This window comes from Amblyomma americanum, chromosome 7, assembly GCF_052857255.1.
Source record: "Amblyomma americanum isolate KBUSLIRL-KWMA chromosome 7, ASM5285725v1, whole genome shotgun sequence".
Taxonomy (NCBI): domain Eukaryota; kingdom Metazoa; phylum Arthropoda; class Arachnida; order Ixodida; family Ixodidae; genus Amblyomma; species Amblyomma americanum.
In genome coordinates, this window is record NC_135503.1 from 147,288,713 (window position 1) to 147,432,891 (window position 144,179).

Consider the following 144,179-nt stretch of genomic DNA (forward strand, 5'->3'; position numbering starts at 1 on the left):
GTAAATACAGTTTTCTCATCAATTAATGTGTCTTTAGCTCCCGGAAAATACCAACATATCGTTAAAAACACATACAATCAATTTTTATTATAGAAGGATACCACTCCATGATCGGAATCAGTTCATAACGATGTGCGATGGCAGTAGTCAGCTTTTTAATGCCCCACTATATAAAACAAGCCAGAGGCATCAATATTCTTGAGCTTTTTATTTCGTCTAGCCATATGCTTCTCGTTTAGGTCATAACAAAAACTTTTCTTGTCGCGGAAAACTTCTGTATGGCGGTCATGAATGTGGGTGAGCTGCATTAAAGCATTACGTCGTATCCGACTATAACAACATAAACCGGGCCGTGCTGTAAGGAATATTCCTTCAGGTATAGAAATGTAGGAATTTTACGACCTTAAAGTTCAGCCTAATGGTTTTATGGCATGTACACTTTATCTCTAGAACCCGATAGCAGATCAAGTAACGGTTAATTTCACATTGGCCTGAAATGCTCATTCCCATCGTTTCAACCTAACTGCTGAATTCTCGGCGGAATCAACAAGTACTGGCAGCACCCTTCGCGCACGTCCCGCTAAATAACTTTCCAAGGTGCCAATTTGCTCTGTGAAAAAAAAAGAAATGAAGAAAAAGAAAAATCAGCGGGACTGGAATGGCGCGAGAGGACAAAATTTCGGAGGCTGCATGGCTAACCACGCTTGATATTCAAGACAGAAGACACACACGAGATCTGACATTGAATATGCTTCTTCCCTGACGAACTTACGATGTAACAGGGAGGAAGAAATGTGCAAGTGAACGCGGATGCGTTCGTGCGTCTGTTCGCCTCTGCTGCGCCATGTGCACGCAGGCACAGCGTGCAGCCGTACTCAACGTTTATAAACGTTGGGCGTACACACTTGCGCCAAAGTGTCCACGACAAAAGCGGCTTTTCGCTGACATCGCTTACAAAGGCAGTAGTTTTCTGCGCTAGTAATGTTCGCTGTTAAAAGCGGGACAGCGAAATTTATTATATGTTTTTTGAAAAGCGCGGCTACCGCTCTTATAGGACGTCATATTCTTATGAGACCACAGTTGCGAACACGGTGGAAGGAAACTTGTTTCGAAGTTTAGCTTCAAAACGAGGCTTATCCGTTTGCCTCTTTACGAATATGCGGCAGTTAACAGATGGTTGCGCCTTCTATGAGCTGGGCTGTCATTCATCAGAGGCGTCTTACAAGAGTTAAGCTATCGTGGCAGACTCAGCATCTGGTAAGTGGTCACTTCTCTACCAAATGCGCAAGTCAAGCAGTGCTGAGCAGTTATTCTGAAAGCCGCAAGTGGCGTGACACTCTGTTAACCTCAAAGCACCTCAGAGCACCGTGCCTCAGCGTCATGGAGCTCAGAGTCAGCTATTTCAACTGATCATTGCGGAAAATTTTGTAGCTAACATAATTAAGTTGTTTTGTTGAGAGTTATCCTGAACTGTTACATTTAATTTTAGTTTTAAATTAAAACTTTAAAATCAGTATAAAACTTAGTTTGCGTGCGCCATCTCCACTTAATTTTGCGTACTAAAGAAATCCAACGATTTACACACAAGGTAGCGCCACATCACGGCACACCGACAAAGGTAATCTGGCAATCTTCAGACGGCTATAGGCAGTCGAAGAGAAGGTAATGTATCGGAGGTTAGAGGGTACGTTAAGCGGACGGGGACGTGGACGCGGTAGGCGAGTGGCCTCGACGGATAACGCACCAGTTATAAGTGCACCGGGGCAGAGTTTAAGCAATAGCAGCAGCAGCAGCAGCAGCAGAAGCAGCAGCAGCTCGAGCGATGCTGGATCGTACAAGACGGTGAGTAGTCTCTTTCCTTGCACCACGTCGTTCTGTTCATTGTTGATTTGACCAGTGCGAAAAGAGTAGTGAAACGTAAACGAAACGCGCCGCTCTCGAATCAGTGTTAGCATGCGCATTTTTAGACGATCACAAGTGCTGATGCCGACACTACGGAAATTCGAAGGCCAAAATGGCTGATGGGCACATGTACGTATGCTCACGTGCATGGCCACAGAGTTTTCAGGGGGGTGCTACTGTGTTGCGGTTAGCGGAGAGAACTTTGCAAAGAAAAATGAAGATGCGGCGAGAGAGAGCGAAACAGCTTTATTGCCGTAGAATGCCGGGGTTTAAGACAGGTGGGCTTGAAGATGCGGCGATTGCCTCGCTTTGAAGCGCTCAACGGCGTCCCGATGAAGAGGACGAAAGGATAGACGGCGTTGTTACCACAGCAACCGCTTGGCCCTCGCCACCATCCTAGCGGAGTTCGCACGACCGGTGCTGTTAGGCCTCCTGAGCTTTCCGTTTCTGGAGTTTTCTATTGTACTTTCAAAAGAACAGGCGCAGTGTGTGTCTGTGTAGCGTTCTGCACATGACACGTCGGCGTGCTGCGTCTTGTGCGTGCTTTGCAGCGACAGCAAGGGTGTGACATTCCCGTAGAGCCAATGGGGACGATTTTGAAATGCGACGGTGGCGGTGCCTGGGAGTTGGCGGTAAAGGCATAAATTGCTCAAAACTTTTTGAAACAAGCTCAGCCAAGCCAATCCAGAAAAATCCAATATGGCGGCGTTTGTTTACCCGGCTGGTTGCGGGCGGTTGCTCGCGCGTTCGTGGTGCTGGCGGCCGCTAGCTCGATGCAAGCTTCGTAAATACTGGTGACTTGCTGCTCCCGCGCTGCATTCCCGCTTGATTTCCTAAGTACTTACGACATCTGCTTACCCGCTTTTGCATTTCGATGTGTCTGTTGAGGCAGCACGGTGCATGGTGGCGAGCGGCGCGGCCAGCGCGGCTGATTAGCAGCTGCTTAGGGCGCTCGCTCGAGTACCAAAAACGTAAATAGTTTTCTCCAAAGAACAGTTTATTAAAGGAAACATCAGTAGTGACAATCGATGTACAAAAGTGATTTTAGGCATCTTGGGCATTGCAATATCAGTGACAATCGTTCTAAAAATCAAAATTAATAAATTCCATTATGGAAACCTAGAACACATGAGCCGCCAGATACCAGGATCGCTGCAATCGTTCCGACCGTGGCGACACTTACGGCGCGGACGCGCAACTTGCAACATGCCACAGCACTGGCGACAGCCGCCGGTGGCAGCCTTCACGCGTGTGCGTCCGAGGCGGACGCACCTCTTTCTCATTGGAACAGGAGAACGAACGCTCAGTTCGGAGCTCGTTCACGACGGGCGGCTGTGGCTAATCTCGAACAAAACGGTGCAGTGTGCGTTAGATGGAATCTACCATGCATGCTCAATGGGCACTACTTCTGGGGTGGAAATGGTGCCTGTTTTCAACGGTTCACAGCTGCGTTTCAACCTGCGGTCACGTCGAGACCACTGCCGGGTCTAGCCACATTGTGCTTTGTAGTGGAAGATTTTTTTTGTAGGGAAAGCTTCACTACGCTACCTCGTAACGATTTCACGGTGCTTGCGGTTTTGACCTTCAAGTGAGAAAGAAGACGAACCCCTTACGGCGCGGTTCCGGTGGCCCCAGATATATGTGAGAGAGTTACTACGATATTTCCTTTCTTGAAAACCCGTAGGGGTGTCCACGGATATATATGCGAGACAATTACTGCACCGTTTCCTTTCTTCAAAAGCAATTTTAAAAACAAATCTTCAGCTGCACGCGTTGGCGTTCACAACGTTGTAGCAGAAACGCGGCACTGAAGCTCCTGATCCGGAGTTCCCGGGTTGAAACCGACCCCGGCGGCTGCGTTTCGATGGATGCGAAACGCTAAGGCGCCCGTGTTCTGTGCGATGCCAGTGCACGTTAAAGATCCCTAGGTAATCGAAATTATTCCGGAGCCCTCCACTACGGCACCTCTTTCTTCCTTTTGTTCTTTCACTGTCTCCTTTATTCCATCCCTCAGGTGTCCGCCGATATATGAGGCAGATACTGCGCCATTTCCTTTCCCCAAAAAACCAATTATTATTATTATTGTTAGCTATAGACCACCGGCGTTCTTCTCGTTCATTGGCGCTAGCGTTGACACCGCTTTAGACTCCGATGATTTTGAGGAAAGGAATTAAGGTGCACGACTGACTCCTTGGTGCAGTGGACGCCTCAATCGCGCTTTGAGGTACGTGGCTGTGGGTAGAGAAAGATGTGGGCTGTATGCACTAGCGCTGACAACGTTGTGGCAGACGCGCCACTGCAGCACTAAACCGCAGCAGCGTTCATTGGGTGACCAGCCTCTCGAGATCAACCATTAATTTAGCCGTCACCTGCCGGGGTGGGCGCGCTGCCTATCCGATGTGCGCAATGCACTCAACGTTACAGACGCCAAGCCGCGCGTCTAGTGGCCCGATACACAACAGCTTTCTCTCTCTAACCAGGTTCAGCAGTAGTTGTACGGCAGATATTTTTTTTTTGTAGGGGGAGCTACACTGGGCTACCAGTCGAGCATTTCGCGGTATATGGAAGAGAGAGAGAGTTGTGCGCATGCGCCGTTACCATGGCAACAGGGGGGGAGCAAGGTGCGTCGTGCGCTTCGCCGTAGCCGCGCGCCCGCTCCACCGTCGACGCTGAGCGTGACGTCACGCGGATGAGCAGTTGTGCGCATGCGCCGACACCATGGTAACCAGACAGACCGCAAAGCTGCGCCGCGTTCTTCGTCGCCGCCTCGCCGCGCGTCGCATGCGGAGCATTGTGCGAATATGTAATGGGCGTCTGTAATCTGCTGCGGGTCCTAGGACCAAAGATATTAAACTTATTTTTGGAATATGGCGGAGTGCTTGGCTTGAAGCACTCTGGCACGGGTGGGCCCGGTATGCACTGCCTCCGGAATAGGCCCTGGGCATATTAGCGCGGCGCGTCTTTTCTTTCACTCTTTGCTCTCCTATCCTTTATCCCTCCTACTTTCTGCACGCGGCAGCGAGCGTGGCTCGGCTTGAGTCAGCAGGCAGGCCCGTGCACTTTCCTTTTCCTTCTTCCTCTCAGCAACATAGTCAGCCAGTCGTCTGTATCACAACGTCTGACAAGCATGCAGAGGAGAGCCCGCCGCTGCTAAACGGCGGCACAGACAAGAGAAGATTAACTCTTCCGATCCTGAGGTTGTCGCCTGGCAGTTGGCTATTCAACACAGAGAGAATGAGCGTCAGAAGGCGAACAGAGCAGCGGAGACGCCCGAACAGAGAAAGGAACGCCTTGCCAGACCTTCCGAGCGTAATAGATGGCGCATAGCCACTGTAATGGAGGCTATGGAAGGCGTTGGTCTACGGGAACCAACAGAAGAGGATGTGAAGGCCCGTCGTATGACTGATTACACCAATAGAATTTCCTAAAAACAAGCTCAGCGAAGGAAAGGTACCTCTCGCTACGTGTATCCTAGCATAGCCGAGCCAAGCCACTGCCAATTTTTGTGTGTGTCTGCGTTGTGCAGAGTGCACTTTGTGTCTGAAATTTTTGGCAGGCGGCTCATTAATAGAAGCAATAAGCCTTAAAAGCATTTTTTGCCGTAATGAAACGAGATCAGCGCATAAGGCGCCTGTGTGCTGTGCGATGTTAGTGTATGTTAAATATCCCCATGTGGTCGAAATTATTCCGGTGGCCTCCACTATGGTACCTCTTTCGTATTTCACTCCCTCCTTTACCCTTCCCTTAAGGCGTGGTAAGGGTGTCCACAGAGTTATGTGAGACAGTTAATGCGCCATTTTCTTTCCCCCCCAAAAAATCAACTCGTCGAACACCTTCTTTGTTTGAAGTTGAGAATTTCCGTGCGATTATGTTAAAACAAGAATTTAAAGTGATTGAGTACCTTCTCGGTGGACACCTAAACCTCGTCTCTGGAGTGAAGCAGGCAGTGAAGGGAAGACAGGAAAAGGCGTCGTAGTGGAGGGTGGTGATGGTAACCATTTGTACGAATATTTAGATGACTATGTGTGAGTAGATGTGGGATCACCTGGGATTCTTTATTTTGCACTCACGGCGCAGATCAAGGCCGAGCTTATGAGTCTGGCACCGCAACCACACTGTGAAAGAAAAAAAATATCCCGCCACCGTCTGGAAGACGTTGAAGTAACGAGTGTTAGCTGTCTCGTAGCGCAATCTATCGTCCATGCGATGTATTACCTCGGGATCAGGCTACTTTTCCATACCTCACGGCGAGCGGGTGCTTACCGCCTTGAGGTGGGATAATTTTTTACCAATTTTGACCGAAAAAGTTTTTTAACCCTTTGGAGGGCCATTTGGGCTTACCTCAAAGCAGTAGGTGCTCGGTCGCCGTGAGATATGAAGTTGTGAGCTGCCTAGTGCTGACGTCAAGGCCGCCATATTAAGCCTAACCATAACTAAATATTAACCTAATTAGGCGATATTGGTATCTAACATGTTCTACTCATCGAGCCCGTTACGAATATGCCGTTAGCTAGATTATGACGTCATAGGTTAATTATAAGCAATTAAATTTAAGCCTCCTCATAACTGAATATTAACTTCTTAGTTACTATTGGTGTCTGACCTGTTCTACTCATCTAGAGGATTCGAAGTACGTGATTCGTTATTCGTTTTGTAGCGATAGGTACATTACGGTAGCATTTCGAGCCTTCCGCGTGGCGGCGCCGCTACGCTGTCACGTGGTTGGTCACGTGGCGCGGAGCAGCTGCCGGCGGCGCGGTGCCGTGGCTGATCACGTGGTTGGTCACGTGACCAAGTTCTACTCGGCCATCTGTAGCTTCCGCGTCACTCCAGGTTTAACCAAAGCTAAACCATTACTATTAATGGTTACTATTAAATAGCACGCTAACAGGACGAACACACGAAACTTGGAGACCGAGGAAAGAAGCTCAACTGCACCACTTCTCTTGAGCTTCGAACACGAAACTGGTCTCTGCTTGTAATTTTGTGCAAATAGCGTCGCAGGTAGTCGCTCACTGCTCTCTGCCACGTATTCCTTTCAGACACAATGGCTCGGAGGGGGCACGCAGGTTTGTGCGTTTTTCCTGTAAAGAAAATCTCTAGCCATCCTGTGTCTGCCGCCTTGACAGCCGTCGCCAGAGACACTAGGTTCATTCGAGCAATGAGTTTTAGTGCGGCACGCTTCTGTTTAGCCGGGTGAAATTCGACGGGTCGAAAACATTTGTTGATAGCTTCGGTAGCTTTCTTCTTAAAGACTTTTGTCAGGACAACAAAGCGGCTTTCTTTGTCAGCTTCCAATGCCGCGTAGTCGGACGCTTTCATGAACTCAGCAATCCTTTTTAGCGGTGGCCTCCTGGTTGACACCGACCCTAATGACTTTTGGAGGCACTCAAATCCAAGTTTGCAAGTCTCCAAGTTTCCTGTGTTCGTCCTGTTAGCGCACGCTATTTAATAGAAATGTACCAACTAGCCCGTCAAAAAGTTGTGCTAAAGCTAAACCACCGCCAATTTTTTGATGACCTGATTAATTACTGAGTTATAAATTATTAAACATAGTCACATGACTAAACAATTATGACGTCACAAAATCAGTCACTCAACAGTCAATCACCAATTCGATATACTGATGACGTCACCAATAAATCATCAGTTGGCTTGCTATATCGATTTACTGTGGGGACGCCATATTGAATTCCTCGGACAAAATATCACGCCGAAGGGAGGTGGTAGCATACCCCAAGAAATCGAGAAACGTGATGAAAAAATTGGCGGTGGTTTATCTCAGGTTAAACCTGGAGTGACGCGATAGCTACAGCTGGCCGAGTGGAACTTGGTCACGTGACCAACCACGGGACGAAACGCGTGATCAGCCATGACGCTGTGCCGCCAGTAGCTGCTCCACACTACGTGACAGCGTGGTGGAGAAATCGCAGGGTGGCGGCGCCGCCACGCTGAAGGCTCGAAATGCTACCGTGAAGTAGTTATCGCTGCACAATTGGCAGTGGTTTAGCTCTGTTTAAACCTGGAGTGACGCGATAGCTACAGCTGGCCGAGTGGAACTCGGTCACGTGACCAACCTCGTCACGAACCGCGTGATCAGACCCGGCGCCGCACCGCCGGCAGTTGCTCCGCACCACGTGACCAACCACGTGACAGCGTGGCGGCGCAGCCACATGGTTGCGCACCGCCACAGAGTCCCTCATTTACTACAAGCACATTTGGGCAATTCAAAGGGATGTTGGCAAACACTGTGGCCATTCCACTGGGGCGCCACGTACAACATGGTATATGCAGTGGGCTGACCCCAAGGCTTTCGCCAAGCACTCTTTAGAATTTCCAAAGTGTCTTCGGTGATTCTTTCGTTAACACAAATAATTTGTTAAAGTTTGTTTTTGATGTTCCGAAAACCAGATGGCAGCAGTTTAATTAGTAATTTAAGTTGTAATTAAGTAGGAATGCACTCCTAGAAGTTAACTTAAAGTGGAATGAAATAAACGGTTAGTTTTAAACTAAAGTTGCTCAGACGCAGGCGAAGTTGCAATACTTGGGAAGGCGTACTTGTTTCATCTCGAAGTCTCTTAGCCAATATACCTGTATTATAACAGGGCTAATTTTCTTCTCGTTTGAGACGTGTTCATGGTTGCATGTCACTCGGCCAGCTAGCTTCAATTAGCAGTCGAACGGGTAGTGTACACCCTTTGTGAATAGTGACCAAGATCTGTTGCGACCATAAAAAGCAGTATAGTTGAGATCTGCGGCAGAATATTACTATGCGGTACAAATTCACATCACGTTTGGTCATAAATACTATGGAACTGGAATACATCAATTCGCAAGGCATGTGCAGGCCTGTGTATTGAGTATATACTAGCCTGAATAGATTCCAAATTTTTTGCAGCGCTTCAAAAACGCGATCAGCGAGCGAAAGCGCCCACGCGCCGCAGGATTTCACATGCGAGCGGTGTTGAAGGTGGGGATCGGGGTCGCTTCTCGACACAACCTCGGTCAAGATGACGCCCGCTCCGATCCGGACAGGAGTGGCGCTGAGTGAAGGGTTCGTTACTGGAGAAAGAAGACTTGGCTTATGTTACATATTTACTAGCTTTTTGAGTTCAGAAGTGAGCTTCTTCAACTGCATCGGCAGTCCAGTTTTATACGCTGCGTCTTCCCTAAATTCCCCATGTAGGGGACGCCTTCGCCGTGGTGGGTGTGGCCAAAACTTTCACTCTCACACACAAACGGACATCTCCGCACACATGGACACGCCCCTGGCATAAGTTGAGCCTGAGGGAGAGGGTTATGCGGCCAGGGCCCCGCCGGGCTGGCAGAAAACGTCATGCGGGGTGCCCGCTCTCCGCCGGTCGGTGAACTTCGAAGAAGCCGTGGCGCAAAGCCGGAGCGCCCCGTCGAGAGATAATCCCCAGTGGTTCTGCCATTAGCGATGGCCGGCGAAGCATGTGGACGAGTCGCTGTGCCAATTCGTTCCCACGCTGGTGCTGTGCCCGGGAAGCCAGGAGTAGTCGGGTCGGTAGGAACGTCGGACAAAATCAGAAGACAGCCGGAACCACATCGTTGCCGGCAACAGCGACTCCTTAGAGTGATTTTCGCAGAATCCTGCTCCCCGCTTGTCCCACGCAGCAAGGACCTGGCGAGCGTGGTAAACGCACCCCGCAGACATCTGGCGAGAGATGCTGTCTTGGTGGCAATCCTCCAGACCTGCTGGCGCCAATCCTAATACGGGCTGGCATCAATTCCTGATTGCGGCCAGTCCGCCGGCTGAGCAGCGGCAGGGTCACAGCGCCACGATGGCGCTTTGTACAGCCTGCGCACGGGGGCTGTTTCCTGTCTGCCTAAGCTGCACGATGTGGGGTTAAGGTGTTAAGTACACAATTGTTTGTGAATCTGAAATGCTGGAGACCCTGGAGGGCGTTTTTGAGGCATCCGTCTTATTCGCCGCCTTTCCGCAAACACTCTCCAGCGTCCTTACGCTAGACATTATTAGTGTGGGGCTATAAAAAGAACGAAAAATAAAGTGTCCCTGCCCGTGCTAGTAAGCATAAGAAGCTTAAACCAATTAAAAAAGTAAAAGGGATTATACCAATAAGAATTTGGGGAAGAAAAGGATGAGGGCAGAGGGGGAAATAAGTAAATTATAAAATACTACCATCTTCCGCGAAACCACAGCGGAAGGAGCGGGCAGGCGGGCTCAGGGATTCATTTTGAACAGGAAGAGTAGTTGCTATACAGTGTGTTCTTGAGCCTGTCTAACATTTTGTAAATTATATGTCTTCATTCTTCAAGAAGGGTTCAGGAAGGTCTGTTGAAATTTCAGGGCTGGTATGGTGAGGCGAGAGGGCTTGAGGGAATAAGATGTTAGGCTTGAAGATAGTGTAGTCCGAGAGTGCTGAATGGGCTTGGGGATGGTTGGGCCCTTTTGTCTGGAGAGGGGTGCTGGACTGAAAAACTAAAGAATAATAAGTAACCCCGTCCCGCCCCCATGGGGATATATGTTGTTGTGGAGGTTGCGTTGAGTTTAGAGGTGGGAGTCGAAGTGTGGTGCGTATGGTATTGGATGTGTAAGGTAATTTTGTTGTGTGGTTTGTGTTGGAGACTTTTAAAGTGGGGTTTCACATGTTTTGAGTGATTGAGATGTAGTGATATGTACTTTGCGTTTCGAGGTTGAGTTGTTTTTATTTACATTTTTTAAGTTTTGCCATTGGGAGCTGTTGTTTACGTTTTACATTTTCCCTTTCTTTATATGACTGTGCGTATTAGGTGAGAGAAGAAAAGTTATATAATAGATTAAATAGTGGGAAGTTAGAAAGTTGAAAGAGGGCACACTCCAAATAGAGTACTGAGGGGAGGGGGGATTTTTCTCTTTCCACCTTTCATTTTATCCCCTTTTTTCTCTCTTTGTGGCCTTATTTCTTAGTTGTGCATTATTTTTATAGCATGGTGCCATGCCGTTCCTTGTTTGTTTGGAGGCAGAGTGGTCTATGCGCTTGTTGCCATTAGAGTTGAGATTAACTCGCTCGTTGCAAAGAGATATGCCAACTCGATGTCGTTGGAAGTGGGGAAAGCCCCTCTCCTTTTGTATGAAGGAAGAGAGCTCGTAGACGGACGAGGTCGCTCTGATTCGTTGGGAGGGGGCGAGGGCCACTCCTTGGCTTTGGGAGAGGGCCAAGCCCGACTCCTTTTAATTGATCGTTGGCAAGGCGGCGAAGCACGCTTCTTGGCGTGGGGAGAGGCAAGCCCGACTCCTTATGGTTGGTCGTCGGCAGGGGTCGAGGCCCACTCCTTGGCTTTGGGAGAGGGCCCAGCCCGACTCCTTTTAATTGATCGTTGGCTAGGGGGCGAAGCACGCTCCTTGGCGAGGGGAGAGGCAAGCCCGACTCCTTATGGTTGGTCGTCGGCAGGGGTCGAGGCCCACTCCTTGGCTTTGGGAGAGGGCCCAGCCCGACTACTTTTAATTGATCGTTGGCTAGGGGGCGAAGCACGCTCCTTGGCGTGGGGAGAGGCAAGCCCGACTCCTTATGGTTGGTCGTCGGCAGGGGTCGAGGCCCACTCCTTGGCTTTGGGAGAGGGCCAAGCCCGACTCCTTTTAATTGATCGTTGGCAAGGCGGCGAAGCACGCTTCTTGGCGTGGGGAGAGGCAAGCCCGACTCCTTATGGTTGGTCGTCGGCAGGGGTCGAGGCCCACTCCTTGGCTTTGGGAGAGGGCCCAGCCCGACTACTTTTAATTGATCGTTGGCTAGGGGGCGAAGCACGCTCCTTGGCGTGGGGAGAGGCAAGCCCGACTCCTTATGGTTGGTCGTCGGCAGGGGTCGAGGCCCACTCCTTGGCTTTGGGAGAGGGCCAAGCCCGACTCCTTTTAATTGATCGTTGGCAAGGCGGCGAAGCACGCTTCTTGGCGTGGGGAGAGGCAAGCCCGACTCCTTATGGTTGGTCGTCGGCAGGGGTCGAGGCCCACTCCTTGGCTTTGGGAGAGGGCCCAGCCCGACTACTTTTAATTGATCGTTGGCTAGGGGGCGAAGCACGCTTCTTGGCGTGGGGAGAGGCAAGCCCGACTCCTTATGGTTGGTCGTCGGCAGGGGTCGAGGCCCACTCCTTGGCTTTGGGAGAGGGCCAAGCCCGACTCCTTTTAATTGATCGTTGGCAAGGCGGCGAAGCACGCTTCTTGGCGTGGGGAGAGGCAAGCCCGACTCCTTATGGTTGGTCGTCGGCAGGGGTCGAGGCCCACTCCTTGGCTTTGGGAGAGGGCCCAGCCCGACTACTTTTAATTGATCATTGGCTAGGGGGCGAAGCACGCTCCTTGACGTGGGGAGAGGGGCAAGCCCGACTCATTGTAGTCAGGAATAGCAGGCGAATTAAGCAGTTTTATGAAGATTCTTTGATCTGGGAAGGTCTATTTCGTCAGAGATGGGGATCGTCCTATGATGGTTTATTTTACAAGGTGGCCTTTGTGGAAGGAAAGAATGGTAAGGAGTAGGCATATAGGAGGGTGAGGGGCTCTTATTTAAGAACTTAAACGATTGTGAGGACGGCAAGAGTTGGAGTTGGCGCTATAATTATTTATAAAGGGCTGGTTGAGCATATTTGAAGTGATCAGTTTAATAGATGGGTATGTAGGCGATAAATCATAAAATATTTAGAAGAAAGAAATAAAAATAAAAGTGACATATTATGTAAAATAAAATAATAATAGAAAGAAAGGAATATGTGGGTAGTTAGAGAAAAGTGGTGGTAGAGGTAGGCGGTCGGAGTAAAGTACGATATGGAGGAAGGGTGTTTAGGCGTTTAGTTGGTTTTTTTTGGCTGTTTAGTATTTTATGTTTATTTGAAAGATTAGGAAGAGAAAGGATTAGGGTTCGGATGGGGGTTAGTTAGGCTTTTATAGTTGTTGAATTCACCCGTAAATTTTTTAATCAGTTTTTCTAGTGCTTTATGTTTCATGGTGCTTAATAATTTCAGGCTTGTGTTCTTGTTTGGGGATTTTTTTTGGTGATGAGTTTTCTTTCTGTGGTAGTGAAGGTGCATAGTCTTAGATAGTGATCTATGTTTTGGACAGGAGAGCCACATTCGCAAACGTTATTTGTGCTTTTGTGAAGTCTGCGGAGATAATGTGGGAAGCGTCCATGTTCTGTAAGTGCCTGACTGGTGTAATAAATAGTTTGTTGAAAAATGCGATGGTATGTGTGATGTGTGTCTTATCCAACTGTAGGTGGAAGTGTCTTTGCCGTGTCGCAGCCAATCGTTAGGCCAATTTTTTTGTCTTTCATCGTGAAGTTGCGTTTTGACATATTGTTTTGTGAATGGGGTGTGTATGGGTGTTCCTGATTGAGTGGCTTATTTTGTAGCCTCGTCTGCAAGTTCGTTTCCGTGTATGACTCTGTGAGCTTCGACATAATGTAGGGTAATTTTGTGTTGTTCTGCTGCTTGTATGTAGCCGGTTATCATGCAGTTGATGAGAGGGTTTCTGTTTCTTGGTTTTTGTGGGCTTTTAACGTGGAGAAACGGTCTAAGTATAGCTGTTGTGTTTGAAGGTGAGTTCTTTATGTGTATGAGTGCTTGTTGGATGGCTGTTGCTTCGGCGTCAAAATTGGAAGTATGTTGTAGTACGGTCAATTGTTTGGTTACCACTAGTTGTTGGCTTTGGTTAAGAATTACGAATGCTGCTCCTGTACCAGATTGTGACTGTGAACCGTCAGTATAAATGTATAGATCTAGGTGCCTGGGGTGTCGGTGGTGTAGTTGCGTGAAATGCTGTTTGCAGGATGGGAGAGGTGTCAGTTTTAGTGCTTATGTTGTTTTAATGGATTGTGACGTCGCCTTTTTGAAAAGTTTTGTAGCTGTGAATGATGTCGAATGATGTGTTTTCACTTTCGATTGTTAGGTGTATTGGTGGGAGGTTAGCTAGGATTGGGAGGGCTATGTTATGTGTAGCACGCAATGCTTCTCTCACTTTTTAAAAGTGGGATGCGTTATAATGCTGACAGTTTTCTGAACGTACGAGCTGTTGGCCTGTGCCACATGGGAAGTGCATAAAAAATTATTCATTCTGTGGAACGGATGCAGATCTTTCAGGTGTTGCGGTGTGGTGCCCCAGGTGTGTCCAGTGAAGCGGGCGAGAGTTGTTGTGAGAGTGGTAATTTTCTGTTGTACGTCTTTTAGGTTAGGAAGGTCATTTTAGAGTCAAATGTTACTCCAGGAAATTTTAAAGCTGTGGTATGTGTGAGAGTATGCTTTGCGAAATTTGACGTGTGGTGTCCTAGTGTGGTATTTGTTACCGATTGTTAAGATTTTACATTTGTTTGTGCTGAAGGAAATCTGTTCTCTTGTTGCCCAGCCTTGTATGATGTTTAGTGCTGTAGTGGCTCGTGCTTCTATGGTTGCTTTCGAAGTGCCACATTCTGTTAGCGTGATGTCGCCGGCAAAAAGTTGAATAGATGTGTTTTCAGGGAATGTAGTGCTGAGGAGCTCGCTAACTGTAATGCTCCATAGAAGGGTGCTAAGTGGGGATCCCTGTGTGAGTGGATGAATGATGGTGATATGCCCGTTTTTATACGGGACTGAACGGTCTTTAAGAATTTGAGAGGTCAGTGTGGTAAGGTTTTGTGGACATTGGTGCTGCTGAAGGAAGTTGGTATAGTGTCGCTCCTGTATGAGGTTGAATGCGTTTTTAATGTGTAGTGATATTAGAAGGGTGGTATGTTTGAGTGCTGTGTGATGTTGGATTGTGTTTTTACGTGACTGGAGTGCCGTTGTTGAAGACACATTGTGTGTAAAGCCAAATTGGTTTGACGGAAAAAGGTTGTGAGTATAGAGAAAGTGATAAATAAGGTCTTCAGAACAGGTTCCAGAATTTTTCCAAAAATGGAGCTTAGTGCTATTGGTCTGAAATGGTTGGGTTGAAGTGAGGGCGGTGGAAATCTTTCTTTGGTATCAGAATAATTTTCACTTTCTATCGTGTAGGGAAGTGGCCAAGTTGTAGTGCAGCATTGAAAATGTTGAAGAATTTTCCTTGTTTGTTTAGTGTTTGAACGAATGGGATAGTCAAGTTGTCTGGTCCTGGCGGTTTGAGGTTCGAGTGAGTGTACTGCTGAGTCAATTTCTGTCTCAGTAAAGGGGATGTCATCAACGCGGGTTTGCTGGATATGTGTTAGTTGTGAGTTTTGTGTGTTGTTTTGAGGGTATGTTTTGAAAAGTGACTGTAATATAAGTTGTATTGATTTTTCAGCAGATGAGGTATATGTGCCGTCAGCCTTTGGTTATATGGGATTATGATTGGCTTTTTATTATTGTTGGCAGCATTTTTATAGGGTAGTGGGAGGGGGTTACTGTTTGAGAGTTTTCCACAACAGACTTCCCAAGATTTGGTGCGTGTATTGGATATGTTCTGTTGGAACTGTTTGAGAGCAGTGGTGTAAATTGTTTTGCAGTGTTGTCGGAGGTTGTCGCTTGATTGTTGGTAACGTCGTCTAAGGGGCCTAACCTTTTTTCGTTCTATCTGCAGTTCGGTTATCCCCTAAGGGGGTAGTGTGTGTGTGTGTGTGTGTGTGTTTTGTTACGTGTTTTGAGTATTTAGTTGTCACTTTTGTGATTTTTAGTAGAAGTGATATATTACATGTTCTAGTCGTGTAATGTTGAGGATATGTGTATGGGCTGTTTCTTTAAACTATCTGTCTTCAAGGAGGTCTGTTAGAACTCTGTGACTGCCGTTTTGTGTGGGTGTTTTGTCTTGGTGTGTGTTGTCGTGAGGAAAGGTGTATTTAGATGTATTTGTGATCACTGTAGATTTCATAGTTCAATACCTCCCAAATTTGAATTTATGGTAGATGGGTGGGTGTAATGGCTGCGATGTCTATCCAGCTTCTACCATTGGTCGACCGCGGCGGCTGCGTTTTTATGGAGGAAAAACGCTAAGGCGCCCGTGTGCTGTGCGATGTCAGTGCACGTTAAAGATCCCCAGGTGGTCGAAATTATTCCGGAGCCCTCCACTACGGCACCTCTTTCTTCCTTTCGTCTTTCACTCCCTCCCTTATCCCTTCCCTTACGACGCGGTTCAGGTGTCCAACGATATATGAGACAGATACTGCGCCATTTCCTTTCCCCCAAAACCAATTATTATTATTATTATTATTCCACCATTGGTTTGAATTATGCTAAGAGAGTTTGGGTTGTTTATGATCATGAGGTGAGAACTACATATGCGTTCGCAGGAACTAGCGTAGTCGTTAGCACGTTGCTATTCGATTGGTCTGCAGCCTGTCCCCGTGTTCTGAAGCGAAAAGGTTTACTAAGCCAGCTTTTCGAGCCGTCAGCGGGGCCGCAAGTTTGACCTTTAAACTAGCTAGAGGTCAAACAAGGAAATGACGCCTTGCATATATCGGTCGACGCCCAAACCGCACTGGTAAGGGCAGAAAATGAAATGGTGGGGGTGGTAGTGGTTTTATTAAAAATAATAGTAAAAAGGAAGGAAAAGATTTTTGCTAGCCCCGGCATCTGCCATCGATACTGAAGCACCTGAGCTGGGGCAGCGGAAATAAAGGACAGCAGGCAGAATGGAGAAATGAAATGAAAGAGGTGAGGGGACAGGAATACAGGATAGGGGGAGAAGTAATATGTACAAACTATCTAATAGGTTTTTAGGAGAGGAACTTGCGCTTGTCTCACATGTTTTTGTGGACACCCTAATCGCGCTGTGAGAGAAGGAAAGTGAAATAAAGTTGGTTTTAAGGAAAGGAAATGACGTGCCCCTTACACATCTCGATGGACACCCGAACCGCCCCATAAGGGAAGGAAAGTGAAATGAAAGTTGGTTTTAAGGAAAGGAAATTACGCCTGCCTCAAATATCTCGGCGGAGACCCGACCCGCACCGTAAGCGACGGAAAATGAAAGCTGGTTTTAAGAAAAGGATATGATACTCTCACATTTCGCCATTTCCTTTGCTCAAAAAAGCAATTTCGTTTTGAAAATGAAAATTAGTTTTTGGGGAAGGAAATGGCACAGTATTTGTCTCAAATATCGGCGGACACATGAACCGCGCCATAAGAGAAGAGATATAGGAGGCAGTGAAAGAAGTAACGAAGAAAGAGGTGCCGTAGTGGAGGGCTCCGGAATAATTTCGGCCACCTGGGGATATACCTCGTAAAAATCCCGAGTGCTCACTCAGGCTCACTCACAAAAGTTTGGTCAACCTACGAGAGCTCACTCAAATTCACACTCACAGAGGCCTAGGCTCACTCGAACTCATGAAATCAAACTCATTTATGATCAAAACTCATTTGGGCTCACTCAGACTCACCGCTCATCCAGGGTCAACCACTCATAGAGACTCACATCTCACTCTGACTCCCGACTCATCTAGGCTCACTCACTCATTTCAGCTCACGACTCATTTGGACTCACTCAATTCGACTAACGTCTCATCTGGGTTCACTCATTTCGTCTCACGAGTCACACTCAGCTTGACTCACGACTCATCTGCGCTCACTCATTCGGGCTCACTCGCCCGTCTGAACTCATGGCTCAGCAATTCTCTCGATCCGTGAATTGCGACTCCATAAGCTCACTCATCAGACAGATGAATCTGCTTTACGCCAAGCGGCGTATTTTACGCGCCTGAAAGAACATTTACATGTGCCAACTATAGCACCTGTACTTGTGTTTTTTTGTGGTTTCGTGCTCTAGAATTCACTAACGATTTTGGGCAACTTTTAGAACACAGATACACTGCCTTTGGTGTTTCAATATTTTTGCCTTTATTGTCTTTTTTGTTTCTATGCTGTGCTTCCCTTTCTCCAGAATTAAACTAATTATCAAGCCTTTAAATCTGGCTGTTTCTGTTCTTGAACCATATATCAAGCCCCTCTCAAGAGCAGCGAGAGCCTGTCGTAAGGACTTTAGAACTGCTACATTACTGTTGTTTACGTTAGTGCTACACACAGTTGTTCTAAACTAAGTTTTCTATTACACAGCTTTTCTCCTCTGCGACCTTTCTGCCTCATTATACCTTAACGGATCCTATCTGGAGTATATTGTTTAACCACATTGCCAGGGTTGCATCCTCTGTAGAATTCTTTCTTTCGCACTTCATGGACGGGAGCAAAAATTGTGCCTTCTAGGGTGTGATCAGCCCACCAAACACCTCCGGTCCAAGCTTCACCGATTCACCACGGACACACAAACGCTTGTGTAGCGGTGCGGCTGGCACACATCTGCAGGTAGGAAAGAGGCGAGGCTCGCCTCCGAAAACAGGCCCCCTAGTTCACGAAAAATATGTGGGCACCTAAGCAATTCTTCTGAAACATAAATGCGAGAGCACTGCTTGTCTCTGAGTTGTCGTCGGGGACTTGGGAGGTGAACGTTGTTTCGCGGCAGCAGCTCACTTCGCATGTTTCGCTGCGTTGGTCGCGTATTTAATCGGCAATGAACTGCTGCTTCTGGCCACGCTTTGCTGTCCCGCCTGATGGTGTGGACACGAGCGATTCAACTGAAGGCCAAATCCCTGCGGCGGCGAGCACTTTTCCTTTTGTGTATTCTCTAGCCATGTTTACATGAATACGAGAATGGCGCGTCGTTTTTCCTAGTGTATCTCGCGGAGGCGACACGCCACTGTTTACATGTACATCAGGTCATGCGGGACAGTGGTATCTCGCCCACGCGGCGGATGTGTACTATGTGTAGGTTTGCGAAGAACTCTCAATAATGGTCTCTAAGTTAGTTTCCTCTCTGTTGAGAGGTTCGTGCGGCGAAGGATATCGCATTCTTCTACCTCTATAGTTTTGTAGTATGGCCGAATATTCTTTGGGTGCCGGTGTGATTTCCGCTGTCTCATCAGATGATCGGAAAGTAGTGTATCCTCGAGCTATCCAGTCGACCGCTTGGTTCCTTCCCACCCCGTGTATACCAGTACCCACCCAATTTTGTGTGTGGTCTTGTCTTTTTCTTCGCGGTTTTTAATTCTGTCGCTCGTTGCGAGGAGTATACGGAGCGTGTGACGACCTATCCTGCCATTGATGCAATTTCGGCAGGCTTTTTGAGAGTCCGTGAGTATTGTTAGCCGTCGCCCGGTTATATAGCCCTCCGCCACCGCTAGAGCAACGGCTGCTTCCTCGGCCTCTGCTACCGGCCAATCTCGCATAGAGGCGCTGGTCATTTCGCGCAGAGACGAATGTACCATCATGGCCACTGCAAGTTTGGTGTTTCCTCTTCTCGACGACGCGTCTGCAATCACGATCTTGTCTTGAGGAGCGTATGTTTTCTCGATGAATTCGGCCCTCGCTTCTCTTGTGCCTCAGTGGTGGAGGTTGGGGTCCATGTTCCTAGTGTTGGCGTTACCTTGAGGGATTTGCGATGCTCGTCGGAGATCGTTTCCGTTCTCGTCATATCTCGCATCTGCTCGCGCTATCCGAGTCTCTGTAAGAACGCTCTTCCAGTCGTCGTCTGCAGCAGCCTGAGTTTTTGCGACTCAAGCTGCGCATCCAGAAACTCCTCGAAGGTGTTTTGCAATAACAGAAGGGTCATGAGTTTTCCTGTAGACGTGTTGCGCGGTAGTCAGAGTGCTTTACTGTATGCTTTGCGTACCAGGGAGTTTTTCTGTAGACTTGCTCTGCGGTAGTCAGTTGCGCTGTATTTTACGCTCTGCGTACCAGGGCATACGCTTGTTGTATTTCGCTCTTGTTGAGGCACTGGAAGGGTAGGCTGTACTGATTCGGCTAACGGCCAGGTTTATGACTAGTTTTGGTGTGTCGTTTTAGCGCATGCCTTGTCGCCTGTTTGTGGTGTGAGAAGATGTACTCCGAAACGTACCCCGAAGGGGCGGAAATGTCATAATTGCTTAGGACGTCAAGGGGGCATTCGATATCGTCAGCCACAAAGCGATCCTTACGGCCCTAGACGGCCTGGGCTGCGGACGCAGAATCCTTGGTAATTTCAAAGCCTTCCTGTCCGGTAGAACTGCCACCATCGGCCTGGGAGACTTTCGATCGGACAGAATTCACACGCCAAACAAGGGTACACCCCAATGTTCAGTCATCTCACGAATACTCTTCGACATGGCTATGATAGGCCTAGCTCGCAAACTTGAGAAGGTCGAAGGCATCAGGCACGCCATGTATGTCGACGGCGGTAGAGTCTGGACAAACACGGGATCCCCTGGGGGGAAGGAAGAAAGGCTACACGAAGCGGCTCCTGTGTAGAGCACTACCTTGGAGAAAGTGGACTCGCATGCCTGACCGAGAAATCGGGAACTGCTGCGAGTCTGGCGAGGCAAGCAAAACCGGCCCGTCTCTACCAGAGAGGACCTGAAACTCAAGGTCTGCCTGAAAGGAACGCCTGTTCTGGAACAGACAACAATAAGAACCTTGGGAAGGAGGGTTCAATCCAACCAACGTAGTACTCACGCTTTCACCCTGCTCAAAGCAGCAACGCTGCAAGTCGCACGCATTATCACCCGCGTCACCGACAGGCGAAATGGGTGCTTTCGTAAAAAAATGATTGCTGAAAAGTAGTGTTATGGGCATGGTCACTGAAAAAAGAAGGGCGCATAACTGGCTCCCTATGTCAGTAGACGCCGCAGTCGCGCTCTGAGATACGTGGCGGTGGTGAGAGAGAGATGCAGGCTGCAGGCGTCAGCGCCAACAACGTTGTGGCAGACACACGGCACTGCAGCAATAATCCGCTGTGTTCGTTGGTGAGCCACCTCTCGCGATCAACCATTGACTGCCACCTGCCAGGGTAGCAGGGTGGGCGCGCTGCCTATCCAGTGTTCGGAACGCACTCAAGGAACGTTGCATACGCCAAGGTGCGTCTAGCTGCCCGATACACCAGAGCTTTCGCTCTGTAATCAGGTTTAACAGTAGTGAAACCACAGCTTATTTTTTGAAGCGAAGGCTTCACTACGCTAGGTTTTCAAGAGGGCAGCGTCAGTACAGTCATGTGACAGGTGTCACGTGGTGTCACGTTGCAGGTCAAGTGACCTACTGACGTCATCACATCACCCACCGTGGCAGGTGCAACTGCCCCATCGGGCATTTCATCGACGCTTTACAGACAATCCGTTTGGCAGTGTGTGTGGCGTTTGTGAACGTAGCCATCCAAAGGAAGCTTTCGCTTTTCACCAGGGTTAACCAAAGTTTAAACCACAGCTAATTTTTTTCCCTCTCCTTCAGCTCTTCCGCCGCGTTTCAATGGAGATGAAACACAAAACGCGTCCGTGTGCTGTGCGATGTCAGTGCACTTTAGATTACCACGTGGTCGAAATTATTCCGGAGACCTCCGCTGCACGGCAAACATGAAATTCGAATCCTTAGGCATTCATAACAGCTTTGAAGACATTGTAGAAGTACGCCTAATCAGCCAACGAGAAGTACTATCAGAAACACACAGAGGAAAGAACATGCTCAAATCGATAGTAATACAGCAAGAACTAGCCACTAGATGCAGCGAAGAAGACGCACCACGAGAAATTCAGAAACAGATCAGTAAAGCACAAATGCTTAGAAATATGCACGCGCAACACACGTAGAAAGAAGGAAAGCCAGGGCTAAATAGCTACCAAGAACGTGTGGAAGCACACCACAGGTCCTAAGCCGAAAATGAAGAGAAATATTCGATGGCAGTAGCAGTGAGAACAAGTGCCACATTTAGAGAAACTCACACAGAAGAAGCAGATGACGTCTTAATAGCTATAACCATCAAGCGAAACATATCAACCGGAACTTAGTAATCATAACAGGATTTCACTCGGCATGTAGAAATTACATAGAATGGACAATCTCTCATGTAATGCACTAAATATACTGCTGAAGAGAACACACAAGATTACAGAAACGACAATATTCTGGGCCTGGCATTGTCACAGGGGCACTCCAATGAATGTCAGGGACTGATCACATGCCGTGATGTATAACAGTATTACAAATTAGCGAGAGTGAAAAGCACACCACCAGATTCGCAATCAGAACCAGAAGTCGTTGACAAGGAGGAGGATGGGAAGCCTGTGGAGCCGGTGTGGGTGTTCTTGAGTACGTGCTAAATGGCCGGGAGCCCTATGTCCTCGGCGAGTTTAAAAGGCACGGCCTGGAGCTGGGTCTCCTGGCTGGAGCTGAGCAGCACGGCCTCCCACCACTCGGAGGTTCGGAGCTCTATTAAAGGGGTTCGGCAAGGGGCTGCAATAAAATGGCAATACGCCTGCGATGCTAAAGCACCCGGTTTTACGAATATTGTCCATCAAGAATTTTTGAAGCGAAAAGCTTCACTATGTCAGCTTTTCGACGCGCCAGTGTGACCGCAAGTTTGACCTTGAATGTAGCTAGTGGTCACGGTGGCCGCAAGTTTGACCTTGAATGTGAAACTCCTCCTCCTTTCCTTCATAAAAAAGAAAAACGCTAAGGCGCCCGTGTGCTGTGCGATGTCAGTGCACGTTAAAGATCCCCAAGTGGTCGAAATTATTCCGGAGCCCTCCACTACGGCACCTCTCTCTTCCTTTCTTCTTTCACTCCCTCCTTTATACCTTCCCTTGCGGCGCGGTTCAGGTGTCCACCGATATTTGAGACAGATACTGCGCCATTTCCTTTTCTCCAAAAGCAATTATTCCTCCTTAAAAACGCAGCCGCCACGGTCGGGTTCGAACCCCGGAGCTCCGGATCAGTCAGTAGCCGAGCGCCCTAACCACTGAGCCACCGCGGTTGGTTAGAAAGTTCTCAAAAACGAACCACGCTATTTTGCATGGTCCGTCTCTTTAGATATGGATATCGCACGCTGATGTTGCATTTGCGTGAAATTGCGCTCCGTCTTGGTATGTTCGCAAAACGATTCTTAATTTTAAAAAGTTTAAAAGTTTAAAAGGAAATCGCCGAAAGTGCTAAATACTCGGCTATGATTCAAAAATTGCCACAGGTATTTAGGACGCCACTGAGGCAGTCCAAATGACAGGACTCGTCCAGGCGACGTCGGGCAACCATGACGTCACGTCAGTGTGAATGGCAGCAAACGCGTTGAAGCGGAGTCGTCCTTATAGGTTTAGTGCTGCAGTGTCACACAATTGTCAGAGTGTGACCGCTAAAATTGTTTGAAAATCGTGAAAAGATGTCCTTGATCACCTGAACGCTGAATGGGCAACGTAATCGTAGCTGCGTGCAGCTTGCCAGAGACTTGTGGGAGCTGTCCTCAGTATCGAACACGGGTTTTCCCGCAGAAATGAAGGCGGATAGATCGGACGGGGAGGTAAAACGTAAGGTTGCAGCGTTGTCAGGGCACGAAGTAGCGTGTTGAAACCGTTCATGCTGCTTCCGAGCTGCGCTTGGCTCGCTGCGAATGGCGTTGGCCTATGCGCAACCAGTGGCATTGCGCACTTAACATGGACTCCATGAGTAAAAGTGAGAAAAGGTCGTAGAGGACGCGAGGGAAATGAGACACGCTGGCGCCTCGACACGTAGGCCACTTGACATGCCTCCCTCTCGCTTTCTTGATACAGTCAGAAATTAAAAAGCGATTTCGTTTACAGGCGCGAATGGTCAGCGGAGTAATACAGGCACAGCCCATTGTTAGCTGCTGTTATATAAAGTTGCATCCTACTGGTGCCGCTCTGTGCTTTCAGCACTCACTCTGGCTGCTTCCGGGCTCCCCTCTCGCATTCGTTTCTTTGTGAGAAAATAAAGACAGTCTTCATTGAAAGCGCTCACTATGACGCGTCTGATGAGAGCTTTCGGCTGGGCTACAATGTTGTTAATGCGAAAGCGTTATGTATGTCCTGTTAGCACAAAAGTCGGCGTCCGTCGCCGTCCATGGTCACTGAATTCCTCGTTGCCGTCAGGATGCTGTCGCATGACGTCAGCAGTAGACCATAATATAGTGGCGTCTACGGCAAAGGAGAAAAAATAAAAGTTGAAGGTGTAATGGGACCGACAGGCGCAGCGCAGCGAAGAAGCGGACGAGTTCAAGCGGGACAACGAAGAAGCAGACGAAGTGCAGCTGGGTTTTTCGAACGACGCCTGTGAGTGTGCCCGTCGTGTCGCCGGTCAACCAAGACCAACCGACCTGTGCTTCAAATAAACGCCTTGACACTAGGTGGAGGTGCCTCGGTTCCCGTCCCGGTCCTCATCCTGGAACTTCGAAGTGGAACGCTCCTCGTCTCCGCCACCATGCCGGAAGGTCCGAGTGAACCATCGCAGCCCATCCCTGCCACCGTACTCTGTCACGGGGTGCAGCGCCAGCGTGACACTTCTCCATTTAGTGGCACCGATGACCAAGACGTCGACATTGGCTGGCCTCCTATGAGCGCATCAGCACTTACAATCGGTGGGACGATTCCGTGAAACTTAGCAACGTCCTCTTCTACCTAACGGACGTTGCTAACCTATGGTTTCGCAACCATGAGGCCGATCTTCCCACCTGGTCGTCCTTTAATACGAGCTTCGCCGACGTTTTCGGCCGCCCCGCCGTCCGGAAGCTTCGCGCCGAGCAACGTCTTCGTGCTCGATCTCAGCTCCCTTCCGAGACGTTCACAAGCTACATCGAGGACATCGTTGACCTGTGCAAGCGTGTCAACCCCTCCATGTCCGAAGGGGATAAAGTCAACCACATACTTAAAGGCATAGCCGATGACGCTTTCCAGATGCTGCTGGCGAAGAACCCCACCTCCATCGCTACCGTCATCCAGCTGAGCCAAAGCTTCGACGAACTCCGCAAGCAACGCGCATCTACGCGGCAGTCCGGCGCGCCTGCGGGGGGTCTTGCTGGCTTGGCCCTTGGTGGCTCGTCTGCTGAGCAGTCCCTGTTCATGCAGCAGGTTAAAGACTTCATCCGCGAAGAGATCGCTCGCCAGCTTTCTCTGCTGCATCACATTCCCGACCCCGTCTGCCCTCCGCACGACCTGGCGCCATCTCTCACGCCCACTATCCGTCGTGCTATTCAGGAGCAGGTCGCTGCAGTTCTGCCATCCAGTCCCCCACCTCCTCCTGTGGCAGCGCCGCTCACCTATGCTGAAGCAGTCACCGGTACACGGCGCTCGCCCACCTCTGCCGCCTACCCTAGCAGCCCGGCCTTTTATGCTCCACCGCCGTCTATACCCCCGCCGCAGGTCCCGGTTCGTCGACCCCGCCGAAACCCTACGAACCCCTGGCGTACCGAGGACAGTCGACCGATATGCTATTCCTGCGGTCTTCCGGGCCATGTCGCACGCTTTTGCCGTCAGCGATCTCCTCGTTCTGGCGATTTCATGCGCAATTTCCGCTACGATTCCGGGCCGCCCTTGCCTAATGTCTCTTCTGCCTCCTCTACACATCGCTCCCAGTACCCTACTCGCCGCTCGCCTTCCCCTCGTCGACGTTCCATTTCTCCGATGCTCCGCCGCCCGGACCCTCTCCCAGAGGAAAACTGACTGCCGCAGTTCAGGAGGCAAGAACTGCGTGTTTTTCCAACTTTTTAAGTCCTCCGTGTTGTTCTGCTAACGTGATTGAGGTGTCTGTTGAAGGCGTCCCCGTTCTCGCGCTCGTCGACACGGGTGCTGTAGTGTCAGTAATTAGTGATGCTCGTCGCCGCAAACTTCGTAAGGTGACAACGCCGCTGTCTGACTTTTCACTACGTACGGCCACCTCTCAGCGCATCCACCCCATCGCAGCCTGCACGGTCCGCGTTTCTATCAACGACGTCGCCTATACCATCGAGTTTGTTGTGCTGACCGCCTGCTCTCACGATGTCATCCTAGGCTGCGATTTCCTCTCGACCCACCGTGCGGTGATTGATTGTGCCCGTGCGGAACTTGAGCTTTCTCCCCTGTGTGATGTCTCGTTGTGTGACCTACCTGTGCGCTCCGCTAAGCTTCTTGTAGCTGCCGACACCGACATACCTCCCTCCTCTTCAGCCCTCGTTCCGCTCCGCCCCGACTCTTTCCTCAGCGGCCCTGTTCTTTTCACACCTACCGCAGCAGCCACTCGCCATCAGCGCCTCCTCATTCCATTCGCCGTTGTCTCGATTTCCGATGGCCACTGCGCCATCTATGTCACCAACCCATTTTCTTGCCCGTCGTTTGTTCTTCGCGGCGAATGCCTCGGCTCTATTGAAGAACTGGACTCTGCTCTTGCTTCCGAGTTCTCCGATACCCGTGCCTGTTCCCCAGTTACTGCCTTAGCCTGTTGTGCGACAGCGCTCGATCCGATTTCCATCGACGTCTTTCGTCGTAACATCGCTCCCGACCTTCCGTCCGCTTACCGTGACCAAATCTTGGAACTTCTCTGCCGCTTCCGCAACTCTTTCGACCTTTCCCAGCCCTCCTTGGGGCGCGCATTGGCCGTCTCTCACACAATTGACACTGGTACCCACGCTCCCTTGCGTCAGCGACCGTACCGAGTCTCGCCGAGTGAGCGCCGCGTCATCCGTGACAATGTTGACGACATGCGTCGGCGCGGCATAATACAGCCTTCTCACAGCCCTTGGGCCTCTCCTGTTGTCTTGGTGACGAAAAAAGATGGCTCCATCAGGTTCTGTGTGGACTACCACCGTCTCAACAAGATCACACGCAAGGATGTTTATCCTCTACCCCGAATCGACGACGCACTGGATTGCTTGCAGGGAGCGGAGTATTTTTCATCCCTCGACTTACGCTCCGGCTACTGGCAGGTCCCGATGGCAGCGAACGACAGGCCGAAAACCGCTTTCGTCACCCCAGACGGCTTGTATGAGTTCAATGTGATGCCATTCGGCCTCTGCAATGCTCCAGCCACATTCGAAAGGATGATGGACACTATTCTCAGTGGCCTCAAATGGGAAACTTGTCTGTGTTGCCTAGATGACATTGTCGTTTTTTCCAAAGATTTTCCTTCCCATCTGCACCGCCTTTAGCGCGTACTCACTAGCCTTACTGACGTCGGCCTCCAACTAAACTTGAAAAAATGTTACTTCGGTGCAACGCAGCTCACAATATTAGGCCATGTCATCTCCAAAGACGGCGTTCTTCCTGACCGTGCCAAACTTCGCGCCGTCGCTGACTTCCCCAAACCAACCACCTTAAAAGAACTTCGCAGTTTTTTAGGCTTATGCTCATATTTTCGCCGCTTCATCCGAAATTTCGCCAGTATCATCGCCTCTTTAACGCAGCTTCTTGCCGGCAGCCCGAACCTTTCGTCTTGGTCCCCCGCCTGCGATACCGCGTTCAGCATTTTACGCCGCCTGCTGGTCTCTCCCCCCATCCTTCGCCATTTTGATCCCGCCTGTCCGACAGAAGTTCACACAGACGCGAGCGGTGTGGGCTTGGGCGCAGTTCTTGCCCAGCGAAAGCCTGGGTATCCGGAATACGTCGTCGATTACGCCAGCCGCGCCCTCACCATGGCGGAATCAAACTATTCTGTTACAGAAAAAGAATGTCTCGCCATCATTTGGGCAATTGCCAAGTTCCGCCCTTACATTTACGGCTGGCCCTTCTATGTCGTCACAGACCACCACGCTCTATGCTGGCTATCCTCCCTCAAAGATCCTTCTGGCCGACTCGCCCGCTGGGCTTTACGTCTCCAGGAGTTTGATATACACGTCATTTATCGCTCCGGCCGCAAGCACTCGGACGCCGACGCCCTTTCTCGTTCACCACTCCCATGCGAGTCAACCTCTGCCCTCGTCTGTGCCTACGAATTCTCTTCGTTCAACATCCCTGATATGCTCTCCGAACAACTGAAGGATCCTTGGATCACCTCGCTGCTAAACTTCCTGAACACTCCCTCGCCGCATCATTCGACCCGGACCCTTCGTCGCCAAGCCCACCACTTCGCCGTTCGTGATGGCCTCTTATACCGCCGTAATTACCTCCCCGACGGCCGGAAGTGGCTGTTGGTCATCCCTCGACACCTCCGTGCTACAATCTGTGCCTCTTTTCACGCCGCTCCACAATGCGGCCACGCCGGTGTACTGAAAACATATGCTCGCCTTCGTCAGCGATTCTACTGGCGAGGTATGTACCGCTACATACGTCAGGACATTCGGTCATGCACCGCCTGCCAACGTCGCAAGAAACCTCCCCACTCCGCCGCCGCTCCTTTGCAGCCGTTACCTTGCCCTGGCCGTCCCTTTGACCGCGTCGGCATTGATCTTTATGGCCCGCTTCCAACTACTTCGGCTAATAATCGGTGGATCATCGTTGCCGTTGACCATCTCACCCGTTACGTCGAAACGTCGGCTCTCAAATCTGCTACCGCAAACGATGTCGCTCACTTCATTCTCCACAGTCTTGTTCTTCGTCACGGCGCCCCGAAAGAACTTCTAAGTGACCGCGGCCGTGTTTTTCTCTCGGACGCCGTCGAAGCATTGCTCAAGCAATGCCAAATCGTTCATCGCTACACCAGCGCCTATCACCCCCAGACCAACGGCATGACTGAGCGGTTCAACCGCACTCTGAGTGACATGCTCGCCATGTACGTTGACACCGCCCACTCCAACTGGGATCAAGTGCTCCCGTTCGTCACGTACGCGTATAACACAGCTACTCAGACAACAACGGGGTTTTCTCCTTTCTTCCTCTTATATGGCCGGGAGCCTACATCCACCATGGACACCATCCTTCCTTATCACCCTGACCCTTCCGAGACCACCTTACTCTCCGAAGCTCACCTGTATGCCGAAGAATGCCGGCAACTTGCCCGCTCTTTCACCACACAGCAACAATGGGATCAGAAGCACCGTCGGGATTCCCCGGACCCTCCAGCGTCATACCCATCTGGCGCCCTCGTTTGGCTCTGGGTGCCTTCCTCCACTCCCGGCCTCGCCACGAAACTACTGTCTCGCTTTCACGGACCTTACCGGGTTGTCCACCAAACTTCTCCGGTGACTTATATCGTTGAGCCGCTCGTTCCCTCTTCGGACCACCGTCGCCGGGGGCGCGAAACTGTGCACGTTGAGCGCCCCAAGCCTTACTATGACCCGCCCATCCTCTCTTCTCCGTACGTCGCCAGGAGGGCTCCTTTTTCGGAGGGAGAGTAATTGTAATGGGACCGACAGGCGCAGCGCAGCGAAGAAGCGGACGAGTTCAAGCGGGACAACGAAGAAGCAGACGAAGTGCAGCTGGGTTATTCGAACGACGCCTGTGAGTGTGCCCGTCGTGTCGCCGGTCAACCAAGACCAACCGACCTGTGCTTCAAATAAACGCCTTGACAAGGGGAACACTTAAGCTCCGCCTTAATGCTACAAGGCGATAGCGTAACGAGTTAATTCACATGTATGCAGAAGTACTTCCTCCACTTTACATTCATAGATTCCTGGCAGTCCTCGTACCTCTCCTGGCGCAGTGGTTGAGCGATACGCCAGTGCCCTGCGATAGGAGGTGCTCCCAGCGGTGAGCTTTGTGTGGCCCTGGTTGCTCTTCCCGAGTGACGTACCAATGATTAATTTAACTGGCACCTGCCACGTTGAGCACTTTGCTCACTACCCGGTGGGCAGGTTGTGACGACGCAGCAAGCTAGGTCACGTGACCTAGGTGGCCCACCTACCTCGTCCGTTGTTCTCTGGGCACCACCTACCAGATTCAGGCTCATGATCTTTCGCTCACACAACCGAGCCGAAGACGGCATTTATGGGTAATGGCGTCTTCAACGCTGTGGCGTTAAAACTTCTTATGAAGGTGTGGGGGATTCCACCAAGGACCTCCAGACTGCGAGGTGAGCACGTAACCCATACGCAACAATCCGCGATAATTTTTGGAGAATGTATGTAAGTCTACTGTTCGTGTTCGCTTGCGACTGTACGCTAATGAGTAGGGGTGTCATTAAAAGCGAAGGAATCTTTTGAGTTCAACATTTCTTTTGAGTTACATCGAAGTAGGCAACTTTTGTGCTGCATACAGTCGCGTCTCGAGAGCGGAGCGTACTACTTCTTCTTCTTCTTCTTCACCTCAGGTATATGGCACATAAAGAGGCGGGGGGATTGGCCAAGGTGTAGTTGAATAAACAAAGAAGTTTCCATGGAAGATGATGCCACCAAACTTGACCGAGCGGCTACTACCGAGAGGAGACTACGAAGTGTTGGACGGTGCTGACGTGTTCTTGCTGGTGCTTGGCTTCGAGCTCAACTGTGGTGTCCTGGTGGTGCCTACGTGGTCATCTCTGGTGAGGCCGTTCTGTGTGGGGGATTTGGCCAGGTCTCAGGTTAGGTCTGTAGGCCAGGTTAATGTGCATTTGAGGGTGCGTTTGGCTCAGGTATGTCGCTGACCTCCCCGGGTGGAGGGACGGCAACCTGGTTTGCCAGCTTGCCCACCCAAAGCTTGCCGCTAGAAAATTTTCGTACAAATGGAATTGACATCATCCCTGTGGCTCTCGTGCCGATCGGTGAGGGAACGATCAAGATGAAAAGCCCCAAGGTCCTTCAGCAGGAGCTAAGATCTCTCACTACCCACTACCTCCAGATCTCTGAGGTGCGACCGTTCGGCCGGAGAGGCATTGTTTGCAGGTCCGCTGACATTGATTGTGTCACAGACCTGCTCCAGTGCAAAATATTTCAGTCCTTAGCGGTTAAAGCCTTCATCCCGGAACAGATCGCATGTTCCAAAGGTATTGTTCGTGGCGTGGACCCAGCATCTTCCCCGCAGGATATACTGAAGGAGTTTCAGGATGCAGGTGTGGGGGTTCTTTGTCTACCGGTGCAGTAGAGAATTCAATGGTGTGCGTGTTGCGACAGAGTCAGTTATCACTACGTTTGCTGGTTCCTCCTGTCCTTCTGAACTCAAGGTTTGGCCGATAGTGTATCGTGTGGACCCTCTGCAGCCCCGTCCTCTTCAGTGCAACAACTGTTGGCGTTTCGGTCACAGTGGTAAAGCGTGTAAGTCGGCGACCCGCTGCCGGGTTTGTGGAGAAGGGCATTCAGATGACAGCTGCGCCTCTGATCAGCCCCAGTGTTGCCTATGCAAGGGCAACCACTCAGCTGATGTCAACTGCTCGAAACGAGCCGACGAACAAAGCCTGCTCAATATCATTCAAGCGAAACGATGTTCGAGAGCAGATGCTTATGCCTTTCTGGACCGGAGGGATAATACATATGCCAGCCGTGCGCGAAGCTCTGTTGCTGATATACCGTCAAGTTTGACTACTTCAATAGTGTCCTCAGTAGAACAGGCTCTTTCTGTGGTGGTCGAGCGAATGCTGGGCAGTTTCACCGAGGCTCTATCTCAACTTGTTGCTGGCCAATCTCTGCCTACTGAATCACATGTTTCGGCGGCTACGCCGGCATCACTCCCGAGTGCTGCTAGTAAGAGTCATTCCATGTCGCCTCCTACCGTGCCCCAAGTACCGCCTGCCAACAGCGCTCCTGACAGTGTCGCTCACGTAGATCCTTGTAGCATGGATGTTGAAATACTCACCACTTCCCAGAAGCGTCGAGCTTCTTCCTCACCCTCGAAGTCACCTGTTCCGCAAGTCAAAGCAAAGAAAGGACCCCCCAAATTAATTCCCCAGACTGATGTGCTGAAGGAGGCTGTTGATGCCTCTTTAACCAGTCGATAATCATGGCGGGTCTAAAAGTTATGCAGTGGAATTGTCGCTCCGTACTTTCTTCTTTACCGGATCTTGAATTACTTCTTCATAAACATAATCCAGATATTGTGATTTTACAAGAAACGTGGCTCTCTCCACTTAAATCATTCACATTTAAAAAATTTCGTGTTTTCAGGGTAGATCGCGTTAATGGCAGGGGTGGTGGGTTAATAACTATGATCTCTACGAAAATATGTCACCGGGCATCAATCTCGCAGACAGTTATGCGCCCTGACTGTGAGTTGTTGGCGGTTGAAATCTCCCTTCCACAGTGCGCCAAAGTCACTATTGCTAACGTCTACTTCCCAATCGGTGTTCACAGGACAGACTGTTTGGACACCTTACTGAGCGGCGCAAACAGCACAGTCATCGCAGGAGATTTTAATTCGCACCACAGTGCCTGGGATAGTCGCTCTGACTCCTGCGGCCAGCTTCTGTGGTCCTGGATGTCAATGAATGCAGTGCGCTGCTGTAATTCCGGAGCAGTAACCTTTATGCGTGGAGGATCCCGTTCCATCATAGATTTAACATTAGCATCTCGTGGGGTTGGCGTATCTGCATGGTCAACTGAAGAATCAGGTACATCTAGTGACCACTTTCCAATAATCTTTTCTATTATATCCTCGCCTATCAGAAAAGGTGGTGCAACCATGAAATTTTTAAACCACATTATGTACAAAAAATTGATATCTGCCTCACTACCCTCCATAGTTAGCTCAGGTCGAGCACAAAGAGCTCAGCGGACAATTACCTTTCTGCAAGATGCTGCTGAGAGTTCTGTATTCTCGGTGTGCACTACTGCTCCTGCCAGACAGCCGTCTCCTTGGTGGACGGAGGAGTGTGAGAAAGCTTATCGTCGTAGAAAAGCAGCCTGGAAAAGCCTTTCCTATAATCAGAGCCCAGCTAATTGGATAAATTATAAGTTCTTCTCTGCATGTTTCAAAAGAACTGTTAAAAAGGCAAAGGAGGATTATAATCAAAATTTAAACACGTATCTCTCAAAACCCCAGAATAAGAAGGCTCTCTATAGATTCATGGCGCAGAATAACAGCTCTCCGGCCTCCAATCGCATAAGGTCAATGGTAATGTCTCCGCAGGAGGCTAAGCAAAACCTTGAACGCATCGCGCAGGGGCTGGCCTTACGTTTCCAGGTACAGAAAGCAGAACCTTTGCACACTCTCACCCCCAGCTCGGACTATCCTGAGGTCGACGTGTCGGAGCTCCTGCAAATTGTTTCCTCGATGCACTCTGCTGCTCCGGGATCTGACGGGATTACTGTGGGCATGTTAAAGATTTTAGCGCACGACTTTCCAACTCACCTTCTAGATATTGTAAATGCGTCATTGGAAACCTCTTGGATTCCTCACAGTTGAAAAATTGCGAAAATAATTTTACTTTTAAAAAATGCAGACAATGGATTTCAATTAGACAATATTCGGCCGATTGCTTTAACCTCAAATTTAGTAAAGCTAATAGAAAGAGTAGTACACAGTCGCCTCACAAACCATGTTCATCATATTAACGGCCTCAGCCCCGCACAGATTGGCTTTCGTCGCGGTTGTTCCATATGGTCCGCGCATGTGGATCTCGAGAGCCGAATACGACTCTCAATGCGCCAGAGAGAAGTTTCGGCCTTGGTGACGCTTGACGTTGCGAAGGCCTATGACAGCGTGGAGCACACAGTCCTCATTAACAAGCTTGCTCAACTACAACCACCGCATTACCTCTACGCCTAGATTTGTGAATTTCTAAAAGATAGATTTTTCTTCTGTACAGACGGATCTTTTTGTTCTAATACCTATGGTCAATCAAGAGGTGTGCCGCAAGGCTCTGTTCTTTCTCCGCTGCTTTTCAACATATTAGTTCGGGACATCCCCATTCATCCTAACGTTACAGTTTATGTATACGCAGATGATATAGCTTTTTTCGCATCAGCAAATGATATTCATGTGCTCTACGGGTATTTGCAGGCATATCTGAATGCTCTTGAAGTCTGGTTGGACCAAATCAATTTATCACTTAATGTCAGCAAATGCGGCGTGCTGGTATTTCCACCCGACGCTCCTATGTACATCTCGCTAGCCTACCGCTCCACTCCAATTCCGCAGGTGGAGTCGGTTAAATACCTAGGTGTTACTTATGACCAAAATTTGGACTGGCGACACCATATTAAGAATAATGTTATTAAAGGGGAACGTGCACTGGGCCGTTTGACCCGAGTTGGCAATAAAAAGTTTGGCATGCGTCGTGACACGCTACTGTTGCTCTATAAGGCTTATATGAGACCGATTCTGGAATTTGGTTGCCCCTTGTTCTCTGGTAGCGCGAACTACAAGCTGCAGCCATTAGCCTTACTGGAAAGACGTGCCCTACGGCTATGCCTCGGGCTCCCAAAATCAGCTTCCAACGCTGTCCTTTATCTGGAAGCGCGTATCCCCAACCTCTATTCCCGCTTCCAACTTCTAACAGTGCGTACTTTCCTCAAGTCTTTTGACCCGGCCCAAGGCGTTAGTATTCCAATTTTTGTATCCCAACCACACCTTTTTTTGACTAATCACTGGCCACGTTATCAGCTTCCGCAAGTTAGGTTCACGCAGAATCTGTTAGCTCCGCTTCAGGTTGATCTGATCTCCTTGCAACGAGTTGCTGACACGCAGGCTGATCCCGTCTTCTATTACGACTTTATTTTCCCGTCCCATGCGAAGCATATGCCCGCACATACCCTAAATGGTCTTCTTTCTGAACACCTACAGAATTTTCCACATCATACTGTTCTCTCCACTGATGCCTCCGGCAGCTGTGAGAAGGCGGCGATTGGCATATATTCGCAGGATCTAGATTGGAGCTACTCCGTTCGTATCCCTGATTATGCTCCTATATTCTTCGCAGAGTTTTTGGCCATTGGTTTGGCTCTTCTCAAAATTCCCAGACATGTCGCACGGGTTCTTATTCTCACAGACTGCCTTTCAGTTATTGTCTCTCTCCAAAATTCGGAAAAATCTTTCTTGACTCGTTCACTTAGGTTTTTTGTTCCGAGCACAGTGCGCGAGATCCGTTTGGTCTGGGTACCTGGGCATTCAGGCGTCTATTTTAACGAGGTGGCTGATTTATTGGCAAGGTCAGCTCTCAGCGCACCTGTAATATATCCCGTCCCTCACCTCATTCTGTTAGCAGCTTCACGTTTCCAGCGGTTCCAACATATTTCAGCCACTTTGAGTGATCCGTTGCTGAATACCGTGGACTTTCAACACCTAAAGTACCCATGGAATATCCGGTGGTGTAAGTCAAGGCTTTGTGAAGTGTCCATGACGCTCCTACGATGTAGAATCCCTCACTTAAACTTGTACTTATGCAGGTGCGGGTTCGCTGCGACAAACCTTTGTGTATCATGTGGGCAAGTTGAATCAATCGATCATTTTCTCCTCTCTTGCCGGCGGTTCGCGGTTCAGAGAAAGCAATATCTGGAGGTTCCTCTTTCGAGACTAGGACTGCCTCTGTCTCTTACAGTTCTTCTATCGTTCGGTGCGAGTGCCAAGGGATTCCCGTTAAGCAGTGTATGCGGCTACCTTCACGATTACATAATTGCAACTAATCGATTATCTTGTTAGCTATACACAAAATTCTTTCGCATGTGCAAAAAAGGCTAGATTGATTCTATTCCGGATGACTCATACCGCTTGAATTCATTTTATTTTTCCCAATTTTTTTATCTTGATTCAGTCTTCTGACGTTTCCTTCCCCGCGCAAATGCTTCATTGGCATTCTACCCTATACCTTGGCCAATCCCCCCCACGTGGGTATGTGCCATATTACTTGAGGAGAAGAAGAAGAAGAAGAAGATGATGCCAAAATTGTAGCACCAATCGTGAATTTTGAAAAATCAGTGAATAAAAACAAGAGAACAATATTGACAGTTAAATAACAGACAGCATTTTGGTGAAAAAAGAAGAGCTCGTAGAACTTTCAAAAGAATTAGCACATCAACCTACCAGTTGCAATTATGTAATCGTGGAGAAACCCACAAATAGAACCCGATGCAAATCCCTTGGCGTTCGCACCAAACGATAATAATACTGGCAAAGATAAAGGGAGCCCTAACCTGGAGAGAGGGACCTCCAGGTAAATCTTTCTCTGAAGTGCGAACTTTGGGCAGTAGAGGAGAAAATGGTCTAAAGATTCAACTTTCCCACATGCGTCACATAGGTTCGTCGGTGTCAACCCACACCTGCATAGATATAAATTCAAACTTGGAATCCTGCACCACAACAGCGTCATTGTTACCTCACACAGCCTGGATTTACACGAACGGACGTTCCAATTATATGCTAAGTGCTGATAGTGGTATTTAGTAAGGGATCTCGTAACCTGGCTGATATATGTAGGAACCGCTGAGACCTGGAAATCGCCAGCAGGTTGAAATTCGGGACGGGATGTGTCACCGACCCGTCAAGAGCCGACCTTGCTAAGTAATCAGCCACCTCATTTGAATGAATACCTGCATGGCCAGGGACCCAGACAAAACGCACCACCTTCAATGTGCGTATATCGCCGCAGCCTTCGTTCTTCTTCCTGCGCCTCATAGGGAGCGCGTGCTAGTCTTCGCGCGTTCCCTTTCCGGAAACTCGCGCGTGTACTTGAGAGCAAATGATACAGTTCAGCCGTTGGCGGAACGCGTGGGCTCAGGGACGAGAAAAATTGCTGCAATTGAGGTGTTGTGTTGGCAGTGCCCCTAATTATTAACCGACACCTGGCGGCGATACACAACGCAGGCGAGTAAAGACGAAATGCCACATGCGGGGGCGAAAGGTCCCGGTCACCAGGGACTACGAAACGAAGGCGATGGTCCCGGTCACCCGGAACAACGAACCGAAAGGGATGACGTCGCGCGTGGAAGAGGAGAGGCCGGGATGTCTTTGTCCGCCTTGAGTCTCGCTGAAGATGGATTCCGCACAGGTGAGTAGGGTGTTTATTGAATCCGTTCTTTGAAGGTAATCATGTGGTGCATAGCTCGGGCATTTGACCAACGATTAGTCATCCTGAATGAGAGATACGCGAGAAAATGTCTATACGTGTAGAGGTTTCTTTCTTTGTTTTTGTCGGGCGCATTTTTGTTAACCTGTGTGTAAGGTGCACGGAGGAGAGAATTCGTTGGCAGAGAAAGCCAGAGAGGTGTGGACTGGAGCGCGCAGCGCACTGTCAGCGCTCGTCTCACCTAGCTGTCTGCAGCGTGTACCGCTCGAGTTGTGATCGGGGACTTCCTCTGCTCAAAAGAGTTTGTTGTGCATGCTGCCATCCTGTTCCCATGCTGCTATTCTGGGCTGGGATTTTCTTTCGTACCATGCCGCAGTCTTCGACTGTGCTCGAGCTGAAATTGGGCTCCCAGCTGAATCCTTTGTCGGACGCTACTGGTTCTGTTTATTGTGTCAAAGCCCTCGCCACCAACGATATCGGCCTTCCCCACGCTCTTCCGACCTTCTTCACTTCTCTTGCGACTCTCTCAGCGTCGACACGGACATCTTCGCATCGGCCCACACTTTTCTGCACCGCAAGTGTCTCCTTCTGCCATACGCTGCGCTGACTGTGTACGCTGGTCCCTTTGATCTCTGAACTATTTCCCTCCCCTGCTTGCTTGTGCCTTGGTGAATGTGCAGCAGTGTCCAGCCCAACGCGTCTCTGCTCATCCGCGAGGAGGCTGACGATACACCACACCTCGCCACGAATGCGCTCAGCCCACCGTTTTCTGCGCCAGATCGCTCCTCTGTTAATTCTTTTCCCTTTTCGCATTCCCTCTCTGTGGAGCGCAAAAGAGCTGCGTTCGTTATGAATCCTCATTAGAGGCAGATCCAGTATTAAAGGAAACAGTCGTTTTGCGTACAAAAGCCAGATCCATTTCTACCTTCGCACTGAAACTGAAAGTCCTGAAATCCGCGGTGGAAAATTTTCAGAACAAAGAAACTTTAGCGGGCTTTTTACTCACTTTCGTTGGTTGAATGCGAACAATAGAGATTTAGCATCTCTCCGCTATCAGGCATGGCTTCGCGTGGAGCCACTGCGTTTGCGCAGATTACCCTGCGGTCGACAGATGGCACCAGGCGCCGGCCAGCTGCACGCACTCCTGCCGCATTGGGACCAATCAGCGCGGGCGCACTTGTGGCGCGCGGAGGCAGGTCGCGCTTGCTAGAGCTGTCTAGTGTGCTCCATTTCATGTTGCACCTAGCTGTACATTCGCGCTCGGTAAATAACTTCCAGCTCACCGGTGGCGACTGCGATGGGGTTAGCTCTTCAGAGCTGCTGAACGCGCGAGAGAGACAGCCACGAAAATCCCACCAGCTCAGCTGGCAGCCAGAGATGCGTGATATTTTCAAGTACCGCTGGCGTAGTGGCGAGAACTTGCGCGTGTATCTGCCGGCAGAACTTGTGGTGCTTCCACTTCCCCGCGAAGGACGCTCCGGCCACGGCTCGCCTGCTGCTGAATAGGTGAGCAAGGTGTATATCACACATACGCGCCCCCTCGTCGACATTCCTCACGTAACTGGGCTGGTGCGTCTCCTAGCTTCCATCAGGCTGCACTGATTTACTCACGCCGAGTGGCGAAGCTCTGCACGTACGTACGAGTTGTGCCGAAAGTAAACGCAACACGGGTCCGTGTTGGGTCCCTCCCGATTATTTAAAAAATCTGGTGGAAGGTTGTCGCGAAGGTTTGTAATGTTTGTTGTTTATTCTAAAAGCCGAAGGGACGCGGCTTTATCACTGTGATCGAAGATTCGACCGGGTTTATCTCAAATGATCGAAGCCACACGCAGCTAGTTCTAAGTTGCTCCAGACTGTCCTGGGTGCTTTACGTGCCTTATCACTAAAGTTCTTCCTCAGCTTGAAAGTGAGCGCGGCCGAGAGCAACGGTGATTCCGTCCCTCGACGATAGCCTGGCACGCCTGTTGCTATGTTAAACGGTCCGTTTATGTGGGCTCAAGTCAGCCCAGCCAGATGAGGAGTTCGTTTCAGTGCCAGGTCAGCCTGCTGTCGGCGGCGCTGTCACCAGCACGTGACAGTATATCTTGTCGTGCCGGTTGCCTTCTGATGCTGCGGGATGCTCATCCGTAGGCGCGAGGTGCTTTTTGCCACAAGCTCGCACATCGGTCCACTGTGAGGGAAAACTGATCTCACCTAACTTCTGGCTCCACTTTCATTCCGATAGAAAGAACGGACTGAGACGGTAGGAGGCTTCCAGAAGAGTCGCAGTCTGTACAGCGTCACTTTGCAGACCGGTGACAAGGATTCTGAGCTAAAGTGGACGTCACCCTATTTCGGACAACCGCGTTTGATGGCCAGCGGGAATGTGAAGGCGAGAGTTTTGTGGAGCGCTTCCCTTCCCGCGACAGCGCGCTCTATAAGTTCAGGCCATCGAGCAGGAACGTTGCGAAAACACAGAACTGAGGCGTGTGTCTTGCTCCCAGGGCGATTTAAGATTTTTCGCAATCCGTGCTATAAAGCGTGGTATCTCCCGATACTGGTCGTGGCGAAGAAGCTCCCGTTAAAGAACCCCAGGTGGTCGAAATTTCTGGAGCCGTCCACTACGGCGTCTCTCGTAGGCTGAGTCGCTTTGGGACGGTAAAACCCAATGAACCCAACCAAGCTGCACTACCGCTGTGTACTGAAGCGAAACTCTAATTTACAATGAAAATAAGCTCCAACTTTTTGTAGGAAGGAAGGAAGGGAGGGAAGGAAAGAAGGAAGGAAGAGAGGGAGGGAGAAAAGGGAGGAAGGAAAAAAGGAAGGGAGGAATGAAAGAAGGAAGAAAGTAGCGTGCCCTTTGAAACCGTGTTGAGGCAGTTGCCAGTATGCCCGGCTTTCTTTATTTTAATTTAGCCGTGTCGTAACTGGGTGTTAAAGTTCGCCATTTAAGCATGTTTTCAGTCCTACACTACTAACCTTATGTCACCTCTCTGCTTTTGAGCCACCAATCCTCCGATCGCGTTTTTGCTAACTTCTATCGCGCTGATTTACTTACGCGACCATTGTTATCTCTACACTCGAGTGCTTCAGGGTGAGTGACTGTGCCTGGATATTCGAGTGTAAGGTGTCTGTTTCCACAAATTTACCGCACAGTGCATGCTTATCATCATCCTGATTATGTTTCCGTTTATAGCTCCGCGTTATAAGGCACCCTGATGCAGCTTCAAAGCGCTTCGCTGTTTCTTGAGTTATCATAGAACGGTCGCAGTGAATCGCAACGGATCGGAACAACTTCCAGGACATCCCCCGGGTCTTGGAGTGGGGATGTGCCAAACGTCGTCCACATTTATTGAGGGATGCCCGGTAGCTATACGGCTGGTGAGACAGCGGAGCGGTCCGTAGACGCTCCTGACTGGGTAAGTTGCTGAGAATGTTCTGAGACCTGCGAGCGTCCGAGCTCTTCTTCTTCACCCCACGTATATGGCACATACCCACGCGGGGGGATTGGCCAAGGTGTAGTTGAATAAACAAAGAAGTTGCCATGAAGATGACAAAATTGTAGCACCAATCGTGAATTTTGAAAAATCAATGAATAAAATCAACAGAACAATATTGACAGTTAAATAACAGACAGCATTTTGGTGAAAAAAAGAAGAGCTCGTAGAACTTTAAAAGAATTAGCACATCAAACTACCAGGTGCAATTATGTAGTCGTGGTGAAACCACAAATAGAACCCAATGCAAATCCCTTGGCGTTCGCACCAAACGATAATAATACTGGCAAAGATAAAGGGAGCCCTAACCTGGAGAGGGGGACCTCGTGGTAAATCTTTCTCTGAAGTGCGAACTTTGGGCAGTAGAGGAGAAAATGGTCTAAAGATTCAACTTTCCCACATGCGTCACATAGGTTTGTCGGTGTCAACCCACACCTGCATAGATATAATTTCAAACTTGGAATCCTGCACCGCAACCGCGTCATTGTTACCTCACACAGCCGGAATTTACACGAACGGACGTTCCAATTATATGCTAAGTGCTGATAGTCAGTGGTATTTAGTAAGCGATCTCGTAACCTGGCTGATATATGTAGGAACCGCTGAAACCTGGAAATCGCCAGCAGGCTGAAATTAGGGACGGGAAGTGTCACTGACCCGTTAGGAACCGACCTTGCTAAGTAATCAGCCACCTCATTTGAATGAACACCTGCATGGCCAGGGACCCAGACAAAACGGACCACCTTCAAAGTGCTTGGGCCAAAAAATCGCAGGATACGGCTCAAAAAATCTTCTTGTGAAGTGTCAAGAGAGACTAACACTGACAAACAATCAGCGAGAATATTAAAATGAGACACATGGCATGGAAGTTTGTGAATGGCCATTCCAAGAGCCAAAAATTCCGCAAAGAATATAGGAATATAATCTGGGATGCGGACAGAATAGCTCCATGCCAAATCCTGCGAAAAGATGCCAACTGCAGCTTTTTGGCAGTTGACGGAGGCATCGGTAGCAAGCACCGTATGATGGGGGTATTCCTCGATGTGATCCGAGAGAATATCGTTTAAAATGTTTGCGGGCATGTGTTTCGCATGAGATGGGAAGATGTGGTCGAAATAGAATTCCACTGCTGCCGGCGTATCATCAACCCACTGCAAAGAACAGAGAACAACACCAATCGATGTTAAAAGGTTCTGCGTTAACATAATTTGTGGCATTTGATACCGTGGCCAATGATGAGAAAAAGATAAGGCCGGCTGGGACACAAAATTAGGAGTACTGACATCAGTCACTGGGTCCATCGACCTGAGGAAAGTTCGCACCGTGAGTATTTGAAAACGGGAAGTTAGATCAGAGATACGGGCTTCCAGATAAAGCAGGGCGTTTGAAACTGATTTCGGGAGACCAAGGCAGAGGCGGAGTGCGCGCCTTTCCAGTAATATTAAGGGTTGAATCTTGTAGCTTGCGCTACCACAGAACAGAATGCAACCAAATTCAAGTATAGGTCTTACGTAGGCTTTGTATAGTAACAATAACGTGTCGCGGCGCATCCCAAACTTTTCATTGGCGATTCTTGTCAGCCAGCCTAGAGCGCGTTCTCCTTTAAACTCATTGTTCTTTATATATGAAGGCTCCAATCTAATGCTGGGTGATAAGTAACACCCAGATATTTTACAGATTCCACTTGTGGAATCTGGAGAGAGCGATGGACTAATGAAATGTGCTAAGGCCTGTCTGGAGGAATTACCAAAACTCCGCATTTGTCTACATTCAGGGATAAATTAATACCTTGCAACCATACTCCAAGAGCATCAAATATCCCTGCAGAATGTGGTAAAGGGAGTGGATATCCCTGGCCGCGGCAAAAAAAGCTATGTCATCTGCATACATAAAAACTGTTATGTCAGGACGAATGGGGATGCCACGGAACAAAATATTAAAAAGCAGAGGGGATAGCACCGATCATTGCGGCACACCTCTTGATTGATAATATGTATTTGGACATAGGGTTCCCTCGGCGCAGTAAAAGAATCTTTCCTTCAGAAATTCAGATATCCACGCATAAATGTAGGTTGGAGGATGTAACTGAGCAAGTCTGTTAAGTAAAATAGTATGCTCTACACTGTCGTAGGCCTTTAATACATCAACAGTGACCAAAGCTGAAACTTCTCTTCTGCGTAGCGAGAGCCGGATTCTGCTCTCTAGATCCACATGCGCGGACCATACAGAGCATCCACGACGAAAGCCAATCTGGGCTGAGCTGAGACCGTTGATGTCATGAACATGTTTGGTGAGGCGACTGTGCACTATTCTTTCTATTAATTTGACTAAATTTGAAGTCAGCGCAGTTGGCCGAATATTATCTAAGACATATCCTTTTCCTGCATCTTTCATTAATTAAATAATTTCCGCCGTCTTCCAAATGCTTGGAATCCATGCATTTTCCAGAGAAGCATTGACCATATCTAAGAGGACGCTTGTAAACTCCTGGGATAAAATTTTAATCATACCAAGAGTGACACCATCTGGTCCAGGAGCTGCAGGATGCAACAATGCCAGGACTGAGAGGAGCTCTGATGCGTCAACCTCGGTATAATCCGAAGAGGGTGAAATTGTGCACAAAGGGACGCTTCTCTGCGTCTGGAAGCGTAACGCCAATCCCTGAGGAATACACTCCAGGCTCTCCTGAGCCTTTTGTGGTGATAACACTGTTGAACTAGTGAGAAGAGGGACAGAAGAACTCTTGTTACGTTCCATGAATCTATACAGGGCTTTCCGATGACGAGGATTTAAAAGATATGTGTTTAAATTTTGGTTGTACTCCTCCTTGGCTTTTGCAAGTGTTCTTTTGAAAGATACAGAGAAGAATTTGTAATTTAACCAAATAGCCGGACTCTGGGCAGGACAGCCTCTTCCAGGCCGCTTTTCTGCGACGATAGGCCTTCTCAGTGAAAATTATTTATACGGTGATAACCACGTTTCTTGTAAAAGTACAATATCAGGCTTATGCTTGTGTATAAGTATGTCTAGATCTGGAAGAGAAGACAAGACGGAATGGCAATTCCATTGTAACACTTTGATACCTGCCATGATTATTGACCAATTGAAGAGGCCGAAACTGCCTCATTAAGGATATCAACATGGGGATGAAGTTTTGGTGGTCCCTTTTTAGCTTTCATCTGTGGAGAACTAGAATTAGACGGTGATGAGGAAGCACGGCGCTTCTGCGTAGGGCACGACATTTCGACATCTGTTGTGCGGATGTCACTGCGACATTCAATGCTAGGAACAGAGATCTTAGGTGGGACCTGGGGAGCATCAGAAGGTGATGTAGAGCGGCTAGCACTAGCTGCAGAAGCTGAAACAGAAGCAGACGTTGCTGCCAGGACGGGTGTTGGTGACGCAGACTGAACTGCAACAAACTGAGCCTACGCCCCAGAGAAAGTGTTTAGCATTCGTTCAACCACATTATTAAGAGCTTTTTCTACTGTGGTCACAATTGAGGCAGTCAAGTTGGACTCAATGTGCACAACAAAAGCGTGCACACGACTAGCATATGAATCTTTTTTCCTGTTAAGAACAGCGTAAGCATCGGCTCTTAAGCACCGCTTCTGGTTGATAATTTCCAACAAGCTATGCTCTTCTCTACGTTTTGCGCACTTGGCATCATCAGCTGAGTGACTGTTGCTGCAGAGGCAACAATGAGGCTGCTCTGAGGTGCAGTTATCAGCAGAATGACCTTTTCCACATAAACGGCAGCGGGTCTCCGACATTCATGCTTTGCCCTATGCCCAAAGCGCCAGCAGTTGGCGCATTGAAGAGGGGGGGGGGGGGGGTTCTAGTGGGTCCACACGGTATACAATCGGCCAGATATTTAATTTAGCAGGGCAGGAAGAGCCAGCAAAAGTTGTTATTACAGACTCAGTAGCAACACGCGAGCCGATTACCTCTCTACTGCAGCGGTAGACTGAAAGGACCCCAACGCCTGCATCTTGAAATTCCTGTAGAATTTCTTGCGGGGACGATGCTGGGTCGACACCTCTTACGATACCCTTGACACATGCAAGCTGTTCGGGAATGAATGCTTTCACCGGCAGCGAGCTGAAAATTTTGCACTTAAGCAAGTCTGCAACACAAGCGATGTCCGAGGACTTGCACACAATTCATCGGCGGCCAAATTGACGCACTTCAGAGATCTGCAGGTATTGGGCAGTCAATGATCTTAGCTCCTGTTGAATTAGTTGGGGGGTTTTCATTTTGATCGCACCCTCACCGATTGGGACGATAGCCACGGGAACCGCATCAATGCCATTTTTGTGGAAGGACTCAAGTGGCAGGCTTTGGGCTGGCAAGCTGGCAAACCAAGCTGCCGACCCTCCACCTGGGGAGTTCAACGACATCTATCAGCAAAACGCGCTCTCAGGTTCACATGAACTGCGTCTTAAACTACGCCTTGGCCAAAACCCCCCAACGTAGTACGGGCTCACCAAGGATGAACAAGCCGGAACCACCAGAAGATGCAGAAAACAGTAGCGGCCAGCAAGAACACGTTAGCATGTCCGCTTCTTCTTCTTTTGCTGCAATGTTCTTGAATGTTCAGCGCCGTGCCGCTTGGAAGAAAGAAAGGAAGGCCTCAGACGTTACTGGCACATACCCACTGCGGGGGAGTTGCCAAGACACAGGCGGTTAATTACTGGATACAGGAAAGTTTTGACGGGAAAAGGAGTGGTAATAGTATCTAGTCTGAAAGATTGGAAGTGGGAAGGAAAGGAGTTCAGTTAACTTGGAGATCAAGGACGGGACAATGGCTTAATGTACATAATAGTATACAATGCCTGTAATGTTGCAATGTCGTACTGACTGAGAGCGGGAAAAAGAAATGAGAATGGGAGTCGCTGCGTTTCTTGAAGAAAATTTTGCACAGCAGAGCGCACACTCCTGTCGCTTCGTCCAAGCAAAGAAGCGCCGATGGAAAGAACTACCGCGGAAGACACAGGCAAGCCCAGTTGATGAAATGGAATTTGCAAAAGACGCTTCCTCAAATGAGAAAAGCGGCGGCAGAACAGCAGGAAGTGATCTATTATCTCAGGTTCGGCACAAAAAGGGCACAGTGGGGAAGCTGCCAGGCCAGATCAGTGAAGGTAGAAATTTAGAAGGGGAACCCTGCAACGAAAGCGCGTGAAAGAGACCTCTAGTCTGCGTGAGCGCCAGTCTTTGCTACTCCAAGGATGCAGAAGATGCTGATATTCGGGAGATGATGTAAGAGCCGAGGCAGCAAATTCCTGAAATATTGTGTAGCTGCGAAACCTCACTGCAGCTGTATATACACACGATTGCAGGACAGCAACAATTGGGCCGCTGAGAGAGGCTCTTGCTAAGGAATCTGCAACCTCATTTAAGTGAAAGCCCATGTGACCTGGTACCCAAAGCAACCTTACCGAATTTAGATGGAGCGGAATCAGGAACTTAAACAGGCGTAATGGCCGAGACTCAGTGGGTGAGGATAAGGAAGAGCAAATGGACAGAGAGTCTGTCATAATCACGACGTGGGAAATGGTAGATTCTAATTTTCGCAAGGCTAAGATTACTGCTAATAATTCAGCCAGAAAAATTGGAGTGAAGTCAGGAAGACGTAGAGAAAAATACCAATCCAGTGAAGGTGAAAAAATTCCCACACTTGCCTTTTCGCGATCCTGCGAGGCATCGGTCGCAATAAGAACATAAGAGGAAAAGGACCTTAGGTGGTGCAATAGACCCTGAAGAAGCGGGAAAGGCTGCAGGTTTGCATTCGATGGGAAAATGTCATCGAATTCAATCCGGACAGATGAGGAGTTGTTATATATTTGGCGGATATCTGTGAAATGAATATTTATGCGATCAAGGAGGGACTGCACGTAACATATCTGCTGGTTACGAAATAGAGACCAGGCAGCACTAAAAAAGGCGGAAGGTTGACTAAGAAATATTATACTGGAAGCGTGAAGAGGTGAGTCGCACAATTTTAAAAATGTTTGAAATGTTAAAAGGCGAAACCTAGCTGATAACGAAGGCATTCGCGCCTCAAGGTGCAGAACAGCATTGGCGACATATTTTGGAAGCCCCAGATAAAGGCGCAACGCCTCACGCTCCAAAACCACAAGAGTGCGAAGTTTATAGGCAGGAGCTTCTGAGAATAAAACAAACCCGAACTCCAAAATTGGGTGGACGTACATTTTATAAGTCATCGGAAGCGTATGCCTTCTCATGCCTGACCTAGCACTATAAAGCCTGCGCAGTATGCCAATGGCCTGAAATCCTTTTGCAGAAGCTTGCTCAATGTGTGGCCGCCAGGAAAGAGTAGAGTCGTATATTACTCCGAGATACTTCACTGTCTGAACTTGAGGTATTATGTTATTTGTATAGACCAGGCAGATATTTACAGGAACAGAAACTGGAAATACTAACATTGCGCATTTCTTCACATTAAGGGACAGATGAATTCTTCCTAGCCAGTTGTCAAGAACATTGAGGTAATTTTGCAGGGTTCGATAAAGAGTGTGAATGTCACCTGCTGATGCAAAAAATGCAATATCGTCGGTTTACACATAAGTTTTCACATTTTGAATGCATGGAATTGAGCTTAGAAAAATGTTAAAAAGAACAGGTGAGAGAACTGATCCTTGCGGAACACTTCTTGTCTGTGGAAATGTCCTTGAGGAAACACCATTTTGGCAGGCGTAAAACTCTTTATTTTCAAAAAAAACAGAAATCCAGGCTACAAACTAGCTTGGGAAGTTGAGTTCCTGTAATCTTAGTAATAGAGCCGAGTGCTCCATGCTGTCGTATGCTTTACTGACATCCAAGGTGACAAGCTCAGCAAACTTTTTCTAATGCGAGCTAATTTAATACGACTCTCAAGGTCAGTATGAGCACACCAAATTGAACAACCCGGCCTGAAACCAATTTGACATGGATTCAATACAGCAATTTCTGAATTGAATGACATGACACGGCTAAGAAGGACCCTTTCCACCAATTTCACTAGGTTCGATGTTAACAAAATAGGGCGTATATTGTCTAAAGTTAAGCCCTCCCCTTGCTTTTTAAGCAATGGAACTATTTCAGCAAGACGCCAGTCATGCGGTATCCAAGGACCTTTATTAGAATGGTTAATTAGAGCCAACAGGTCTGCACGAGATTCATTGAACAAAATTTTGATCATAGATGAGGTGACCTTATCGGGGCCAGGAGCCGCTGGGGATAAGCGCAGAACAACTTCCGACAGCTCAGGCATAGAGACCTCAGTGAAATCACTTGAGGTGCATGTGAATATAGTAGGAGAATGTAAAGGAGATGTAAAGCGAAGCTCTAGGCCACAAGCAATATCCTCTAAGGCCTTTGTCATGTCAGCAGGGGACTGAACGAGGGATTCAATGTTGGCAGCCGGAGGAATCACCTTGCTGCGCCTCATGAAATTAAACAAAGCTCGTTTATTTCCTCATTGGGAAAGGGAATCATAATGATTTGTATTATACTCCTCCTTTGCACGGGCGACAGTGCGCTTAAATGTTGCTGCAACATACTTATAATCCAGCCAATTTTTTGGGCATTGATTGATGAGAAGTTTCTTCCAAGCTGCTTTCCATCGTCTATATGCACGCGTGCACTCAGCATTCCACCAATTGTTCGCGATTGCACCCTTTTTTCTCTTAACCAAAAATTCAGACTTTTGCCTTGCATGGTCCAATACTGAACATAGATGTGCAGCCTTGCTTTCGGCACTTCTCTGAGAGCAAGTGTCTGAAGTGATTTGGAGGGCTGATTTTAGCGTGTCGTTTAGCAATTGTAATTTATTAACGTGCGCTGATGTCGCTCAGGAAGAGTTAATTTACACGCAAACTTGAAACTAATCGGTAGATGATCACTGTTTGTTGCACAGTCAACAGGCGCCCAAGACATAACAGAGGCTACTGGGGAGGAAAAAGTTAAATCCAAGGCAGAGTGGCATTCACTGCGAACAAACGTAGGCATTCCGGAATTATTGCAAATAAAGTGGTGGCCAGAAGCCCAATCAAATAGTCTAGAACCAACGCTGTCTGTTGTAAACCCCCAAGTCACATGGTGCGAATTGAAGTCGCCAAGTAATAGAACCAGAGATCGGCTACTAGACATGTCTGAGTCAAGGGGCCGAGTGTCACGCACACCAGACGGGAAATATGCATTAGCTACCGTAAAAGGCTGTTGACCTGGGACACTGAGGTCAACCGCAAGGATTTCTCTTTCATTGTCCGCATATTGAAAAGAAATGCATGCCCTGTGGCAAAACTTTGTAGATATGAGCACAAACAACCCTGCCCCTCGTGATGACCGGTCAAGCCGGAACGGACGGTAATCCTTGAGATGATAATTGAAATTTGATGTTAGCCGTGTTTCCTGTAAAGCAACTAAATCTTGTAGAAGCTGATGGCATAGGCAATTTAAATCTGTTGAAGGTGAGAATATAGATCGACAATTCCACTGGAGTACACCTAAGAACCCTATCTTGGCGGAAGTGCCGCAGCCGCGACTGCCTTTTCTAAAATGCTGGTCTTAGCGTTTTGACTTGTGTTACTTTTCTTTGTCTTTTACTGGGGGCGAGATGGACCTGCAATATTCAGAGGAGACCCACTTCGTTTCTGGGCGCGGAGATCAGACTCCATATCCATACAATCCATAGAGTATGCGTCCATAACGCTATTCGAAGGAGAGGCCTGAGAGGTCTTTTGTTGCTCACATTGTTTTTGGCCCTGTGGAGCGGAATCGATTACCACAGAAGGAGGGGTAGCTTCCGAAGCCAAAGAAGACAAGAGTGGAGCGGTGGACGCCTGCAGAAGATTGGTCATCTGAGGAGCTATGACCTGCGAAATGCACGTGGACACGGTTTCCATAATGCGATCCATTGCATTTGCCACAGCTTTCTCGACTGCCGCTGTATTAGCCTGGGACCAACTAGAATCCATTATGAGTGGGCATTTGGCGGCCACACTAGAGTGGGCTGAGTCTCTCTCCTTGACTGCGGCAAAAGCCTCTCTCCGCGTGCATCTGCGCTTGTCTATAAGCTCGAGCACCTGAACTTCTTGTGCTCGTGCAGGACAGTCAGGCGAATCAGCAGGGTGAGCACCGCTACACAAACAACATTTCTCTTGCTGTTCAGGACATTCCTCTCTGCAATGACGTTCCCCACAGGCACAGCAGCGTAAGGCCGATTTGCAGGCTTTGCCGCTGTGGCCAAATCGCCGGCAGTTTTGACACTGAAGGGGCCGAGAGTTAAAGGCATCTACTCGAAAAACTAATGGCCACACCTTAATCTCTGACTGGCAAAATATTCCTACAAATGTGGCAATGACGGACTCCGTAGGAATTTTTACTCCGTCAACCATCCTGCTGCATCGATGGACAGCAATCACTCCTGCAGGCGAGAGGTTCTCAAGTGTTTCCGCAGGGCTCAATCGAGAGTCGACCCCTCGGACCAAGCTTTTGGAACATGCTAGATGAGGCGGAATGAATCCGCTCACCGGGTGGCTGGCGAAGGTCGTACACTTTAGAAGATCTTCAATACAGTCTTTATCCGGCGACCTGCACAAAATACCACCCCTGACGAACTGCCGGACATCGGTAATGTGCATGAAGTGCTGCGATGTGGACTGAAGAGCCGCCTGCACTGCCTCCGGGTTGTTCAGTCGGATAGCGCCGCCATCGGAAGGCACTAAAGCGACCGGAATGCTCGAAACACCACTGCGGAAAAAGAGATCAATTGGGAGCTGGTCTTTAGGAAGAGATGCCGGCCAAGGGGAAAACCCCTGGCCAGGCGAAGAAGTAGACATTAAGCTCTCGTCCCGCGCCCAACCACCCCAGAACAGGAGCAAGCAGGCACAGACAAAAAGGAGAAATTTAGCAAGCTAGCGCAGATTCTGATCGCCCGCACGCGTGGGCCTTCCAGTAAGGTTGGCTGTGGTCTGGTTTTGTTGGGCTGGACTGCAGCGCATATTTAGTGCTGGGCAACAGAGAGTGCCACATTTTCGGCGCTACAGCCTGTCTACTTCTCGTCACCCCGTGAGGAGCGCTAACCCTAACGGCCAAGGGGTTGGGGTGCCTTATCGCCGCGGAGACGCCGGTGCGCCCGCGGATGCGCGGCATAGCGTTCGCGCAACGCGGGTCTAACGACGCTCGCCAGTGAGTGCTCCCGCTTCATCCAGGACTGCCACGACCACGATGAATTCTCTAAGAGGCTACGACCCGACGGAGATGGACTTCAGTCATGTACCAACATCCCAGCAGCAGCTGATGCCCCCGCAGGATCTCCCGAAGGACGACAACAGCCATGGCTGGAACATATGGTCCCGGCGCAACAACGACAGAGCGGCGCAAGCTAAATCCACACCTCCCAAGGAAGAGCAGGAGAAGAAAGAACGCCGAGAGCCTCCTGCACCGAGACCTCCGCGTCTACCGAGTCTCAAGAATTTTCCATACAAAGTCATCATCCGACCTAAAACCACGGTGGATCTGCAATCTGTGGCTCCACGCTCCTACGATCTCGAATTAGGGATCCAAGCAGCCCTCAACACCCCTCTACAAGAAAAGCCAACGCTGCGCGTTGTTAGCCAGCAGAACATTATAATGGTGTGTACCCACTGTGAGGAAGACGCGTTCCGTCTCGCCAAGCTTAATTGTCTGTACCTCGACGGCAAGAGTATAACGATCACCGCCTACGTTGCCTTGCCAGAGGATGTTTGCAGGGGTGTAATACATAATATCAAGCCTGAAGTGAGTAATGACTCTATCTTCCAAGACGTCTCCTCACCCAGCCATACAATCCTGGGAGCGCGCCGACTGGGCAAGACTACGTCGGCAGTCATCGTCTTCGCCGGGCAGAAGGTTCCCTTCACGGTCAACTACGGGTGGTCAGAGCGCCGCTGCTACATCTACCGTAAAACGAGGGCTGCTTGTATCAACTGTGGAACGCCAGGTCACCGAGCAGACGTCTGCCCGAAACCCAAGGGGGCTGCTTGCCAAACCTGTGGAACGCCGAGTCCAGATGAGACGCACGAGTGTACACCCGTTTGCGCGCTGTGCAAGGGTCCACACAAGACTTACGCAAAAGACTGCAAGGAGAAATTCCAGAGACCGCTGAACAAGAACACTAGTACCGCGTCATCAAACGCGTCATCAACAACAAAACTTGAAGATCAAGAAGGCAGGAGCAGGACGAGGCAGAAGAGGCAGCCTACATCGCGACGGCGAGGAGTGTCGTCATCAGTCTCCCACTCTCGTTCCGCCTCTCGCGGCCGTTCGAGCTCAAGACGCCGGGCAACAGGCTCCAACCAGAACGCCAGTCAAGTGGAGGCGGGTAAAGAACAAGGGCAGGAGAACCTCAACAAGCCCATCGGGGCGCTGAAGAAGACGTCCTCGGGCCAGCTTTCAGATTCGAAGGTGAGCTTTGCAGAATGGCCTCCCCTTCCCTCCTCCTCCCCTCAGAATAACACGGAGTTAGCAGCACTCAAAAACGAGATAGAAAGTCTGAAAAAACAAGTGACCGCTTTAACAATCCAAAACCAAGAGCTTAAGCGAGCAACTACTAACGCAATAACGCCGGTAGCTCAGCCGACTCCTGAAAACCAAAAACAGCAGGCAGTACCTAGCTCCCAGCCTGCCTTAGGCGAGGTCTACCAACAAATCATCCAAGAACTAAGGTCCTTCAAGGAGGAGTTTCAAGCTTTTCCAATTTATGTGAACGCTCAATTCCAAGACATTCGAAATCAGATTGCAAACAACCGACGATACACGGAGACGGCAATTTCTGGACTTCGGAAGGAACCTGCGTATAAAAGGCATAAGTCGAAATTCGCTCGTACAATGCACGTGGACGAACCATCCGATACGGATTCAACATGCCAGCCAAACCTAGAGTAAAGATCTGGCAGTGGAACTGCCGGGGATACAGGAGAAAGCAGGCTGCTCTTAATCTCCTTCTATCTCAGGAATCTGACCCAGCGGCAGCTATCCTAATTCAAGAATCCCACCTAATGCCTATGAAGCTCCAAGACTATGTGACTTATCAGCACGACCAGTTAACTGCCACGTTAGTGCACAAATTATACACTGCCATATTGCACGACACTTTCGAGCCGGATGTTGCGCACTGCTATATAACTATTCTTCCTCTCCAGAGAGGAGCGGCAAGCACGCACGTATTGAATGCATACAGCCCTCCAAAAGACAGGAACGCAAAATTGGGTTCCCTCATAAAGAAATTTCTGACCTTAGCGGGCCATGCCCCCTGCGTGATTGGAGGCGACTTCAACGCACCACACCCTTCATGGGGCTACCCGGCGGCGACACCGAAAGGCAGAAAACTAGAAGAAGTAGTGGCGCAAGAGGGGTTATCGATCCTCACCGATCCCACTTACCCTACGAGGCTGGGAAACAGTGTCAGTAGAGATACATGTCCTGACCTGACGTTCACCAAGAACATACAAAACGCCATTTGGAAGAATACCGAACAGCACCTGGGAAGCGATCACTTCATACTCTCTCTGGAGATAAGCACAAACGCGTGCAAGCGCAAAATAGGTATCGCAAGAGTTACGAACTGGGACAGGTGGGGAAAGGCCCAGGCATCTACTGCAAATACTATTACCGACCTAGAGGAATGGGTTAAAGATGAGGTGCACTCTTTGAAAGCCTTTACAAAAGAGGTCTGCACGACAGAAGATTGCCCAGCGGTCGATCCGCACCTTCTACATTTATGGGAAGCGAGGCACTCATTGACAAAGAGATGGCGCAGACAACGGCTTAACCGCAAACTCAAGAAAAAAATAGAGGAGATAAACAAAAAGGCAGAATCCTATGCCATATCCTTAACCAGACAGAACTGGCATTCGCTCTGCGATGGTATTCAGGGGAAGCTAGGTGTGTCAAAGACTTGGAAGCTCTTACGTGTCCTAATCGACCCCAGCAGCAGCAAGTCGGCCACTAAAGACAGGCTCACGAAGATCGTACACACCACCCCGGGTACGGACACAGAGTTGATCGAAAAGCTCAAGACCAGGTATCTGTGCACGGACCAAGTCGTGGAACAGCCGGAGTATCCTGGACTGCCAAATCACAAGCTGGACCTCCCACTCACGAAAGAAGAAATCAAAGCAGAAATCGCGGCCATGAGAAAAAATGCAGCTCCAGGTCCAGATCAAATAACAGCGAAGCTCTTATTTAACCTCAGCGATGACACCATCACCGCGCTGGTGGAATGCTTCAACGAGCAGCATTGGGCTACAGGAACGTTACCAATATCCTGGAAGACAGCCGAGGTTCGGTTCATTCCGAAGGCGAACAAACCCCTTAAACTGGATAATCTACGACCGATATCGCTGACCTCGTGTTTGGGGAAGCTCATAGAGAGGGTCATCAACACGAGACTGAGTAGATACTTAGAAGAAAACAACCTCCTACCTAATACTCAATTCGGCTTTCGCCCTCACCTATCGACACAGGACGCCCTCTTGTACCTGTACAAAGACCTCCTTGAGACACCTCCCAAGTCACAGACAAGGGCCATCCTGGCACTTGATTTGAAAGGAGCGTTCGATAACGTTCTACATAAAAACATCCTGCAAAGCCTCGCCGATACCAACTGTGGCGCAAGAACCTACAACTATATCAAAAACTTGTTATCAGTCAGGCAAGCCACTATAAACTTCGGTGGAATAAAATCAGATCCCATCACTCTAGGCCCGAGGGGAACTCCACAAGGGGCGGTACTGTCACCCCTCTTGTTCAATTTGGCTATGAAAGATCTACCAGGCCTTCTTTCCGAAATCCCCGGCGTCAAACACACATTATATGCGGATGATATCACTGTCTGGTGCAACTCGGGGAGTGACGCCGAGATCGAGGAGCGTCTTCAAGCAGCAGCCGACACGGTGGACCGGTACGCCAGGGAGAGAGGTCTCCAGTGTGCGCCGGAAAAGTCCGAGTTGCTAATCCTGAAGAACCCGAGGACACCCCTAGCGCAGAACATCTCGGTGTATATAGAGAACCACCCAGTACAGAAACCCACGGAGATCAAGATACTAGGGCAGTATATCCCGCAGGGGCGACAGAACACCACCACTATGAAGAAGCTTACAACATCCACCGAGCAAATCCTCCGCATGATACATCGTATCCGAAATAAACACCATGGCATGAAGGAAAGGGACACCATCCGCTTAGTGCAAGCTTTCGTGATCTCTCGGATAATGTACGGGACGGCATTCCTTAACCTCTCCAGGTCGGAAATTGAAAAGTTGGAGGTACTCATCAGGAAAGCCTACAAGACGGCACTGGGGCTACCAAACTCCCCGCCAACAGCAAAGCTCATGGCTCTAGGAGTACATAATACCCTCAAAGAGATGTGGGAAGCACAGTGGTTCTCACAACTGAATCGGCTCGCACTCACAAAACCCGGCAGAGAACTGCTCGATAAAATCCATGTTAATCTGCCCTATACAATTGACCAAAGGGAAGAGGTCCCACGCGATGTGAGAAGACGCATAAACGTGCACCCCATTCCGCGGAATATGCATCCCGCATATAACACCGAGAGGAGGAAAGCAAGAGGTGAATCCCTGCAGAAGAAATGGGACAAGCAAATTAACACCCTTTACGTGGACGCAGCAGGACCAAATAATGGAGTCATGACTATTGTGGTCTCAACGCCTTCAGGGTCGATGGTGAACTGCGCCTCGGTGAAAACATCTAACCCCACTCACGCAGAGGAGGCAGCTATTGCATTAGCTGTAGCATCTAACCCCAACGCCGTTGTGCTCACTGATTCCCAGAACGCCTGTCGAAACTTCAATAACGGATTAATTCACAAGTCAGGATTGTCATTGCTGACTAAGCATCCACCCAACCAGGTCTCAGTAATCTGGTTCCCCGGTCACCTGGAACTACCAGGAGGAAACGAAGCCGCCCACAGGCATGTCCGAGCTCTTCTATACCGGACGTCTCCCCCTGATGAACATGAAGGGTGCCGCGACCTAATAGGCTTAGCAGTGTATGCTGACAATCTTGCGCCATACAGAACAGCCAGAAAGGAGTACCCAACACCACACAAATCCCTCAAGAAGTTAGAAGAGAACACCCTTAGGAGACTACAAACCAACACCTACCCAACACCAGCTAAATTACACCAGTGGTACCCTACACTATACTCTCCACAGTGTCCACATTGTGGAGCGGTAGCTAACCTCTACCATATGGTGTGGGCATGCCAATATAATCCCTTAGTTGACCCCATTCCCAACCCCTCGGAGGAGCAGTGGGAGGCTATTCTGCTCAGCGATGATCCTGACCGTCAGCACTGGCTGGTGGGGAGGGCCAGCGCAGCAGCAGCAGCCAGTGGACTACCGGACTAGGCGGTCCACCCACATGTTCGGAGAACATTGAAGAAATAAAGACGTTTGTAATCAATAGCAAGCTAGCGCAACACCGCCAGGTACTTAGCCACTGCCCCGCATCCTGGGTAGCTGAGTCACGTCAACAGAACAGCGTTGTTCCTCCAGCGCGAGCTCCTTGAGCTCTTTCTACTAGGCCCGATTGTCCGAGGTCACGCTTCAGGCTTCAACCTCTTCGTCATCGACGTCGCTACAGGGCGCATCTTGGGGCTGCTGCCAAATTGTACGGATTTCATCCGCGCGCAGGCCCAATGTGGGCTCCGTAAAAGGGCTCCCGCAGTGAAAATCAGCCCCGGAACAGGCAAATCCAGATGAATGAAGTTCATCTGAGTGATCACGGTTAACGAGCCAAAAATATAACGTCGTGCTTAACGCAGCGTCTTCGTTCACTAACCATGAACATGTGCCAACTAGCGCAACTACCCAGTTTAATGCAATCCGTCTGAGGGATGGTCGCTATTTTTGCTTTCCACTCAGGACGGAATTTGGGGAGAAGCAGACCGTTACAGGCCATGTGTGGTCTGCGAAATAACTCGGGGAAGTTTTTCTAGCGGCACAAAGCGTACCATCCCCGGTCAAACATTTCAGCAACTGGTTTCTTCATGGCGGCAACGTGCAGCCCATCGCTACATGACAATCGCCTTCATCACTTACATCTTGAGTATAATTTTTTTTGCTTCCTCTGACTGAATCACCAGACCTAGCTCGCTTCTATTTATGTCTGTTGTCCAGAACAAAGGTGAGCGTGCGTTGGAAAAGCTACGTAGGTTGAAAATACGTCATCCGCGCCGTGATGCAAGAAAATTTTCACGAGTGCTTTCAATAGTAGATCCGCCTCCTTCAAGAGTGCTGTGATATGGATGGAGGTTATGTTGAGAAGGGAATGAAGACGGGTAGCGTTTTTCCAGAATAGAGAAACTCACGGCAAAGAAAAATCACTAAATGTACGCGGACTTTTGAAACTTCTTTTACTAGCACCAACGCTCTTTCTGTAGCCTGTTCCGTTTGGCCAGTTTTGTGGGGAAAGTCAAGGAAACAATGCCTCTGGCGCGTCTTGAGTGGTACCTTGAGCACAATAACGTATATCCTAATGCCATGGCGGGTTTCCGACGGGGTCGCTCCTCTATAGACAACGTCATTGATCTCGTGTTCGCAGTACATCAACAGAAACGCCAGACGCGCACGTTCGCGGCACTTTTTCTTGACATCAAAGGTGCATACGATAACGTGACACATGAGGCCATCCTTGATATGCTAGAGGGTGTTGGAATCGGTGGATGGATGTATAGGTGGATCCAAGGCTATCTGACCAAAAGGACATTTTTTATTATGAGTGAAGATGGCTCCACACCCGTGCATTACACCTACTGGGGTGTGCCTCAGGGCGGAGTGCTCAGTCCTACTTTGCTTAATCTAACACTTATAAGACTCCAGGAGTGCCTGCCTAATACCGTCTATATCTCTATGTATGCCGATGACATCTGCATCTGGGCCTCCTCTGTGACGCGTCTCCAGGTGCGAGCAAGACATCGGAGAACAGCAACCATAACTTCCTCCTATCTCCGAGAGCAAGGTCTGAGCGTGTCAACCGAAAAGTGCGCTATAGTGGCATTCACGCGCAAAAGTATTACTCGTTATACGCTAACTATTGACGGCCAAGTCGTCGCCTATCGTGCATCTCATCGTTTTTTAGGAATTGTTATAGATCGGAATTTATCCCGGAGCCCGCACTGCAGCATTGTAAAGAAAAAAAAAACTTATCTCTACACACATCTGCTCAGATTTCTTGGCAGAAAATTATGGGGATGTCGATTCTATCAATGCTGCAACTCTACAGAGCAGTATTTTTGGTATTTTTTCGGTATAGTGCACCAGTCCTTTCAAGCACATGCAAGACGAATTTGCGTGCTCTGCAAGCTATACAAGGTCAGGCACTTCGCACATGCCTGGGTCTCCCTCACAACGCATCAACAGTTGCAACCATTGCAATCGCCCAGGACTACCCACTCTCAACGTATATAACACTTGAAACCCTGCGGATCCACATACGGCACCTAACAAGGATTCCACAGCACCACCTTGTGTCAGTGGCAAATCAAAGACCACACGCAGCGTTTTCAAAGGTTATAGTAGCCCACCTGTCGTCCATCTCGTCGCAGTTCACCTCGTCAGCACGGCCTTCCTCTGCGCTATGGTGTCTGCGGGAGCCATGCGAGCGCCTTACAATTAGGGCATAACGAAAAAATCGAACTTATCGACACCGGACATTAAACAGTTGACACGCTGCGTACTCCACGCCGCATATAGTGACCGCACTCGTGTATACAGATGGTTCTGTTTCAAGTACAAGTTCTAGCTACGCCGTGGTCATTCCTGCGAGACAGACCAGTATTATTCAGCAAACTTCGCATCGGACAACCTCCACCGGGTCAGAATTGGCCGCTCTTCGTGCGGCTGTGCAGTAAATCGGTGCACAAACACCCCACAAATGGACTGTGTTCTGTGACTCAAAAGCAGTCTTACAGTGTCTTAATTCTGCTTTTCGCCATGGCGATCACGATCAACTCGTAGCTGAATTAAGACATCTCCAACACCAGGCGCAGGAAGAGGGCCATGACATCGTCTTCCAGTGGATACCGGGACACTCTGGCATTGTTGGAAACGACGCAGCTGACGCTGCAGCTTGAGCGGCTCACGGCAGTGCCAACATTGTCCAGGTACCGTTGACAAGAGCCGACGCAGCAAGACACCTGCGAATGCTTGGCCGAAGAGAGCTTTTAGCGTCATGGTTCTCTACTAGCAACTCCACATGCCGTCTACACCGCCTAGACCCCTTACTCCGACTCAGTCCTCCGTCCGGCCTCTCCCGCTGCGATGCTATGCTGTTGTGTCGCCTGTGGCTGGGAGTGGCGGTCACAAATGTCTACTCTCAATTAATCGCAATGGCAGACTCTCCTGTGTGTGAGATGTGTGTTTGCGATGAAACTATAGAACACCTTCTTTGTAACTGCCCTCGGTTTCAGCGTGAGCGTGCACTCCTGGCTGCAACACACCGCCGTTTAGATCCTCGGCCCCATACTGAAGCCGAGATTCTGGGTCCTTGGAGTAAGCCTTCATCGCAGAGGACAGCTTTGAAGGCACTTTTAAAGTTTTTGAAGTATTCAGGACTGAGTGAAAGATTGTGAACAATCAGTGTGTGCCTGTGTACCATGCAAGTAACGGCCAATGGACACGCGGAAAAGTGATCATATCCCTTTGTTCTCTCCCTTTTCTATCTCTCCCTCCGTTCCCCTTCCCACGTGTAAGGTAGCATACCGGGCGCTGCCTAGTTAACCTCCCTGCCTTTCCGTCCCTCTCTCTCTCTCTCTTTGTTCCGTTGATTGTCCTTATCTCAGCATTTATTATTATTAATTCTATCATTTTCCCAGTCAAGTGTGTACCTTATGCACTATTCTGGTACCCCGTGCTTCACGGTGTTTTGTCTCCTGCCTTCGCGCTGGTTCAGTGGTTATGGCGCTCGGCAGCAGACCCGAAAGACGCGGATGCGATCCTGGCAGCGGCGGTGGAATTTCGATGGAGGCGAAATCCTAGAGGACCGTGTACCGTACGATGTCAGTGCACGTTGAAGAACACTGGGTGGTGGAAATTTCCGGATACGCCGTCCGTCATTAGCGTGAGTCGCTTTGGGATGTTAAACCCGCGTAAACCAAAGCAAACCAAACAACTTTCCTGCTCGATAAAGTTGTCGCCCACTTAGCACTTAACTGATTCCAGTGCGATTTCATGAGTCACGGTGCCGCTTGTTTCCTCATTTTCCCCGTAGACAGAGTTCGCGCAGCCTGCAGAGCATGCATCTTTGGTCGCGTGGCAACACGTCGAAGCCACTGAATGTGCGATGCCGACGTTTCCTTGCAGGAACGCATGCAGAGAAAAGCGTCGAGGAGGAGAACTGGGAGCTGGGTAAGTCCCCTGAACTATTTCTATAGCCGCCTTTATCTTGCACCGATGCAGTGGGCGATAGGTCTACGCGCAGGTGCTGCAGCTAATGAAGGAAAAGCGGAGTGCGCACCCAACAACAGTATTTTCATTTACGCTTGTGTCGAAAGTGAGAAAGAATTGCTAGCAAATGCTTGCGCAGGAAGCCAACTTAGAAAGAAAAAGTGCGCTTCGTAACGACATTCGCAGAGTAACTGTTGACTCATTGTGAAGAAATGTGCACGCGATGCATGGACTAGAATCACTGACATTTAATGAGCACTTGAGGACAAACTTGACTTTGATCTGTAAATTACTAAGGCCATTGTGGCTGAAAATGGAGGTTTTCTATGCTAGAGAATAGCAACAGTCAATTACAGGTGTTGCGGGCAGCGATCATCCTCGCAAAGGAAAAAAGCGGTGCACTCAAGACTGTTTTTTTTAATGCAAAAGCATTACTAGTTTAATTACGAGAGAAGCCGGCGGCGTGTGTATGTGTGTACCCTCAGATGGCACACAAAATCCCAGCGATGGCAGCAAAAATAGGGTGACGTCATCAAGCGGCCTTATGACGCGCACACAAGCCGAGCACCGCCATTTCAGATATTTATGTACATGTTTGTCTATACACACTCCCCACTGGCTGACCTCAATGTGGCACCAGTTTTGCCGACTACGTTAGTGCCGAAGTTTTGACGCAACCGTTTATCGAACAGCGTCCCGGGTGGTGTCATACGATTTCTCCTTGCATATACCTTAAGTAAAGTTACGATGGTTCTCTTCCTTGCACTAGGGGTGCGCTGTTGCAGACGGTTTGTTGACTTGAAGGCTCCTTCTGAGGTGCCCCGTACGGTGTAATCACGACTTGCAATGGCGGGAAGCGACGAGAAAATGGACTGAAGTTTATATACAGGAGATTTCCACAATGTACAGCTTAATAAAGACGGTGGAAAATGAAACGGAAATGGCTAACAGCAAGATCTTTCCTCCTCGGCATAGCCAAAGATGCAGAGCATCTAAACCTAGCCCAGAACGACGGATTGGGGTCCCGCGGTCTCGGTTTTAAACCCTCGGGCACATACGGGAAGCAGGCAAGCCTCAACACGATTGCTGCATTGCTGCGTGCTGCCCCCTTCAACTTTGGCAGTATTAATAACTCCTCCCCAAAACACAAAGTACAAAAAGTGATCAAATTGTCAACAAAATGTGATGCACAGAGCGATCTGATCTGCACAAAAGCGCGTCCCGCCCTAAAACTTTGATAGTGCACACGAAACCATCTCTCAAGTTAAAAAATGCGACGGATCCCGGAGTGCCTTTCTGCATGGGTCAATCCGGCGCTTTAGTAGAACACCTTAAGTTATGAACCCCCGTGCGGTTCGCACGCTTAGGTTGTTGCGGTAAGCCGGAGAGGTCACTGTCGCGCAATCAGTCTCCCTTTGGGGGGGGGGGGGGGGGGAGGGATCTTTGTGGCGCCCCGTAGCGATCTCTGTGCTTTCGCCGGCGGCTTCCTGAAGGGACGGTGTCGGGTCGAGGGAAGGTCTTCGGTTTGCATGCACAAAAGCATTGGCCCTTGCCATCTGACGCGAACGGTTGACAGCCGGCCACATGGTTGTGCCTGTGTTCCCCAAGGCCGCCGGTGTTCGACAATACGGCGCCCCTGTAGTTAGCTGCCTGTCACCAGCCACCCTTCCTACCCTACCCAGGCAATTACTGCGACAGATTTTGTTGCTGACTCGTCGACCCCTACAGGTTACATACGTGGTAGTCAAGTTTGAGGCTAGCTTGCGACAGGGGTTTGAACCGACGTCATATGCGCCCTCAATTCTCCAGTCTTTCGCATCAAAATTGTGATGCAATCGTTCGTCGTACAGCGTTCCGGCTAGTGTCATATGTGCGCGTGTGTGGATGGGTGGTGTCATACATCGTCGCTGGATTTCATTGCGGCCGGTTGTGTGTGTGCTCGTACAATGAACAGCGAACCATAAACGTCTAAAGTTTCGACATCGGCACCACCCGAAGTGAAACGTGGTCATCCGCGCAAATGCGCAAACGCCGAAGAAACAGAAAAGAATGTTAATGCATGTACGAACATTACGCGCGTGAAAAGTGCTCCCAGGGACAGTAATGCTTTCGCATTCTCACACGCAAGCACTCTTGAGTGCCTCTACCCAATTTTTTTTTTACTGAAAAGTTCGATGTACGTTGTCCTCGGCGTTCCTCTGAGAGGGGGCCGCGGTCCTTGCTCAGTGCCTGCAGCGTGACCGACGCGTGCGGCTCATGCGCGGATATTTCTCCCGGGAATCCTGGCTACGCCCCAAGCGGGCATCTATATTTTCAAGGGGCCCGGCATAAGTCCCGTCGGATTAGGAAGCAGATGTACAAGCAGCAGACGGAAGAATACAAGCGCCGTCAAGCGTAAGTACATGGATTGGAACGCTCACCAGCTGGCTATATCTAGAGGGGGGCGCCTCAGTCGAACCACGATGGTGGCTTTGAGGGGAAGTGCTTTTGGGATTCGGATTGGAAAACATTTAATTCGTCAGAAAAGGCAGAATGCAGACGATCCGTGCTAGGTGGCTATCGGCTTGGATAGATCGGCGCTTCTGTTTTAATGGCACGCACTTATAATTTACTGGTAGAGCGCTGCCATTTCAGCGCTGGATTAGAGAAGGAAATACGTTGACGGAACAAAAACGTGTGCTTCTTCGCTGTGCTTCGTAGTCGTGCGCTCTATTTTTGAGATGCATGACCGAATACAGCTATTTAGCGATTTCAGTGTTTTACTGAGAGGTGAGCAGTTTAGTGTTAACGGGCATGGAGGAGCCACGTGTTGAGACTTTTACTGAAGGCCATGGGCGATTGTCAGGTCACAGCAGTCGTAAATAATCTCGCCACAAACCTGGCAAAAGGGCATGGTGGGATAACTGTGAGAACATTGAAACAGGACATTCACCATCTTGCACCTTTTCCCAAAACATTAAGGAATCAAGCTATTTACTAATGTATATATACGGATATTTCAGACATTGCTAGAGTGCAGACAAGGGGAAGGGAAAATAGGAGCTCGTTATGACGTATATAGGACGGAAGCCTGTAGTCATCGAAACCACGAAGCATAGGGGATGTGTTGTTTTAAAAATAATTTCTGGTGTTCATGAATGTGAGCTCAATAAAGTAAATATCTTTAAATAATTGATTCGAAAGCAGAAGAAAACGCAACCACATACCGCCGGTGGGATTCGAGGTCCCGGGTTCAGATCCCACCGGCGGCTTGTGGTTGTTTTTTCTTCTCCTTTCTGATCAGTCATGTTCAAATAATTTCCCTATTGATCTCGCATTTATGAACGCCACAAATTATTTCTAAAACAATACATCCCCTATGCTTCGTGGTTTAGGCGACTGGTGGCTTCCGTCATGTAAGATTCCGAGAGTTATCCCAGTTCACTAACACGTTGATGTGGTCCGTCCAGCTGGCTTGGCTTTGTAGGCATCTGGGGTTGAACGCCTCAAAGCGACTCAGGCTGTGAGGGACGCCGGAATGGAGAGCTCCAGATAATTTCGGCCACGTGGGGTTCTGTGACGTGCAATAACATCGCACAGTACACGAGCCTCTAACATCCTGCTGCCATTCAAATGTGACCGCCGTGGCCACAGTTATCGACCGATTTCGGTTCTCCGTATCCTTAATATTGTGTTCGGAAAACTTGTTGCGAAACAACAAAGATGCTACTCGGAGAGAACTAAAATCATATCCCAATGTCAATATGGCTTTAGCAACAACACGTATGCAGCTACAACAGTAATGACATTGTCTCATGTGTTAGGTTCATCCTTGCTTAATAATGAAATAGGTGTATTATGTTCCTAGACGTAGAAAAAAAAAGAGAATTTTACGCTGTTAACCCTTTAATACACGCATTATGTTCTACAATAGAGGAAAATCTGAAAAATGTTTTATGTATATTTTCCAACTGCCTATTTCACGAACAGAACATGAATGGCCCAAAAGGTAGGAACTCACACATGGCGCACACATTCGCGATCACTGAGTTTCAGCCCTATTATCTGAAAAACACATTTGCGCCCAAATAATTATTTCCTTTTTTTTTAAACCCGGTGGAGAATTGCGCGGCACCAGGATTTGAACCCCGGTCCTCTTGCACGCGAGGCGGATGTTCTACCTCTACGCCATAGCTGCAAAAAAAAAAAAGCCGCGTGTCGATGGAATTGCATAACCAGGCCTGGAGTGCGGCCTGATCTCGGTGACCAGAACCGACAACGCACTCTCTCACCAGAGCAGGATTTGGCCACCCTGGTGTAGTACTTGGCCACAACCTTCTATGATCACACCAATTAACCCTCGGCCCTCAGTCCCCAGCGGCTGCAGAGCAACTGACCACGGCGGCGGTCAGACCTGTGACGCAGCGGAGGGTGCTAAGAATCTCTGGCTCCGGACAGGCCGCCATTGGAATCTGAACCTGGCAACGTTTAACGCTAGAACTTTAGCTAGTGAGGCTAGCCTAGCAGTGCTATTTGAGGAACTAGCGGAAATTAAATGGGATGTGATAGGGCTTAGCGAAGTTAGGAGGACAGGTAAGGCACATACAGTACTAAAGGATGGACACATACTGTGCTATTGCGGGTTAGAGGATAGACGAGAACTAGGTGTGGGATTCCTCATTAATAAGGATATAGCTGGCAACGTAGAGGAGTTCTACAGTATTACCGAGAGGGTAGCAGCTATAATAATTAGGCTGAATAGGAGGTACAAGCTGAAAGTGGTGCACGCCTACGCACCCACATCCAGCCATGATGACCAGACCGTTGAAAGTTTCTATGAGGACGTAGAATCGGCAATGAATAAAGTAAAATCGCAATACACTGTACTGATGGGCGACTTCAATGCGAAGGTGGGCAAGAAGCAGGCTGACGACGACGCGTCAGGTGACTATGGAATAGGCTCTAGAAATAGCAGGGGAGAGTTATTAGTCGAATTCGCGGATAGAAATAATTTACGGATCATGAATACCTTCTTCCGCAAACGAGAAAACAGAAAGTAGACCTGGAAGAGCCCCAATGGTGAGATTAAAAATGAAATCGACTTCATACTATGCGCTAAACCTGGCATCATTCAGGATGTGGCCGTCCTCGGAAAGGTGCGTTGTAGCGACCACAGAATGGTAAGGTCTAGAATTAGCTTAGACTTGAAGAGGGATCGGAAGAAGCTAGTGAAGAAGAAGACCATTAACGAGTTAGCCGTAAGAGGGAAAGCACAGGAGTTTAGGATAGCGCTGCAAAACAGATATTCGGCTTTAACTGAGGAAGATAATCTTGATGTTCATTCAATGCACGATAATCTGACAACAATAATTACGGAGTGCGCAGTAGAAGTAGGCGGTTGGACAGTTTGAAAGGGTACCGGGAAGCTATCTCAGGTGACGAAAAATCTGATTAAGAAGCGCCAAAACATGAGGGCATGTAACCCTATCGATAGAATTGAACTAACGGAGCTATCAAAGTTAATAAATAAGCGCAAGGTAGCCGACATAAGGAAGTTTAATATGGAGAAAATCGAGAATGCAATAAAGAACGGAGGTAGCCTAAAAACAGTGAAGAGGAAACTAGGCATAGGTAAAAACCAGATGTATGCATTAAGAGACAAGCAGGGCAATGTCATTAGCAATATGGATAAGATAGTTAACGTAGCCGAAGAGTTCTGCACAGACCTGTACAGTAGCCAATGTAATCAGAGCGTTAATGAGAAAGACAGCAGTGCACAGCAATGCGTCATCCCGCCAGTAACGAAAGATGAAGTAAAGAAAGCCTTAGAAGCAATGAAAAGGGAAAAGCAGCTGGGGAGGATCAGGTAACAGTAGATCTGTTGAAGGATGGAGGGGACATCGTGCTAGAAAAACTAGCCACCCTGTATACGCAATGCCTTATGACCTCGACTGTACCAGAAGCTTGGAAGAATGCAAACATTATCTTAATTCATAAGAAGGGAGACGCCAAGGACTTGAAAAATTACAGGCCGATCAGCTTACTATCCGTTGCCTACAAAGTATTTACTAAGGTAATCGCTAATAGAGTGAGGGCAACGTTAGACTTTAATCAACCAAATGATCAGGCAGGCTTTCGTAAAGGATATTCCACAATAGATCATATTCACACTATCAATCAGGTGATAGAGAAATGCGCAGAATATAATCAACCTCTATATATAGCTTTCATTGATTACGAGAAGGCATTCGACTCAGTGGAAACCTCAGCAGTCATACAGGCATTGCGTAATCAGGGGGTAGAAGAGCCTTATGTCAAAATACTGGAAGATATATATAGCAACTGCACAGCTACTATAGTCCAACATAAAGTCAGCAATCAAATTCCAGAAAGGAAGGGCGTCAGGCAAGGAGACACGATCTCGCCAATGCTGTTCACCGCATGTTTACAGGAGGTATTTCGAGGCCTGAATTGGGAACAGTTGGGAATAAGAATAAATGGAGAATACCTAAATAATCTCCGATTTGCTGATGACATTGCCTTGCTGAGTCACTCAGGAGGTGAACTGCAAATCATGATCAATGAGTTAGACAGGCAGAGCAGATCGATGGGTCTAAAAATTAACATGCAGAAAACCAAGGTAATGTTCAACAGCCTAGCAAGGGAACAACAGTTCACAATCAGCAGCGAGAGCCTAGAAATTGTGACGGAATACGTCTACTTAGGGCAGGTAGTGACAGCTGATCCGGATCATGAGAGGGAGATAACTAGAAGGATAAGAATGGGGTGGAGCGCATATGGCAAATTCTCGCAGATCATGAGTGGCAGTTTACCAATTTCCCTCTAGAGGAAAGTGTACAACAGCATAATCTTACCGGTACTCACCTACGGAGCAGAAACGTGGAGTCTAACGAAAAGAGTTCAGCTTAAGTTAAGGACAACGCAGCGAGCCATGGAAATAAATATGATAGGTGTAACGTTAAGAGATAGGAAGCAGGCAGAGTGGGTGAGCGAACAAACACGGGTTAATGACATCCTAGTCGAAATCAAGAGAAAGAAATGGGCTTGGGCAGGGCATGTAGTGCGAAGGCAAGATAACCGCTGGTCCTTAAGGGTGACGGAGTGGATTCCAAGAGAAAGTAAGCGGAGCAGGGGGCGGCAGAAGGTTAGGTGGGCGGATGAGATTAAGAAGTTTGCAGGCAAAGGGTGGATGCAGCTGGCAAAGGATAGGGTTAATTGGAAAGACATGGGAGAGGCCTTTGCCCTGCAGTGGGTGTAGTAAGGCTGATGATGATGATGATGATGATGACGAATTATTTCCTTTATTATCCGAATCCGCTGCTGCAAGAAAAAGTATTCCGTAAGTATTTTTTTAAATATTCGGTCGTATGATCGAAGCTACAGCATCGAACAGCACTTCCTAGGTGCACCGTGGAACTTCGTTACGTCCTCTTTTTTATTATTATACCCATGTGTAAGCTTTTTTTTGTCAAACTATGCAGCGTTACATAAACTAAACACCTATACTATGTTAATGCCTTTGCAGTGTACGCTTATAATATTTACTGTTTACCAACTAGCAATGTTTCAACATTTTGTTATTCTTTGTATAATACTACCGACATTAGCCTTATTTTATGTGTTATTTGATTGTTTTGGTCACAGCTCGGTTGTATTTTCGCTTTACCGTTTGTTGTTTTTCTTAACATGCTGACCCGTTGAATGTTCCGATTATGCTTGACCGCGTTCTGTTAACCTTACTAAGCCCTCCTGCCACAATCACAATTGGGATTAGCAGTATTTGTAATAAATAAAATAAATAAATTAAAATGACCTTTTTTCGTAAGCGCGAAAGGTCTTGCCATTCCCAATATCAGGTATTTAAAATGTTGCCGGCATCCGAAAACAGGTGTAGACGCTTCGAGATGAAAATGTGAAAAGTCGCTTGCACGATCACAGACGCCATGCCGGCGACCGCTGTGCGCGGGGGGGGGGGGGGAAGTTTCCAGTCGCCCAAATTATAGAAGCTGTCATACGCAACTTTTGTCTCTTAGTCATGCGTAGCAGGTTTTGGAAGTTGCCCGACTGCCGCCCGGTTTTCTTCTCGTGATGATATTCGTGCGGATATAAAGCACTCAAGTCGTAGAATGAGTTGAGACATGCGGTGTTTTGCTGAGCCTTTTTTCCAAAGACAACCAAGGCAGAACTCCAAGAATCTATACTCACCCCTTTTGTACTTACGCATAAGTCTTCGGGGCGCCGCGGTGGCTCAGTGGTTATGCCGCTGTGATGCAGATCCGAAAGACGTGGGCTCGATCTCGGCCGCAACGGTCAAATTTCGATGGAGGGGAAATTCTAGAGGCCCGTGTGCTCTGCGATGTCAGTGCACGTTAAAGAACCCCAGGTGGTCGAAATTTCCGCAGCCCTTCACTACGGCGTCCCTCATAGCCTGAGTCGCTTTGGGACGTTAAACCCCAAAACCAAACACGCATACCTCTTCGCACGAGTGGTTGCGTGCCTTGGTATCGATGCGGCCGGTGATTGCGTTTAGGTCGTTAAGCAGATGAGTCAAGATGTCGTATATTTCGTTAGCAGTACAATCCTCTCCCCCACCGACATCCGTGGTGTGTGTGTGTGCGTATATGAAGCCTCTGCTCTCCGGCAGCACCCGCCGTGGCTAAAAGGCGTCTCTCACGTACAAACCTCCAGCTTCTAGCTAGAAGGCCTCCATCTAGCAGAAGGGCACGTATCAGCGGAGTTAAAGACGACGAAATCAAATTCAGAGATGCACTGGGAGGTGATCATTGTAAAAACGAAAATGACAAAGGTAAATTTATTTATTTTATTTCCACAATACTGCAGACCCCCATTTGAGTCCAGGCAGGGAGGGCAGAAAAATACATTCACTCAACACAAAAACAGTTACATCGTAAAACACAGACCAATAAAATTGTGTAATGTAGTACATATATTTAAAATAGCTCACAGAGTGCCTTGTCGAAACCTACAGCCGATATCGCCTGTAGAGGCAGGGCGTTCCATTCGTCAATCGTTTGTGGAAAAAAAGAAAATTTAAAAGTGTTAGTATGCGCGAAGTATGGTGCTAAGGTGTGATCATGATGACAACGAGTTCTACGCGTTTCTGAAAACTGCACATAGGGGACTGGAGAAATGCCTAGTTTTCCATGGATTAGCTGGTGAAGGAAGGATAGGCGGGCTATCTTGCATCTGACGTGGAGTGGTTTAATATAATTTGCTGCCATTAACGAAGATGGGGAATCAGTTCTCTTGTATCTATTAAATATAAAACGTACTGCGCGTCTCTGTATTTTTTCAAATTCTGATGTCTTTTTTTTTTCATGGGGGTCCCAAATGATGGCGGCATATTCAAGTTTTGGTCTTATAAGCGTATTATAGGCTAAGAGCTTGCAGCTGTTAGGTGCGCCCCTAAGTTTATGGCGAAGAAACCAAGTTTACGTAAAGCTGAGGATTTAATGTGGTCTATATCGTCATTCCATTTTAGTTGCGAAATGGTGGAATGTTTAGAGGAATTCCCCAAGGTGGAGTAGGTCCGTAATAAGGGAGTGTTTATTACAAGGGAGCATACGTTTGGCTTAATTGGTAGAGCAACTTCTCCGGATAAGCGGTGGTCCCGGGTTCAAACACCGGGTCTCTTCAAGCGGAAATGGCGAGCGCCATCTCTGCCGGAACGTAAGGCATCCGTGTGCTGTGCTGTGCGCCTTCCACTACAGCACCTCTTTCTTCCTTTCTTCTTGCACACCCTCCTTTATCCCTTCCCTTACAGCGCGACTCTGATGTCCGCCGATATGCGAGACAGATACTGAGCCATCTCCTTTCCCCCAAAACCAATTCTCGTCTTCCTTCGTGGGGACAATGGAGCACGGGAAAAGGGAACGATTAGCAGCGCACTCACTGTGTGGCAGACGTGTCGCCTGTGCTTCTCTGTCTTGGAAGGGCTGCCGCAGCGTGCAGCGGCTTGCACCGTAGCGCGGGAGGCACAGAGGTCACGTGACACGTGCGCTACGCCGTGACGTGTTTCGGGGTGGTGTTTTGCGCTCGCCACAGACGCGCGCTTTTGCGAAAGTGCATTTTTTTGACGTGTGATCGTCAAAATATGTTGAGCCAGAGCGCCTAGACTGATCTTGTTTTCTAAATTCCAAAAACTGATATGGCTATTGCTCAGGGCCCTATTACTAACCGCGAGAGCTCGTCAAGCTACTATCACAGGCTCTCTGTCTCCCACACCCGTGTGATCGTAATGTTTGTAAATGATCAGCTTCGCGAACCCATTGCGCTCCTATTTTCCCAGCTTGCAGACCGAGTAAGTGCACAACTAAAACCTGCCACTTCTGTTGTTCCTGTGGTGCAGTGGACTCGCGCTGGGTTTTTGCACGCGTATAGCAGCGGTTAGAGTCCGCCTTGTACTGATACTTTTGCTTGTCCCTTTTTTAAGCGTTAACAATACGCAGATTACCTCTAGTTTACTTCTGGGGTCTGTTCCTTTTTGTGTTAGCGAAAGTTGCCTTTTAAACCACTCATTCAGGGATGAAACCGCTCAGGTTTTCCACCTGTCTTTGTGTTTTCTCTCTCTAACCGATAATTACATGCGCGAAAATCATTTCCCATTCCCTATCGAGAAGTGCGTTTACCTTTTAGGTTGGGTTATGAGTAGTGCTGGAATGCCGCCGTTCAGGAAACTTCAGTTCAGACTGACGCGCATGCGCCGAACACGAAATATAGCGTTGGCGAATATTAGGCTCGGAGCGGCAGCCATGGAACGTCAAGTCGATACGCGCATGGCGAATTCAGCTGCACATAACTACTGCTGAGTTACTCGGGTATTTCTACGGGAAGTGGGACGAACGGCGACAAGGGAGGAGGATCTCTCCACGTGGCTGGCCGATAACACCAAGAGCATGAGCCTTTACAGTTCCTGCACGAAAATACCTTACATGATTTCGTACAGTGCACAGCGGACCCACCTGGGTGAGGTGCGTTTTCAGATTCACAGCAGAGGATGATAGGAAAGTTGTCTGCTATCGCTACTTCCGGTACCAAATTTCTCCCCATGCCCGCTTGCTTCACAGCAGTCGCTGTGTTAATATCGCTTCTTACACTAACTTATTTGCTCTGCAACACCGCTGATCGTATTGCATTATCGCAATACTCACGCGACATCGACTGCTATGCTTCGTCGTGTGTTTTCGCACGAAATGCAACCAAAATAATGTAAGTAGTAGGATCTTTTCTATGCGAATGCAGTGCGATGTGTTGAGACGCGCTGTTCACACAGCGGCATGTATGGACAACTTGCTAGCCCACTTGTGAGGATAATACATCTATCGTCTGCTAAACTGTGCACTTTTCAGCCCTTCGTTGCCTTCGTAGTGCGGCGAAAAACCAAATATATAATGACCGACACGTTAAACTAGTTCAACCGACTGCCGTGCGTACGCAGAACAGCCACTCCACGCAGGCATATTATAACCACGACAGAGCACTCCTACCTTTCGCTATTGTCAATTTATGCGCTCAGGACGCGTACGTTCATACGCTGCACGCGCAGATCTTACGGTGATGGTGTGCAATAAGCGGCGTCGCAGCACAGATATATGAGTGAATAAACGACGCATGCATGCACGGCAACCGCTATGTAAAAGGCAGTGTGTATGAGAAATTTGGAACCGGAAGTAGCTGGGAGACGATTTTTCCATGGTTCTTTGCTTCCACGTCGGAAACTAGTTCAACCGACTGCCGTGCGTACGCAGAACAGCCACTCCACGCAGGCATATTATAACCAGGACAGAGCACTCCTACCTTTCGCTATTGTCAATTTATGCGCTCAGGACGCGTACGTTCATACGCTGACGAGCAGATCTTACGGTGATGGTGTGCAATAAGCGGCGTCGCAGCACAGATAAATGAGTGAATAAACGACGCATGCATGCACGGCAACCGCTATTCAAAAGGCAGTGTGTATGAGAAATTTGGAACCGGAAGTAGCTGGGAGACGATTTTTCCATGGTTCTTTGCTTCCACGTCGGAAACTAGTTCAACCGACTGCCGTGCGTACGCAGAACAGCCACTCCACGCAGGCATATTATAACCAGGACAGAGCACTCCTACCTTTCGCTATTGTCAATTTATGCGCTCAGGACGCGTACGTTCATACGCTGACGAGCAGATCTTACGGTGATGGTGTGCAATAAGCGGCGTCGCAGCACAGATAAATGAGTGAATAAACGACGCATGCATGCACGGCAACCGCTATTCAAAAGGCAGTGTGTATGAGAAATTTGGAACCGGAAGTAGCTGGCAGACGATTTTTCCATGGTTCTTTGCTTCCACGTCGGAAACGCACCTCACCTTATTGTGCCTGAATGGCAAGCGTGTGAAATAAAAAAAAAATACTCGAGCATTTGTAGCGTAAATATTTCACCTTTGTCTCGACATTGGTCGATACTTTTCGTTATCCCGAGGACAACCGCGCGCAGCAGTTTTGGGACAGTGAAGTCCGAGAAATTAAGGGGCAGCAGTTTGTTGAATGCTGCCGAGTGCGACGCAGTCTGAAACCAAGAAGCATAAGTGGTGGTGAGCAAATAGGATCCAACATATTTCAGCCACTTTGAGTGATCCGTTGCTCAATACCGTGGACTTTCAACACCTAAAGCACCCATGGAATATCCGGTGGTGTAAGTCAAGGCTTTGTGAAGTGTCCATGACGCTCCTGCGATGTAGAATCCCTCACTTAAACTTGTACTTATGCAGGTGCGGGTTCGCTGCGACAAACCATTGTGTATCATGTGGGCAAGTTGAATCAATCGATCATTTTCACCTCTCTTGCCGGCGGTTCGCGGTTCAGAGAAAGCAATATCTGGAGGTTCCTCTTTCGAGACTAGGACTGCCTCTGTCTCTTACAGTTCTTCTATCGTTCGGTGCGAGCGCCAAGGGATTCCCGTTAAGCAGTGTATGCGGCTACCTTCACGATTACATAAGTGCAACTAATCGATTATCTTGTTAGCTATATACAAAATTCTTTCGCATGTCCAAAAAAGGCTAGATTGATTCTATTCCGGATGGCTCATACCTCTTGAATTCATTTTATTTTTCCAATTTTTTTATCTTGATTCAGTCTTCTGACGTTTCCTTCCCCGCGCAAATGCTTCATTGGCATTCTACTCTATACCTTGGCCAATCCCCCCCACGTTGGTATGTGCCATATTACTTGAGGAGAAGAAGAAGAAGACCCCCCTAACCTCCTGCAACCACCTCGGCTACGAAAACTGTGCAATCCAAATTTTGGTAGGTCATCCCATGCTTGCCACATGCTAGTGGTCATTTAAATAGTCACCGCCTGGTTATGGCCAATCCCCCTTGTGGGTATGTGCCATTGTGTGAGGTCAACAACAACAACAACAACAACAACAACAACAACAACAACAATCCCGATCCGCTCGCCCATGTCGTCCTTTGAGGTACGGTGTTCAGCACTCGCACGCTGCTTGCCTTACAGGTGCGCTCCTACACCGAACTGTTTACCGGCTCCTTGTTCCGTCTTTTCCTCGCTCGCTTAAGTCTGGTTCACATGCAAGCAACTGAGCGAATTGAGCGACTGAGCTGCGCATCGCGGCGAAAATTTTCCAACTTGCTGGAACCTCGCCCCCGTGGCCGCTCGAGCCGCCGCGACGACACGAGACAGGTTTTTGCGCCGCGGCGGCAGGAATCGCGAGCGTTTTCACTTGCATGTGAAACAAGGTTTAAGCCTGTTTCGTCGTGCTTTCACAGGCTTTCAGGCTGTTTTGCATGCAAGTGAAAACGCTCGCGATTTCTGCCTCCGTGGCGGTGGTAGTGGTTTCTTTTATCAAAATAATAGTAAGAAGGAAGGAAAAGATGTTTGCTAGCCCCGGCATCTGCCATCGATACTGAAGCACCTGAACTGGGGCAGCGGAAATAAAGGATAGCAGGCAGAATGGAGAAATGAAATGAAAGAGGTGAGGGGACAGGAAGAGAGTATAGGGAAGAAGTAATATGTACAAACTATTTACACAATAAGAAATGTGTCCAGGTTGCGCGTGTGATTGGTTCATTTTAGAGGAATTAAAACACACGCGCACAGCATTGTGTTCGCTACAACTGGAGTGGGGCGTCCAGTTATTAATCGTTCAAGGTAGAACTCGCGGAGCGTTCGGTCACTGCGTGTAACTACCTGACGGAGAACAGACGGGACGTCAAGCCCGTGTGTTCGAGGAATGCACAAAGGCTCCCCAAAGTTCGCTCACGAGTGCGCGCACTGCCCTGCGGCCACAATAGCGTCTTGCTGGAGTCTGGTAGTATGCCCTGCGCCCTATAGGCCGCGAGCATATCGCGACGAGCATCGGCGAACGCGGCACGGTGAAGGATCAGGTGTTCTAGTGTTTCCACCGCAACGCATCCGTCACACACATCACTCGTCGCGATTCCGTGACGCACCCGTCGTTCCCCGGGCCACACGCAGCCAATGCGCGCACGGAGGATCGTTACACGTTGTGACCGTGTAAGTGCGCGACAGCCGGTGATACTGTCGATGCGCTCACCTCCTGTGATCCGCGGCGCAGAAACCTGTTTCGAGTCGTCGCGGCGGCTCGAGCGGCCACAGGGGCGAGGTTCCAGCAAGTTGGAAAATTTTCGCCGCGATGCGCAACTCAATCGCTCAATTCGCTCAGTTGCTTGCATGTGAACCAGCCTTATACCGTCTCGGTGTTGCGAGTATTCCCACTTTCGCGCACGAAGCGCCATTATGCGGCAGCGTCGTTTCGGGGATGAAAAAAAAAATGTGCTTTAGCTCAGCTAATCCAGGATATACAAAGCGAAAGATGTGGGAGTTCACTGTGTTCATTGGAGTTGGCGTTGAGAATCTTCTAAGTGGAGATGGCTTTGAGGAAAGGAAGGGCACATAACTGGCTCCCTGGATATGCGGACGCCTCATTCGTGCTTTGATACATGTGGCGGTGGTGAGAGAGAGATGTGGCCGGAATGCGCTGACAGCGTTGTGGCTGATATGCGGCACTGCAGCAATAGCTAGGCCGCAGCGTTCGTTTGGTGATCAAAGTCTCGCGAGCAACCATTAACAGCATGCCACCTCCCAGGGTGGCAGGGAGGGCGCGCTGCATATCCAGTGTGCGCAACGCAATCAAAGCAGGCTTTTGCAGTTGGACACCAACGCCACGTGCGTGAAAGCGAGATTGAGGTTTCCACTGACCTACGGAGCGGGTTGTGCGCCTTTCCTTTTGTGAAAATGAACGGCCTTTGCAAAGTTGTCTACGCCAATGAACTCTAGGAGCGCCGTCGGCTCACTTGTTTTGTTTGGTTTTTGAGGAATGGGAATGGCACAGTAACGGTCTCACATATCTCGGTGGGCACCCAAACCGCGCCGTAAAGGAAGGGATAAGGGAGGGAAAGAAGAAAGAGATAATTGGATTTTGAGGAGAGGTGCGGCGCTGCGCAGCGACGGAACGCATGTGGCTCGGTGCTACTGGTGGCGCATGCGCAGTAGTGACTAGGGAGCTAGAGAGAGAGAGTAATGTCCGCGTCGAGGCGCGCGTTGTGTCATGATGTGCCTCCTCGGAGCACCGCCACGGCGAAATCGCAAGTCCGGGGACAGTAAAACTTTCGCTTTAAAAAAAATTGGCAGTGGCTTAGCTGAGCTATGCCAAGGTATACGTAGCGAGAGCAGTAGTTCTCCGCTGCATGTTGTCGAGTTTGTTGTTGTGACTAAAATTTTAAGCATTCAAGAAGTATTCGGTGAGACATATTGTTTATTTACTCAATTGTTTTGACAGAGATAAACACTGCCCGATGATCGGTAAAGTAACACGCAGTTGTCTCAATGCTGCCTACAAAGTATTTATACTGGTTTCTTCCTCTCAGACACAAAAGGTCAATCCTTGTGGTTCAGGATCCGGTGTACCCAGGTTCGAAGCCGACCGCGGCGGCTGAGTTTCGATGGAGGCGAAGCGCTAAGGCGCCCGTGCGCTGTGTGATGTCAGTGCATGTTTAAGATCCCCAGGTGGTCGATATTATTCCGGAGCCCTCCACTAAGGCGCCTCTTCCTTTCTTCTCTCTGTCCCTTGTTTATCCCTTCCCTTAACGCGCGGTTCAGTTGTCTGATGATACAGAGAGAGATACTGCGCCATTTCCTTTCCACCAAAACCAAATTTTCTTCTTTCACTCCTTCCTTTATCCGTTTCTTTATGCGTTTCAGGTGTCCAGCGATATATGAGACAGAAACTGCGCCATTTCCTGTCCCCAAAAACCAATTATATAAACGCCGGTGCACTTTGATGCGTTCAGCGGAAGGGTAGGTGTGATCCGTGCGACGGCTGCCATGGAGACAGACACCGCGCACCGCGGCCGTAAGGTTAAATTGGTTTCGGGGGAATGGAAATGGCGCAGTATCTGTCTCACATATCGGCGGACACCTGAACCGCGCCATAAAGGAAGGGATGAAGGAGGGACTCCGGAAGAAAGCGCGGTGCACCCACTCCTCGTCCCCGGTTTCCATCATAACGACGCTTGCGCACAACTGGCCTCCAGCGTGTACAGTGAAATGCTCTACTGGTACCCTAGTGTAGCTACCGCTACAAAATTTGGCAGACGCTTAAGCTTCGCCTTTAAGAGCAGGACGCGACAGCGTGTTGCAGCATTGCCAAGGAATCCATGGAACGCCATTGTCCTTCGGTGCGACCCCTTTCCCCGGACAATTTAAGGAAACGAAACATACCTTGGTGGACACACGAGTAGGGCGGTAAAGCAATGGAAACAAAAATAATTCTTTTTTAGAAAGGAAAGGACGCCTGTCTCACATATCTGGGTGGACACTGAGGCCAAGGGAAGAAAATTGAAATGAAAATTGATTTTAAGGAAAGGAAACGACGCCTCTCTCACAATTCTGGACACTAGTACTGTGCCTTAAGGGAGTGAAAAGCCCTCTCCTTATGGCGCGGTTCCGGTGTCCATGGAGATGCCCCATTTTTCGCTCACTGGCTTTTCTGCAACACCGGCTTTTCTTAAAAAGAACGTAACAACTCCTGTGTTCCTCTTTCTGTCTTTATTCCAGTGAGCACTTGATGATAGCGACTGCACGGGAGACTGCTGAAGGGGACAAGAGGCAGGAGACTGCTGAAGAGGATAGCGAGCGTCCCCGTCCACGCATGACACTTTCACCGGTGCAAATTTTTGCCTTCTGCAATGCGTTTTCACTGCTTGCCACCGAACCTTCCTTCTTCCTCCCAGTCTTCCTTCTCTATACCTACCTGACGTCGCCGCTGCGTGACAAATATTTAAACCATGTCGTCTTTTTCTCCAATTCGAAATTGTGTGTTTAGTGTGCTTCCAGAATTCTTTGTCTCGGCTATGGCAGCAAAAAGCTATAGCTAAAAAAAAAACTAGAATCTGCACTTGTTTACATTGCAAGCGGCAGTTCGTAGCGCCAACTGCGGGTACAAAATTCTACCGCTTGGAGCCCTTTGAGAGATCTGCTGGTGCCCTACGCAAGGGCTGTGTGTTGCTCACGATGGTTACTCTTGGGTCTATAAGATTGCTTTCGAAATTTTGTGACGATCAGCTTTGTGGTATTGCGAATTATACGGCGGTCGGGTTTAGCAGCCTTTTCTGACGCTTCATGGAGAACGTGCACCCGGCAGCGTTAGCCAAGGCGTATACGGTTGACAGAACCCCGTGCGATGCCGCTGTACTCCTGTGCAGCTCTGAATGCACCTCGCCAAGCTTTGGCCTCTGACGGGAGAATTAATGCATGTTTGTCGTCGCAATTGCGAGTGTCCGATTTGAATAAAATATTCGTGTCTTTTCGATTATTAGAAATGGATTGGAGATAGGTCTCCAATCGAACGATTCGTCTCGCTCGTGCTCAACATGAAGCAGAAGGCATTAGTAGTTTTAAGCAAGGCTACGGAAAATTGTGACTGCAAAAATCGTTACGCACGAGCGATGGGATTAGGAAGTTGCTGAAAATTAGAAATTGGCAACGCGTATTTGTTATTTTCATAGCCTTCTGAAAGGTAATAATCTACAGAACCTGACGCGGCACAGATATAACTTGGCGAAATTGATACCAGCGACGGTGAGGACGGACCCAACAAAATTGCACTGCACCAGCACGCTGTCAGGTGTGTTAATAGTGTGTAACGAGACGATTGTGTTTATCTTTTTTTTCCCATTAGCGGACGAACTTCGTTCCTGTGCCAGTGGAAGAAATCGAGGCCAGGACTGCTTGGCGCAATGACTATCCCCGATTCGACCGTGCGGACGCGGCCCTCGGGACCGATTACCCCATCTGTGAGTGGTCACTTTGAGTGGCGTTGTTTGTGTCGGTTTCTTCGAGGTTCTCCTCTGTTTGTACTGTGCACCGGCGTTCCCTCGTCTGTCACGCATGCGACTTCGTTACGGCGCGCTTGGAGAGACCACATTCGTGACGTAACAGGGGTGGCAAAGTGGTCGGAAGGGTGCGTGAACAGTGAAAAGACATTAGGGGTCGTATTTTGCAGCGATTAATTTTGTTTTAAGTACATTTGGTCTTCTTCCATTGGTCGTAGGCAATGGGAGAAGACTCCTCGGTGATGTTGGCAGAAACACACCACTTACTCGCACACGCACCCATGTCGCACTGGCGGACTGGCGCCGATGAATGACGGACCACGACGACACATTTGAATGCCTGATGGGCACCACGGCGTAATTTACACGGGGTGTCACAGGAAAGACTTTCAAAAGTAATAATAATAATAATTGGTTTTGGGGGGAAAGGAACTGGCGCAGTATCTGTCTCATATATCGTTGGACACCTGAACTGGGCCTGGACACCTGAACTGGGCCGTAAGGAAAGGGATAAAGGAGGGAGTGAAAGAAGAAAGGGAGAGAGGTGCTGTAGTGGAGGGCTCCAGAATAATTTCGACCACCTGGGGATCTTTAACGCGCTCTGACATCACACAGCACACAGGCGCCTTAGCGTTTTTCCTCCCTAAAAACGTGGCTGCCGCGGTCGGGTTCGAACCCGGGAACTCCGGATCAGTAGTCGAGCGCTCTAACCACTGAGCCACCGCGGCGGGCTTGAAAAGTAATTTCTGCGATTTTCAACAGTAGGATTTTTGACGTAAAAATATGGCTTTTGCGGCATGGTATTGCGAACGTTGGCGGACACCAGAAAACCGGTGAATAATCTTAACTACTAACCTGGTTAACTAATTTCTAATAATTAACTTTCTAAATATTAGAGTTAGGTGCCCGGTTGCAAGTAGAGATCTGTATATCTATCTGGTTGTTAGTAACCACCATACCAGTTTTATCATTTAGAAAACGCGATTACACTTGCCGCTTTAGCTCGAAAAAATTTGGCTATTTCGAACATAGTTGCGTGCACTGGAGGAGTTGCTTTGCATGCAAGCTCTTCAAATGCACAGGTATTTTGGCGCGATGCAGCCTAAATATGTGGGGTCACAGCGCTGAGGGTAATCGCGTTTTCGAAATTAAAAAAAAATGGCGGTTACTTACGACCGGCTACAAGTCTCTAATTGCAGCCAGGCTTCTAACTCTAATAGTTAAAAAGTTAATAATTGGAAATTAGTTACCACCTTATGAGTTAAAATGATTCACCGGTTTCCTGGTGTCCGCCAAGCCTGGCATTACCATGCCGAATAAGCCATGTATTTGCCTCAAAAATCCTTTTTTTTGAAAATTATTTAGTCTTCCCTGCAGCACGCAGACACAGCATGAGGACGCAGCATTCGAAACGCCCTGGACACCCGCAGCCAGACAAAGCACCATTCCTGCACCTCCAAACACGGCCTGTGACAGCGTCCTCTATCCACCGTGCGGTGAAACAGCTAAATGAACTATCTATGAAGACATATATAAACTCTCTCTTTGCCACAGAAGCCAGATGCCAGCTCGTGAACTTGTTTTGTGGTGTTTGAGCAGCCGGCCATTGTTCAGCGCAATCAGACCGGGAGCGCGTGACGAACGCAAGGGATGGCGGCCAACGGTCGGTTGAACGAACGAAAGAACAAGAGGGCACTATGTTTGAGTTACTGTTTTGACATCAAGGCGGTGGTTTGTAACCATGTAAAAAATAACGTGCGAAAATGGGCCGCATATCGAAGAGTCGTCTCATGACACCAAGTGGAACTAGGGGACTTGTTCTTTGCATCGCGCAGGCCACTGTGTTCCCACCCGTGTATCTTACACCATGATCGGCGCTAATCCTGTCTCGGCAGAGGAACTGGTGGTGCATGTAGTTCACCTGAACTGGATGCGGAGGGCGCAGAGTGCCTAAACACGCGGCCAACTTTCTGTGACATCGCATCAGAGGCTATAGGCAGGTGTTCGGTTTAGAGGTGCAGAGTGGTGAAAGAGGATGTCATTAGCGCGTGTTGATGACATCCTAGTCAAAATCAAGAGGAAGAAATGGGATTTGGCGGGGCATGCAAATCGAAGGCAAGAGAACACACTTAAAACGTGACATTCTCTGCACCGCCAGCGCTGGGGCAGCGAAGTGGTGAGGTGCGGGCTGCCTGAGATTATCGTGTAGTGATCTGGAAAGATCACTTTTATAATGGTATTATACCCGGTATTTGGTAGAAAGAATAAGATCTGGATCGTAGAGTTAACACGTTACCGCTGAGATTTTGCTTTCTCTCTCCCCTGCACCCATTCACGCACACAGGTGATGTCCAGGCACAGGCAGGCAATGCCCAGGCCCAGGGCTCGTCATTTGCGAGGGGCGGGTGGCCGACCTCCGCACCCCAGGGCACGCTCATCTGTGTGCCGTACGAGACCCGGATCGACACGGCCACCAACGTCCTGATGCCGGCCCAGCCTGCGCCTGGACACCAGGTTGGTGGTCTAGCCCTGGGTCGCTCCTGGCGCACGCTGCATTCGAGAGCTCTACATTTGAAATGCCCGTGGAACATCTAGATCGTACTTCCTCCGATTTTCTGTCTGTCTCTTCGGGCTGCCGAGGTCAACCCAAGACACTCGGTGCGCATGCGCCCGGTTGGTGGATTCTAAACACAGGCATGCAAGTGCGCTATGGGACAGCCTACTCCCTCTCTACTCCTTTTTGTTTAGAGGTGAACGTGATGCTTGCTGTAGCCCTCACATCTTTGCTTTGGTTGGTGTTGAACGGGGTGCTTACTGGAAGGGGTCCGCTCTTGTGTACCATGCAGTATTCATTTGTTTGTCGCTGTGGCACCATCGTTTCGGATTGCACACGCTCACGCCTCGTGACATGGCTGTCTGCTTTGCTTGCTTTGCAGTTGGTCGTAATGCAGGTCCCTGCGATGCGAATGCACGGACCCGGTGCTGGTGGTGAAGGCTTGGTGCCCCCCTACGCTGTGCCAGGTGCGGCCACTCCTAGCACTTTTTCTCCGAAAGCTGAGGATAGCACAAAGCGCCACAGAGGAGCAGGAAACTGACATGGCCGCATAGGGCACAGGAGCTTCAGGTGTTTGAAATGCGGATAAGCTTTGCCTAATTTACGATTTGATTTTGCCTTATTTTCTGCATTTCATTGCATTCCTGCTCTTTTTTGCAACTTTAGCATTCCTGCCCTTTCATGCGGCGCAGGCAGCCCCTCATTGCACTGCTTTGTACCGCTTTGTGCTTTTCGCACCCTATCTCTGATTTGTGTGCCCGTTACATTGCGTTTGTCGGTTTCTTCAAGTTTCTTTTTTCAATGTGCGTTTCATTTCTTGTGCGGTTATGGTCTCTAGGTGAAAAAAAAATGACAGGCAATCATACGAACTGATGCATTGAAGCTGCGAGAGCAGGGTGCTTTTGTCTTTTGCATTTTCTTTTTTCAACCTCGCTTTTACGACAAATGTTGTGCCTTGTTGCTGGCGCAGCTTATTGCCTTTGCAATGTTTTCGCCTTGCCCATGGCGCCATAGCTGCTCTTATTTCCTTTTCGCCTCTTCTTGCGCTATGAAGTAGGATACAACTTGTCTGCAGTGAACGCACAGTGAATTCCTGCATAGAGGTGGGGTGAAGAGGTAGGCGGGCAGTCCCTTTGCTGTGAGGACGGGGTGGACACGTGGCGGGTGGGTGTTGCCTCTGCAGGGTGCAGGAAGGCTTCACACATTGATTCAAACGATGCCAGGATCTTGCGGAATGCTGCTACTGCAGATATATATCAGTAGTAATAGCCGTGTAAGGTGGACAACCTGCCTTAATGGATGTTGCTTTTTTTTTGTAGTGACAGCTACATTGCGGTAGCATTTCGAGCCTTCAGCGTATCGGTGGTGGCGCCATGACGGGGGCGGCGCGCCGCCACCACCACGTGGTCACGTTGTGCGGAGCAGCTCCCGGCGCAGCGGCGCCGTGGCTGGTCATGCGACCAGCCACATGGTTGGCCACGTGGTGCGGAGCAGCTGCCGGCGGCGCGGCGCGCCTGCGTAACCGAGCTGCAACAGCTGTGCGCATTCGCTGTGTCAGGTGGGACGAAGATGAAGTAGGAACGCCCAGAGAAATGGAACGGCGAGAGACTGACTTTGCAATTCAACCACACATGTTCCACTCGGCCACCGGTAGCTATCGCATCACTGCTGGTTTAACGAGAGATAAACCACCAGCAATTTTTAGGAACAACCTTAATTATTTCACTATGCACTGCAGTAAGCCACGGCACCCATACAAGGAGCGTAGTTTGACGACATCATCCACGGTAGTTTAGTGCACAAAAACGGTCGAATGAGCAATCTGCCCCGCACTTTTTTCTCTACGCGTGTGCGCCAACCTGCGCTTGACACACATGTTGTAGTAGTAAGTGGTGTATTAAAGCAATAACAAAAAGGAAGGAAAAGATTTTCGCTAGCCCCGGCATCTGCCATGGATACTGAAGCACCTGAGCTGCGGTCGCGGAAATAAAATTGTCTATGGTTGAACTCTGGTTAACCCAAGTCGAATTGCAAAAGCTTCGTTGTTTCGGCACGTCGTCTACGCACCGTCTCATTCTGACGCTCTCGAGAATTCAAAGTGGTCTCTTCCGCAGTTGAAGAGTCATTAAGGGAGGTGTCACTTCTACCCGCATCTGCGTTACGACGCTTCTCGAGTCTTGCGGCACGTTCTTCTGGCATCTCTTGAGGGCGTTATCTCTTGCTCGCTTCGTTCTGCCGTTGTTGCGTCTCTTTCGCGCTCTGCATAACGACCGCAATATGCACGCCGTTTAGCTAAACGTTGTTCCCACTCTTCATTCGTTTCTTCCGCACATCGCCGCTTCTTAGCTGCAGAACATCATTGCAGCTTCACCTTATACACATCATCCGACTTACCGTGGAGGATTCGCTGGGACGACTGCGACGAGCTGAGTTCGGGGGCAGCTTTTCCATAGCTGGCATGACGTCACGTAGAGCGAGCGTCTCCCCAACGGCGGCTGCGCGTGGAGGATTCGCTGGGACGATCGCGACGAGCCGAGTTGGGGGGGGGGGGGGCGCTTTTCCACAGCTGGCATGACGTGACGTGCAGCGAGCGCTCCTCCCGGCAGCGGCGCGCAGCTGCAGCATGGAGGATTCGCTGGGACGATTGCAACGAGCTGAGTTGGGGCCCCGCTTTTCCACAGCTGGTACGACGGCACACATAGGTCACGCTAAAGGTCAATGGTGGATTCTTCGGGACGACGGCCAAGAGCAGAAACCTTGAGCAGCATTGCTTTTGCAATAAAAGGATAGCAGGCAGAATGGAGAAATGAAATGAAAGAGAGGAGGGGACAGGAAGAGACGATACGGGGTAGAAGAAATATACACAAAAACTATTTGCACAATAATGAATATGTACAGGTTCCGCGCATGATTAGTTCAGGGTGAAGCAATAAAAACGCGCACAGCACTATGAAACAAATGGCGCTTCCGTTGCCGCTATTCTGCTGAATTCAATTCTGGCTGTAAATGGATGAAATTTAAAGTAACTTTGTAGCAATAGCTACATTGCGGTAGCACTTCGAGCCTTGAGCGCGGCGGCACCGTGGCGGTGGCGACGCCGCCACCCTGTGGCTGCGCCGATGCGCTGTCACGTGGTTGGCCACGTGGTGCGGAGCAGCTGCCGGCGCCGTGGCTGATCACGTGGTTCGTCACCTGGTTGGTCATGTGACCAGCCACCTGGTGCGGAGCAGCTGCTGCTGCCGGCGGCGCGGTGCGCCGGCGAAACAGCTGCCACAGCGGTGCGCATACGCCGTGTCAAGTGGGACAAAGGTTAAGAAGGAACGCCCAGTGAAACGGAGCGGCGAAAGACTGACTGCAATTCAGCTCAGCAAGTTCCACTCAGCCAGCTGTAGCTACCGCGTCACTCCAGGTTTAACCAGAGATAAACAACCGCCAATTTTTTTTTCCATGTAGCCATTGCGCTCTACTCGCCTTTGAAGGTTATGCCCTTATTACAACCAATAAAAACAGTAATACTGCGGCCCTTCACATCTGATCTAGAGGTGGCCCTGGAGTACCTGGTTAGAGGACTGGAGCCATTGACATTACCTTTATGGCCCTCCATGCCTTTATACTTCTGTGGGTTGGATTCCTGTCGAACTTCCTTCACTTCCGAGCACAAAACAGAATAAGAACGCTTTTAAATTTGCTGCCAACAGCTGGTACTAATGCATGCAGGTACGTACCTCCCGCCTGCATCGTAATTGGCCTGTGCTTCTCGTTGTTTGCGTGACTAAATTTTCACGTGTCCGACGACATGTGCTGTAATTACTGGTGATAAGGTCGTCACACTTAAACCTAACGCCCCTTGTCGTGCCAGAGTCGCGGTCAAAACCATTGCAAACACGAAGGCACTGGCAGCTTTGGCCTCCAAGAGGCAGTTGAGAACAACATTGATAGCTGCCCGTGTCGCCAGCTACAGCGTTGCAGCCGTGCCAAAAATTTCTCTACCGAGAAAGCCGCATGCCATCCTGATTGTCTTGCTTGACACTCGGTTATGAACGTTTGGGGTTTCACTATAGCGTCTATGGGAGGGGTTCTCTGGACGCTGGGCACCGACACCAGCAGTAGATGGGGTGATGCTTCGGACCACAGCCGTCAGAATGAATTCATGAAGCATTGAAAGGTTGTGAAATCCTACCGAGGAAGCTTCACTGCTGAGTGTGGCATGTGCGCTCGCTTCTCGGTATGGCTTGCGGAATGCTTGGGCTGCGCATGTATGGTATGGCACGCTTGCTCATTGTGCCAGTTGGTACATGCTCGTTCGTTTTAGCAAAGAGCATGAAATGCGGGACGAGGAACCGAAGACAAAGGGTCTCTGTGCCATATTGTTGTTCTTCGCCTCGTGTTCCACGCTGTCTGCTTGGGTGAAGACAAGCGTGTTCTACTGCAATCGCATCCGAGGCATCTTGTCTAGCGCAGTAAGACATGGAGACGCTCTGCAGGGGCAGGAAATGACTATCGTGTGACCAGTGAGATATTACGCTAGTCTAGAGGCCTCGGGTAACGATCAGCCCACTGGGCGCAGATTAGCGCTTTTGCGGTCATGTCGACTGCGACACTGCAGCATTTAGTGAGCGATGCTCATTGCATACTCTGTCACGGTGCTGCAGCCCCCGGTGCATTTCTGCAAGGCCCCGGTGGCGAGCAGATCCATTACCTCCCCGTGGCGGCCGGCCCGAGTTGGAGGCAGCCAAGTGCCGACATGGCGTACGTTCAGCCGCCCGCCACCAGCGACCAGGCGCCGCTCTTCTGGATCCCGAATGCTCCACCACCTTTCGTGCACACTGGGATGGCCCCACTCGAAGAGCAGCTTGCACCTGAGGAACAAGTTAGTGCAAATGGTGTCCATTCGAGGCGCCCATAGACACTGTCTGTGATGGTGGCACCTCCCGCGAAATGAGTGAGGGACAGACCAACTGGGTCGCCCAGAAGTTCAGCTTCATTACTTAACGGGATGGCAGCTCGGTTATTTTGTTTTTCTCGCTGAAATTTGCGGCACCGCTGTATTTATTCATTAAGGTCTCATTTACGGCTGCCTGGGCCACGAGATATCCCAATACAGCGGTCCAACATACAAGTCTAACTTTAAGCAGAAGTTTTTTCTATTCTGTGTCCATGGAGGAGTATAAGTCATAATCCTCCAAAAACAAAATGATGTCTGCAATCCTAGCAAAGGTTGTCGATGCTCGGTTCTGTATGCATTCGCATGGGGGCACCTCAAGACAAACTGGTGGACATATTGCCCATCTCCGATGCGAAGAAGCGACGGCAACAGTTATAACGTAACCTCGCCCTGTTAATTAGAGTGCCGCAACCACTGACCAAAGAGAGGATGTGAATTGGAGCGATAAGGGCAGAGTAATTGAAGATTGTAAGGAATAGTAAATGAAAAGAGGAATAAACATTATTGGTCGCTGTCATGTATGGTGCTGCAACTCGATGACATTCCCTGGTGAATGTGTAATGCGACGTACACTGTCAGCCCAATTAGCGTTCTTCTGTGCCAGAACACAGTATACCAGGGACAAGAAGACGCACCAGACGTGTTGTAAACTGATCGCTCAGTGCAGAAGACATAGCTACCTGCACCTCTCTACGCTGTTTACCAGTCCACGGGTAACACTGACTGGAAGACCCATGCCATGTGTTTGGTTTGATTTTTACAAAGTAAGCAAACTTCTTAAACTAGAACTATGCGAGATTTTTTGGCTACAGTCGAACCCGGATTGTCCTACTCAAAGAGGGTTCCGGAATAGTTCAGTATATCATTAACTCAATATATAAAATATGAAATAGACCGCCGCAGAGGCATCTGCATTAAGATGTTGGTGAGTTGCAACACCACGAAGTCCTGAGCATCCGCAGGGACATCCCCGCCTGGCTATGATGCTGACCAGTGCGTCACTACGGACCCGAGCACCCACGTTTAGCTCTGCATGGCATCGCCGTGTCCGGGGAAAAGGGGATCCTGGTGAATGAGCCGATACCGAGCGTTTATACCTTCAAGTGTCCTCGGCGAAGGCAACACACCACTTTGGCCCCAGCTTCCCGTAGATAACACCTCGGGCCTGACCCGACTGAGGGAAATTGGCTGTCGCCTTTTCCTATGCTCCCCATCCGTCTCTCACTGTCCTATCTTCTTTCTCACTACTGTCCTCTCGCCTCGTTTCTCGATGTTTACTTTTTCATGGGCAGCTAGGGTTAACCATGTGTGGTGAACAAACCTGACATGCCATAATCAGTTACAGTTGTGTTGTACAGCTTGCGTGGACAGGAATTCCTTGCAGCTTCCTGCCCCGCATCCATGTTGGATCTTCATGGTGGGCAGCTGCTACGGCAGACGAATAACAGTATTTTTTTTGGATTCCTTTTCTTCTGCAAATTATCGCCCTCACAAATGAGGGCAGACCAATGTCACTGTGCAGTTCCTGCAAAAAAAGAAATCTTCCCCAGAAACTACGTTGTACATGGTGACTTAGCTGGAAAACAAACAAGAATCATCTCTTCTTTTGTCGTTTCTAAATTTCTCACAGAATCATCGGGCCTTGGCTACAAGGTAATGAAGCTGGCCAATGGTGATCTATTTCTCCATATCAAAGACAAAGCGCAGTATTTCAAGCTCTCAAATATAGTAACCTTTGGAGAATAACCTGCTGTCATATTGCACGTAGATTCCTCAATAATGTCAACGGTGTGATTTCAGAACAACACTTTCTCACTCTGACTGAAGAAAATTGCTGGATGGTCTCAAGGACCAAGATGTCACTGATGTACAACTCTTAAAAATTAGAAAAGATGACAAGTAAATTCCACCAAAGCACTTTGTTCTTACTTTCACCTCCAACCAAATCCCTGATACCATTGAAGTAGGTTCTATTTTCATGAAGTGGTGACTGCAATCCCGGGAGCAGAATGTCTGCAAAAATGGTGTCTAAACAGAACTCTTTATTTGGGCTGACTTGCACCCACAATGGACTGAATCACTCGGCGGCGTCGTAGCAACCAGTGTGCTCGGCAGCCATCGAACAGAATGCCCGCCGCTCTCGGCCATGCTCAAATTAAAGCTGGCAGCGAACTTTTGGGATACGGCATGCAAAGCTACTACAGTATACTGGAACAACCTAGAATTGGCTCCGTCTGGGTGCAAACAATCGAGATAAATGTGGTCGCTTCTTGCATCGTGAACAAAGCGATAAAGCAGTGTGCTGGCAACTTTTAAGAAAGAACGAACTCTGCGAAGCTTTGCGGCATTACTCTCTTCTCAAAGAATCATTGACCTGATGCTTTAAAACATGTCAGGCAGCTAAAAACAAATAAAATGAATTGTGCAAAAATAAACACTGATTGTGGCAACACAGTGTCATTTAGCGCATGTGATAGGTTCTTAGATGGACGACAAGGACAACTTCGGGTCGTACGCGGCGTCGCTGGGGTACAGTGAATTCATCAGGGACGACGACATAGTGCAGTTCGCCTAGCCGACGAAGAACCTTGTACGTGCCGAAATAGCGGTGCAAAAGTTCTTCACTCAATCCGCGCCAGTAAATGGGCATCCAAACCCAGACTCAGTCTCCTGCGCATGCATTCCACGTTGCGTCTTCATAAGTTGTAACGTGTGGCGTCGGTCTGCTGCGGGTCTTTTATTTGTGATCGGCCAAGTCTTCGGGTTTCTGCGCTTTGAATGTAGGCGGCGACGTCGACGTTTTCTTCGGTAACGTTAGACAGTATGGAATCTAGCGTGCTTGTGGCCTTCATGCCATGGACGAGCCTAAAATGTGTCATCTGAGTGGTCTCCTGCGCTGCGGTGTTGTAGGCGAAGACGACGTAAGGCGGGATGACATCCCAGGTTTTGTGTTCGGCATTGACATACATGGCGAGCATATCGGCGATGGTTTTATTCAGGCGCTCGGTCAGTCCGTTGGTCTGCAGAGGGTATGCAGTTGTCCTCCGGTGGCTGGTTTGGCTGTAGCACAGGATTGCTTGCGTCATATACACCATGAATGTTGTTCCTCTGTCCGTGATGAGCACATCGGGGGTGCCGTGTCGCAGAAAAATGCACTCCACGAAGAATTTGGTGACTTCTGCTGCTGTTCCGTTCGGTAGGGCTTTTGCCTCAGCGTAGCGGTAGTCAGTCGCTATGATGATCTACATATATCCAGACGTTGACTTTGTGAGAGGGACAAGCAAGTCTATGCCGATCTGCTGAAAGGGCCTTGAGGGGGGCTCAATGGGGTTCAGAAATCCTGCTGGTCAGGTGGGAGGAGTCTCTCATCGCTGACAATCTCGGCAGGTTTGCATATAATGTCCGACATCGGCAGAGAGTTTGGCCCAGTAATACTTGTCATGAATACGGCGGAGGGTGCGAAAAAACCCAAGATATCCAGCTGTCGGCTCATCGTGTGAAGCCTGTAGAACTTCTACGCGGAGACAAGCAGGTGCAACACTTAGGTAAGCTGTTTTGTTCGCTGTGAAGTTCCTCACGAGGGCATCATTCTGTACACAGAAGGAAGACAGTCCTCGTCTAAACAAGGCGGAGGGGAGGGGGGTGTATATACCTTGCCTTCTGCCCGAGCAAAAATCGAGCTTGGTAGACGACCGGCCCAGCATTGGCTGTCATGCAATAAATGGCTGGCTCGACCTTGCTTGCCTTTTTCGGACCGTGCTTAATTTTCATTTGTGGTTTTTCATTTGCCGATGATCGGCAGCCACCTGGCAAGGGGCGTCGGGCCAGCGTCGTGGCTGTGCCTGGGCAGTCTACTGCCCAGTGGCGGGGCAAACACGGCCCTCCCCTGTCGTGTGCTTTGTTCTGGCATTCAGTACTGTATATGTTGATTAAGTTATAAGCGATCTAATTTATTTTTGTGAATACTTTGTGTTCTGCAGTTTCATTCATGCAATAGTAAAACAATGGCCCTACATTATACCAAAGCAAGGCTGAATGGTGGGCCAGTTGGTAAGACATGTCGGAGAATAATTTTTACCAGTCAAAAAAAAAGACGAGGGACAAGAGGAGAACCTACACAGCACAAGGCTGCCCTAGTAATTCAGTGCCACCCGAGTAATTCCACTCAAGCTAGCAATGGTCGAAATCGCAATAATCGTTTGAGTTGAAAATTTTATTTCCAAATGTATGAACAGGTCTGAACATATGCACTATAAGACTATTAAAGAGCTGCAAAGCTTTCAAAATGCAACCACATGCACTTCCAATGAGCAGAACTACACCAGTCACATATACGTACGCAAGAGTTGAAGGTTCTGGATGACTAGACAGGGGCTTTAATAGTTGTAACCATCAACAGTTTTCAAATACAATTAAGCGATATTGGCATCAAGTACTAATTACTGAGCATTGAATGAATGGAATGCATGCACACTAGTTGCAATAGAGGTAGCACTTTATACTTTCCCAGTCCTAGCTCTGCAAATATAGTTCAATGTCTGACTAAATAGCCAAAGTTGAAAAGACATATTTAGGATAAAAGGGAAGTACGTAAAGCATATATTCACCAGAAAAAAATAATGCTTACATGTTATACACTGCTGAGCTGAACACAACACTGCGAGCACCAAATCACAGAATGTATGCACACCAGCTGCAAAAGGAGTACTAAATGTGGAAACAGGTGGCTAAAGCACAAGGTTTACAACTAAGTCGCAATAAAAACACAACACAGGGGCTATTCAGCGAATAGAGTACAGACACTAGCAACAGTAGCAAAGCATTATGGGAGCACTGGGTGTTTAAATCCTAAAGTATTTCTCCCCAGCTGGATATTTTCTAATGTAAACATACTAAATGAAGTGTTCTTTCACAAACACCCCAGTGGCTTTAAATGCCTCTTTCAATGCACATCAAGAAACAATGATATGAAAGCAAAGAAGCTAGGAAAGCTATTCTTCTATGCTTTCCAATGTTGGGTTCTTTTACATATTTAAATAAGCAATTTGTTTAAAATATATTCAGTGAGCATATTTCACTTTTGCAAAAAAAAGTTCTGGGCACAAAAGGTGCAAATATATTTGTGCTTCGAAGGCTTATTGAGGGGACTCTGGGACTACCACTTGGCTGCATGATTCATCACTGCTGCTGGTCCTGACGCTGCCTTCTTTTGCTACGAACGCCCTCCCTGTCTTGGGGCCCCGTGAGCCACCATTTCATCACTGCTCCGATCGTAGCCAATGTTGCACCCAAGTAGCTGTGTCGTGCACAACTTGCAACACAAATACAGATGAAAGTTCAATGGAAAATTGTGCCGACGTTCTGCATACGTATTCATATTGTAATACATTTGTATTCACCTCACTCATGCATACTGCACTACGCTAAGTGGTCACCAGCTTTTGAAAAAAAGCGGAACCTTTATGCCAGACAAAAAAAAAGTTGCCATCACCTTTGGTACCTATAATTATTCTGAAAGTCCCTCCTTTATCCCTTCCTTTACGGCCCAGTTGAAGTGCCCGCCGATATTTGAGACAGATACTGCGTCATTTTTCATTCCCCAAAAACCAGAAACCAATTTCTCCTGAAATTCGGCACCGGAGACAATTTCGTTTGCAAGAAAATTATAATCAAAGACATGAGGAAACATAAAATGGCATAGTAAAGTATAATACCACAGCAAATATATGACAAAGTGCAGAATACAGAAGTGACATATGCATGAAGGCCTCATAATTTGATGATCTCTAATGATGAGCACGGATACAGCACTCAATGTACAAGCATACATTCTGCTTAAGCTTACCTGAAGTTCACCTAGATGACTTATGATTGGATTATGTATTCTGATCTTGTTCAATGATTGCACTAATCAGCAGACTTATTCAATGTTCATTTGCAATAGAATCAGTTCTGTATTCATTGGTGGTAAAGGAACAACAAAAAATAATTCTACTTGTCCTGTGGGGGCACCTCTTTCTTCCTTCACTTCCTCCTTTATCCCATCCCTTACAGAACAGTTTGGACAGCAGAGATATGTGAGACAGTTCCTGCGCCGTTTCCTCTCATCAAAATGAATTTTCAAAACTGGTGCTGGCACCTTGATACAACAGCTGAATTTGCTAGTTTTCAAACTGTATGTGATAAGCATGCTAGTGGATTTATTTGAATGTGAATTTCGTAAAATTAGTGAAATAAGTCAGCACTTTACTGCCTATTTTAGCAGTATATTTTGTTACCTCTCATCAAAATGAATTTTCAAAACTGGTGCTGGCACCTTGATACAACAGCTGAATTTGCTAGTTTTCAAACTGTATGTGATAAGCATGCTAGTGGATTTATTTGAATGTGAATTTCGTAAAATTAGTGAAATAAGTCAGCACTTTACTGCCTATTTTAGCAGTATATTTTGTTATGCTAGAAACAATCTGTATAAAACTGCAATGATAGTACCTAGTTTCGAACAGAGCTCCCAGCAGTCACCAAGTAATGCTCTTACTCAAGCTTAGTTTAAGGGTGCCATTCCACTTCTCAAATGAGTACCTCTGCCTATACCCTTTCCAACTGAACATCAAGGCAGCTGGCTTCGCAAGTAACTGGCGTAGAAGAGTGAGGACGATGTCCTGGACGTTCGAACAACTGAACCTTGAGAAATACTGCATCTGCATATGTGGACAAAGAAAAGAAATGTATATTAATTAGCACTCTGCAGCTGGCAAGCCCGATTACACTGTATGGCATACATACATAAATAGGAAAAGACTTTTCTTATTAGTTGTTGTATCAGGTGACATTTCATTAAGGACTGTATTAAATGGGAATTATGACTCACATTAAAAACTTTGATCATTCCAGACGTTAAGATACTCACTCTAAACCAGCAGATATTTGAAAAGCAATAAAACAAACAAGAGAAAGCAAAAAAAAGAGAGCATATATAATATCAGTGACAAGTAGTCGAAAAAAAAACAATGCTTACGAGCTTTTCAGAATTGGAATTCGCAGCTAAGTACTCCTCAATATCTATGACTTCTTCTACACTTCATGCAGGCGAGCTGGTGCAATCCTGTGGCAAACCAGATGGAGTAGTTTTGATCTTGACAGAAATCTCCAAACACCACTAACTTCAGCAAGCAGTCTAGCATGGTTGTCAAATACTTTGATTTGGAAACCTGTAAATAAACTCTGCCTTCACAGATGAAAATGGAAGTTCGATTTCCAGCTGGAAAACAAAAATTTCCAACTGGAATTATTCCAGCTGGAAAATAATGAATTCCAGCTAGAAACTTTTCCAGCTGGAATTTTTACAGCTGGATATTGCATTTCCTAGCTGGAACTTTCCCAGCTGTCAATTACCAAATCCAACTGGAAAGAAGGAAATAACAAATCCAGCTGAAATTTCTAAAGAAAAATTGTCAAACTTGTCCCGTGCTGGTGCGATAAACATCTATTCAGCCGCAGCTACCAATCGATGATGAAGCCCTTGTCGGCCATTTGCCACATGTGTGACAAGGACCTTAGCATTGAGTTTTGTTAGCATTCATTATTGAAAAAAAGCCTGTACCTTCTCCTTAATTCCAAAGGGCGAATTTGTGCAATAACAACAACCAATGCGAGTTATTGATCTTGCTACAACATATTTGTTTATATTAATCGGATTTAGCCAAAACTAGCCAAAGACGATCGCAAGCCGCACTGAACTAAACATCAAATGTGGCCGGCGTTCGGAAGTTTAGTTGTTGCTCCGTGTGTGTGCGCATTCTCCTTAATCCCAAAGGGCGAATTTGTGCAATAACAACAAAATAAGCAAGCCTCAACACCTCAACCAATGCGAGTTATTGATCTTGCTACAACATATTTGTTTATATTAATCGGATTTAGCCAAAACTAGCCAAAGACGATCGCAAGCCGCACTGAACTAAACATCAAATGTGGCCGGCGTTCGGAAGTTTAGTTGTTGCTCCGTGTGTGTGCGCTCCCTTTTTCGTGTTTTTTTCATCCCCAAGTGCCTTTCCCTGAGAGTGTGGCTGTGCTACCGACGAATGAGTGTTTTGTTCATCTGTAGCTGACACCCATTTTCAGCAGAGAACATTCGACAGCAACAGAAAGCAGCAATTTGCCATTAGGCCTCGTTGTACTCTGAAGTAATCGAAGCTGTTGGTTAAAACCAGTCTTTACCTTTAACAGCACCTGTAAAAAAAGTTACCACTAGAAATTATAGCCTTCCAGCTCGTGCAGGTGTAGTTTTTGGCGTCGAACCTCGAGCTGAGAAACGTGTCCTCCGTATTACTTCTCCAGCTGGAAAATTTATTTCCAGCAGGAATATGGAACTAGAAATGCTTCTAGCTGGAAACATTTCCAGCTATAATAATTTCTACCTGGAAAATTTTCCAGCTGGTAAAATTTCCAGGTTCCATAATCCATCTGGAAATGAAAATCATTTTCATGTGAGAATTAAACACAATTCCCAAAAGTTACAGTAAAAACTTTAGGTCTCGCAGGGTCATGAAATTTCATGAGGGTTCATACCTGAAAGCTGCGAAAGTTCTGCACTTTTGTCTGCAAGTTGGAGCAAGAAATGTTTATGCACTGACCTCTTTTTTAAGAGCTACATGTTCCAATGAATTTTAGACATCTACATGCAATCATATTCATGCAAGAACAATGGAAACTGAAGTTCACTCAAGTTTTCACAGTTGTGTTAGTAAGCAGCCACATTATCTAAAGTCCTACCTGAAGCAATCTGAAATCCAGTGGCGCTTGGTGAAGCATAACTGTTGCTACTGACTGTCCATTGGATAGGCTGCACTGCATATGACACAGAATCTGGATATGAATGGCAGGAATATTAAGAACTGTGCACTTGAACTAAAAGAGAGCACAAGAACTCCAAATGCACTTGGCGATTTCTATCATCTCTGAAGCACAACAATGGGTTTAACAAATCTTATAGTCTCCCAGCATATGAGCCTGCAATTTGCCCCCTCACCCCTAGGAAGGACCTGCTAAACGCATGACGTAAAGACTGTTTAATAAGTGTCATACTACTAGTATTTTTGACAGCAATCTATGGCTAAGCTCTGTTGAGGCCACTGACTTGCATTATACTACTGCAGTCGTTTTTCCAGCTATATGTGGCTAACCTTTGCTGAGGACACTTACACTACACGAGCCAATGACTTACATTGTCACTTATTTAGAAAAGCTTATCACCTACCAGCAGGCATGACATGGTGTAAAAAAAGCAATATTGTAATCCAAGAAATGCAGAAAGCTAACTCTACATGAGACTTACTGTCCTGCTCATTATGGCTTCTATAATGGTCCTCCCCGTGATGCTAAGGCCGGGCAGGTGTCATTGCTGCAGCAAACACACACATATATGTATATATACTTGGGACCACTATCTACCTAGCAAACTGATAACTCACCACATTGTGAAGTGACTAGGCTGAAATATAGACCTTGTATGTGGTTTTGTAGCTGAAGGAGCTGCACCAAAAATATGTTTGCCTACATAATGCAAATAAAGCAAAAGTTGCAACTTACCGCTTTGTAAGGCATGGCTTTTGTGGCAATGAAACTTCTGTCGCATCAGAGTAGCTGCTGCAAAAGATATAACAAGATGCATAAATTGACACACAAAAAGGTAAACGCTTCCTTGCCATCCTGTGGCTTCATTGTCATTTGTAGCAAAAGCTCTGCTACACCTGTGTCGGAGAGGTCAAGATTACTCAAAAATCAAACAAAGATGTCTGCTTATGCTGCACACGCAAATTAAATTACCTGCATTGGTGTACATGGAAAAAGTAATATTAAATTATATTTGCAAGGCAGAAGCAGCTCTATGCACTAATTATTTCAGAACAGGGATGTGAATACCTTCACAAATTTATTGCCTCTGGTTTTCAACAATGCTGGTGCACTGGCTCAATTACAGAGCTACTACCATGCAAAAATTTTCTTTTGTGGGTACACTTCCAAGATATACCTGCTTCTGTAAGGCATCAACATGTATACACAAACAGTAAAGAGTTTGGAGGAATACCATACATTATCTTAATTTCCCCAAATTCACCTTCCTCATCAGATGTGATCGCCACTCTTCTGCGCTTGTGATGGTTGCGCCTTTCAACACCAGAGTCTTCAGTCTCGAGGTCTGATGTCACTTCTGCAGCAAACAGCACTTCCTGTGCCCTTCTTAGTGATCCTGCAGTGGGCACCCAATGTCATAATTGTGGCCTAGACACCAGAACACCAGATATTTCCACAGATGCACTATATACAACAGTAAATATAACAGTAAATAAGTTCCTATTAAACCTATCTTTTATGTTAAATGCAAAAAATTAACTTCACTGTCTATGTTGCATATATTAAACGTGACCCTGTGGTGAAAGCAATGAACCACACATTGCAACATAGAAGTCCTTGCTGTACCACATGCTTTCACCTGCCCAAAATGTAATTGCTAAAAACAGAACTTCCTGTCTGCAAAAGATGCAATCTACTCACGTTTGGTGCTGAGTATTCAGGCTTCAAATCTGTTCCTTGTTTTCTCTACAGGCACTCTCTTTTGCAGCATTTTTGTTAGCTCCATTTTGTCAACACACGGCGGCCAGAAGCACTATGTCGACTCTCCTTCTTTCGTAACCCAGCTGTCAGGGACAACGTATGTGGTTTTCTCGTGAAGAAATTCTACGACATTATACCTTGAAAGGAGGCATATAGACTAATAGTGCAATCAGAGCCAATTTATTGAATGATTCTCTATGATGTTACAAGATGGAGCATTCAAGAAATGATAGATTGCAGCAACTATATTTGCAGCACAGCACGTTCTTTGTGATTTTCAGATGCCTGAAGCCAAGTTGACAAACAGTGCATCTGTGGACGCAATCTGTAGCTCTATTATTTCAAATATGCAGATAGCCTCAAACTGGAAAGACAATTCACAAAAAGTGAGTACAGACTGTACCCGTCATTTTTACTTTCTCACAACATCAGATGCGCTTTTTTAAAGCAGTGAGAAAGTAATATCAAGGATATGTGTAACGGAAATAGCCTGAAGCTGCTGGCCAAAAAAAAAAGAAAACAGGTGAAGTCCTGCCACTTAGAGAAGATGGAAAAGTGGCAAGAATACATGCCTAGACTTGTATGGCACCAGCTGTCCCTTGCAAAGAATGCTAGAGAAATGAAAAACATCAAGGAAACTTCCACTAGTCGAGACAACAAATATTGAAAGGAGAAATGACTGGCAAGGTTTGACATAAAGATCAGCAATGATCTTGCAGTGTTTTCCAACATTTTGGATTTCAGATTTGGACTCTAGAAAGTTGGATATCAGAATGACTCTGTTGTTTTTTAGCCACACACAGTTGTCTAGTCTTCTTGAAGCCAAGAGGGTGTTGTTCCACTCTGATTTTCGAAACTGCTTGTAGTGTGCGAGGACAAAGCTGGGCTGTCAGTATGACCAGTAGAAGTAGTGACACCGCACACCTGACTTCCCTCTGAGGTTGAAATGGAGCAAGATGGCTCTTTATTGATCCTATCATAGATCTCTGCAAGAGGCTCGTTCCCAGATTATACCCAGGGCTTTCAATTCTTCAGATAGTTCTCAAAGGGGAAGCAGGTGAATTTGTCTAAACAACCAAACTTCCGACAGTCCTCAGGCAGGTGAATGAGGCAGTGGACATTATACACCAGGGACCCCTTACCATACAGAATTCTGAATCTCTGCACACAAGATTGAAGCAGCTGCTCTGCATAGTCTAAACGCCCCAACATTTGTGGACAGGAAAGAATGGCGATTGCAACATACGTGCAAGCTAGTGAAGTGCTCATACATGGTAGACGAAAGAACACCCTTGAGAGCAGCTTGTCCACCATACAGCAAGAGCTAGTGAAACTCTGTTTCTTTCCATTTTTCAAATTGATCAAGAGACCTGCACTTACGAGGAAAATCTTTAGGCACATGCTTTGCAAAACCTATGAGACACTGTGATGCTCGCTTGGTGCCTGCCTGTGATAGCCCTACTGTGAGAGGCCCTTTCACCCAATATGCAACCAGTTTCCGAACAACTCCAAGGCAGACAACATGCATATATTCTAAAGGGAAACAAGTGACCATATGTCATCCTAGCCTGGCAAAAGGGGGGACACCTTTGTGATGTTCAGGCTGACTCTGGCATTGAAATGAATTATCAGTCTGAAGGGGACTGGTTGTTGTCTGATAAGTCATGCGTCCCAGGTATGTCCCTTTGGCGCAACACATATCACAGCCATAATAGTCACAAAAAAGACTTGGATGCCTTGACATCAGCTTTGGCAGGTGCATCACAAAGTACAGGTTCAATATGAACACTATACTTTCTACCATAGTGAACAAATCCATCTTCAAGAATGGGATTCAGATCTTGAATTAATGGTTCAAGATAATCATCAAGAGACAATGGCTTTGATATCCCACAAAATATTCGAATAGAAAACACTTTGTCTAAGTGCTTATTCATCAGATGGTGGACCTGAGGTAGCAAAGGCCACATGTGTTGCGAGCTGCTTTTGAACAAAGGAAGCCCATCAATATTCAAGGATATGCCAAGAGTCATTCCACTGTTCTCTGTACAGAACTCTACAAACCTAGTACTTGAGCCAAGCCGGCCATGTTCAAGACCAATGTGCACATACTCTCCATTGGACATTGACACAGCTGGAACTATGCTTGGAGTTTGAAGCAGTGCCTGATGATTTGGGAAGGGTTTCAAGATAGCAAGTAAGGAGTCAACAGCAGTCTTGCTTTCAGAGTGACGAACTACCCATGCCTGCAGCTCTTGTCTTATCGATGGTGGATCAGGATTAATGAACTGGAGTTGTTCAAAACACCTATGTTCCCAACTGCCAACAGCACTTGGAAACAAACTTCTTGGATCAGGCAGGCCGGAAACATCACAACAATTACAGAGTGGTCCGGTGCTATGTAAGCCCGTTTATTGCTAGATGCTTGTGAAGAAGCAGTATAAAAAGTCCTTGTATTGTACGTTTGTGCCTGACATCATGCAATCTCTGTAACCTCATGAGACCACTGCTGGCTTTCATGTTTCAGCAGCCTAAGCATGCAATGATGCTTGGATTTCAAATATTTTTCCATCAAGTAATACCTGTAGTCACTGCTGCATGGGGGCCCAGGCATTCCTGAAAAAGAAAACGTGAGTAATAACAAAATCAGGGAATCCCAAAAATGAGCAAAAAAGTTTACCATGCAGTGACAGCCCTCTGTTGGTGTGCATTCATTTGAAAACACAAAGGCAACAGGGAAGTCAAGCTATCTATACCTAACTTCAAGTGGAGAAAAGAATCTGCCTTTCCACTAGTAGGAGAGAGGGAGCTGGGCAACTTTACTTTTATTTTTCGTGCCCATTTTAATATTCGTAGGTGAGAGGACTTAGATCGAATGAACCAGAAAAATAATAAATGCCATTGCGAATAGAAATAGAATAAGAATTGAGTAAAATTTGAATATAGTCAGATTAAAACAGGATCAGATTTGGAATACACTAATGAGTGAGACAACGTAATTAGGACTGAAATAAAATTGGATTAGGTAAGCGAGTGAAAAAAATGCTACCGCATTTCTTCCGCACAAGACCAATTACTCACCTCTAATTTATTGGTTTACCTCTTTTAAAATTGCACTCCATTGACTATAGGGGATCGGCCAATTACAGCCAGGCCGCCATCGCGGAAACCAAGCTACAAACTCGGGCAAAGAAGAGAACGACAGCAGCAATCGATGCACACCAAAGCGTGTTCTTCCTGACTGCCTGAGGAGAAAACGGCAGTTGCTGCCACCGTTACTGCACAAATTAATGTTCCATGTAGCCCTCATTCAAAAGGGCCGCGCAAACGATTCTCAGATGAGGTTGATAAGCCCACGGCCTCGGCTTCATACTTTGAGGCATCGAAAACGAAACTTCTCTCACGTCACATAACACTCTCAGTCGCGTTCTTAATGTGGATGTCATTCTCGACATGTAACATTAAAGGGAACAGTCATCTCAATCGCGGAGGCGTAAAGAAAATAATAAGCGACAGCACGATATTTTGATATCGAAGAAAAAGTACATCAGATACTGGAGAAAGCAGCGGGAGCAACCTATATACAATGTGCCGGCCACTATGCGAGTAGATACGGTGCATGAATCATCCCGTGGAGTCCGCGAACGCGAGTTAAATATAAATTTCTTTTTCTGAGCTATTTAGGCTCCGACAGCCGAACTGTTTTCATATGTGATCTATCCTAGCCCTTTAGGTCGTGCGAGCAAAAAACAAACAAACGAAAAAACCCAAAGTCTCTCATGCTTTAAATCATTCCGACTTTGACAGCCTGCCCCTCAATCCGCATTGATAATAACTATGATGAGATAATGCCATGAGACCCACAACAGAACTAGCAGCACGTCAGAAGAAATTAATTCACTGGTGCAGGCGAATGTCACTTGGCCAGTTAAGCATATGAGCATGCATAAGTCGCCACATGGTATTCGTTTACTCAGGTCATGCCCCGAAGCCGCAGTGATAACTATGATGAGATAAGTTCGCGAGACCTGCAACAGAAACAGCACGTGGGAAGAAATTTTTAACAGGCGGCAGAGAATACCACGTGGCTACCAAATTATACGTGCAGCAATTACAGTCGCCCCGTAGTATTCGTTTGCTCGTTTTGCGCACCATTACAAGGTGAAAGTACACAATAAAAATTTGGTGCACTTTATAAAACCTCGCATACTTATAAATGGGTCCAAAACGCACGTCACGACATGCGAAAATTAACCTGCCACCCGTGACAGTGGCGCACATGCACGGAGAAAACGGTGCGCACGCATTTGCATTTAGGTTAGGTCATATATATATCTGAACGGTGCGCTGCCACATGCACAAAAAAACGCGTATTGTATAACTATAGCGGAAACATGGTACACGATCGAGCTAACGCTTGCGAACTGAATTCGCATCGGGCGTCAGACATGCGATGCACGAGATATTCGCGGTACAGTACCAGCACGAGACTGAAACTGCATTAATAAAGCCCAACAAAGGCATATACAGCTGAAAAGCAGGTGGCTGTTCTGTACAGAAATCTGAACCAGTAGACACAATGAGACCCATACACCATTAAAAGTACAAAACAATTATGAAAACAATAGCCTTTCATATTATTGACATCTATGGGTGTGTGAGCGTACTGGTCTTATGGGCCTGTTGGTATATACAAATGCACTATTTGGCCAATAATGCCAATATTCCAGCAAGCCTCTAAGACCAGTACACTGACACACCCATAGCTGTCAACAATCTGATAGGCTATTGGTGTCCTGTGGGTTTTTTTTGCTAGGGTCCTCAATCCTCGCCAGTGTGTCAGAGTTGTCATGGCCGCCAAAGCTGTGCAAATGTGGACCTAATGAACACGAATCCGATGTCTGAAATGCAGCGCCAAAGTGCGCTAACTGTGAACAGGTCCACTCCGCGTATTGTAGGTGAATGAATGAATGATGATGAATTTTTATGGCGCAAGGGCATCTGAGGCTAAAGAGTGCCATAACACAAGCTTGTTTCTTCTACTCAAGGTGGGGTCAAAGACCCATTTCCCAAGCATTTCTCCCTAAAGAAGCCGAGCACCCGGCGGGGCAAAGCTTGTACCCATTGTATCACCGGTGTGTACTCTGCAGCACTGGGCATCGAACCCCGAAACTCCCGCATGCGAGGCGGATGCTCAACCACTACGCACCCGCTGCGATGCGTATTGCAGTTCTTGCCCATCCTGGAGGAAATAAAAGAACAACAAATATGTTCCCTGGATTTGTGCAAATTGTTTCCACGGTTCCTGGCATGTTGTTTACTTTAGATTTGATAGTTAATTACATAATTTTCTTACCCTTTCTGGAAAAAGAAAACAAAGTTATATAATTAGCTATTAAAACTAAACGAAACATAAGATTCCAGGAAGCATGGAAACAATTTGCAGAAATACAGAGAATATTATTGTTCATAGCAAGAACGAATTTCGCCGATGTGGAGCGACGGGGCGGGGCACCTGTCGCGGAATAGTAGCGCGTTCCCGACTTTCCGAAAGGGAACGCTATCGCGTGCAGGTTCAAACAAAACAAAACGAAGCCGTATTTATAATTTAAAGAAAAGGGGCCAATAAGAAACGGAAACGAAGACAAGAAAAACTCCCTCAACACGCAAACTCTACAGAATAAAGGAGAGAGTTCACCAGGTATTGAGCGTCCCAGGTGAAGCGGGGATGCCTTGTAGACAGTACGGAACGCTGGTTGATGAATTGCGACGTGTCGCTGGCGTTGCGTCGACGGAAGCGGCGAAAGAGAGCCAGGTGGTATTAGGAGCGGAGAAAATTGCAGGAAGACGCCGGTGGCCTTCAGTCAACAGCCCAAAGAACATGGCAGCAGTAGAAGGAACAGCCGAGACCCGTCGATGGCGGCCCGAAACGCCAGAGGCTTACTGCAGGCTATAATAATAATAATAATAATAATAATAATAATAATAATAATAATAATAATAATAATAATAATAATAATAATAATAATAATAATAATAATAATAATAATAATAATAATAATTGGTTTTCCGGGAAAGGAAATGGCGCAGTATCTGTCTCATATATCATTGGACACCTGAACTGCGCCGTAAGGGAAGGGGGAAAGGAGGGAGTGAACGAAGAAAGGCAAAATAAAGAGGTGCCGTAGTGGAGGGCTCAGGGATACTTTGATCCACAGACCGACATATTACTAGCGTTAAAAAACAGGACAAAGAGCAGAAACGCACATTACAGACGCTAGACTTCAACTGCCGTTTATTGCACACGTAGGATGAGAAATCACTATGGGCATCTGTGCATGCTCGATATACAAGACAAATTTGATTAACACGATCGCTGGTTATCGCCCACATATAAAGTACAAAAGAAAAAAGAAAAGCAAATTGGCAATAGATTGAAGCGCGTGCTTTTTGCCAGGTATGCAATTTCTATACGTTTGAGGGCTATTGAAGTGGAGCTCACGCATTTCTCCCCTGCTTTATCGATACAGAAAGCCTCAAATATTTCCCTATCAATCTGCTTGTCGAACCGCCTCAGCACGCGAGTGCTGCGAAAAAGAAGGTTGCACTCTTCCTCCTCTATTTCGCCATCTTTCGTCGTTTTGCACTTGCGGCAATGGGCCGCCAAATGGCCGCCTCCCATCAGCGCTGCGACTGTTGTTCTATGCTTGCGCAATCTTTCATTCGGGCACTGGCCCGTAGGGCCTATGTAGCACTTGCCACAAGACAGTGGTATCAGGTAGACCACTCCAATGATGCAGTTAACAAACCGCGTGGCATGCTTGGTTCCACAGGCTCTGGCTTCCTTGGTGGTGTTCACCATGTGGCACATCCTGGACATTTTGACATCCTGGACATCCTGGACGTCGAGGTTACTTTCGTCGGTAACGTCGGGCAGCATGGCGTCGAGTGTGGTCGTGGCCTCCCTCCCGTGGACGAGACTAAATGGTGTCATTTGGGTGGTCTCTTGCACAGCGGTGTTGTAGGCGAACACCACATAGGGAAGAATGACGTCCCATGTCTTGTGTTCTGCGTCTACGTACATAGAAAGCATATCGGCGATGGTCTTGTTGAGGCGTTCTGTAAGCCCGTTTGTCTGCGGATGGTACGCAGTTGTTCTCCGGTGACTTGTATGGCTGTGCTGCAGAATGGCCTGGGTTAGCTCCGCCGTGAACGCTGTCCCCCTGTCTGTTTTCAGTATTTCGGGGGCGCCGTGTCGTAAAAGAATGGATTCGACGAAGAATTTGGCGACTTCTGCTGCTGTGCCGTTCGGGAGGGCGTACCTGGTGGGATAATCGGTCGCCACAATAATCCACTTGTTGCCCGTCGTTGATGTTGGGAAGGGGCCAAGTAGGTCCATACCGACCTCCTGGAAAGGTCTTGATGGCGGTCGAATCGGCTGCAGGAACCCTGCTGGTCTTTTTGGTGGCGTTTTCCGGCGTTGGCATTCACGACAACTCTTAACGTAGTGCGCGACGTCGGAGGATAGACGAGGCCAGTAATATCTCTCTTGGATTCGGCGGAGGGTGCGAGTAAACCCGAGGTGGCCAGCCATTGGTTCGTCATGCGAAGCCTGCAGAATTTCCTCCCGAAGGCTCTTCGGGACGACGAGAAGGTAGGCGGCCTTGTTCGGTGAGAAATTCTTCTTCACGACGATTCCCTGTTGCAGACAGTAGGACGATAGTCCACGCCTGAAGAGGGCAGGAGTTGAAGGAGACTTCCCCTCAATATACTCGTACAGGCGCTGTAGGTCAGGATCAGATTGCTGCTGTCGTGCGAAGTCGCTGGAACTTAGCAGTCCAAGGAAAGCGTCGTCGTCATCGTCTTTTGGCGGCGTGTCGACAGGGGCTCGTGACAGGCAGTCAGCGTCGGAGTGCTTTCGCCCAGACTTGTAGACCACCGTGACGTCGAATTCTTGGAGGCGCAAGCTCCATCGAGCGAGACGGCCAGAGGGGTCCTTCAAGTTAGCCAGCCAGCACAATGCATGGTGGTCGCTCACAACCTTGAACGGGCGTCCATACAAGTAGGGACGGAACTTCGATGTAGCCCACACGATCGCAAGGCACTCCTTTTCAGTGGTCGAATAGTTCGCTTCTGCTTTCGACAATGAACGACTTGCATATGCTATTACTTTTTCGACTCCTTCGTTTTTCTGGACGAGCACGGCGCCTAGACCAAAGCTGCTTGCGTCGGTATGGATTTCTGTCTCGGCGTTTTCGTCAAAGTGCCCTAGCACCGGTGGAGACTGCAGGAGACGCTGAAGTTCGTTGAAGGCTTCCGCTTGTGCCGAATTCCATGTGAATGGTACGTCTGCCTTGGAGAGCTTGGTCAGAGGTTCCGCGACGCGCGAAAAATTCCTCACAAAGCGTCTGTAATAAGCACACAATCCCAGAAATCTGCTGACCGCCTTCTTGTCACGAGGCTGCGGGAAATTGGCAATGGCGGCTGTCTTCTGCGGGTCGGGGCACACGCCGTCCTTGCTGATGATGTGGCCGAGAAACAATAGTTCGTGGTAGGCAAACCGGCACTTTTCAGGCTTCAGGGTAAGTCCGGATAACTTGATTGCGTCGAGTACTGCCTTCAGCCTCCGGAGGTGTTCCTCGAAGCTCGCTGCGAAGACTACAACGTCGTCTAGATAGACGAGACAGGTTTGCCATTTGAGGCCTGCCAACACTGTGTCCATTACCCTTTGGAAAGTTGCGGGTGCGGAGCAAAGCCCAAATGGCATGACTTTGAACTCGTACAGTCCGTCCGGTGTGATGAAGGCAGTCTTTTCCCGGTCTCTTTCGTCGACTTCAATCTGCCAATATCCACTCTTGAGATCCATCGACGAGAAATACTTGGCGTGGCAGAGCCTGTCCAGAGTGTCGTCGATCCTCGGGAGGGGGTAGACGTCTTTTTTCGTAATCTTGTTCAGTCGCCGATAATCGACGCAGAATCGAAGAGCACCGTCTTTCTTTCTCACTAGAACGACCGGTGCCGCCCATGGGCTCTTAGAAGGTTGGATGACGTCGTCGCGAAGCATTTCCTCTACTTGGTCCCGGATGGCCTGTCGTTCTCGCGGCGACACACGGTAAGGGCTTTGGCGGAGAGGTCTGGTGTGTTCGTCGGTTATAATTCGATGTTTGGCTATCGTCGTTTGTCGCACCTTTGATGACGAGGCGAAACATTCGCTGTAACTTTGAAGAAGAAGGGTGATTTTCTCTTGTCGGTGCCGGGGTAATGCTGGGTTGATGGCGAACGTGGGAGCATGGTCTTGCTTTAGGCTGTCATTTGCAGGTTCGTCGGAGATGATGAAGGCGTCCAGTAAATCAGTTGCTTCGTCCAAGAACGCAATTGTAGTGCCTCTGTTGAGGTGTCGGTATTCTTCGCTGAAGTTCGTGACCAGTACTTCGGATTTTCCATGCCGCAAATGAGCGATGCCTCTTGCGACGCCAAGTCGTCTAAGAGCAACTGCGTGTTTCCCTCGATAATGCCTTCTGCGTCTTCGAAATTTCTTGCACAGACGGGGACGATGACGCTGGACCGGGGTGGGATGGTTAGTTCTTCATCGAGAACACTGAGGGCCTTTGATTGCTCTGGGGTCGTTTTCGGAGGTAAAGCTTCGTCCGTCGAAAGCGTGATGGACTTGGACTTGAGGTCGATGACTGCGCGGTGCTGTGTCAAGAAGTCCATCCCCAGAATGACGTCACGGGAACATTTCTGAAGTACGACGAATACTGTCGGATATGTGTGTCCGTTGACAGTCAGTCTCGCAGTGCACCTTCCTGATGGCGTGATGATGTGTCCGCCTGCTGTGCGTATCTGCGGGCCATCCCAAGTCGTCGTTACTTTCTTGATCCGGTCGGCGAAGGAACCACTCAGCACGGAATAGTCAGCTCCCGTGTCGATTAGAGCAGTAACGTTTCCGCCGTCGACAGTCACCTCTAGATCGGAAGTCCTTGCTCTTGCGTTGCACGTAACTTTCGGCGTCGGGTCACGGCTTGGTCGGTGATTGCGACTGCGGCTGCAGGGGCTTGTCGATGTCGGTGGCCTGGGGGTCTCTAAGTTGCGTCGTGTCGTCGTCGGTGCGGCGTCGCCGTGAGTTCTCGTCGTTGGAGGGTCTTCGTTTTTTTGCCGGGAAGCAACCTCACCTCCTAAGGTTGCTGTTTTCAGTTTCCCCTACGGGGGCTGGGGGACCTTCCTCGCACAGCCGCTGCGTAGCTGTGGCGGGGCGACGTGAAGCGCGAGGCTCGCGGCGAGGGTGAGCGGGAAAATCGGCTCGACACGTATTCGTCGCGGCGCAGGTAGTCGTCGATTTCTTGTGGATGTTGGCCGAAGCGTGGTCGTGGTGCGTCAACGGCGAATCCGCGAAGACCGATGCGTCGGAACGGGCAGTGACGCAGGACGTGACGGGCTTCACCGCAGTGGAAGCACAGCGGACGGTTGTCACGGGTTCTCCAGGTGCCGCATTTCCTTGGGCCCGAACGTTGTTCGTAGGTCGGGTGGGCGGGGCCCGGAGGGCGGCGGTCCAGCACTGCTGGCTCACGTCGAATAGGGCTTGGGGTGGCACGTCGAGGCGCGGGCTTGCGTACTGCAGCGACGTAACTCATGGCTGGAGCTTGAGGTTCAGTCGTCGCAGAAGGGGAGCCAAGCGCATGCCGCACTTCTTCACGGACGACTTCCGTCAGGCTCGCTACTTGAGGTTGTGAAGATGATGGCAGCAGCCGGCGTAGTTCTTCGCGGGCGATTTCACGGATGATCTCCCGCAAGTCGCTGGTTGTAGTCGTCGTGTCCGGAAAGCTGGAGCAGACCTGCGGTGGTCGGTTGTACTGCCTTGTGCGGGCGTCCAGGGTCTTCTCAATCGTTGACGCTTCTTCGGCGAATTCGGCGACAGTCTTGGGCGGATTTCGTACGAGGCCAGCGAAAAGAGACTCCTTTACGCCCTGCATTAGATATCCGGTTCTCTTCTCCTCCGTCATATTCGGGTCAGCTCGGCGGAAAAGACGCGGCATTTCTTCGACGTACATGCTGACAGTTTCATTTGGGTGCTGCATCCGTGAGTCCAGCAGCATCTGCGCCTTTTCCTTCCGGAGAATGTTGGTAAACGCCTTCACGACTTCAGACTTGAATAATTTCCAGGTCTTCAAGGTAGTCTCGTGGTTTTCGTACCACGTTCTTGCAGGACCGTCAAGGGAAAGAAAACATAGCGGAGCTTCATGTCATCTTCCCACCTGTTAAATGTAGCCACGCGCTCAAAGTTGTCTATCCAATCTTCCGGGTCGTCGCCAGGGTAGCCGTGGAAGGTTGGAGGCACCCGTGGCTGGTGGAGCATGACAGGGGTGGACGTCGCTGGCTCGGTCATGGTGGGCGCTGGAGCTTGTTGTCGTTGTCGAGTAGGATCCGGTAGTAATCCGTGCTGAGCTTGCAGGCCTTGAAGACGGCGGCTGTGTCGTACCTCGGGATCTTCTTGGCTCTCGTTCTCTACGGTGGATCTTCCAGGTTGGGTTGGGTGCATGTACCCCGCACCTCCACCAGATGTCACGAGGTGGTGACGGGAACTCCGCCGGGGTCACGTAGCACCGACTGGGGTCCGGTCTTGAGGAAGGCACAGAGCAGCTCGTAAGAGAATACTTTAATAGGCTGGCTTACGCCCACTAAGAACAGCTCTGAAAACTCAGCGGCGGCGATAGCAGCGAACGTGCTCGGCGGTCGTCGACTAACAGAATGCCCGCCGCTCTTAGCCGTGCTCGATTTTAAAGGCGGCAAAGAAAGTTCCAGAACATAATAGGCACACTTGCGCTAGGCTAGGAAAAATCGAGATAACTCTGGTCGCGTCTCGCGTCCCAGAAAATTGATAATGCGGCGTGCCTGCCGCGATAAGAAGATCCCCCAAGCGAAGCAGCGCCGGGGGGTGACTGAGCCAAAAGTTCGCCCCGCGAGCGAGAGCAGCAGGTTCCAGACAAAAAGCAAGCTTCGCGGCAATATATACCTATCCTGCGAAAGATCGGTCCTCCGATCGAAACGGCCAGTGAAAAAAATGTTTCCTTAAATGATGCATATACTTCGATGTGTGTATATATATATATATATATATATATATATACTTCGATGTATATATATATATATATATATATATATATATATATATATATATATATATATATATATATATATATATATATATTGACCCTTATCTGACAGTAACAATACATGAATTAAAAGATCTTTTAGAGCAGCTACCAGAGACCTATCCGCTAGTGGTTATTTAATGCACATTCCTCCTGAGGGAATGAAAAAAAGGACACCCTAGGTGGTGGTGGCGGAAACTTTATTAGACACAGGGGAGTTTAGGACGCTCAGGTCCTTGGGCCTTCGTACGGCCCCACTGCTTTCAAACGTTCTTGTCCCGGAGGCTCACGACGCTACCAAGCCCCCCAAGCCTAAGCCCAAGCCTACCTAAGTGGTAAGGTGGTCCAGGCCCCACGGGGGAGGATCCGCCGGGCAGAGGAAAAGAATATGATCGAGAGGGGCTTTGGGGTGGTGGCAGAGGGTACAGGAGGGGTCTGTGTGTACTCGCTGATAGCGCGCGAGCGTATATAAGAGGGGGGGGGGGCGGGGGTAAGGTGCGTGTGATCGAGAGTGGCTTTGGGGTGGTGGCAGAGGGTACAGGAGGGGCTTGTGTGGACTTGGTGATAGCGAGCGAGCGTATATAAGGGGAGGGTTAGGTGCCTGCGATCGAGAGTGGCTTTGGTGTGGTGGCAGAGGGTACAGAAGGGGTTTGTGTGGGCTTGGTGATAGCGGGGGCGTATATAAGGGAAGGGTAAGCTGCGTGTGATCGAGAGTGGCTTTGGTGTGGTGGCAGAGGGTTCAGGAGGGGTTAGTGTGTACTTGGTGATAGCGGGAGCGTATATGAAGGGAGGGTAAGGTGCGTGTTTGGAGCCGCCTCCAAAGTGTCTGGTGATAATCCTCGAGGGAGGGATAGGATGAAGGTAGAGCCGACGCTCAGCTGTGCAGGCCTTCGTCAGTTCACTGAATGAATGCATGCGCTCCCGTGAGAACCCCAGATCGGAGGCCGCCGGTGCCCGGTTGAGAGAACCTTGGTCTAAAGCGCTGGCCGTCTCGTTTCCGGGAGTCCTGGAGTGGGCAGGCATCCATATGAGCTCCAATCGGCGGGGCGGGGGTACGGCGATGGAGTTCGGTTTGCGAAATGCAGAGACGTGAACTCTCCCGCGGGCGAAATTAAGTGTGGCAGTCCGATAGTATTTACCGGGCCTCCGTGCGCGTGATGGCTAGGGCAATGGTGGCCTCTTCAGTCTCCTCCGAAGTGGCAGTGGGGGATATGTGAAGGGTGGCAATCGGTTGTAGGGAGGGGTTCGGGATGGCTAGAACCGCGTCCTCGCCTGTGCATGCGGCACCCACCCATACGGCATACGGTTCGGTTCCATAGTACTTGTGGAGCGCCCGTGCGCGAGCTCTGCGGCAGAGTTCGTGGTAGGTGGGGTACATGTTTTTGGGGAGAGGTTTAATAAGTAGTTCGCGATGAGTGTGGTGGGGGCCTGGAGCTGTGTAGGATCCGTGGGTGGTATCCTGATATCTAGGGTGTGTAGGATGTGTCTGCCGGTGGTGGTTCTCGCGAGACGTATGTATTGTGTCTGTCGGTGGGCCTCGATAAGCTCACCTATCGTGTTGTGTAGGCCTAGCTGGAGGAGTTTTTCGGTGGAGGTATGTAGGGGTAGGTGCAGTGCTGTCTTAAATGCGGTACGGATCATGGCATCCAGGGTGGAGATTTATATTCCCTGGAGTTTCAGGTATGGGAGCGTGAAGAGAAAGCGGCTGAGGACGGAGGCATTAATGAGATGACATAGGTCATCCTCCTTTATGCCCCATTGGTGTCCAGAAACTGGGCCCAGTATCCGGAGGGTGTGTACCTTACCGGTTTTCCAGTGTCACGGTTATGTGGGCTGCGGGGCAGTTTCGGGTTGTGGGGCGGAGTATGAGGAGCTTCGACTTCTCCAGAGAGCATGAGAGTCCGATACTCCGCGCATGTGTTTAGGTAGTGTAGCTGCCGACTGCAGACGCCATTGAACCCAATGAACGCCGGCGGCCTGTTGCTCCAGTGCGACGTTTCTTCCAAGACATTGTCAACTCAATGCAAGCGGTGCACACCTTTCTGTCACTACTGCCAGCCACATAGCTCAAAGCGTGATTGAGGTGTCCAGGGAGCCAGTTATGCGCCTTTCCTTTCCTCAAAATCAACAGAGCCTCAAACTTTAATGCAGCGCAAGTGAACCCAATGAATGCCGGTGGCCAGTTGCTCCACTGCGACGTTTCTGCCAAAACACTGTCAATGCAATGCAATCGGTGCACACCTTACTGTCACTACTGCCAGCCATTAGGCTCAAAGCGTGACTGAGGTGTCTGGGGAGCCGGTTATGCACGTTTCCTTTAATTTCCTTTTGTGACTTTTGCGCACAAATCAAAATTGACGAAGACAACTACGTGCAATGCACAGTGCGAGAGGGTGTAGCAGTTTAACACAAGGCGTGATCGGCTGTGGCGATAGCGTACTGCTCTCGTGCAGTGGGCAGTGAAGCTGATCTGTTTGCACTGCCATGTACTCGAAACCAAGTGGCGGCAATATATATTTTGTCTGTTCAGCTATCTGGAAGGGTTTAGACAAACAGCCTTCCTTCAGGATTGCTAGTGAACTAGTAGTTTCGCACTAGAAGCAGCATTTGGCAACACTCGGCAACGACCCGCGGCTTCTTTTATTACTCCGCTGGCCATTAGCAACAGTAAACCAACTCAGCTGTTTATTGTTTGACTATATTAAACAAGCCCCACATGAAAATTCGAGAGCTTATGTTTTTTACCCTTTGATTAGCTTCTTGTTTTGGTGACAATAAAGGTTTCTCCAGCGGACTAATTTTTTGTCGTGGAGGAATTCTGAGCGTTGGTCCTGAACGTGAGCGGAGCCTCGCTACAGACTTAAGTTGTATCCGACTAGTAAATATCAGTCAAGTTTAGCGAACCATAATGTGATGTTATCTTTCTAGCACTATTACAATCTCACGTATTTCAAAAAACGCCCCGCTGTGCTGGTGATTTGGATCTGTCGTATGAATACTTGGTTCTGAGCGGGCTACTCTGTGCGGCACACTTTGCGGCAGAAGTAAGCTGGTGCGAAGAAATAGTTCGTGGCGATGATGAATGTGGATCATTATAAAAGACGTGCTTTTTTTCGTGTTGGGAAAGGATTTTCTGTGCTTAGGGTACCATGAAATGAGAATATTTCGCTGCAGTATATTTTAAACATCCTGAACAGAGAAGAGAATAATGAGACTGGCGTGCTTATTAGATAGTGGCCCAACCTAGTGGAGCCCAGGTTGCAAAATAATTGCAAAATGTGGGGTTTGGCATCCTGAAGCGACGCATGGGCTATAAGGGGCGCCATAGAGGAGGGCTTCGGATTGATTTAGGCATCCTGGGGCAATTACTGAGCGCTAACATCACAGAGTACAGAAGCGCCTTTTGTGTTTCGCCTCCATCCAAGAATTGCGACCGCTGCGGCCGGGACTGGGCCTGGGTCCTCCGGCTCAGTAACTGAACGACATAACCATCGCGCCAGCGCACAGCATCCTTTCCAAGGTTGCTTTAATTTACGAGAAACAATCTGGCGGAAGGCAAATTTAACTTCTGTTCCTCGCAGTGAGCCCTGCTCACCTAAATAAACCGGGGCAAGGTTGCTTTTAGTCAACAAGGTTCCCTATGGGCAATAGGAGTGAAATGTGCCTTTCTTGTTTTTTAAAAAGGTTTACCCCTGAGATTGAAGGCACAAGTCTGCGCTAAAGTTTTCTTTTTGTTGCGTAGGACATGGAGATCAAGAAATAAAATGTTTGGAACAAGATATCGATGTGCCAGATATGCTATTGATATAAATGCTAAATCATGTATATAGAAATTAATTCGAAACTACCCTCGTAATACAGTCGAACCTTGTTATAACGAAATCGTTTATAAAGAAATAATGAATATAACAAAGGAATGACCATTCCCCTTAGAAGCTCGGTCAACACGGGCAATAACGAAGCTGCGGTTATAACGAAGTGATCCCTGGACCCCTTAAACTTCGTTATAACAAGGTTTAAATATATATTCTTTGTAACCATTTGGTAGCTTGTTTTGAAAGTCTAAATAACTTATTGCAAAATGCCTCGAGATTCTTCCTCATTCATGTCAATGTGGAATTGGCTCATTTTTAACCCCCCCCAAAATACCTTCTCGTATATGTCAAGAGCCTTTTAGAAACGTTTTTCGCCTAAGTTGACTGCTGAAAACAGTACGCGAGGTTTGTGCGAGCGGAGGTGTGGAGAACTTATCTTCAAATGGGCATTTCAAGCTGTTCGAACCAAGCTTCCAAAAGCAAGCAGCACGTTGTTGCTCACTTGCGCGGCCGACAGTACATTGTTAAGGGCATGTTGCGCAAGTCAGAGGATATTTTTTGTATGGTTTCGTTGGATTGCGTGATTACGCTTAGGTACGCAAATTCTAATCTTATTTCGTGGCGCTGCAATTTTTATTTTAAAAGGATGCAAAGCTTGTTCAGAAGCGCCCTAGCTGTCTACCTCATTTCGTCAAGTTGCCGCTTGAGTAATTCTTTCTGCAGTGCTGACTTTCTGCATTATTTGCTTTGTAACTGCCATTGATTTTTATTGCTCTTGTAGACTTAACGCCATCTGCCGAGGGTCGTACAATAGGGGGAGGTGTAATTGGAAACACCAATCAAGAAATTCACAGCACGATTACCACTGGTTAACACCAGATTCAGTGACAGCTGTTAAGGTATTTGTACTTTATGATAACTTGTTGTAGTGATTATAAGAGCGACCTTATGTAATTCTAGGGCGCTCTTTTTACAGTTTTCCACACATGGTCATTTTTCATTTGTCTGCTCTCTAGTCCGCTGTTCTAGAAGCGCAGCGTGGCCGATGGTCTTCTCCTCGGTCGGTGAAAGTGTACGGTCTCCCTGCACATTCCTTCCTCCTTGCACAGTGCATATGGCAACACACCCACTGGTTACACTGACGACGTCATCCTATTACGACGCGACATCCGGGAACGGGCACATAACAGCTGTCGCTGTAAAACATGAGCGATATATTTGCCTGGTCATTGTGCATTCGCTTTGTGTGTGAAAGGTGCCGCATTCGGGTCCCAGTATCCTCGAGGACTGTCCTGTCCCATAAAGTCCACAAGTGTCCCCGGGCCATATGCTCGGATTTCTCAGCTGAAACTCCTGGCAAAATGTGTCACAGTGAGAGAGCTGCCATTGATGACTCTTTGAAATGCTGCAGCTTTTTTCACAGCGTATAAGAAGTTCACTTTTAAAGTCATCTTGCTGTGACAAAATTGGTAGGATGTTTCTTTTTGAGTTGTGCTGGTTTCTAATATTTTTAATTCCCCTAAGTGACCGTGCGTAATATATAGGACTTCAGCACGGTCTTTTACTCAGCCCGGTGCGATGCAAAAATGCAGACTTACACAACGCGGCTTTCGAAGATACGCAAGTGGCCTTATGCACGCGCGGCGTTCTGCGCCATTTTTTAAACCGCTTAAACTTACGTGCAACGCCTGCTGGAGGCCGCCTCAGACTACGTCTTCATTTAGAGCACAAATAACAAGGTCACCTTGAAAAACGTATGTGGAGGTAATCTGCTGTATTCTGTCACACAAGTGGCTGTATTTGCGTGCTCACAGTTTATTTATTGTTATATTTGGAACTTACATGTTGAAGTGAGGAGCTGTACTGCAACCTGTAGGTCCCCTTCGAACTGAAGCTTCGCTGCCGTTTTGTCCGTACATATGTTCAGTAGTCCTAAAGGATGCTGTTGTGCGTCATTGCTCCCGGGGACACAGGAGAATGCCTCTACTATGAGATATGCTCACACAAGCGAAATGGCAGCTAGTCGTGTACTCCGACATGCAAGTTTGATCGTGCACCCAAAAAACGTTTTTCTCATACCGCCGAGCTGCAAAAGGAGTAGTACTGCAGTGTTGGCATTATTTGTTGCCTGCTTCCCTACAGGCTGCCGCCCAGCAGTTCGAGGATGCTGGAGTCTACGCCGAAGGAGGGGCTCTGTGTGACGATCCCCTTGAGAACTGTGCGATCATGGGTAAGCGATCGCCCAGGGAGCGGGAATCGTTCATTCCCTGGTTTTGCGTTTTCGAGAGTCAATTGACAGGTTAATGAATAAATCAGTACAACAGTTGTAATTAATAGATCAATAAATCAGTTGAAGAATCTGTGTAGGAATCACTCGATCAATCGATGTATTTGAAAGAGTCGATGGATCTATAAATCTGTCAGCAGAAAAATTGTTTATGGCCTAGATCTGTTAGTTCAGGATATACGTAGCGAAATCGCGGCGATGTCTGGTTGGGAAGAATTAATATATGAAACCCGTGCACTCATCAGGTGCGCCGTCGTGGCGGATTGGTAGCGTCTCCGCTTTAAACATCAAAGGCCCTGGTTTGGTTTTTTTATTCAGTGAGTGTGTGGGTGTTGGTGGTGGTGGTGGTGAAAGCATTTATTTGAATATTGCAGAGAGGTTGCGTGGGGAGCAATCCCTAGTGGGCCGCTCCCCTTACAGTACTAGGTGGAGTCCCTTATTGAGGGACCCCATTGGTCTGGGCCGCCACTCGATCTCGCTGAACTAGGGCTTGTTGGGCCGGTAGATCCAGGCAGCTGAGCAGGGCCGCCTCCCAGTTCTCTCGTGTAGGGGAAGGGGTTAGGGGCGGAAGAAAAGGATTGTGTTGACATGCCCAGACCATGTGGAACGTGTCAGCCACCTCCCTACAGAAAGAGCAGAGGCCAGAGAAAAAAGCGTCGAAATGTTTGAGCACTGCCGAGTACAGTAGAGTGTTAGTAAAAAGTCTAAGCAGTATTCTCTCCTCCGCTTTCCCTAGTCCCTTGAGAGGAGCCGGGTACTGACGGTTCGAGTCCCGGAGTAAAAGGTTTGCCGGTGGTGTTGGTCCGGTGATTTCCAGAAACTGGATGCACCGCTTGAAGGCTTCCCGATGATATGACTTGCAGGCGAAGCGATTTAGTGAGAAACGAACTTTTATACAGGCTATTTACAGATAGGTACAAACAAAAGTCAGTATACGGCCACAACTATCCGCGGCCGGCCTAGCCGACCGCCTGCACAGAGGCGAGGGACACCGCGTCCCAACAGTCAAACTGGCGCGCCTCGCACCAGCTCTCAACGATCACTCCCTCCGCACTCGGCCAGACCGAGCGCCTGCCAGCTAGGAGTCGCTAGAGACCGAAGCCCACGGGCGCGGCTCCCTTCGCGGGTGCACCTCGAAGATGCCCGCGCCCCTTTCCACACGTAAAAATAAACTGCTAACTGTGGCTCATCAGTTTTGACGAATAGGAAAGCTCAGAACTGGTGTCAGCGTTTTCCCTTACCCCCGAGTTCCTCCCCTCCCTAGGTGGTCTCGCAATTCATCGCAAAGGGGACAGGGGTCCAAGGTCGAGACCGGCAGATAGCCCCGCCGTCCGGAGCGGCAAAGGAAACCGCAAGGAGGAAATGGGGAGACTAACCAAAAAGGCATAAGTCCCCTTCTAAAGGCGTGCACCAAAGCAAAACAAAATAAAACAAAACCGGACGCGCAGCCTAGGTCACTGCCCTCTCGCGGATTATTCGCAACACATGTACAAAAATATGCGACAGCGCGCCGAACCCTACACCCGGTAATAAGCGGAGATATCTTTGAAAGTTAACAGAGGATAGGAGGCCTGGTCCAGATCGGTAGGGTCTACATCGGGGGCCCAGTTAGTGAGTGCGCGGGCGACCGAGTTGGCGGCCTCATTCCCTGGAAGGCCCTGGTGGCCTGGAGTCCAAATGAGAAATTGGGTCGTGGGGTCCTGATCCCGAGCTGCTCTCCGAAGTGTTCGTTGCGCTGTTGGCGTCATCCAGCCCAGTTCATAATTCTGGCAAGCCCCTCTCGAGTCAGATATGATGAATTTAGATTCAGCGTGGAATGCGGCTAGGGCAACTGCTACCTCCTCTGCGTGGGTTGTGCGAAGTGCCTTAAAAGTGAGACCGTTCACCTGTCTTCCCTCGTGAACGACTGCGGCCGTGTACCATCCTCCCCTGGAATGATGTGGGCCCGCAACGTCTACATAGAAAACGCTGTGTTTGGAGCCATAATGGCGGTGCATTGCATTCGCCCGCGTCTGATGCCGTCCATTGTGGTTCTCTCTGTCCATTTTGGTAGGAAGGGGTCGAACACGAAGGGCGCCTCTCCATAGTTCCGGCAGTCGTACCCTTTCCTCGATGTGATGGTCATGGTGCATATGTAGCCGGCCCAGTAGGTGACGACCGGACACGGTCTGGGCAAGACCCGTGTATTTATTAGTGAAGTGTGCCTCGCGCAGCTCCCGATAGGTAGAATTCATAGCGCAAAAAAAGCAGGGACACAGAAAGACGACACCACAGAGCGCTATGAATTCTACCCTTGAAATGAACCAACAAGCCCAAATATCTACCCTCCCAATAGGTGTTCACCACCCCCAGTGCAAGGAGCCTCGCATTTGAGGTAGAGATCGGGAGGTTGAGCGCCCTTTTGATCATTTTGCGGAGATTAACCTCCAAGATGTCTTCGTCATGCTTGCGCAAGTGCAGGTATGAAGTTTCAGTGGCTCCCGCCACCGACCATGTGGTTGGTCTCGTGTTGCGGAACAGCTGCCGGCGGCACGGCGCCGTGGCTGGTCACGTAGTTCGTCCGGCGGTTGGTCACGTGGTACGCTGCGGCCACGGTGGGAATGCAAGCACGGCGAAACTGCGAGTTCGTGGCCGATGTAGCTTTCGCTACAAAACCGATAATTGATTAATAATCAGTAAGGCAATTGAATTGATCCCTCAATGTTTGGGCCCATGATGCGACCCTAAACCGTTTTATTCGGTTGGTTTTACTTCCTCTCTCAGCCCTCGCCACCTATTCGGATGACTGTCCCGTTTGAAGGCCCATGAAAGTTAATTGGTCTACCTAGATCGTCACCAGGCTCAGATACAGGGAAGATATCGTTTGCTCACGCGTCATTGGGAAAATGGAGAAAGACTCGACATGGTGCCTTGTAGTTGACTGGGCATACGGGACAGAGAGTTTTTTAGAAAGCGTGAATACTGGGCATGTGGCCTGCAAGGGCTACAACCGTAGCGGCAGAATACAGGAATGTAAAAGTTTGACTTTAATTTCTGAGGTCGGCTTTGTGGCATAATGCATTAGCACCTTGTTTCAGACGTGGGGGACAAAAGCCGAATAGCATTCGGTGCTTGCGACTTCTTCGCACAATCAGCAACTCCAGTCTATAATTTTCTTTTACTGTCTAACTCAAAATAATCAGCATAATAATCGAGCCACCCCCCAAACACTGCAATACTAGCGAAGATATTCATCGCGGCAGGCACAGAACATCCTCACCGGATTGCGCTTAATGGCACAGGCGCAGGTGAGGTACCGAGAAGTGCACGGGAACATACTCAGGTATCTGTTCGATGGACGGAGTGATGAACAGTCCTTTAAGGCAGGGGCACCCGGCAGCGCCCACTGGCTGTAGCCACCACAGCCCTGCATGGTTTATTTAATTCCTGTCCTGCGTTGTAACCAGCCGTCGTGAACATGAACGTGTCTGACTGTTCTTCAGGTTTGGCTTTACGAATAAATCATTCAGATCTCACTTTGAAGCAAGCTTGCCCAGCTTTTTTTTCTCCTGCACACATCGCCAGCTGAGCAGCTGAGGGAGCACACCTTCTCCAAGTCGGGAGTCTCGAAACCACCGGACCCGCCACCAGAAGCGACAGTTGCGGGCTGGCAGTCAGCCGTGCCGCCGGAGCCAGCATCCAATGACCAGCACGTGCCGCCACCCCGGCCAGCAGCGACCGCAGCTGCCCAGCCAGCTCAGAGGGCCCCGGAGGTTCGGGTATGTGAACGGCGTCTTAGCGAGGCTCGCGTGGTTTTGTCAGGTTAATTGTTTGCTAAGCCATATTTCATTATCTTCATAGCACACCCGGGGAAAGGTTCCTGTGGCAGTGGAAGCTATGAGCGTGCGCCACTAGCTCACAGGCCTGTGTCTTTTTGGGCCGTGCCCGCGTAAGTATGGACAGTGCTCTCGTGGAAGCCAGTGTCTCAGGCTGGTAGCTACCACTGCATAGCCACAGAAGCTGTCCCTTAGTACAGAATGCATTTGCAGGCAAGGCTAGTGTGAAGGGAAGAAAATAAAAAGCAATGAACATATTTGTAACTGATAGAAAACAATGCAAAAATCGCCGCTTCCATATCCTAGGTGCTCTTGCTGTATTTTCTGGACTGTAGTCCGCGGAGTGTACATGTTTTGAAAGCTGACATTTCATGCAATAGGGACAATGTGTGGGTGCAGACTATATATACGTGATGATTTTTTAAGATGATTTGAGCCAAAGAAGCCTAGAATGGCTGTCAGATAGAAAAAGAAAGTCACTTGACTGCTCCTGCAACTTTGTATCGTATTAAATCACATCGTAAGAATTAGCTTCAAGTGCTTGGATTTGTGTGCACATGCGGAAAGCCTCGGTGAATAAAAAGGGCGGCGCAGTCCTTGAACAGTTACGATGGCCTCAAGAACTGTTAAGAGACTTCACAGTAGCATTCAAGCTGAGTCTAGTTGAGCAAGCGCAAGGACTAAAGTCAATGCGAACAGCAATGAAAGAAGTTGACTTCAGTGATATAAGTACAGATGTGGACTGTAACAGAGATGTAGGATTCTGAAGACGATGAAGACCTTTATGAGTCATTTGTAGAATCCAACAGGCTTAGTTTTTTTATTTATTTCGACAGCCCCTGAGAAAGTGATTTTGACACGTTTGAAAACTGATTTTTAGTTGGTGTGATGAAAGACGCAGACTTTTACTCCTTGACAAAGAAAGTTTTGTGTGCCTGTTGTACACCACTTGTGAAAAATCTAAGAAAAACTTACTTTCAGCCAAAATTCTTTCCTGCGGGCTAAACACCAGGTACAGACTATCTAAGCAAAAACCTTTTATTTTAAGCTGAAATTTTCCTGGCAGACCAGGTGCAGACTCTATCCCGGAAAATGCACTACTTAAAAGTAGCTATTGCATGAAGAGAAACTTGGGTGCGCTAGTGAAACACTTTGTGCAACTATTGTAGAAATGCATATTATTCTGACCGATTGCACTGTTGATTGGTTACTGAATACCGCAGCTTTTTTTCAGATCCTTTTGGGAGCTCCTGTAGAAGCCGATGTATTACCTAGGCAGTCATCTTTTTTTGCCTCTTCTTCACCTTCGTCTTCTTACAAGCTCCGTTGGATAACTTGCACAACCTGTACTCTTGCCTATGTGGTCATTTATGTGGTGTACGCATATGGGGATGTGGGTGCTCTTCATTATCCAGCTGAGTTTAGAGTTACATTGTAATTCACGGGAGTTCTGCAGTGCGGACGCAGAAGTTTTGCTTTGAGTATGTAACAAGCTAGCCCTACAATGCATTCCTACATTAGAAACCTTCCAACGAAACCAGCTGCGTGTTTCACCAGTTTTTCTTGACCTTAAAGTGCACTGAACCACCCGACTGGCAGTTGAGCTTGATACGAGTGCTTTGCAAAACAGCGGCCATACTTCTCAAAGTGCTGTCACTAATTGAACAGGATTTGCCGTATACTCTTTGGTGACATTGAGCAGTGTTGAGACAGCTGGCCCGTTTGCCATTAAAGTTCCTCCCCACACCTTTTTTTGCACAATTACCCACTGGTGCCTTTGGGCATCTGGCATTGATGGGTATGATCAATTCATTGATGCCTGTAGTTTGAGCACTAAAAAATTTACCACTGTGATTTGTGTGAGCAGCTCTGAGACTGTTTTCAGCGCAAATGTTGAGTGTGCCGGTGAGGAGCTGCTAAGAGTTACCTTCGTATTCAGACAGCGGCCCACATTTTAGCATGGGTTGTTTGATGTGGTGCTATGTCATTACTGCCTGAAGTGGAGATTGGTTAAGTGCGGTGAACTGTCTTATTTGAACTTGAGGAATGCTTCTGCAAATTGGCCAGGTATATGCTTGGTGAGCTTGTTTTCTGTGGTTCAAACTATTTGACATCAAATGGTTCTTAAAGGCTACGGAATGGCACAGGGGGAGACGACAAAACAGTGATCTGACAGCGTTCGCTTGCCTTAATCTGAGACATCCAATTGTGCTAAAGAAATCCTGTCGAGACACTAATAACTAGCACACACAGCCAGTAGTTTTGCTATGATTTCATTGAAATAAAAGTGTGGGTGCTTGGAAAACATGTCAACCAGTTGGCGTAGTTGAGAATAGGTCAAGTTTTTCTTGACGAGCGTAAGACCAAATAAATTGACTGCCATTAGCCAAGTCAAAGGCAAACATTCTGAGAAGCTTCAAGACTGCATGCATATTTCTTCTTCACTGATGGTTCCAAGATGACCACTGCTTGCAACGACGTTTATTGTACTCCCAGCCTTTAGGTCAAGTACTCTTGCACTTGAGTGGCGACATGCACTTGGTCCTGTCAATGATGAAGGGACCTGTATGCAGTTCAAAACATCACGGAATTTTACCTTTAACTTGGTCAGCGCTGGTCAATCTTCGAACTGTTTGTGGTATTGCTTTGACGTATCATAACCTAGATCTGCACGCTTGCCCCTTCCTTTAAAGGCTGTTCCCAAGTTTGCCGAAGAAGATACGGCGGCTGCATTCCTGCTGAGCGAATGGACCAAGGTGGAGCGTGCCGGCCAGGCCAACTACTACGACCCTGCAAAGGCGCGCAGCGGTCGCCGAGGGGTCTGAAGGACCGCATCACCAATGGGCTCCGTTGCTCCACGTGGTCTCACGATGGTCTTTTCCTTGCACAACCAATGCTGCTTCTCATCTCAAATGCTGTGCTGAGGAAATTTGCAACACTGCTGCACGCCCACACCTCATTACAGCCAACTTTCACACTCACCTTTACGACCTAGACATATCATCCAGTGTTTCATGACTTTTTGTTACTTAACCATCTGTTGAAGTTCTTTTGTGACCATCTGGGCCTGTCAAGATTTTAAAGAGCCTGAAAAACTCATAAAGCCTGTGCAACTAAAGAACATTAGAAACTTTGTGCGTTCTCTTCCCCTTTTCGTGGTGATGGTGCTCTTATGCCGCCGTGGTGCAGGGCGCATCTCTGACTGTGTTCTGCCCTCCTGGTTCCAAGAATGCCCCGTCCAAGAACCGCCAGCATTAATGGCCGACTCGCAAAGCCTTCATCTTGTCGCATCAATCCACTGTGATAACGCAGCAACTGCCAATTTGTACCTGGAATCCCGGAAACCTGGACTCCTGGACTGTGCATGATTTCTCTGAGAGCTTTTATCTTGTACATTTACCGTGATATTGTTTCTAGAAAAGACTTTCTTTTTACTTTTGGCAGGTAGCCGACCGGTATGGCACACAATGTGCTTGTACAGTGGAATATCTGTATCTATTCTAGTCATGCAGTCTTGGTCTGTAATAGTCGTACTAGCACTGCCAAGTCATTAGCTATTTTGGAGGGACCAAAAAACCAGCTCCAGCCTGGTGATCACTGTATTGGTGCCACTTGTGAGCCCAGATGACTGGTAGGTGGCGGGTCGCTGTGCACAGGCACCTTACACTGGGTGTCGTTTCTGGAATGAATTCCTATTTTTCTTACCACTTCAGTGCCTTATAGGAGGCGAACATTTCGGTCGATTTGTGCCCACATATCAACCTTTGGCCTGTGCTGATCTCGCATGAACCCTGTCAACTTCTGGTTTGCACTGGTCTCACGTGAACGGTTCGAAGCGTCAGCTTGTCACAGGCAAAGCTTCACCAAATTTCATACTGATCCCCCATTGATTAATGTGGTGCTATGGTTGTTAATCTCTAAGTCAGTTCTGTGCGTTAGGCATTAGACTACTACTGTGGCCACAAGGTTAAAACCAAACACGCCGCATTCTGATTCAGTTTCAGGAATGGCTACTCATGGGGATCTCATGTGAACGGTTCGAAGCGTCAGCTTGTCACTGGCGAACCTTCATGAGCTTGCATGCTGAACCCCCATTGATTAATGTGGTGCTATGGTTGTTGATCTCTAAGTCATTTCTGTGCCTTAAGCACAGGACTACTACTGTGGCCACAAGGTTAAAACCAAACACGCCGCGGTCTGATTCTGTTTCAGGAATGGCTACTAATGGGGATCTACAAGCGGCGATGAGGGGAGATGCGTTTGTGTGCTTTGTAAGTTCTCAGAGGGTGTGGTCTTTTAGGCAGGGATGCAGAGTTTGCTGCGCTGGGTTAAATAGTTTCAAAATTGTCACTGCAATTAAAATTGGTGCTTGCAAGATGCCCTCACTGCAGGCCATTGAGTGAACGGCAAGTTTGCTGCCTTGATTCCTGATCGCGCTTGCAAGCAAATGAAGTTCTTTCAAAGTGTCGTGATTATTGTAAAGTGTAATAGTGCAAGATTGGCACCCCTGGTTGAGTTTTGCTGATAGGTACAGCAATCCCTGAGGGAAAAAAAAATCATCAGGTGTTTGTCTACCAAGTGCTGGTGGGTTGTGTGAAATTGTGTGTATATTTTAATCTTCTAAAACCTTTGTTTCATTTGGGCTAGTGCCCCAGGTGGATTGCGTTTTCTCACAAATTAATCAGAGGCACTATAGACTGCTTCCAGATGCTGTTGGAAGCTTTTTTGTTTTTTAAACTTAGTTTTCTAAGGGTACATATTCAAAGCTTCAAATTTTTATTATTAAACCTAGGTGGTTTTGCCTTCATAATTTTGTGCCTTTTACGCTCGCAAGCGAATGAGTCAAGTTCCTCCAAAGCGTCGCGTTTATCGTAGAGTACAAAAAAAGTAGAGGTGATATTGCTAAACAGCCACCACTAGACTTTCGCTAATGTGAGATGTGATAATTGCCGAGTAAAAAAGAATTCATCTTGTTTGAGTAAAAATTTCGGTCATTCAGTGTCGCAAGTTTCGTTTATCCTATATTTATCTGTAGTTTCCAGATGAGTGACTCAATGATCTTTGTGATTAAGTGTCGTTTTGAGGACTGCTAGGTGCCTTAATATTTATCGCATCTTTTTTGTTGTTTCCTTTTTGGCGCCGAGCTAAAGCATCTGGTTTTATATTTCTTCTTTCTTGGAATAAAGGTTGGTGCTGTGTTACCAGAGCTTCACTTGTTGCCGAATTCTTTCTTTGAGATTTTTGGTTTGGCCGATATAGCTTGGGTCACAGTCAGCGCAAGGAATTTTGTAGACAATGCCTTAGGCTCTTTCTCTCCGCGGCCGGTCTTTGGGACCGGTCGCAGAGAGAAAAAGAATTCGGCAACATAAAAACGACATCCGCAACTTTGCAAGAGAGCGCAATCCTGTAGCCGGACATTCCGAAAACTCAGACCATAGAATCAACTTCGAAGAAACCCGCATCCTCAAAAGAGAAATTACCACGAAAAGCTCCTTCTGGAATCCTGGCACATCCAACCCACCCCGAACATCAACTGCACAAAAGGAAAACTTCCCCCAGTATATGCCCAGGTACTTCGCTCTTCAACTCAACGAAAAAAAATCGCCATTGACCGCCTCCTCATAGTAAGACAGCAGCCCTGTTTACATGACCCCGACAGCGGCGGGTCGAGCAGGGCCGCGCCAGATGTCGGGCAGACCACCCGACGCGACAGCGTTTATATGAACCCATTTTCTGTCGGGCAGAGATCGCCGCTACCCCTAGCGCCGAGCAAGCAAACCACGCGTGGATGCTAGAAGAGGAGAAGGAGCGCCCAGGCTTGCGCAGCGCCGCCAGACCAGAGTGGAGGCAGGAGAAGAGGCGCTAAGCCGATTGCGGCAGCGTATACATGGTCCTTCCAACCGGGTCGGGCCAACGTCGGGACGAGTCAACCCACCCCCTGCAGCCGGGCTGGCCCAGCTCGACTCGACGATCACTTAGCTTGACCCCCTAGCGTATACATGAGCCCGACAACCGGTTTTCTGCCCGACAGCCGACTTAACCTGACTTTTGTCGGGCTCATGTAGACCCCCAGAGTGTGACTAACAGCCTTAACCCACCCTTCCTCCCCCTCCCCCACGCATTTTGAATCACAGCTTTCGTTCCTTCGACCCCCTCCTCCCCTCCATACTTAAAGACTCTAGCTACTGCCCTCAGTCACCCCTGATGAACGAGCCAAGTCGGCTTCGAAACGTTCAGTTAAAATTAAAATTTTTGGTTGGAGATGTGCGGTTTATTATAAGTCTTCACACCCAGCCAGACAGGCAAATCTGTCAAAATGTTTAGTTTTCAGTTTTCAGCCTTGGGAGAAAGCGCAATGGAAGAATTAAGACACGGCTGGGGGTAGGTGAAGACGCTTGTCGAGACGTTTTTCACGTGGCGTCTCCTGTACGCACTTAACTCTCCGCACTTCATTCTTCCGTAGGCGGTCAGCCTTACGCCAGGCATTGACTTTGGGGTCGGTAGAAGCATCTTCCCGTAGGCTCGAAGATGCCGCTTGCTACACACGCGGGCACCATTCGCGCCATCCTCTTCCATTGCGCCTTTTCCCAGGGCGAGCGGCCGCTCCGCGGCTTATGCACGCTTTACAGCGCCGTATCATGGGGGCTGCCATCCTAGATCACGTGATGAGGCCGCCATTACACGCCTCCTGCTTGCTCTGCGCGCGCCTCTCCGCTGCTAGTTCACTGTACCGCTACGACTGCTGCGTCTGGTGGCGATCGGTTCCGACAGGCAGTGTTTCGGCTAATACGGCCGCAAAGGAGTGGGAAGACGACACTATGGTTTGGCCAAAAGCTTCGAAGGACATGCGAGAGCCCTAATATAACCACTTGAGGCGTGAAAACGTGATCGGGCTGCATATCACGGAGAACCGTTCCGCTCTCCGCCTCTTCAAGCCAACGGATGGATCGCCAGAATGCTTGTGTTTTGCATCCGCTGAAGGTTTTGCTTAATTTTTTTTATCGCTATTGCTTAACACGCAAGTTCAATGCTCCTGCGGCGGCGCAGCTAAGTCGCAGTTGTATGATATGCATGCAGACATCGCTCTAAAACGCTCACATGCACATCGTACGCGTTTATGTACAGTCGTGAGCAAAAGTGGTATGCAGCCGGTGGCGGAGCTCGGAAAAACTAACGTTCCAGTGACATTAGGAAAAACTGCATCGAAACGCTATCTACCGACAGCGAAAGGGATCAGGATAGCTCAAGGGGGAGCCATCTTGTCTGCAGGCACATCAGTTTGCTCCTTTCGGTGTGCCGCGCTAGCGTTCGGTGAAATGCCGAGCGCTGCCGCAGCAGTACCGTAAAATTGCACGCCACAAACATGGTCTTTTGTTCGTCGGCGTAGCGTCACGGGAATGACCATTAAGCTAGCGATATCGCAGTGCGGCGAGCGCGGGTCATGCATTTGACGTATCTCGACCTTGAAGTGAAATCAAAAATACAAGAAAACGCCACCCACGCAACTTTTATCGCGTCGGGGCGTTTAGGAGAGAAGGTGCTCGAGGCATCGAGCCGAGCTAACAGACATTCTTGTAGATAAAATGGGGCACCGCCACGGTTGTCTCGATCCCAGATAGCTGTTGCTAGATGGCGTTGCAATGCGGTTTTTCAGAGCTCCCCCGCCGGCTGCGTGTTTTATACCAATTTTGCTCATGACTGTACAACCTGTTGTTATGCTTGGGTATCGGGACCGAGGTCTTCACCGCATGACGATGAACTCTGCAGACGACGGAGGGAAGCCTTCAGGAGAGTTGGTAAACTTGAAGGTTTATTTACATATTTACAACAGAAGCAGGGAGACCAAAAGTCAGAGATGAAGTGCCGTGAAACCAGCTAAATTGCGGCTTAAATACAGTGGATATTCCCTAGGCACCTAGCTAGGGAAATCGGTGGCTGATCAAGCATCCAATGGGCAGACACACTCTTCATAGTCTCCGCCCTAACTCCGTGCACTGTGAACACTGCTTAGTGGACCTAAAATATTTTCAACTGCTCTGTTAAACACAGAAATACAAAAAAATAGCCACACGAATGTTAACTATCATGGTATCAGTATCATGCATCAAGCTGTCTCACGAGCTGGCGCGCAAACGTTTCGAAGGATTCCGCGATATTAATGTTATAACGCGCGCATGGCTCCGCAGTACTACAACATGAAGTTCACGGTTATGTTAGCCTCACATACAAAATTGTGCTATGCTCTTCACTTGATATGCGGACATCAAAACGTTCGAGGCTTCTTGGTGGTAAGTAATCAGTTTCACTCTGAGCACTTGCCTGCGGAGTCACTTTTAGTGTCTGTCTCGCATGGACCACGAGGAAGTCCACCAAGCACAGCAACTGTAACACTAATGCTTTATTCCGAATATGGTCCAAGAAAACCGCGCTACTTGGACCGAAGTTCAACTGTATCACCATGACGTCATGTAATACACGGACTGACGGTAAGCGTTGTCCGCTTGCACTGCTGTGCATTGCACAATCTACAGTAGCGGTATGTAGGAGCTTAAGTCATCCTTCTTTTCCGTTCTATGTTTGTCATCGGGAGCTCCTGTTACTAATGGCCGCACACCATAACTTAAACGAGCAATGAGGTCTAGCTACACACGCAGGCGCAACTTAAAACAAGAAGTGACGGTTTCGATGGCGGACCAGCTTGTTCATGCGGCTGTGTTGTGCACTTACACTCGCAGAGTTTTCAAGAACGAAACCTTTCTGCCTATATTGGCTATCTATAACGCTGGCTGACGTGCATGGCGAACAGGTGCGAACAGGGGAGTCCTTGTGCAGTATGGCTCCGTGAAGCTCGCAAATAATCCGGTCCCACACCATGAACTCTCCGTCGCAATTCTCGCTATCCACAACACAGCACGTACTTTCTCTGCCTTCCCACGTCTTCGTAGAAAGAACATATTCGGCAGCCACCTGCGATATTTGCACTGCTGCGTCGAGGCGTACGACTTACGAGGCCCGCAATGGCGCAGTGTTCCGAGCGCACCTAGCTGTGGCGTGATCTGGTCTCAAGCGGAAGAACTACGCGCTGTAAACGATCTATAGCAGCCGCTAAGAGTATAGTGCATGCGCCCTTCCGTTCCTCAAGATCATCGGCGTCTAGAACGTTGTCAACGCCAGTGAGCACAATTGAACGCTGAAAGCTTTCGCTTTGTATGCCCTGGATTAGCTGAGCTAATCCATGCACATTTATTTTTTCTTATAATGCGTTAGCATTACAGGGGTCGTCAGTGCAAGCGTAAATGGTGACTGGAATCTGTGAGTGAATGTAGCCAGTGGCAGGTGGCCCACATGCCACAGTGGGCAAGTGGCAATCTTCCCATCGAATGAACTTAGTATACTAGTACCTATGCGAGCTATATAGTATACAATACCTTGGATATAACGAACTGTAGTGTCTTAACCTCGGATATGAAACGACATGACGAGCATTACTGTGTTAGTTATGGTTCTAATTGAAATTTCATGCGTTGATAGCGTCCCACGAACTTTCATGAGCTACCTCTGATATAACAAACAAGTAGAGCTTGACCGCGGTTGTAACCAATTTGTACCTCCTCGGATATAACGAACTTTAGTTTGTCAACCTCAGATGTATAAAGGTTACGATCCACTGAGGGTCGCATTAGAGTTTCTTAGGATATTGTGGGTGGCTCGATGGTTTGTTGGCACCAAAATTATAACTAATCCTGCAGCCTTGCCAACCACTGCACTTGTGGAAGGTGATCCACATTTATTGGAGGTCTCGGTAGCCGCGACTGGTTCAGAACGCAGCTAGGTCCGTGAAGGCCGCCGGGCGGAGGATGTAAACTCGGGCGGCCGAGCCTGGCTACTTCGCAATGGGCGAGGGGAGCCAAAAGATGAGAATGATGGCGGATTGAACAGGCATAAATAGTCATTCAGAAATTGGCTGCGAACTGGGTGTGCTCCAGCCGTAAAGTGAACTGGTGGGGCCGGTAGTGCGGCTGAAGCTGGCCAGGAAATGCCAGTGCCGAGAATGCACCCGCGCCGGGATTTACGGGCGATATGTGATGTGCGCCGGCCCCGTGGGTGCAGGCGAACGTATGGCGTACGGAAACCGCAGCCTTAGAAGGAGATGCCTTGGCCGCTGGAGACGGCGAAACGACGGCGCACGACACTCGTTTGGAGATCTGCTGCGTGGAGCTCGGGCTGCCGTGTAGGTAGGGAAGTGGTCAAAGCGGGCGACGGGGTGCACCGGCTATAGGCAAAAGTGAGCCCACTGTGGCGTTGGGACCGCTTGCTGGGAACTGGGGCACAAGTCCGGGACGTAGCGGTCGGAATGGGAAGAAAGCAGTCGTGCTGAGTCCAATGGCGGTGTTGGACGGGGCGGAATCGAGCCACTATGCACTTCGATGGCTGTCTCGTCCGTCGCGGAAGCACAGTCACGTGAGAAGGCGCCAGGTGGGCAGGGATGCGTGACAGGCGGTTCGGGTGGCGCGTTATGCGCGACAAGGCTTAGGTGTGGCGTGCATGCGTGCCTCGCGACAGGAAGGACAGATGGGCTCACTGTGGTTCAAGGCAGGCGCCACAGTTGGCAAGCATACAGGGCAGGGCAGGAGGCGCCCTTGGACAGGAGCTCGCAGGTGGATGGTCGTCCGTAGGGGCTGGTGGAGCAAACTTAGGAGAGATCGGCGTGGGGAGCGGCTCCGGTAGAGTAGCTGGCAAAGGGAAAGCCGAAGCAGCTATTGTGGGGATGCGGCAAGGGGTCGCGAGGCGAGTGGCGGCGCAGTGTCCGAGCCCCAAATGGCAGCGCAGAGAGTCGGCGGGAGCTCCAAGCCAAAATACGCCGTCAGGCCCGTTTTGAAGTCGGCGTAAATGCCTGGAGGCGGCAACCGCAGTTTTGCCAGGAGACTGGGTGGGAGTTCGCGGCTTGCGTGCTGATAGCACAGCAGCTGGCAGGACACAACATGAAAGTGAGAGGCCAGCAGCGCCAGCCACTAAACGGGGTCCCTGGCATAAAACGCACGCAGGCTGGGAAGCTGAGGAAGGAAGGAGCGCTGATACGGCTAGAGGAGCTCACCGGATGCGATTGCAGGCGCGGACATGGCGGCGAGAAGAAGCTGCCGAAAACCGGGCGCGAACAACGGGCGTGCAGCGGCAAGGCGAAGTGAAGGGACAGGACAGGCAGGAGTGCAGAGCCGGTGCGGGCGGCGTTTCGTAGGTGGAACCTGTCGTCGAGAGTCACCAGATGTGCGTGGAAGGTGATCCACATTCATTGGAGGTCCCGGCAGCCGCCGCTGGTGAGCCGGCAGAGAGCGCTGTCGACGTTTAGGGCCAGGCGGATTGCCGAAAACGTTCTCATTAGCGCGAGCGAGCTCGCGCTCCGGATGAGGGGGAGGAAGGGTACTTGGATAGCTTCCTAAGATATATGCATAGAACTCCTTGTATACGTTACCTATCTTATTATTATTGGGTACGGCATTGCCTCACTTATCTATCCGCGCGTGAATCTAATTTTTGCCTGCCTAGTTTCCTCTTGTCCTATTTCAGGCTACCTCCGTTCTTTAGCGCCAGCTCGTTCTTCTGCACATTGTACATCCTTATGCCTTACCCTTACCTTACGCTTATTGTTTGACAGTTATGCCGCTTCTATTCTACATTTGGTGATATAGGTGTCCTTGCTTTGACGCTTCTCACAGCGCAATACAGTAGGACTTAATGAAATAATTTTTTCTGTCTCCAGAAAGACATTACCAGTACTCTGACTTGCTATTCTTCCCCGTATTTGGAACTTCGTAAAAATTTTCAGATTATAGCATTCATTGATTGAACACTGATGTGGCCGTCATCGGCTAAAGCAGAATATCTGTTCTGTAGTAAAATAAGTTTGTTCTGAAATAAAAAAACAAGCATAGTTTGTAGTTACAAATCTGCACAGTCGTACATAACACACGTAAGCTTGAAGTTATTACGCGAGGGGAGTTTGATTTTATTATTTTTTCCAGTGGTGAGGGTGTCAAACTGGGTGGCGGCAATAGACGGAAAATTACGGCTTGTGTACCGATATATGGCCACACGGTGGGGATACAGCGCTGGCAGCGGAGCTTCAGCGCAGAACGTCGCTTCACACAATTTTCAGCAGTGAACTAAAATTGTAATCTGTGGACGCAAGGCAACATTTTTACATTTGCACCACGATCTTACATTAAAAGGGCACAAAAGGCGTGGACATGGATACAAGAGGACATGGTGTTTCAACAAATACTTTGCACAGTTTTAAAAAACAGGCTTCTTGAATTAGAAGAGCCTTTTTTTCAGCATAACATTGTCAGCAGTGTACATATAAGAATACAGCTAACTCTCAGAATACAGCCAACTCTCTTATATAACTATATATAGCTAATATCAGAATCTCATATATCGCTAATATTGCTAATATCTCACATATAAAGCTAATATCAGAATACAGCTAACTCTCAGGCTGGTTAACAAATACTACATAGCTAACTTTTTAACTTTTACCGTTGTAGGCTGTATAATTTTTGAGAGGCGTCTAGCCCACCGAAAGTAATTTCGATAAACGCGGCTGCCCTCGGCGTTGTGGTGCAACAATATTTGGCTATTTCCATGAGTAACGTGCCCTGGAGAGGTTGATTTGCCCGCGAGCATCTCCAAAGCGCAAGCATTTTGGCGCGATGGAGCCAAAATTTGTTGGCCCACAGCACCGATGGTAACCTTGTTTCCGAAATTATAAAAATGATATGGACATTAATTGCGGTGGGCTACATGCCTCTCAAAATTAAGAAGAGTGAGCTCCTTGTCTTCCTTCTGATTGGATGGCCGGTTTGGGCTGGTAGGTTGCTCGTCGCGAGCAGTGGATGGTGATGGCACGCTTCCTGGTGATCGATACACGGCGGTTAGCAGAACGAAGGGATTAGCGGTCTTCGTCCGCTCGTCTGGCGACATGTTGCCGGTTGGGGCAGCAATTCCAGCTTTTTGGCGAGCAAACGTATTTATTCAAGACGGGATAGACATAAAAAGGCAGGTGAGCAAAATGCAGTTTAAAAAGGGCACTTTTGAAAAGGCTGTTAAAAATGGCCGAGTTTAAGACTCGGCGCGCTCGTCCCAAGTCATTGTTTCCAGCGGAATTTAATCCCTTCGATAATTTGGCGGAGCTTTAGTAAACCAACTCTCGCCCAATTTGAACCAATAGCAATGCAATGGCACCGTATGTACAAGTGGGCGCGTGATTCCGCGTGCGCAGCTCGCTGCATGTGCATTCCATCGCATCGGATTTGCCCTCTCCGCTGACAGCAAAGTAATGTCTTCAGCGGGACGAGGTCGTCGGCCCCCTGCCGGTCAGCAGGGGATGATTCGGCGCCAGAGCTGAAAGGATTAGTGCCGGTAGCCGGCATGGAGGCCTCTCAGTAAATTCCTATTTCCCATGGGGATGACACTCCAGGGAACAGGTGCGGGGGGAGAAAGGCGGTACCCATCGGCGCCGTGGGCTTCTAACTTAACACCTCCCCACCAAGAATGTTGGGGGGACGCTTGCTGTACACACAACATACCGAGGCCCACAATAGCACAAATGATCCGGCCTTCAACCAAATATGGAACGCACACAAGAACAAGGGACCGGGCCCCCACTGGGCGCTGTACCAGCAGAAACAAAAAAAAGGAGGGGCATTTCACATCCTACTTACAATAAGCGAAAAGAGTACTAAAAAAAGTTACCTTCAGGCATGCAGATATCTCAGTTACAGGAAGACAAGCGGAAATGAAAACCTCTCGTAAAAGCATTAGAAAAATCGCACACGCAACAACACGGAACTAAATACTGAATGAAGAAAGCATACAATAACTGCAGTTCTCATGAAGCGCAACGCGATCCCGACGAGGGCAAGACAAACATAAAGACACGGTGCTCTTCGTCACACACGGATTAAATGTCACAATGGGAACAGTTCACACAGGACACAAGTTGCACAATGGCATGAGCGAATTCTTCGCGTTCCCCCAATCTCACCCACTGCCCCATTGTGTGCTCGAGCCACAAGTGCATTTTTACACTTATCGCCACCCAGCAGAGGCAGAGTGAGTTAAGGCTAGGATCATTAGGCGTTTGCCTTTATCCACCAGAAGCGAACACGTGGCCCGATCGCATCAAAGTGAACAACACATGCTGCAGCGTGCAGCCTTCTCACATTCGTCCTGCTCTCCGGCTGTCTCTTATCCTCCTCGGAGACGGCGACCGTCTGCGCATATGGGGCGCAAGCCTCCGCGAAAGGCTTTAAATGCTGGTATCTAGAAAGCCTCTTAGAATGTGGCATGGCCAGCTCAATGAATTCATCATCACCGGCCTCTAGGTTCGCGACCCACCTGTCGCCCAGACCCGTTATGAGATCGCAGCATGGGTCGCGGTTCGCCCCTGTAAGCGGCATCGTAACTTTGCTTCTCTCAGGGAATGGGGTGTCCAGTTCCCCGTCGCTACTGCTGAAATTCCGCTCATCTGCAGCCAAGATTATCGCAGCTTTACACGGATCTGAGTTCTCAGGCTCAGAACATCCTAGCCTACCCAGCTGTGCTGCTGGCTTCTCCAACGCCGTTGTTAAGTGCTGCGCATGCCGTTTGAACGCGTACGCACATGCCGCTTTCGCAACTCTCTGCCTGGCATGCTGGCGCTTCAGTCGGCAACAAAAGGTGGCACGAGGCAACGGGGCCGTCCGAGCAGTTTATACCGTGGCGCTCATCGGTGCCATTAACACCACTAACAACCAGTTCGGCTGCATCGCCAGAGTTAACCTGCACAGTTTTTTCATGCGTCGGATTGTTGCTTGGCACATATGTGGAGCTAACCTCCACCTCGATAATCAACGGCTGCTTTTCTGTGTCGACGATTGAGGTCGACTGCACAACGTGCGGCTCCTCGACGCTGGAGGTCGCTGCACTATCTGCAGGAACCTGGGATTTTCCTCGACTGCTTTCAATAAACATCGACTGAATGCCGCTGCCGCTATCCTCTTTAAGCGTCGTTCGCGATGATAGGGCATGGATGTGTCTGTGCCGTCTTCGGCATTACACGCGCTGCTCTCCAAGAGCGTTTCTCCTCCTCATTCTCTTCCTCTCCGGCCGTAGCTTCTCTTCGGCTATCGCCAACTGGCGCTTGAGCTCTCGAATAATAGCGTCGCCCCGCTCCTTTTCTCTGGCTCACTAAGCTTCTGACATTTCTGCGCGCTGAGCGCCATACTCATACTCATACCCATAGCCACAGCCACTTCGCCGACTAAATGTAGCCATTGTGCCTTGCGTAATTCTAACCTTACGGCTCAAGCACTCCCGAGGCAAGTAAACTGAGAATGGGGAAACTCACTCGTTGTCGGGCTGTCGGTCATGGCACTTGCTGCGTAACAGCCGCAGGTCACGTCCTGAGGCGCAGAAGTGTGGCCGGAATCCAGAGCTCGCAGCAGGCCTATCACGTCCTCTCGGCCTTCAAAGTCGCCAGCCGCATGTGCCGCTGAAGTCGCAGCGCTTCGCTACGTCACTCCACTTCTCTCCCTCCTCGGCACGGCCGTGGAGTCTTGACTCCCAGCTTCTCGCAAGAATACGGCCTGACTTGGACCTTGGTCCCCGGGGCTTCTCACCAAGATTTTGTGCCCCGCCAATCTTGCTGAAGGTACTGCCTCCAGCCGCTCTGCTGGAAGCAGCTCAGACGATCCTGGTCACGGCACCAGTTAACTTTCTTGCCCTCCTTCTGATTGGATGGCCGGTTTGGGCTGGTCAGTTCCTCGTCGCGAGCGGTGGATGGTGATGGCACGCTGGCCGGTGACCGATACACGGCGGTTAGCAGTACGAAGGGATTAGCGGTCTTCGTCCGCTCGTCTGGCGACATGTTGCCGGTTGGGGCAGCAATTCCAGCTTCTTGGCGAGAAAACTTATTTATTCAAGACGGGATAGACATAAAAAGGCAGGTGAGCAAAAGGCAGTTTAAAAAGGGCAGTTTTAAAAAGGCTGTTAAAAATGACCGAGTCTGAGACTCGGCGCGCTCGTCCCAAGTCATTGTTTCTAGCGGGTTTTAACCCCTTAGATAAATGGGTGGAGCATTAGTAAACCAGCTCTCGCGCAATTTGAACCAATAACAAAGCAATGGCACCGTATGTACAAGCGGGCGAGTTACTCCGCGTGCGCAGCTCGCTGCATGTGAATTCCATCGTGTGCCACGCATCGGATTTGCGGTCTCGTCTCCGCTGACAGAAAAGGAATGCCTTCAGCGGGACGAGGTAGTGGCCCCCTGCCGATAAGCAGGGGCTGATTCGGCGTCAGAGCCGAAAGGATTAGTGCCGGTAGCCGGCATCGAGGTGCCTTACGCGCGGGCGTCGCGCCTCTCAGTAAATTCCTTTTGCCCACCGGGATGGCTGCTCCTGGGAAAAGGTGCGGGGGAGAGGGGCGGGACCCATCGGCGCCGTGGGCTTCAAACTTAACAAGAAGTATAATAGTAGTATTTAAAAAGTTAACTATTCAATATCAGATAACCAGCCTGCTGTTAGCACGTCTTACCTTTATTGTCACGTACTACACTGCTGAAAATGCCATGCGGAAAATTTAAAATTAGTGCCAGGTGTAGTACACTGTATATATATATATATATATATATATATATATATATATATATATATATATATATATATATATATATATATATATATATATATATATATATATATATATATATATATATATATATATATATATATATATATAAGAGGGAGGATGAAGCGGGGCCGCTGGTGGGACCGGTGCCGGACGCAGGACAGTCGGACTGAGTGGAAGCGCCACAGGCCGAGGCTGCGCAGCCACGGCGGCATATGTCAAGGGCGCCGCCGCAGGAGTGGAGGGTCTATAATGTGCCGCGGCTTCAGTGTACGACAAAGGAGGGACGTAAGGAACTTCAGGCAGGGTAGGACGAGCCTCGGCGACTTGTTCTCGGATGATGCGCTGAAGCGAAGGCACACAAGGAGAGGGAGCGTCAGGACTTGGGTGGACGAGAGAGAGCTGACCAGCAACTTCTTCGCGAACAAACTGCTTTATCTGGGGTAACAGTGGCGAGTGGTCGGAGTCAGACGTCAAAGCCCCCAGCGGCTCCGGGTGCGAGAGGGGAGAGCGAGTGAGAAGACGGCGCTTGCCTAGTTCGTCGTAGCTTTGGCATTGGGCAAGGACGTCGACGACGTTTGCTGGACTTTTGGCCAGATGCATCGGAAACGCGTCGTCGTCGGTGGCCTTCAGGATGTGATCGATCTTGGCGCGCTCCGGCATCGAAGAATCCACACGCCTTCACAGGTCCACGACATCATCAATGTAGCTGGGGAAATTTTCACCAGGCAACTGAGCCCGAGCCCGTAGGCGTTGTTCGGCGCTGTTGTGCTCGCGCTTCCTTCCTGCTGTTGAGTTCGGCGAATTTGGACATGGGGAGGATTCCCTGAGGACCACCGCGATGGTGGATGAGCCCTCAGGGGAGACGTGGCTGCAGGAATGCCGGAAGCAGCGACGATAATAGCATCCCACTTGTTCGAACAGGAATACCGGAAGCAGCGACGACCATAGCGTCCCCACGTATTCTTTCAGGAATGCCGGAAACAACGACGACCATAGCGTCCCCACGTATTCGTTCACGAATGCCGGAAGCAGCGACGACCATAGCGTCCCCACGTATTCGTTCACGAATGCCGGAAGCAGCGACGACCATAGCGTCCCCACGTATTCGTTCAGGAATGCCGGAAGCAGCGACGACCATAGCGTCCCCACGTATTCGTTCAGGAATGCTGGAAGCAGCGACGACCATAGCGTCCCCATGTATTCGTTCAGGAATGCCGGAAGCAGTGACGACCATAGCGTCCCCACGTATTCGTTCAGGGATGCCGGAAGCGGCGACGACCATAGCGTCCCCACGTATTCGTTCAGGAATGCCAGAAGCAGCGGCGACCATAGCGTCCCCTCGTATTCGTTCAGGAATGCCGGAAGCAGCGACGACCATAGCGTCCCCACGTATTCGTTCAGGAATGCCGGAAGCAGCGACGACCATAGCGTCCCCACGTATGCGTTCAGGAATGCCGGAAGCAGCGACGACCATAGCGTACTCACGTATTCGTTCAGGAATGCCGGAAGCAGCGACGACCATAGCGTAACCACGTATTCGTTCAGGAAAGCCAGAAGCAGCGACGACCATAGCGTCCCCACGTATTCGTTCAGGAATGCCGGAAGCAGCGACGACCATATCGTCCCCACGTATTCGTTCATGAATGCCGGAAGCAGCGACGACCATAGCGTCCCCACGTATTCGTTCAGGAATACCGGAAGCAGCGACGACCATAGCGTCCCCACGTATTCGTTCAGGAATGCCGGAAGCAGCGACGACCACAGCGTCCCCACGTATTCGTTCAGAAATGCCGGAAGCAGCAACGACCATAGCGTCCCCACGTATGCGTTCAGGAATGCCGGAAGCAGCGACGACCATAGCGTCCCCACGTATTCGTTCAGGAATGCCGGAAGCAGCGACGACCATAGCGTCCCCACGTATTCGTTCAGGAATGCCGGAAGCAGTGACGACCATAGCGTCCCCACGTATTCGTTCAGGAATGCCGGAAGCAGCGACGACCATAGCGTCCCCACGTATTCGTTCAGGAATGCCAGAAGCAGCGACGACCATAGCGTCCCCACGTATTCGCTCAGGAATGCCGGAAGCAGCGACGACCATAGCGTCCCCACGTATTCGTTCATGAATGCCGGAAGCAGCGACGACCATAGCGTCCCCACATATTCGTTCAGGAATACCGGAAGCAGCGACGACCATAGCCTCCCCACGTATTCGTTCAGGAATGCAGGAAGCAGCGACGACCATAGCGTCCCCACGTATTCGTTCAGGAATGCCGGAAGCAGCGACGACCACAGCGTCCCCACGTATTCGTTCAGGAATGCCGGAAGCAGCAACGACCATAGCGTCCCCAAGTATTCGTTCAGGAATGCCGGAAGCAGTGACGACCATAGCGTCCCCATGTATTCGTTCAGGAATGCCGGAAGCAGCGACGACCATAGCGTCCCCACGTATTCGTTCAGGAATGCCGGAAGCAGCGACGACCATAGCGTCCCCACGTATGCGTTCAGGAATGCCGGAAGCAGCGACGACCATAGCGTCCCAACGTATTCGTTCAGGAATGCCGGAAGCAGCGACGACCATAGCGTCCCCACGTATTCGTTCAGGAATGCCAGAAGCAGCGACGACCATAGCGTCCCCACGTATTTGTTCAGGAATGCCGGAAGCAGCGACGACCATAGCGTCCCCACGTATTCGTTCATGAATGCCGGAAGCAGCGATGACCATAGCGTCCCCACGTATTCGTTCAGGAATGCCGGAAGCAGCGACGGCCATAGCGTCCGCACGTATTCGTTCCGGTCCTCAGACGGCGAAGTACAAGATCAGTGTTGCCCTCTTCAGTCACGCTGGGGTTGAACAATTGCGGAGTGCCGCACCTTCGACAGAGGTTCCGCGTTCCGGTCATCAGGGCAAGAGCTTTCAACCCCTGCTGGGAGACAGCCTGCATTCCTGTGTCACGCAGGCGCCTTCGGGGTCCACATGGGCACGGTCCGGACACATCTGCGCGCCCACCTGGAGGCCGCATGGACGACAACGTGACCGGGTCCTGTTCCCTTTCCCTCGACTAAGCTGCGAGAGAACATCAGGACCGCCCTGCCGTGGGTGGTACCATCAGTGCCATCGTGTGATTGGACATCATCCTTCGAACTATATTCCCCAGCTAGGGATCTGGGGAATACGAACAGTATTTAACGAGCTGCTGGTTTGGTACTAGAAGAGAGCCCCATCTTGCGAGATACCCTTTGCTGGGAGAGGCTCCCGACTGCTAAGAAGCTCTCTTTACTGAGAAGCACTCTCTGTTGCCCGTACTTGTACATTATGTAAATAGTCCTTGTATAAAGTTCTTAAAGTTTTCTTCCTCCGATCGTCCTCGTCTCTTCTCCGGCCCAGTCACGCTACCTGAATCCCAACAACTGGTGCCAGCGGTGGGATGCTGCTACCTGAATCCCAACAGCGCGCAACTTGCGCACTGCAGGCCGGCCGAAGACATCGGCGAAATTCTGCTTGAAGGCGGTCCACGATGTGATGTCAGTCTCGTGGTTGCGGTACCGCAGATTCGCAACGTTACCACGTACCACAGATTCGGTACCACAGATTCGCACAGATTCGCAAGACGTGCACTCTAAGCTAAAGCGTAAACATTCGCATTAGGCACTCGTCACTGTCCTGTTTTTAACCTCCAAGTAAGAAATACGCGCCTGACCTTCAGGGCCGGCGTTGAGCAGGTTCGCGTTATCTCCACGCCGGCTAGAACAAAATTGCCGGATCTCGTCAAACTGCACCATGCTGAACACAAGCGGCACGAACGCGGCTGACCGCGTGAGTTTGTTGATGACGGAAAGAGATATACGAAATCTCGACCCTTCCAAAAAAAATCTGTTGGAAACTTTTTTTCCGCGTAATGAACCCTCCCCACAAACTGATGTCACCTTTCATGGAAAAAACTGGGTCCATTACCCGAGTAAATACTGTAAATACTCGTTATTCGAGCCCCTTAAATTCGGGAATACGGATAAGTAGTGTCGGCGCGGCCCCAGCTAATGCCCATGAAAGGTTATGACTTCAGATAATAATTATAATTGGTTTTTGGGTAAAGGAAATGGCGCAGTATCTGTCTCACATATCGTTGGACGCCTGAACCGCGCCGTAAGAGCAGGGATAAAGGAGGGAGTTAAAGAAGAAAGAGAGAAAGAGATGACGTATTGGCGGGCTCCAGAATAATTTCAACCACGTGGGGGTCGGTTTCGAACCCGGGAAATCCGGATCAGTAGCCGAGCGCCTTAACCACTGAGCCACCGCGGTGGGTACTATGACTTCAGACGGGCGCTACAAATTACATGCGAAAAACTTTTTGTTCCTTTGCGTCGTCCATGCTTCCACCCATCAGTGGCCAACGGAACCACGCCGTCAGCCGCGATCATGACGCCGGCTTTTAGCATCGTTCGCTGCAAAAGGCGTTTGCTGCTATCGCGCGTTACAATGATTGAGTGGCGGTAGACGGCGTCCGAACCAATCGCCCATGGCACGATAAGGCGAACGTAGTGAAAACGAGGCTTGCGCAACCGGACAAGCGCTGGCACTCTGCCAAGTTCGCTTCCCCCCCCCCCCCCCCCCCCTATGATAGAGCTAACACGTCAAAAGGTCGCTGCGCAGCATCTTGGCGCACTGCGAACAAATATTTTGTGGACCGTGACGGTGCGAAACGGAGGGAAGCATTAACGACTGACGCTTTTTTGTCTTTCAAATTCTTAAGCAAAAATCGGGTTTGGGTGGGTTCATTATGCGAATGGGTTTGTTACGCGAGTAAATACGGTACATCTACCTTAATGCAAATGGTTCTTGTCAGTTTTCTCGAGGCCATTCGATAATTCAAGCATCGGATGGTGAAGTTCGAATTAACGAGCTTTTACTGTAGTTCTGAACTCTTGACAGATGGCGTGGCCACTTGACAGATGGCGTAAAATCAGTGCCTTTGCAAGGCTGTACGGACGTTGCGGTGATAGCCGCAGGAATGACGAGCCAGTTACAACCTTTCGACGTAGCAATCAACAGCCCTTTAAGGATAGGCTGCGAAAGCACTACAACGACTTTTTGACGCTTCAGGACCACCAGCTGACACCGACCGGGCACATCTAGCGGGCTTCGCTTAGCCAAGTGGAGAAGTGGGTCAATGCGGCATGGGAGGAAATTCCGGCTGAACTCATTGGCCGCAAATGCAGCGTCTCTAACCCGCTAGACAGAAGCGAGGACAGTGCGCTGTGGGAGGAAGCCAGCATCAAAGAAGCCCGCGGCAAAGAGGACAGCGATGTCAGCGATGTTGACGAAGACGATGAGTGAGCATTCGGCGTGCTACGACAAGCGTCACAGGCTTAATTAAATGCATGCCCTAGTCCTAGTCAATGCCTTTTTTCATCCGCCTTAAATTCATTCGAGTAAATTTTTGTCTATCTTTTGACTTTATGAATTTTGAGGGTCGGCCTAGGATCGAGTAGATACTGTGCCGTATTGAAATCAAGTGTTTAGACAATCCTTGGAAATGGGGCAGTTGGTGTTTCATCCCGCCTAGCGCTGTGTACACATCAAAGGAGCGTGAAACACTGCAGTATGCAATTTAGGTTTCAGTAGGGATATTTTGTCTATCGCTTGTAATGCCAGTGAAACCTAGACAGGGCCTCCTTTCAAATTATTGGGGGCAATACCACCTGTAGCGTCTGAAGAGCAAACATCCAATGCCGAATTAACGAGTTTTCACTACTGTGCTGTCAACGCTTCATGTCTTTCCATATCATTCCAATCTCCCTCGTTTGGCTCACACTAGGCCTAATCGGCCGGCCGGTCGGAATCATGCTGATGAAAGGCATATGCAGGCCTGTGGACACCGATCGGCCTCCTCCTCAATGGGTGTGCTGCTCGTGTTCTGTACAGAGATAAAACGCAGCGGCTCGAAAACACATGCCAAAACTTCGCCGGTCCGAAGACCGCTAGCTCGCGCATCCATATGGCATAGATCACCAGAGAAGTCCGCTTTGCGACGTTCGTTTCTGACCATTTACTGCAAAATGTCACAACATATTAAAGAATGCCGCGTGACATGTTCGTTATAAGTGGGCTTCAATGGACCTTAACCTGTTAGAACAGCGGAAATATCTAAGGTTCTGTCTGCCTGGATAGTCAGCACAAGGTGCCATCCACTTCGAAAGCAGCAATTTTGGGGCAATTTTGCACAATTTTCGCAATTTTTATCACGATGGCACAGTTTATTCGGTCTGCGTCGTCTGACGCAGTTTGGCGCAACAGTGCCACCGAACACACCGAACACAAGTTGCAGCTTTTGTGAAAAACTATCTACTGCCTTACTCAAGTGAGACAATTCCTTGCGCAAAGATTGTGGGCCTCTTAATTGCCTCACAGGTGTGTGGCCGATTATATTTGAGTCAGCATAAGAACTACCACAAAAATGCTAGTCGCAACTAGTCGCTGTGTGCCGAGCCGCCCTGACGGGGCGGCGCGTAGTTCTAATTATCCGTAGAGGGAGCGACTCGCTTTCGAAATAACGGCTTTTTTTTTACACAGATCTGTATGGACCATGGCCGGACCAAGTAGAGTAGTTCGAATTATCCGAAGATTCCAATTATCGAGGCTCGAATTAACGAGCTTTCACTTATAAGTAGCTCTCATACCAACAGGGCCCCGGCACGACGTTGCCAAACGGTCTTCACCCAATTTTTGACTAGGGCACCACTCATCCATTCATTCTCTTGTGTGTACACAGCGATGTTTTTAGAGAAAAGCTCTGTGGATGGAAGCATTTTCCGCCTAAAAATGAGGTAACGCGGCAGTTTTCACCCATCGGCCAGGCAACATAACATCACGGCAAGACGCTGCTTCTCATACCCAGCAGTTCTTACTTTCAGCTGTCTTGCGCACTTATCATTGACTGTGTACGCCACAGGCATGTCGAAATACACTGGGGTTTGATCCGCGTTATCGATTTGGCCCAGACTGTACTGCTGCTCCAGCCACTTAATCACAAAGTGCTGAAATGCCACCAGCTTGTCCTCAAAAAATCAGGTGGTAGGTTTTGGCATACGGAAGCCTGCCGTCGCAAGCTGAACGTGAAACGCTTCATAGAACGCGTGACCCAGCCCATGCTGGCTTTAAGTTGGGTCCGTGGGACGCCTCTAACATTAGCGAACCCCCCCGCTTTTGCTTGTATTATCTCTGTCGTCCCGGGCATCACACCTTCCCTTTGCTTCCTGATAAAGTTGGCGACATCCTTTCCCACCTCATGGTGTCGCCCGCTCCAGGGTCCAGTAAAGGTCATTCGCTTTGCAGCGCAGTTGAAGAGCTCATTCCGCTGCTTTTGCCACTGGCGCATGTTCTCATTCACGCCGAAGTCGCGCTGGGCTTGTAGGTTTGAAAGCTTTCCGCCGCCAACACTACTTTTCGCTTGAAAACCGCGGTGTAACGGCATCGCTTGGTGGGCCGCATTGCACCGCAAACACAGGCATTTCTCGAAGTCACGTGGCGACTAACACAAGCAAGTACGGGACGGCGACACCTTTGTTCTAAAGGTTCAAACAAGCCAGTGCCAACAAGCAAAATGGAGCCTGCACAGCTGCAAGCTGCAAGCAGCTGCAAGCTGTGGCTGCGAGATGGCGTTACCTGCCTAGCGTCTGCGGGCAAACCACATCTTCGAATCTAAGCTGATCGCTGAGTTTTGTAGACGATTTTTTTTTAAAATGTACCGGCCTAGATGGAGTAAATATGGTACCATAGTTTCGGTTTCACTTTTCTGAGCTTCGTGCCAGCCCGTAGCGACGGCGGCGGCTTTCAGTCGCACATCAGAGCCAAGAGAGAACAGCTGCACGCAGTTTTGAATGCTGATTGTCGACACTGCGCATTCTTCTTGCTTCCATTGACATGGTTCTTCCATTTTAGTGAAGGCCCCAAAACTCCGCGCCGCCTTACGCGTGATGCTGCCGCTACCGTTACAGCGTTGCACCGCCAAAGGTGCCGCGGGAACTTCATCGTTTTGGAGCTGTTCTCATCTCGCGCTACCGGCAGTGGGCACGCAAGAAAGCATTGATGCAAATGTGAAAAATATTCACTGCCACGGTGTGCCCTTTCAACTGCAGACGACAATTGTGCATTCTTTAAAGAAAAAAAAAGTTACCGCAATGAAAGCAGTTCTTGTCGGTTTTGTCGGGCCATTCGATAATTCGAACTTCAGATTATTTGAAATTTTATTCTGGATCCTGGAAGTATGAATTAACAGTCTGCTACTATAGTGTCGATCTGCTGTGCATCCATCCCACAATATTGACACTTTACTCGGGTAGCCTTGCAGTGAGCTCGAAGTTCCTGTGAGACAGTGCAGTGCTGGGCTTGAGGGGAGGTTTTTTTCCTGATTTCTGTATATATGTGTTATACCTGTCGTTCTGACGTTGTTCGCTAAATATTTTGATGTTCATATTTGCGATGAAGATCACGGCCACATGGAAGATTCCCACACGTGGACTTCTGTTGCTTGCGTCTTCGTTGCAGGCGAGCACCATGTTCGGAGACTTTCGACCTATCCGATTCAATGCCATAGCCAGAATGCACATTGTAACTGCAGTGTAGATTCCGTTCATGCTAGGTCAGTGTTCGTTGTAAATGGGCACAGCGGCATGGTGTTGCTGCGTTTGTGTCTAGACATTAGTTTCTGTTGTGCAACATGGTGACCCTGGCGCTCTGCCATTTGTTTAAAAAAATAGAGCTCTATATGTCGAGCAGGGTTAGCGCGGGCTCTGTGTGCACTACAGGCAAAGAGGTCAGCAATGCTTCAGCCAGCATAGGGGCTGATCAAAACTGGCCTTGCTCACAAGGATAAGGAGGTGACTTAGTCTAATTGCTTTTGAGTGAGGCAAGCACAAGTGTGCAAGAAAGCGCGACCGAACTGGATGACATAAATGTAAAACCAAGAGGTTTCGATGTGGAGGAAAAATAATATGAAAAGCCACATGTCAGCACATTTGAGCTACTGTGCTCGCAAGTATGTGCAGTGTCTGTGTAGGCTATTCAACTAAACAGTGTCTGACATATTTAGCAAAGGCGTCTCCTCCCTAATTGTACAGCACAAAACATAGAATTGAAGGCACATCAGGTGCGACTATATGCCAATAATTACAACCTTGATGGCGTAGTGCAGCTTTAAATTGTACTCAAACTTTTCTAGCGTTTTTTGCCACTCTGACAGATCAGAAACTAACAGCTATACGCTCCAGAGTGCTTCTAAACCACTGTTTTATTGCTCCAAAGTGCTTCAGATTCGAAATTTTAGTGCTGTAAAACTTGGTGCTCCGAAATCGACGTTCCCCTGCTACAGAAAGCTCCAAAGTGAAAATTTTAATGTTCTGAAAATTGCTCTAAATTGCATTTTACTAGTAGCATGACTGAGGGTTCCTGTGTTCGGGCATCTGCCTGCTGCTGCATCGACCGCAGTTGCTTTTGCGCTGGTGGTTGCAGCGCGCATTGTAAGAATGACAGCAGTCTAAACGTATTAAGAAAGTCATCATGCAACAACCAGTGCAAATTTAGCGCAAGCCCTCTTGCCTGCCTTCGCCGTACCCTCAGCCTACACTTTCTACCTTATGCCTCTGCCCGCCTCTC

The 144,179-nt window shown here is 48.9% G+C and overlaps 1 protein-coding gene, 1 long non-coding RNA gene and 1 other non-coding gene across 3 annotated transcripts; 2 read left to right on the forward strand and 1 right to left on the reverse strand.

The window, feature by feature from the left end:
• The first annotated feature begins 1,653 nt into the window (after positions 1–1,653).
• LOC144097523 (uncharacterized) lies at positions 1,654–59,268 on the forward strand. Its single transcript, XR_013307041.1, has 3 exons — positions 1,654–1,842; positions 36,180–36,363; positions 59,228–59,268. It is a non-coding gene; the product is annotated as an uncharacterized LOC144097523 (long non-coding RNA).
• Positions 59,269–61,584: 2,316 nt separating this feature from the next.
• On the forward strand, positions 61,585–121,498 carry LOC144098162 (uncharacterized). Its single transcript, XM_077630685.1, has 9 exons — positions 61,585–61,705; positions 76,407–76,515; positions 77,530–77,644; positions 80,028–80,197; positions 80,620–80,704; positions 84,890–85,107; positions 113,903–113,990; positions 117,612–117,805; positions 120,556–121,498. The coding sequence occupies exons 1-9, from the start codon at positions 61,665–61,667 to the stop codon at positions 120,685–120,687; spliced, it is 1,152 nt and encodes a 383-aa protein (XP_077486811.1). The 5' UTR covers positions 61,585–61,664; the 3' UTR covers positions 120,688–121,498.
• On the reverse strand, positions 78,340–78,411 carry TRNAS-ACU (transfer RNA serine (anticodon ACU)). The gene has a single exon. It is a non-coding gene; the product is annotated as a tRNA-Ser (tRNA).
• Positions 121,499–144,179: the final 22,681 nt, after the last annotated feature.

What these genes read in the sequence shown, in the direction of transcription:
- LOC144098162 (XM_077630685.1), top strand. Translation starts at nt 61,665, where the DNA reads ATGTACAAGCAGCAGACGGAAGAATACAAGCGCCGTCAAGC. An exon ending in CGGGACCGATTACCCCATCT is followed by an intron (nt 77,645 to 80,027) that starts GTGAGTGGTCAC and finishes TCACGCACACAG; the next exon opens with GTGATGTCCAGGCACAGGCA. An exon ending in AGAGGGCCCCGGAGGTTCGG is followed by an intron (nt 117,806 to 120,555) that starts GTATGTGAACGG and finishes CTTCCTTTAAAG; the next exon opens with GCTGTTCCCAAGTTTGCCGA.